Source organism: Pipistrellus kuhlii, unplaced genomic scaffold (assembly GCF_014108245.1).
Source record: "Pipistrellus kuhlii isolate mPipKuh1 unplaced genomic scaffold, mPipKuh1.p scaffold_m20_p_2, whole genome shotgun sequence".
Classification (NCBI taxonomy): Eukaryota; Metazoa; Chordata; class Mammalia; order Chiroptera; family Vespertilionidae; genus Pipistrellus; species Pipistrellus kuhlii.
The window spans coordinates 81,275,684-81,419,862 of record NW_023425515.1 but is presented as its reverse complement, the minus strand read 5'-3'; the positions used below and the strand labels follow the sequence as shown (position 1 = coordinate 81,419,862).

Here is a 144,179-nt window from a genome sequence, read left to right as displayed (position 1 = left end):
TAATATATATATTTATAAAAATCTAAATAAAATAAAATATATACATATATATGTATACATATCTAATTTGAATGCACAAAGGTATTATTTGTAGAGAATGCATTTTAGATCTTATTTGTGTAATTTTAGATCTTATTTGTATAATTTTAGAATATGACTTTTAGATATCTATTATCATTAGTTAAACTTGTGGTATATCATAGATAATGAAGGTGCCAAATGCCTGTTTTATAAAATATTAGGGATTCCAGCCTGGTCCAGAGTGGCTCAGTGGTTGAGCATTGACCCATGAACCAGGAGGTCACGAGTCAATTCCTAGTCAGGGCACATACTCAGATTGTGGGCTCAATCCCCAATAGGGGGCATGGAGGAGGCAGATGATCAATGATTCTCATTCATCATTAATGTTTCTGTCTCTCCCTTTCCCTCCCTCTCTCTGAAATCAATAAAAATATATTTTAAAAAATAAATTTAAAATATTAAGATGTTGAGCCTGAGCTCTGGTTACTCCTGATATGACCACACCTATTGGATGAAGTAGAAGATTACTTTCAACAACAGTCAATTTTCAAAAGCAAATTAGCATGAGGGTTCCATGCAGTCAGATTAAGGCATTGAAAGATCCTATAGAGAAGGTCTTTCAATGCCTTAATCATATAGCCATCTTAAAACTATTTAAACTAATGAAAAGAGAAGCATTTTCCAGAAGGCTTCTATAGTATGATTTAGAGACATGTACTGATTTTTTCACACCGCCAATATGTAATGTTAAGGGGCAAAAGAGGCATCCTTAATACTCTTGTAAAAAATCAGAAAATAGCCACAGCACATGGAGGATTCCAGGAAAAAAAAAAAAAAAAAAAAAAAAAAGGAGGATTAGTATATAGATAAAACCAAAAACAGTGCTAAGGTAATCTGCTGAATGTGGTAATACTCACCAAGAGGAACAAGATAACTGGCAGATGGAAATGTACCATGTGGGGGAAGACTTGCCACCATAACATGCATATTTATAAACATATGGGTGTATCTTCCATGCTTCTCACAAATATGTGCATTATACTATGATGATTAAATATGCTTGCTTAAAACCACGGAAATAGGTGAATTCATTTACAAAATGTATACAGAATAAAAAAAGCAAGAGTGTCAGGGTGTGATATTTTGAGGAAAGGAAGAGGAAAATATGTATAAATGCATGATCCAATAGTAGAGTAAATGCCAATCACTTTGAAACTCTATAAATGGAACAATTATCTTTGAATTCTTTTTTAAAAAAAGTAACTTAGTAATGCTGTAAAATCCTGCTTCTATTTTCATACACGACACATATACACATATTTAGTCTTAATTCACAACTTTCCTATTAATTTTTCTGCTATCCTCCTTCAGTCAGCTGCTTAACTTGATATCCCTTTTGATGGATAGAAACTGTTCCCAATTTTCCAGCCAACGTGTGGTGATTGGCTATTCTGGCATCTCTCTCTCTCTCTCCACTTAAATATTCACCTGGGACAATATGTGTAAGAGAGGAGGGAGATTGGGGAAGAAAGTTCCAGGGCAAGGGTGTGACAGATCTTACATTTTTATTCAATAACAGAATTTTCTAAAGGAGTTTTCAGTCTGCCAATACATCATAAATAAATTTAATTTATTTATAAAATAAATAAATTAATTAATAAATACATGGTCTTGCTGAGGTAGATAATATAAGATATTTCTGTAGTTCCTGATATTTAGAAGGAGACCTTAGAGTTCCCAAGGTGCATAGCTTTAGGAATGTCCAAGATACCAAGCTACCTAGACAGACCTTCTTCACCATCCTTCCCCATGACTTAAATTTTATCTTGTGTCATCCTCATAACCTGTTTCTCCTACTTCTATTGCATTCTACTCCACCTAAATCAATTGTATTTGCAGTGATAGATTCAGAGCATTTATCAAGCCTGAGGTTCTTTAGTATTGCTAGACTGTAAATGTTTTCCATCAAAACCAAGCTATGCTGCTTTTTATTCTCCATGTTAGTCTTGATTTCTCTTTACCAATGACTTGACCACAAATTATTTTTCTTCTTATTAAAATTTTTGCAATATATTTTATTTAAGAGTCCATTGCATTTGTTGCATAGCCAGATCCCTAGCAAGCATGTAGACACTTAAAGAGTACACATTTGTAGCAAGCAATCTCACATACTTAACATTTAGAAATATCCTTGGCCCTTTTCCACCTCTCAGTCTGAAACATTCTTTTCTTACACTATTTGAAGCACAATTCCCATTTTTTTGCACCTGGAATTCTGGCCCTGAACTCTTCCCAGTAATTTGTAGTTTATGGTATATACCTGACGAATCACAAATAGCAATGGTTCTTGGTAGTTATCCCAGAAGAGTCCCCAGTCATTAGCTGTCTGCTTGGGTGTCATATCCAGTCTGACCTCATTAGTAATGGACTAACATTTTATCTAAACATTTGATTTGGTTTTTGTTAAAAAATGTTTGTCAGAAGATATGAATTTTAACAGCAGCCTTAATGGCCCAAACTTTACTGACATTTACTTAGGAATCTTTGGCAAAAACCTCATGAAAGAAAAATATTTGGTGTTGCTTGGTCCCATTTTTTCCATTTCCAACATTCAATCCTAAATGCTTCCCTTCCCCAGAAGATCTGGTGCCAAGACCACCATTCACCACAATCTTACCTTTACCTTCCATCTGTATCTCTTTTGCCACATGAAATCTTCATACCAAGAGATTCACTGTCCTGACAGAGTTACAGGGATTTGGTTTAGGCAAACTCCATGTTGTTGTTCTCTGTTTCAGAGTTGCGAGACAAGACATAATGCAAAGCCAGTACTGGAATCTTTCCATTTAATGAGAAGAGTGAGCATGGCTGTCTTCTAGGGGTGGGAAGGTGATTGTGCAATCAAACTTCCTTCAACCAGATTGTGCCATAAACTCTATAGGTTTGTATTTGGGTTAGTGCAAGGTAGGGGAATGTCGTATTGTGGCTCCTAAGTACAGGTATCTTAGATGTTGACACACAGAGTTACCGAGGAAGAATTAAGGAGATAGTATATATGCAATGAAGCTGAAAGGGATTATTTCTCAGATGTATTTCATCCTAAGAAGTTTGGCATAACCTTAAAGAAAAAGGAACCGCCTGGCCAGTGTGGTTCAGTAGTTGAGTATCGACCTATGAACTAGGAGGTTACAGTTTGATTCCTTGTCAAAGTACCTGCCAGGATTTTTGGCTCCATCCCCAGTAGAGGACATGCAGGAGGAAGTCAATCAATGATTCTTTCTCATCATTGATGTTTCTTTTTTTTTAAAAAATATATTTTATTGATTTTTTACAGAGAGGAAGGGAGAGAGATAGAGAGTTAGAAACATCGATGAGAGAGAGTCATCGATTAGCTGCCTCTTGCACACCCCCTACTGGGGATATGCCTGCAACCAAGGTACATGCCCTTGACTGGAATCGAACCCGGGACCCTTCAGTCCCCAAGCCGATGCTCTACCACTGAGCCAAACCGGTTTCGGCTCATCATTGAAGTTTCTATTTTTTTTTTTCCTCTCTGAAATCAATAAAAAAAATATTATTGGGGAAAAAAGAAAAGAAAAAAAAAAACATTTAGAGTTTTAATTATTTAAAAAGTCAGATTTAAATTTTCCTTTTTGCAGAGTGATTTTTCTTATAACGTCATGGAGGATTAAGACAGGAAGGGCAGAAAGTCATAATCAACCTTATAGTTGGGAAGAAGTCATTGGCAATAGTCCAGAAGAGAAATATTAGAAAGAGAAGAGGGTGAGTACAGAATAACATTTAGAACTATTTAGTGAACATAAGGAATATAGTGAGGTCATAAACTAAATTTAGTTAATGAAGAAATATTTTAATTAAATATACTGAAATGCTGTTATAATATTCTGTCTCTTTAAAACTTATTTCCCATGTTGGAAATTCACCTTAAACTAGGGATGGGAATGAGAAAAATTGGCTGGTACCCTAATATTCAGGCAAATAGTGAACATGCTGTGTGCGAGTGGAGAGAGATCTGTGTTTATTCAATATTTTCTCAAATGTCTGTCAGCTAGGCCTGGGCATAGTGTAGGTAAATTGTAAAAATGAATTTTGTATATCTCAAAATAGTAAGTTATTTTGTTTCTCAATTGTTACACATACAGAATATAAAATTAAGAATGTTGCTTCTCAATATTAAAGGATATATTTATATGAATGCCACAATACTTTCTTTCTATTGCTTTTTAATAATACATTTTGTGAAGAAATGGCACACATGTGATTTCAATAGAGTCATTTTTACAATGCCATCTCAAATTTTGCAAAAGATGGGAGGGAAGTTTCCTACATAAAAGAAAAACACTGAATGCAAAAGTTTTAAAAGAACAACATACCTAAATCTTTATTTGCTATCAAGTAAGCTGATAAAAATAAATAAAATAAAATAACAAAACATTCAAAATTTTCTGAATCATCTAAACTTATCTTTAATTTAAATTGCTCATTGATTTCAGCCAAAGCTAGAAGCTTTTAGACAAATGAAAAAAATACTTATGAATATGTTGAATTTCACCAATCCTAAGGCACACTACAAACTTTAAGAAAATTTTAAATGTGTGAGTTACCTGCTGATTTTGCTTTTATTACCTCTTGAAGTTATTAAGGGATATTTTGAAATAAGATCCTGACATACCTTTAATGCAACTAACCTTCAAAATACTTTCTCATGAGTGTGGCAGGGTATGCTGCTGCAATATTCCTCAAATTCAGTGTGTGATGAGACTGCCTATTCAACTTCTATCATTTATAGGCATATTTTAGATAAAGTGCAGGGCATCTTTCTTTACTGATCGTTCCTCCTCCATTATTGCTGAATAATCTCTTAGTTATACATGCCAAATAATAAGAGAATATCATGCAATGACATCCAATTTACATAGAAATTATATCCATTCTTTACTTTGAGATCCCGTTTATCTAGGTATTACTTTGCATTACAAAATCTAGACATGCAAGTTAACTCTCATCGAATAGCTCCCACCTCCCACCCTGAACCTCCAGAGAGAGCAGTGACCATTTGCATAGTCTACCATTGTCACCTCCAACTCCCAGGAACAGTTTTTATCACAGATTTCATTTTCATTGTCTTTGCCAGGGTATTGAGATTGCTCGAATTGCTGGCTGCAGGGGATCTCGGTAATTTTTCTCACACAATGGCCCTGCAAAATTCACCCCCTACATGGGAAGATGTCTCAAAAACTGAAGGGTTAACAAGGATTTCAAAATCTCACAGGAAAGACACTTTTTGTTTTGGTTTGTGTTATAATAGAAATAATCTCTATTGCTATGTGATAGTACACAATAGATATATTCAGAATGATTAAATGCCTTAGCCTCACTTCAACTAATATTTTTAAAAGCCATTTATTTGGGGCATAATAGAAAATCAAAGCAAATATTTATGAAATCCTTTTATTCTAGGGCTGCTATTATGAGTATCTTCAATAATATCATCTTTCCTAAAGAATATGTTACCTTATGTTTTTGAAGTAACAACTAGGAAACAATACATGCATAACATATTTTTTTATTTTTTAAATTTATAAATAGCATGTTAATTGTGACTCATTTTAATTATTATTTTTATTAATATCAATTATTTTTGGTTTCCTACAGGATTTGTGACCTGAATATTAATTTCCCCATATTTTTCTTTAAAAAAAAAATTCCAGATTATTTAATAAAAATGACTGACTACAGCCCTGGCTAGATGGCTCAGTTTATTGGAGTGTCTTCCCATATTCCATAACAGGGCATACATCTAAATGTGGTCCACATGAGGCAACCCATTGTTGTTTTTCTCATTCTCTTCCCTTTCCTTTCTCTAAAATCAGTGAAACATACTCAGGTGAGGATTAAAAAAAAAAAAAATAGACTGACTGCTGGAATCTACTGCTTACAATACTGTCAGTGCAACAAGGAATGCAGAATGCATGCAGAATTCCATGGACCTTGGGCATTAGCAGGGCAGAAGCTAAGCACCATTGTTGAGATAGTGGTGGCTCAAGGCAATTCCCTAACTAGATAATCCTTTTACTGTTTACCAAGCTTTGCCTTTGATATGCCTGTATGCATTGCTAGAAAGCAAGATGTGTATCTAAAGTTAAATAAAAAGTAGACTGGACCCAGTTACAGGGGTACCTCTTCAAGAAAGAGGTCTCCATCTGGTCCCCAATGACTTCTAAGTTCATTTTTTTTTATAACAGTTTCATTTGTGCATCGGCTCCTCCTTCAGATCCTGAACCCAGAAGTGGCACCTGACAACATAAATTCACTTTGAAGAATTTGGTAAAGAGTCAATTTAATTCCAATAAAGATATTTCAAAACATGAAATAAAAGGCAGACTCGAAAATCATTTGTAGACAGCAAAAATGTTAATTGAAATTTATAAACTTTGCATTTTTAAAACATGATAAAGTGTTACTGGTTGTAAAAAATATTAAGGTGAAATTGTTCTTGAAAACATCACTTTTCCTAATTAATTACCTGATAATTTACTAACTTAAAAAATTAGAAAAAAATTATAATTTCCTTCTCCCTGTCAACATTTCTTCATCATTTTTTTGATAATTATAAATTTTTGCCTTATTAAAAAAATCAAATTACAGTAATTTAACACAACAAGATTTACCTCACCATGCTACTTATCCATCACACTTTCCCTGGAGGCTCTACTCCCACAGTCACAAAGGACATGAGGCTGACAAAGCTTCACCTTATGTCTGCACCCAGATCTATGTATCAGAAGAATAACTGAGAGGTTTCTCAGATCTTTTTGCTTTGGCCTGAAATTGATACACATCATTCTGCTCATAACTCATTGCCAGGATTTATTACATCTTGATCCCCAGTTGATATCATGAATGTTGGAAAATATGGGTGAGATTATGAATATTTTTGACCATCCCATTTCTGATATAAAAATTAAGATGGAGAAGATAGGACCAGGTATAACATGTCCCTTCATTTCTAATATTCTGTCATCTTAATTTTCATATCAACTTATTCCCACCTTTATTGGTTTATAAATCCCAGAAATTCTGTCACAGATTGTTAGCTTTTGCACATATCTCCATATTCATTCATGATGCAATTTACTGGCATCACACCCATCCACCCACACTGATCCATTTATTCACACAGCCACATTCACTTTTCATAACCTGAATTTTTAGAAACATGGATTTTTATTCTTCTCTTCCACAGTGCTCTTCTAGCTTTAGAATAAAATATCTTTTAAGTTCTGAATCAAGAATCACTAAATTTTAATAATATAAGAAATTATAGTAAAAATTGATATATTACTAATAATGACTTATTAGTTTGTGACTCTTTGAGGAACAGTTTGGTTTTCTTTCTTCTGCTCATTCTTCATAACATTTTATGGGGATACTGGAGGGCGGGTACATGGATTTGTGCACTGGTGGGATCCCTCGGCCTGGCCACCTTCTCGCAATCTGGGACCTTTACGGGAATGTCTGAAAATGAGTTTTTGCCCAATACTGCAATGCAGGCCAAGGGTCCCTATCAATGCATATAAGGTCTTTGGTTAATCTCTTCCTGTCCTCTCTGTTCCCCACTTTGCTTTGAGAATCATCAGTTTGTTCCATGTCTCCATGCTGTGGTTTCTGCTCCTACATTGAGCATCTGCCCCCTGATGGTCAGTGTGCATCATAGCTACAGGTCGGTTGGCTGGTTGCTTAGGCTTTTTTATATGTAAAATAAGTTATATTGTGACTTATAATGTTGTATTTATTAGATTGAAAGGTTAACATAATAGTATTTCTATATTCTGCCTTAAATATGCTTCACAGTAAATGAAAGTGATGAGTAGTACATCAAATAAATTGCCTCTATTGTTCTATTGCCAGTCAGTGTTCATTTTAGTTTTTTCCCCCAATTAATCAAATTTCCTGTATTTTAGTATTATTAGCTTGGGAGAATAATTGTTCTTTTTCAGAAGTAAAGTGATGTGCCCAGACACAACAGCTAAGGGTGACCATAAGTAATCATATTTTCATTAGGTGGCCCAGTATTATTGCACAGATGATTGTCCTCAGTAGTTACTATCACTGTCCCTTCCACTGTAGGTGGTTTTCCACAGAGCATTTTAAAAAAATTATAACTTACTTCTAAGTTATGATCTAGTTTCCTAATGTTAGGATATTTGGAAAAAATAAACTTTCTATGATATGTAAAAATAACATGAATTCTTACATCAAGTCTCTTTGCTTAAACTACATATTGATAATAATAATAAAAACTAGTTTTCATGGCAGATCCAACTTTGAACATTTTGGAAACCAGAGAAATAGCTGATTATTAATTTTATAAAGAGAACTTTATTCTTTGATCACAAATATTAAATATACTTTCATATACAATATATATGACATTGATGTTAATAATGTTAAACTATATTATGTAGTAATTTGTTGCATATTGATAGTGACCAAAGTAACTGAACAAAACTCCTATAGCCAGACAGGTTCGCTATCCATGTCCAGGTAAGCTGGCTTAAAGTCACATAGTTTTAAAATACTCATTAAGACAACATTATTTGACTTATATTGATTTTATGATATTCCAGAAATATTTTTCTGTTTTCTTATGTCTATGTTACATTTAAATATTGTAAAATAAATACTTAAGTTTAAAAGTGAAAACATTTGCATATTACAATACAAATGAAAAGGAGAAATTATAATTTTTTTCACCTCTTGCATTAACTCAGAGAAAAACCACAGGTACTGTAATAAGAATGAGGCAAGTGGCCCAGAAGGTGTTGCTCAGTGATTGAGTATTGACCTATGAACCAGGAGGTCACTGTTTGATTCCAGGGCAGGACACATGCCTGGATTGTGGGCTGGGTCTTCAGTAGGGGGTGTGCAGGAAGAAGCTGATCAGTGATTCTTCTTTCTTATCATCAATCTTTTTGTCTCTCTCTTCCTCTCCTTTCCCCTCTTAAGTCAATAAAAAATATTTTTTTTAAAAAGGAGGCCAGTGGACTCAAGAAGCAAATATTTATTATATGAAAAAATATATAATTTTTCTATGTTGGCATATCCCAGCAAATTATAATTATAAAGTTTTAATAGTTGTTTTGAATCTTTTGGGACTAATTTATAAAGGATTTCCATTCTGGAGCCAACAAAAAAATCTATGGAGAATTAATTCACATCCTGTTTCTACTTAGGTATGCAAGAAAAAAAATAGATAATGTAATTGAATGTGTTATTGTTATCACACCAGAAGCACTTAAGAATATACTTATGACCTAACCAGTTTGGCTCAGTGGACAGAGGATTGACCTGCTAACTGAGGGGTCCTGATTCTGGTCAAGGGCACATGCTCATGTTGTGGACTCAATCCCGAGTGTGGGGAGAAGGTGTAGAAGGCAACAGATCAATGATTCTTATTCAACATTGATGTTTCTATCTCTCTCTCCCTGGCCCTTCATCTCAGAAATAGAAATAGAAATATAGAAGTAGAAATATAGATATAGATGATATGGATATAGGTATTGAGAGATAGAGATAGATATAGAGATATCTATAATAATAAAAGCATAATATGCCAATTAGACCAGAAGTCCTTCAGGACTTCATTCTGGACAACCTTCCTGACAAAGTTGAACCTGTGAGGGAAGCCTGGGTCCCCAGTGCCAGAGGGAAGCTAGTACCGGAAACCGGGGCAAAGAAAGCCTACTCTTGCATGAATTTCATGCACCAGGGCTCTAGTATACAGATAATATGCTTTAAACTTTTTCCTACTTATAGGTGAACTGAACTAAACATATATTTTAAGTGCTTTATGTGTTCTCACTTGTACTATAGCTAATGAGCTTTTTTAAAAAAAATTTATATATATATATATATATATATGTATATATATATATATATATATATATATACATATATATATATATATATATATATATTTGTGTGTGTGTGTGTGTGTGTGTGTGTGTGTGTGTGTTAGAGTCCCAGTGCAGGAATTCATGGGCCACGAGGCTGTGGTGGGCACAAGGGTGCGTCTCGGCCAATCCTCTGCACCCCAGCCTGACCTCTTCTGCACCCCAACCCCCTGTCTGCCAGCAGTCCTGTTTTCACCACTGCCATTCCAACATGCTGGCAATGCCGGCCCAGTTTGCACCAGCTGACAACATGGAGTAATTGGCGCTGGTGCCAGCAGTGGGCAAGTGGCAGCTGCTGTCCCAATTGCCCCTCAGGAGCATGGGAGGTGGAGAAGCTCTAAGAGGCGAATGGGGTTGGCTGCTGCTACTCATACCAACTGATGGTGCTGAGTGATTGGGCCCAGCACCAGGCACCAGCAGTGGGTGCAAGCACCTGTAGGGTGCGGAGGATGGGGGTGGGGGCACTATGGATCATGGGAACAAAGAATTTTCAGTAACCACCAGAAACTCACCCAGTGACAGCGAACAGTGCCCCGCCTTGTTCTGGCTCCCTCACTCACCTATTCCACCATCCTGCAGTGGCCAGCTCCTGCCATGTTCCTCACTCTGCTGCCTGCTGCCATCACCTGCCATGTTCTGTGCTCGTTCCCGGTGGTCAGTGCACATCATAGCGACCAGTTGTTTGGTTGTTCTACCATTTAGTCTATTTGCATATTAGGGTTTTATATAAATAGACAAGAGGCCCAGTGCAAAAGTCTGTGCATGGGTGGAGTCCAGCCAGCCCACCTCGATGGCAGCTCATTGGGCTGGGCCAATGGGGGTGGGGGGGATGCATACAAGCAGTTGCCTGGCTGGCTCCACCCCTGATTAGGGTGTTAGGGGTCAATCGGGGCCAGGATCAGGCTGGTTGGCTGCAGCAGTGTGCACCATAGCCACTGGTCATTCTGGTCATTCGCCATTCTGGCCACTGTTTAAAATTATATACTTCATGCCTGGCTGCTGTTGCTTAGTGGTTGGTGTCAATATATAAAGCAAGAGGTTATGGTTCAATTCCTGGTCATGACACATGCCCAGGTTGTGAGTTCGATCCTCTTTGGGGGAGTGTGCAGGAGGCATCCAATCAAATGATTCTCTTTCATCATTGATGTTCCTATATTTCTCTCTCTCTTCTTTCCTCACTGAAATAAATAATTTAAAAAAGTATATATTTCATGATAGCCTTACAGTATGTTTATATTCAATTCAAATTATATTAGAAACTGGCAATTTATGATTTCTTCAAATTGATGACATATTTTTTACTCCCTGTGAGAAGTAGTCACTTCAAATGATGATTCCGTCAACCCATTCTATTCTATACTTCATAAAATAATAATCTGTATCTTGCTTTTAGAAAGCTCTGCTCTAAAATTACATTTTTAGCTTATACATTTACAGCAAGATTTTTTAAAGGGTACCCACCATATCAAGTATAGTCCAACCACTGCTGGTGAACACAGTCATCATTATTCCCACCCTACAGTCCTGGCACTTTTTTCTTTAGTGGAATAAATTAGAAACCCAGCCGAATAATCCAGTCAATACTGCACGTGATTACTTTTCAAGACATGTTTCATGTTAAGCACGGATTTTATAAGATCCGGTTTATGAGTTGTGATAAACAGGATTCTCAGCATTAACTACCACTTTCACAACCAGGTGAGACAGGAAGAGCTCTTTGACAATCTTAGCGGGTATAGAGCATTGCTTCCTCTTTTTGCCTCTTCAGACACTGGCTGTGTTAAAGTGCAACCTGTTTAATGGTTTCTGGTAGTTCATCATCACTTGGTGATTTCTTTAACCATGGTCTCAGCTTTGTGTACATTGCAACATTGACTCTCCCAGGTCCCAATGTTGCTTTCAAGTACATGTAATATACACAATAGTTTCCAACATAAACAAAATAAGTTATCTTTGTATACTTTAAATAATTCTCCCCTTTGAAATATTGGTATAGGCTAGAAAATTTTCTCTTTGATGCCACAGTTATGTGGCTCAATTTTTCTCTATGTCTAAAAATATGATTATACCAGAAATACCATTGTGTATATTTTTGTGGATGAAATTTTCAACATTAAGACCTAAACTAGTGCTATAATTGAACTGGTTAATAATAAAAGACTCAGCTAACATTCTTATTTTACATTTTTACTCTTGTGAAATAGATTTGTGTATAAAATTTTATAAATAGCCTATGTCAGAAAAATACTATTTTAACTCAAAACATGAAGGCATGGAACAAACTGACATATTTCAACGTGGGGATGGAGGGACAAAAAAAGATAAACCAAAGAACCTATATACTTATATGCATAACCCATGGACACAGGCAATAGGGTAGTAAAGACCTAGGGTGTTAGGGGAAGGATGGGTGCTGATGAGGGAAATAGAAGATATCTGCAATACTACCAACAATAAAAAATATATCAAAAAATAAAGAAAATGATAATACCATTTTATATCTTATAGGGCTTTATATTATGTGGTGCTTGGGCATATGTTAAATTGTTATATTTTCAGTACCTTTGGAAATATACATTATTGTCTATACTTTCTGGGGATGAGAAAAGTTAGGAGACCTGCCTTTTAATAACTGGTAGAAGTGGAACTCAAATAGCAAGACTTTTTTAAAAAAAATATATATATTATTGATTTTTTACAGAGAGGAAGAGAGAGGGATAGAGAGAGTTAGAAACATTGATGTGAGAGAATCATCGATCAGCTACTTCTTGCACACCCCGCAATGGGGATGTGCCCGCAACCAAAGTACATGCCCTTGACCAGAATCAAACCTGGGACCTTTCAGTCTGCAGGCCAACACTCTATCCACTGAGCAAACCTGTTTCAGCAGCAACGCTTTTTTTTTTTATTCCTAACATAACATGCAGTGATTTCCATTTAAAACTCTTCTTGGATGTTGGCACTGAAGAAAGTCCAAATGTGTTACAGAAAACTGAAGAAGAACAAAGCAATACCAGAAAGATGGAGTTACATTTATTACACTAGGGTCCAGAGGAAAAATGTCTCTCAAATTCTGGGCCACAACATGCAGGAATTCTCTCTACTTATATGTTTTTACCTTCTTTGTCTTCCAAATATGGAGTGTTTTTGGCCCTTTTGCAAGTTCCTAAAGAGCCCATATGTGCTGGACCTTGAGACCCCAATCAGAGGCTTAGCCTGGCACTAGCGCTGATAACCTTGGAAAGTTTAATGGCCTAATTGAAGTGGGAGTAGTCTTAGCAAGCAAGAATTTACAGAAGCCAACATTTAACTACTTTTAAAACTTCAAACAGCAGTTTTCATATAGGATGGATGCTTCAAATGAACATTGGCACTGAAGATATTAAGCTTACCTGAGGAGCAAGCTGTGTAACCTTGAAGACCATTTTGAGAGTTCTGTATAAAGGCAAACCAAAATTATCCTTGGTAGTGATTTTATGATGTCTGTTTTCTGAAGTAAATACCAGTTAAGTCTTGTGTCCTGAAAAGACACTTATGCTTCCAAATGTTCCTCCAAAGTTCAAATGACAAATGTATGACATCTGCAAACTGCAATTAAGGACATTAAAATTTATCTAAAAGGTTACTTCTCACTCTTAAAATGTAGAAAGCAGGAAAAAAAAGTTCCTTCAAATTTAACAACCAGAAAGAGCCAAATAATATCAAAATAAAAACTTTCTTTGAACTAATCATACAGTTAAGGTTGTGAGATAGCCTTAGATATACCTGTCTTTGCTCTGATGAGAAAACCAGCACAGCTGTGATGCAATGAAACTAAATAAAAATTAAAATTATATTTTCATTAATTGCTAACGTTCTTTCATGAGAGTTTAGGGCCCCAGTGAGGCACAGAGAATTTGCACCGCTCTTAGATTCTACCTCATGAACTTTTATTAGATATTCATAAGAAATACAGAGGGCAATTGGCTCATGGTACAGATCTGGGAGAGGAAAGTTGTGTAGAAAATACAGGAGCTGTGCTCACACCTTTCACCTTAAAAAAAAAAAAAAGAAAAAAAAAAAAGCCTCTTAATCCCCTAGAGGGAAATGAGTTGTAAACCCTTTCTCTTTTTGGACACATTAAAACAGTTGTTGCTGAGAAAAGGGTAACATGGAGTAGAATGATACCAGAAAGCAGAGGTAGTCAATTGCCCTGAACCCAGATGATTAGTGACATTCCATCATTACAAAAGGGGCAGATCATTGAGAACAGCCCATGATACTTAGAGGTACTAACATGCCCAAGACTGAGTCTAGACCAGGATACAGGACAAATTAACTAGGAAACTCTTCAAAATAAAGATCTAGAAGGAGAGGCATGACAATTTCCAGGCATAAACACTGGGTACCTCAGTCTCTGTTGACCTACACTTGTGGATAGTTTTTCAAATAAAGTGTTGTCTCACACACACACACTCACACACACACACACACACACACACACACACACACACACTCACACACACACACACACATACACACACAAAAAATCTACTACCTAAAATCCATATGAAAGAATAAAGTAAGCAACAGAACTGACTTAAAATAGGCCATAGATATTTGAACTACAGGATGAGGAGTTTAAAATATTAAAATAACTATGATGAATATGTTAAAAGAAGAAATTTTAAAAAGTAGACAATATGGCCCTAACCGGTTTGGCTCAGTGGATAGAGTGTTGGCCCGTGGACTGAAGGGTCCTAGGTGTTAGAGAGTGAAAATGTTGGAGCATGCTTCCAGAGAGGCCGGGGACTATGCCCCAGATAGAGTTGTCAGTGCTGACACCAGGCCAGGCCTTAAGAAACGATCTCATAGCCCCTCCCCAGCACGTAGGCCTTCTTTCGCGGGCAGAACAGGACTGACTTGGTTTTGTACTGTGTTCTCCATCTTGTGTAACTATGTCTCTGACATGAACCTTTTCCGAGAAAAACCACAAAATGTATCAATTACTCAACCCACCCTTAAATCAGCCAATAGAAATACAAAGGGAAGTAACCCAGCATAACCGGTCCCTGGCCCTCACCCCACCAATCAGAACCAGCCAACTCAGTGGTCAGAGCATCACCCCATCACCCACCCCTAAAACCTATAAAAAGACCACGCTTTCAGAACTCGGGGCTCTTTGTATTCTGCCGCTGCATCAGTAGAGGCAGGGAGACCAGGCTCGAGTTTGAATAAAGGTTCTTTTTTCTTTTGCAGCCGACTCGGCTCCCTGGTGGTCCTTGGGGATCTTGAAATCTGGGCATAACACCAGGTTTGATTCCCATCAAAGACACATACCTTAGTTGCGGGCACATCCCCAGTGGAGGGTGTGCAGGAGGCAGCCGATTGATATTTCTAGCTCTCTATCTCTCTCCCTTCCTCTCTGTAAAAAATCAATAATATATATATATATATATAACAATATGCATGAACAAAAAAGAAAATATAGCATGGTTGTGAAAATACAAGAAATGTTAGAGGAATTCTCCAAACAGAAGAAATATGACACCAAGTAGAAAATGGTATCCACTCAATGAAATCAAGCTTTCCAAAGTGGTTAAAAATGAGGTAAATATAAAAGACACACTTTTACAGATTTAAAGGTCATATTATAATTAACTCACTAAAAATATAGTAGTAAGTCACTTCAAATATAGGGAAAATATTGCAAAAGATGTGAGGGATTAATTGAAAATATACTATATTAAGGCTATCCCACTACATGTAAAATAGTATGAAATGATTTAAAAATAAACTAATTAATCAAATTTGTATACTGTGAACTCTAGAAAAACTAAAACATTTAAAAATTGGTATAATAATAATAGTATATTTGAGATAAAATAAAAATTAAAAATAAAACACAATTAGTTCAAAGGTAAAAAGAAAGAGAGGCACTCTTAATCATATTCCCAACTCATAGAAAATCAACAATATGGAATCTTATTTCAAAATATTTCAAAAGAGGAGAAATTCCATAAAAATTTTAAAAAGGAGATATAATAATAAAAAACAAATGTCTTGAGGGTTTCAGTTGTTAGCCAAGCAAGAAACCCTATCCATCCAGGGACCTATTAGTGACCTCACACATATATCTTTATCTATCAATGTGCTACAACAATAAATAGATTAAAATGTCCAATCAAAGCACAGAGTTGCTGAAAAACCTCTCTTAGAAGCAGGATCCAACAATGTGCTACCTACCATAAACTCACTTGGATGTTAAGGATACACATCAGCTGGAAGTAAAAGCATGGAAAAGGATATTCCACTTAAATGGTAACCAAAAGAGAACAGGAGTTACTATACTTATATCGGACAAAATAGGTTTTCAGTGAAAATCATTCACAGCAACAAAGAAGAAATTATAAAGGGGTCAGCCATCAAGAGGATATAAAAATTGTCAATATATATGCACTCAGCATCAGAGCACCTAAATATATTAAACAGATAAGAACAGAATAGAAGAAAAAAATTATAACAATAAAAGTAAAAGACTTTAAAATTCTACTTTCTGGATAATATTCAGACAGGAAAACAATAAACAGCAGACTTAAAATAACACCATAGACCAAATAGACCTAACTGACATTCCATCCAATAGCAGCACATTCTTGTAAAGTACACACAAAACATTCTCTAGGATAGATCATATGTTGGGCCCAAACACAAATCTTAAAAACTTAAGACTGAAATTATATCAACTACCCTTTCTGACAACAGTTATATGAAACTAGAAATCAATGTCAGGAGAAAAATGGAAAAATGCACATAAATGTGATCATTACACAATACATTTCTGAAAAAGTAATGGGTCATAGAAATCAAGAGGGAAAGAAAAAATACCTTGAAACAAATAGAAATTGAAACACAAGATACCAAAACTATAAGATGCAATAAAAATAGTTCTAAGAGAAAATGTGATAGTAATAAATTCCCAAATTATGAAACAGTAAAGACCGCAAATAGATAACTCTATACTTTAATAAACTACAATAGACAAAGAATAAACTAAGCCCAAAGTTATCAGAAGGAAGGACATAATAAATATTAGAGATGAGATCAATGAAATATAAACTAGAAATGATCAACAAAACTGAGTTGTTTTCTGAAAAGATACACAAAATTGATCTTCTTTTGATTAATCAAGAGAAATAAGGACTCAAATAAATAAAATTGTAAATGAAAAAGAAGAAATACATTACAATCGATAACACCAAAATACAAAGGATCAGAAGGAACTACTATTAAAAATATACACCAAAAGAGAAAGCAGAAGAAATGAAAAAAAATAATTCCTACAAACATACAAAACTGAAAAATGAAGTAATAAAAATAAGGATAAGACCAATTATAAGAAATGAGATTAAAGCAGCAATTAACAAATATCCCAACAATAACAACAACAACAAAAACTCAAGACAAGATGGTTTCACATGTAATTTTCCAGCACTTGTAGAGAAAAAATAACGTCCATCCTTCTCAAATATTTTAAAAAATTTGAAGAGAAAAAAAAAAACAAAACTGAATTCATTTTATGAGGCCAGCATTATTCTCAACAAAAGCCAGATAAAGACATTGCAAGAAAAGAAAATTAAAGTCCAATATTCCTGATAAATAGATACAAAATCCTCAACAAATTACTAGGAAATCAAAATCCAAAGCACATTGAAAGGGTCATGTACCGTTATCAGATGGAAATAAGAACTGAGATGCAAGGATAGCTTAACATAAGCAAACCAATAAATATAATGCATCATGGTAATAGAACAAAGGATAAGAACCATCTGAGCAGCTAAATAAATGCAGAAAAATAATCTGACAATGTTCAACATCTTTTTCTGATAAAAGTGCTAAGCAGATTAGATCTGGAAGAAATTTATCTTACCATATTAAAGGCAATATATGGATAACCACACAGTTAGCATCATATTCCATAGTGAAAAGTTGAAAATACTTTCTCCAAAATTAGGAACAAGACAAGGTGCTTATTCATACCATTTCTATTCAACATAGTTTTGGAATTCCAAGATAGAATACTTAGCAAGAAAAAGAAATAAAATGCATCCAAATTATAAAGGAAAAAAACTAAAGAATCTGATGACAGTAACATGAATTTACACACACACACACACACACACACACACACACAAAAAAAAAAAAAAAAAATCCACCAAAACACTGTTAGAAGTGATCAGCAAAATAACTTTACAAATCAGTAAAGTTAAAGGATCAAAGTTGATATGCAAAAAAAAAAAAAAAATCAGTTTTGTTTCTATACGGTGGTGATGATCTGTATAAAAATATACTCAAACAGCCTGGCCAGCAGGGCTCAGTGGTTGAGCTTTGACCTATGAACCAGAAGATCACAGTTTGATTCCCAGTCAGGGCGCATGATCCAAAGTGTGGAATGTGCAGGAGGTAGCTGATCAATGATTCTCTCTCATCATTGATGTTTCTAGCTCTCTCTCCCTCTCTCATCTTCTCTGATATTAATAAAAAATATATTTAAAAAAATAATAAAAGAAAACCATTTCCAATAGTATCAAAAATAATAAATTAATAAGGAATAAATTGAACCAAAGAGGTGAAATATCTGTACAATGAAAACTATAAGAAATTGAAAAAAGAAATTGAAGAAGAAACAAATAGTGCACCAAGTTTATAGATTGCAAGAATTATTGTTATTAATATTCTTTGTTTGGTTTTTGTTATCCCTCACCTGAAGACATTTTTCATTGATTTTTAGAGAGACTGGAAGGGAAGGAGACAGACAGAGAGAGTGAAATATCAATGTGAGAGGGACACATTGATTGATTGTCTCCTGCATGTGTCCCCAGCTGGGGCCTGGGATGGAGCCTGCAACCAAAGTGTATGCCCTTGACCAGAATTCAACCTACAACTGCAACCCTTCTGTCAGGGCCAACTCTCTATCCACTGAGTAAAACTACCCAGGGCAGAATTAATATTATTAAAATGTCTATAGTACCCAGACACTCTACAGAATCAATGCAATCTCTATAAACGTCCAACATTTTTAACAGAAATAGAAAAAAAATTCTACTTGACAAGGGTATTAGGAACACACTGTGGGGAAAGGATGGTCAAGTCAATAAATCATTTTGCATAAACTGTATGCAAAAGCATATACCAGTAACTGCTCCTTTAAATTACACCACTTAGAAAAATTAAATTGCTATGGGTTAGAGAATTAAATATAAGACCTGAAACAGTAAAACTCATAGAAAAAAAGAGAAAGAAAAGAAAAAGCTTACCATTGGTTATGGCAATGCTATTTTTGGATATGACACTGATACCACAAGCACAAGCAACAATAAGAAAAACAAATAGGGCTACCTTAAACTAAAAAGCTTATGCACAGTAAAAAGAAAAAAAAATCAACAAAATGAAAAACAAACCTCTGGAATGAGAGAAATATTCAAAAAGTTAATGTCCAAAATATATAAGAAACTCACTCCACTTATAGCAAAATAATTTTTTTAATTAGTAGAAGATTTGAATAGCTTTTTTTTTTCAAAAGAAGATATACAATTGCCTAACAAGTATGTGAATAGATAATCACTGCATAATAATTTATAATTCTCAAGACATGAAAATAATATCCATTGATATAAATCCATAAAGAAAACCACACTCACAAACGCAAATATATATTTTTTAATATTATTCAGCCAGAACAAAAGATGGAATTTCTACTATTTATGACAATATGGATGGACTTGAAGCCATTATGCTCAGTGAAATAAGCGGACACAGAAAGACAGATACTGTATAATCTCACTAATATGTTGTATCTAAAAATATTGAACTCATAAACAGAAAGAAGACTGGCAGTTGCCACAGACTCAGGGGTAGAAAAAAATGGGTAGATGCTGGTCAAAGGATGTAAACTTTCAGTTATAAGATGTTCAGGCTATCCAGTGTACATTATGGCTACATTGCATATTGAAAAGTTGCTATGAAAGCAGACTTTTAATATTCTCACTATAACAACAATAATAAAATGGAAATTATGTAGGGTAAAAATACGTTAAGCAACATTGTTGTGGTGAGCATTTCAGAATATACATGTGTATGAAATCATCACATTGTATATCTTACACTTGTATAATGTCAATGATATCTCAATAAAGCTGGAAAAATAAATAAATCATAAAATAAAAACCAAATTTGACAACAGATAAAACACAATTATAAGAATATCCTTAATATTTTAACTATTCTTGCTGGTAACTGGCAATTTAAAAATATGACTCTTCCTAACAATCAAATAAATACAAAATAAAACCATTTTTGTACATATTATTTTAAATATTTAATACTGGTATGATTCTGTGAACACAAACACTCTAACATATAACTGATATAAGTTTATTTGGTACAACTTTCCAGGTGGCAGTGGATAATATATTCAATATTTAAGTAGTATCTGTCCCTTTATTATTCTTTAAAATCATTTTTATTGCAAAAATTTATCTTAAGGAAGTAATCAGAGAAGTTCACAATGTAGGGTGTCTCATAAATGTATACAACACACTTTGAATAATTATAAAAGCAGTGTTTATTAAAATACATTTAATTCTCAAAATTGAGCTATCAGCTATTAAATTGTGTATACATTTTGGAGAGACCCCTGTATACATAGAAAGGATATTTAGTTAGCATTGTTTTTTTTTTTGTTGTTTTTTGTTTGTTTGTTTGTTTGTTTGTTTTTTCCTTACCCGAATATGATTTTAATTATTTTTTTAAGAGACAAAGAAACATTGATGCCTTCTTCATTTTCCCTGACTAGGAAAAACCTAGGTATGTTCTCTGACCAGAAACCGAACCTGCAACCTTTTGTGTTATGGGATGACATTCCAATCAACTTAGCCACCCATCCAGGACAGCAATTTTTAAATAATGTTAAATTGATAATACCTCAAATTCATCTATATTAAAGTAGATGAATTCAGCACACATAAGTATCTCTATTAAACTAGAGGCCTGGTACACAAAATCTGTGCACTGGGTGGGGGTAGGGGTTGTCCCTTAGCCCAGCCTAGACCCTCTCCAATCTGGGATCTCTCAAGGGATATCCCACTGTCCGAAAGAATAGGGCCTAAACTGGCAGTCAGACAGCCCTCTAACAATCCAGGACTGCTGGCTCCCAACTGCTCGCTTGCCTGCCTTCCTGATTGCCCTTAACCGCTTCTGCTTGCCAGCCTGATCATCCCCTAACCACTCCCCTGCCAGCCTGATTGATGTCTAACTGCTCCCCTGCCAGCCTGTTTGCCCCCAACTTCCCTTCTCTGCCTGCCTGGTCACCCCTAACTGCCCTCCCCTGCAGGGTTGATCACCCCCAACTGCCCTCCCTTGCAGGCCTGCTCTCTCTCATCTGCCCTCCTTTGCAGACCTGGTGACTCCCAACAGCCCTCCCCTGCTGGCCATCTGTGGTGGCCATCTTGTGTCTATATGGGACAGGATCCTTGACCACATGGGAGCAGCCATCCTGTGTGTTGAAGTGATGGTCAATCTGTATATTACTCTTTTATTAGATAGGATAGAGGGCTGGTGCATGGGTGGGGGGTAGCTGGTTTGCCCTGAAGGGTGTCCTGGATCAGAGTGGGGCTTCCCTTGGGGTGTGTGGTGGCCTGGGCAAGGGGCCTGTGGTGGTTTTTAGGCCAGCCATGGCCCCTGGTGACCCAAGCAGAGGCCCTGGTATCTGGGATTTATTTATCTTCTACAATTGAAACTTGGTAGCTTGCAATGAAGGCCTGAGCCGGCCAGGGCTGCAGAAACTTGGCTTCCTCCAACACCCAAGGAAACTCTAAGCTCCTGCTCTGCCAGCTCAGTGGCTGTCACCATTTCTGTTGGAATTTATTTACTTTCTATAATTGAAACTTTGCAACCTTGAGTGGAGGCCTTGGCCAGCTAGGGTGTATGGAAAGCTTGGCTTCCTCCATTGCCAGGGAAACCCACGCCTCCCTCATGCTTTCTGTGGCTGTAGCCATCTTGGTTGGGTTTAATTTGCATACTCACTCTGATTGGTTGGTGGGCATGGCTGGTGGACATGGCTTGTGGCTGTAGTGGTGTGATGGTTAATTTTCATATTACTCTTTTATTAAATAGGATATTAGTATTTTTGAAATGTTTCATTTTTTACTTTATATACATGAATTGCTTATTAAATTAATCATATTGATACCATATTGAATCGTTTGGTTCTGAGTCCATTGTCTACCAAAACTGAAGAATGAGTTCATGGGAGAGGGAAAGACAAAGCAAAGTTTATTGAAACTTTAATAAACTAGCAGGGAGGGGACCCAAGTAGGTTGCTGTTTAAGGGTATATATGTCCTGCTGGCTTCTGATTGGTTCTTCCATGGAAACTATTTGTTGAGCAGTAGAGGAAGTTCTCTGTCTAGGAGTAGAGGAAGCTCTCTGCAAAGAGATGTTAGATCTTCCCTGCCCAGTTGGATTGCTCCAGCAACTTCCACCCAACTGGAGTTTTGCCCAGCTAGGTTGCCTTTGCAACTAGTCAGCAAGCTGTATTCTATTATTCTTGTACTTCTCTACTTTCCTTCTCTCTTGTGACCCCTTCCCTATCTAACTGTCCCTCTTCTATGTCTTTAATATGAAGTAAAGATATTTTCATTTTTTTAGATTGAGCACAATTTATTTAAAAATAAAATCTGTGTACAAAAAAACAAACGTTTAATAATTTAACAAAATAGAATAGAAGTAAAGTCAAAATGTTTGCTCCATTATTAATAATGTTTTACAGTTTAAGAAAAGTATCCTATATTATAAAAGGCTAATATGCAAATTGTCCCCTCAACTGGGAGTTTGACCAGGGGGCAAGGCCAGCCCTCCAACTGCCCATGGCTCCTTCCTTCAGCCAGCCTGGCCTGATCAGCCGCACCCCACCCATGCATGAACTTGTGCACCGGGCCACTTGTTTAAGTATAAAAAAAAATAAATGTAAGATTAAAATGAACTATTCAGTGTAAAGTAAGGTAAGGAAAAAAGAACAAGCAAATCCATCTACATTCAAGAAAACTATTGGGAAAAGGGCCTTAAAGTATGTAAATCACAGGTCACAATTCCATTGCTTACATCACAGGAGACTGGAGGCCAACTGCTTGTCATCCTCAGAGTTTATAACAGGGATTCAGATTCCATAGGGAGCTGAGGAAACCCATCGGCCCTCCTAACTCTGGCTGTGCAGTTTAATAGGCATAAAGGATGATGGAAGCTAATACTAAGAATTCATGTCTATTGTTACTAGTACATAAGCCTTTTCTTAATAGTGTAAATATTAACATTGCAATTTATTGTACAAAATTAATTTAATAAAATTAACCAGTTTTAATATAAAATATTACTTGATAGAATAAAAGAAAAAACTGTTGACAAGTATTGGTGAGAGGGGTTAACCTTTGCCTCCTACCTAATCTTAGTGGGAAAGAATCAAGTTTCTTATCATTGAGAATGACATCACCTGTAGGTTTTTTAGTCTTCATCATTCAAAGAAAGTTTCCCTTGATTCCTACTTTATTGTGTTTTATTTTTGCTGCGAATGGGTGTTGAATTTATCAAATGCATTTTCTACATTTACTGATATGATTGGTGATTTTTCTAGTATAACATGCTGCACTACTTTAATTCATTTTCAAATGTTCAATATGCCTTGTATATCTGGAATGAATCACACTATTTCATCGTGTATCATTCTCTTTACTGTTGGATTCAATTTGCCAATATTTTGTTGAGGATTTCTGTAACTATGATCATGAGAGAAATTGTCTTGCAGTTTTCTTAAATACCTTTCATGATTTTGGTATTTGAGTAATGCTGGCCTTATAGAACAAATAAGAAAGTATTATTTTTGTTTCTATCCTCTGAAAGAGATTTTATAAAATAACTGAATCATTTCTTCCTTAAATGCTTGAAACAATTCACTAGTTAACACCTCTGGGCCTGGTGCTTTCTTTTTAGGGAAACTATTAATTGACATTTAAATTTATTTAATAGACATAGACCTATTCAAAATTTTCCATTTATTCTTCTGTGAGTTTTGGCAGTTTATATCTCCTCTGTTTTACCCAGGTTATTAAATTCTAGGCATAGAGTTGCTCAGAATATTCCTTTATTATCCTTGTTATGTATGTATATCCCTTTTTCATTTTTAATATTATAAATTTGTGTCTTGTCTCTTTTATTCTTAATTAGTCCAGCTAAACACTTAACAACCTAATAGAACTTTTCAAGAAAATTGAATTTTATTGAATTTCTTACTGAGTTTTTGTTTTCAATGACAGTAATTACTGATCTAATTCTGGTTATTTATTTTTTATCTTGCTTACTTACTTTTGATTTAATTTTTTGCTCTTTTTTCTAATTTCCTATGTTAAACCTCAGATTATTGATCTATACATTTCTTCTTTTCTAATATATGCATTCAATACAATAAATTGTCTTTTAGCAATTTCTTTTGGTGTGACACACAAAATTTAATGATAATCTTTTCATTTTCAATTAGTTCAAAAACTTCCATTTCTCTTGAGATTTATTCTTTGACACGTGTGTTATTTAAAAGTATGTTGTTTAATATGCATATGTTTTAGGAATGTTTAGTTATCTTCCTGTAATTAATTTATATTTAATTCCATTCTGACATAAAAGGAGCTATTGTATGATTTCTATTTTATTTTTTTAATTTGTAAAGGTGTGCTTTATAGCTATTATGCAGTCTATCTTAGTGAATGTTTCATATGAGCTTGAGAAGAATGTATATTTTGCTCTTACTAGAGGAAATCATCTCTAGATATTCATTATGTCCAGTTGGTTGATGGGTTATTGAGTTTAAATATTTCTGTATTGACCTTGTGCCTTCTAAAATAAATGAAAAGAATTTCTGATAGGGATGTCTATCTATTTCTCCTTGAAGTTCTATCAGATTATTATTATTATTATTATTATTACTATTATTATTGATTTTTAGAGAGAGGGGAAAGGAGAGGAAGAGAGTCAAAAACATCATTTTGCTGTATCCTGCAGGCATTCTACTGGGGATTTAGCCCAAAATTCTTGACACGTGTCCTGATCAGGAATCAAAAGGGCAATCTTTCGATGTATGGCAGAATGCCCAACAAACTGAACCACATCAGCCAGGGCAAGTTCTATCTTCTTTTCTTTTTCATTCCTCACCAATGCATTTGTTTTATTGATTTCTTTTTAAATTTCTTTTTAGAGAGAGGAGGGTGAGTGAGAAACATCTATGTGAAAGAGAAACATGGATCAGTTGCCTCCGATATGTTCACTGACCTGAACTGAACTTGCAATCCAGGTATGGAACTTGAGCAGGAATCAAACCCACCACATTTTGGTGTATGGGATGACTATCCAACCAGCCAGGGCTTTATCAGATTTTGAATCACATAGAGTATTAGGCACTTAAAAAATTGACCCATTTATCATTATGTAATGTCCTCCTTTATCCCTTATAACTTCTTCTGCTTCAAAGTCTGCTCTGCTAGAAATTAATGTAGTTATTTTGGTTTTCTTTTGATTTTAATTTTTATCCCCAACTTTGTTTAAAATCTTTTTGTTTAAAGTAAATTTCTTATATATGTCATATGCGTGGATATTTTTTTTAACCACTCTGATAATTTCTGTCTTTTATTTGGTACATTTAGACCACTGATGTTCAAAGGAATTATTATTATACTACAGGCCCAGCGCACAAAATTGTGCGCAGATAGGGTCCCTAGGTCTAGCCTGAGATCAGGCCTATCTTCCACCCACTCACCAGTCCCCGGCCTCACCCCGCCACTTTCCACAGCCACCTGGTTCCCCTCACCAGCCCCCCACCTCAAAATGACTGGTCCAGGGGTTGTTCCAGTCATTATACTTACGGTTGCTGACCTTTTATTATATAGGATTTGGATCATATTATTATTTGCTATTTGTTGCTCTTGTTGTTTGTTCCTATTTTTGTTTTTCACTTCTCTCTGCCTCTTTAGGTTTTAATTAAGCATTTTATAGTACAGTGTGCCTCACACAACGAACTTAATTTGTTCCAGGAGCAAGTTTGTTATGCGAAAAGTTCGTTATGTGAAACGCGTTTTCCCATAACAATACATGTTAAAAAAAAATAATTCGTTCTGTAGCATAAAATATGCTAAGATGACATAAAAAAAGATACATTTTTTTGTTATTATTTTTATTTAGATACATCATGATATAAAAAAAATATTGAGTTTAACTTAAAAGGACGACTGCCGTGATACCTGCGTGATTTAATTCGTAATGAAAAACGATTGCCGCGATACGTGCTTAAGTTAAGCGCAGTGACTAACGACTGCCTGCAGTGCCTGCGCGGAAGGATGCAATACATCGGCAGCGATCGTGGAAGCTCGGGCGACTTTGTTGTGTGAAACGAAGTTCGTTGTATGAATCATGAAAGGAAGTTTGTTGTGTGCAGCGTTCGCTGTGCGAGGCGTTCTTTATGCGAGGCACCACTGTATTTAATTTTCTTAACATATTATAGATTTTTCCCCCCTATAGTCTGCAATATTCATTTACAACTAATTCAATCTGACATTAAAATAACACTACCATTTAAAGGGTACTGTCAGTACTTTATTATAACAAAATAATTTTAATTCTTCCCTTCTACCCTTGTATTATTGCTTCATTCATTTCACTAAAATATAAGCATATGTCAGTATATAATAGCAACAATGTATTCAATTATATATAGACTAGGGGCCTGATGCACAAAATCTGTGCAAGGGTTTGGCCCTTGCAGCCATAGCTTCGTCCAGAAGGTCTTTTGGCTATCCAGTCTAATTAGCATATTACACTTTTATTATTATAGTGTTGTTGTTGTGTGTGTGTGTTTTTTTTTTCTGTGTGTCAATGTGTGTGTATATGTTTATATACATTCTATATAAGCCCATATTAAAAAATAAGGTGTTTTTTTTAACCTTCTTCAGTGCTCTTCTTTACTTTATAGAGAACTAACTTTCTGGCTTATGTCATTTTTCTTCTCTCTACAGGACTTTTTAAAATATCTCTTACAAGGCATGTTTACTAGTAAAAAAAAAAAATCCTCAATTTATGTTTTCTTGAAAAATGATTTCTATATTTTAAAGGATAATTTTATAGAGTACAGAATTCTGGGTTTATATTATTGGTTTGTTTTTCTGTCGACACTTTAAATATATATTCTATTTCCTTCTTGTTTCATGGTTTATGAGGGGAAGTCAGTTGTAATTTTTATATTTGTTTTTATTTAATTATAGTGTTTATTCCCTCTCTAATCTCTTTCAGAGTTTTTTTTTTTCCTCTGACTTTAATTTTTCTTTGTTTAAAATTGATATGCCTATGTTTTGTTTTGTTTTGAGGCATTTATCCTGCTTTTTATTCTCTGAGAAGGATCTGAAAATTGTTTATTATATTAATTTAGGAAAATTATCAGTTCTTATTTTTTAAAGTATTTCTTTTGTTCCTTGTATTATTCTTCTCTTTCTAATACCCCCATTTTACATATGCTACACCTCTACACCTCTAGTTGTCCTGCTGGGTTGTTTTTTTTTTTTTTTTTGGTATCTTGTTCTGTTTTTATTGTTGTTTGTTTGTTTCCATTATTTATTCCATTTGTTCTTCAGTTTTGGAAATTTTGATTAAGATATTCTCAGGGTCAGAGATTCTTTTTACAGTTGTATCCAGTCTAGTAATTAGTCCATCAGAGACATTTTCCATTTCTGTTACTAAGTATTTTATCTCTAGCATTTCTTTCTGGTTTTTTCTTAAAAATTGCATTCTCTGTTTACACTATCCATATATATATATATATATATATATATATATATATATATATATATATATATTGTATTCTCTCTACTTTTCTCTACTAGAGCCCTTAGCCTATTATATTAATCATAGATCTTTTTAAGTTCCTGGTCTGATAAATCAAATTTATCTGCCATGTTTGCTTCCATTGCTTGCTCTGTCTCTTAAAATTATTATTTTTGGGGGAAGTCTTATAATTTTTTTATTGTACATAATATACTAGGTAAAAGGAACCATTGGGAATTATTCTTTAAAAATATGGAATTGTGGAGAAAAGGGAAGTATTCTATACTCCTATCATTAGATCTCAGTCTTTTAGAGACTTGCCACAGAACTGTGAATTTCACAAGCATTTTTCAGTTTTTATTTCAACCTTAGGAGGGATAGGAGGGCTAGATTGTGTTGGAGCTGGGTATTTCCCTTCCCCAACCTCTGTTATCAATCCTATATAATAAAAGGCTAATATGCAAACTTAGCAAACAGCAGAACGACCAGTCATTATGATGTACACTGACCACCAGATGGCAGGCACTCAGTGCAGGAACTGCAACCCTGGTGGTCACTGTGCTCTCACAGGGGAAGCACCACTTGGCCAGTAGCCCTGAGCCAGGCTCAAGTGGGCAAGCACAGCTGCATTGGCAGGAGCCTCTCCTGCCTCCATGGCAGCATGAGGTATGTCTGACTGACATCCCTCCAGGGAGCGGGCCTAAGTCATCAGTCAGATATCCCCAAGGGCTCCTGGACTGTGAGGGGGTTCAAGCCAAGCTGAGCGACCTCTCCCTGATTGCATGAATCTTGTGTATCAGGCTATATATACACACACACACACACACACACACACACACACACACACACACACACACATACATATACATATACATATACATATATCGATACATACACATACACATATACATACATATATATATAATATTTGGATATTAACCATATATATATATGTATATATATATATATATATATATATATATATATATATGTATGTATGTATATATATATGGTTAATATGCAAAGTCGGGAGTTCGACTGGGAGACCCAGAGTTCAATCACTCGCTATGATGTGCACTGACCACCAGAGGGCAGTGCAAAATGAAGGCTCTGGCCAGCAGCCAGAATTCTCCAATTGGCCCTGATTGCTGGTCAGGTCTCTAGTTTTCTGATAATACCTAGCAGGTTAGCCTCCAGATAACTAGTTTCCCATGAGGACAAGCCTTGTTAATAAAAACAGAGTACTCTGATGTCTTTCAAAACAGTCCCTTTCCCTTCCCCCTGCCAGAAGTTTGATGGGATTTTTCTTGTATATTTACTGTTGGAACCTAGTGGATCTCCCAGAGGCAAATCTCAAAACAGAACTCCCTCCCTTTTCCCCATGATGAGTCCCCCTCGGGGGTTTTAACTTTCAGAGTTATTCACATTGAGCTTCTGGGAATTTATCAATTATAGTTCATTTTCCTATTCCTCCAGCACCGGGTCCCAATGCTCTTTCTGCTAATGAATGTTTTCTCTGGTAAGACAGGAATCGCTAAATTTGTTTGACGTTCTCCCCAGTGTTGAGGGCCATGGTTTGTGTGTGTGTCCTTCTCTCGCTACAGATCCCAGAAGTGTTGCTAATTTCTCAGTCTGTTCAGCTTTTTAATTCTGTTGGAATGGAATGACAACTTCCAAGATCCTGAGACATGGGACAGGAATACAACAGGCATTCATATAGACATTTTTGAAATGAAATATTTAAAAGTTTCATTATATAAAATCTAAAGTTTTTTTTTTTAATTAAGCAACAGAACAAAAAAACAATTTTGAATCTTTCGTCTCATGAAGAGTTAAGGAAGGTAGAATTATCAAAATCAAATTTTGAAAAGTAACAGAATGACAATTGCTTTATAAAGAAAGATATGTATATTGGTGCTTCCTATTTTCTAAATTTCTATGGAAATACCACTGACAGTACACATCTCCATCAACTGCATCAGGAAAGCTTTTCCGCAGTCACTCCTGCCAGACTAAGTAAGCTCTGAGCTCCTTCCATTTCGGGAGATAAAAAATCCCAGTGCAGAACATGAAATGCCTCAGCAGTGCTAAACTGATTAACTTTTTTTCACTAGATTCACATCTGTCTTTAGCTAGGCATTTTGGTGAAATAAAAATTAAAAAAAAGACTTTTCATAACTTATATTATATTAAAACATGTTTTACAAATTTTCATGTCACAGTCAAAATTGGCCTTTGTTGTATTGGTTATAAAAGTTCAAAAGTGTTTGCATAATGAATTTTTAGTAACATAACTAATCACAATCCCCCACCAATGAAATATAATTGCATTACTTAAAATATTCAAAATACCATATATTAAAGAATCATCATACTGTTAGAAAGGCTAGACTAAATTAAGATATATTGCATTCCATTCCTGTTCTCAGTAAACTAATAAAACTTTGCTTAAAGATGATGTAATATTCACATCTTCTGATTGAATTACATATTTCTGGTTGACTCAAAACAAATGGAAAAGTAAGGAGGAATCTTAATTCTCTTAACAACGAAGCATGCTCAAGTCCATGAATTAAAAATATATGTCTACCCTTCTTTTTATATTAGCAAGTAAAATGTCTCTTAAAAAACAGTTGTAGGATCTAATGCTTTGTGAAAAAAAATATGTACTTAAAGAATTTAGTGACACTCAACTTAATGAAAAATATAAAATTTCCCCCTTAATTTGGCTATTAAGGTCAACTACTTTGATAATTCATATTTCAAAGCAGCAATATTCTAAAAGGAAGATTGAATTAGATGAGGATTCAATTTGAATGCAGCATTAATCTGAGTCAATTTTTTTAAACAATTAGGGCCTTGTGGTTTTATTTTCTTCCTTTCTGTTCTGGTTATCTTTAGTTGATGCAACTTTCCATTTTCTGTATACCCAAGGTTTGGGATACATGCAGGGTAAGTGTAATACAGCTCTATACTCATTAAAACAGGAATGCCTTTTTCATCCAGTATTTGATATTCAAGCCCTAATGGTCCCATTCTCCACTTGTTTAAATGTTGTAATCTGGTGTGGAAAAGGACATTTGGTCTGGATTTGAAAGAATTCTGGGACAATTATATTAGGTGGAGAAATACTATATTTTTATTACCCTTTACTATTCCCTCAAGGTTTATTTGTTTTAAAAAATTAATCTCTGTAATGCCCTAGCCAATTTGGCTCAGTGGATAGAACATCGGCCTGTGGACAGAAAGGTTCCAGGTTCAATTCCAGTCAAGGGCACATACCTGGGTTGCAAGGTTAATCCCCAGTAGGGGATCATGCAGGAGTGGGGTGTGCAGGAGGCAGCAGATCAATAATTTTCTTTCATCATTTATATTTCTATCTCTTTCTCTCTCTCCCTTGCTTTCTGAAATAAGTAAAAATATATTGAAAAAATAAGATAAAAATTATTCTCTGTAATATTTCCAACTAGTGATCTGCACTTTCTGATATGCAGCACTACATTTTTTATTGCTTGACTGACCTATCACCTAAATTATAATTATCATCCAAATAGAATACTACCAAGTATTTGGTTTGTACTAATTGCAATGAAAATATTTAGATTAAGAAAATAAAATTAATTGTATTGTCCCACATTCTTTTAATGTATTTGGTTGTAAAATATACTATACTTGCACTGATAACCTGAGAGCTGACAGTATGAAGTCTTAGAGACAAAGTCATGAAGACAGAGAAAAACACAGAGATCTTATTTCTAAATTATTTTCAATCTTGAGTTGCAGCCAAGGATTTTGATTTTGTAAGCAATCACCTTACCAGATGTCTTGATATACCCCTGCCATGCCCTTGCTATTTCTTTTCTCAGTGGTGCATGTGCTCACATGTAAGTAATGGATAGGGTACATAAGACATGGGGTAAATTGAACAGGTTTATTTGGCACTGAGCAAACATCTGCTGTGTAAATTCAAAAGTAATCACCATTATGAGCTTCCTGCACTAACTTATCGCAATCCATTTAGAAAATATCTACTGTCCTAAAAGATGCTAATAGCACACAGGGAGACATACACATTCATTAGAACCCAAGCCCTTAGCTTAAGGGGTCAGAATTCTGTGACGCTGAGCTCCAAAGCAATTGCATTTCTCATCATTTCTGATCTCTGGGAGTAAGGTAGGGCGAAATAAAAATAACCTCAGAATGAGCTCAGGAGTGTCCCTTGAAGTATTTGCAAAGCCCTCGGTGATTCTCCAGGAACCATTGATGTGAGTTTTGAGTTACAATAGATCCCCTTTTCAATGTCGAACTACTCTCTACCACACTGCAAATAGTCCTAATGACAGAGCATTTCAGGCCAGCAATATGAAAAACAACAACGAGCATCCCAGCTTCATTTCAAAGGAAACATGAAGACATACTCTGGGTTTTTCAAATATAATAAAAATAGTCAGAATATTAAAATGCTGAACATTTCTACAAGTAGGCACATCTTTTTAAAAGATAGTACCGAGTGCATTTGCAATAATATTTTATTGTATATAATCTCATTGGCATAATAATTCTCTATACCTATCTGGACATTAACATTAAACTTCTGGCCTATTAAAATACTAAATATATTGATTCAAAGCACTAGGGCTTATCAACTGCATTTCCAAGCATGGTCCCTGTTACCTATAACCAGGACTGGGTCTACATTCTTCAAAAAATGACATCCCACCCTAGCCGTTTTGCCTCAATGGATAGAGCTTTGCCCTGTGGACCAAAGGATCCAGGTTTGATTCTGGTCAAAGGCACATAACTCAGTTGTAGGCTCCTCCCCGGGAAATAACCTGGTCAGGGTTCATGCAAGAGGCAATTGATGTGCTTCTCTCACATCGAAAATTCTCTCTGTCTTTCCCTCTTTGTTTCATTCTCTAAAAAATCAATGGGCAAATATCCTCAAATGAGGAATAAAAAAAAAAATGATATCCCTATAATTTACTCTAGATCCCACAAAATGTATTGTAAAAATCTCCATATAAGGATATTCCATCTCTCTCTAAACACTGGCCTATCAATCCTAATAGTCTGATGATGAAAAAAAAAATTCAGTTTCTCCTCTTAAAAAGTGAGTATAGAAACAAGAAAAACAATTTTGTTAAAAGGGAAAAATGGATTATAAAAACAAAGAAACATTTTCAGTAAATTTGCACACAGTGTAGGTTTCTTAAATTCAGAAATTGTGTCACAGAAATATTTATGTCTTGTGTGATTCCAATGTGTTCCCTACAAAATTACTTCTGTTACATTTCTGCTTAACTGCTTATCAGCTAATTACATAATTTGCTTCCCTGCTTAGTAAATTAAAATCCCAGTTCTCCTTCTCATAGTGCATTCACTCCAGATGAGTCAACATCTGTACATAAAGAATAGCGACCATTCAGCAAGGATGCTGCTGTTTCCTAGGGGCAAATACTGAAAATGTCAGCAGGACTTAACAGAGAGGTGAGCTCTATACTGTGAAGGTGAAAATAAGCCAAAAATGTTTAACTACGTCTGTTGTACATAAAACACATTCCGTGTGAACTCAATATCTGTATGTTTTATATACTTTGTTAAAGGTTTGTCTTAGTAGCAAATAGAATTTTACTCTTTCGCAACAGGATAGTACCTCACCTTTACATACTAATTTTGAACTGTAAAAGGTTTTTACCTTGATCTTTTGAATCTTATAGCATTTCTATGAAGCAGAAAGGGCCAGTATTAAATATCTTTAATTTATGCACTTAAAAATTGAAACTCAGAGTAGCTATTAGTTGGTGATACTGGATTTCAAGATACCTTCTCATTCCCATACAATCTTATTTTCACAATATTATGACACCTTTAATACCTCATACTACATTTATATTTATCAAGGCCTAAGCCCCTTACTTTAGTCAGTCTGACAACTGCATTCTGATGTTGGTGCTTTGAATAGGGGTGATTATTTATTTATTTTATAAATATATATATTCTTTAATTGAATTCAGAAAAAAAGGGAGAGGGAGAGAGAGATAGAAACATCAATGATGAGAAAGAATCATTGATCAGCTGGCTCCTGCATGCCCCCTACTCAGAATCCAGCCTACCGCCCTGGCATGTGCCCTGACTGGGAGTCAAACCATGACCTCCTGCTTCATAGGTCAACGCTCAACCATTGAGCCATGTCAGCTGGACTAGTGGAGTTTGTCTTAAGACTAGAGGCTCAGTTCACAAAATTCTTGCACACATGGGGTCCCTAGGCCTGGCCCATTTTCAGAGCTGATAAGGTCCCCTGCCTCTTGGCCTCCCCACCTCCTCCTTCCCTCTTCCCTCAGCACACCTCTGCCACCACCGGTTGCCCGACATGTTCTGTGCCACCACTGGTGATCAGCACACGTCATAGCAATCAATCGAACTCCTGATCCCCTGATGAACTCCTGAGGGGACAATTTGCATATTAGCCTTTTATTATATAGGATAGGAGTTTGGTGATAAAAATGGAATATGTCAGATTACAAAATGAAATGAGGGAACACTCTAATCATGTGAATATGTAGCAAATGAGGGAGGTTCTGCAAAATTAAACCCAGGTCATGCGGTGCTATCCTTTACTTTCCTCTCTGTTGTGACCAAGTCCTGCCCTAATAGCTAATTCTTCCTCATTTATTTGTAGGTGTTCAGTCGTCAGGTGCTGAGCCTTTCCCACTCTAAAACACTCAAACCCTCGAATCTTACACTTTCTCCCAACAATTACTTAAAAATCAACCTCTCCTTCTCCTTTTTCTCCTCACAAATGCCCTCCAATTTGAGTAAAAGAAATTGCTCCAAGCTGCTTCAAGTTTCTTTGATAGTGTTTTCTGTTTTGTTTTGTTTAATTTTTCTTTCCTGATCTGGAAGGATGCATCCCTACATTCAAGTGTCCAATTTTCCCTCTCTCAGAGAGCACTTTTCGTATTGTTTTCCTGTAGGAGGATGAGCAGTGCTGACTTGCAGGGGATTATGGTGGCTCTCCACCAGGAGTAGGAGATGGAATTTCCCTACAGGTATTGGATAGGGCACTAGACAGCAGTCTAATGTGGTAATGATTTAGTGATAGCTCTAATTATAGCACCGCTCACCCCAGCAAATGCGTATTGAACACAAAGCCATTTGGCAGGGAGGTGCAGGCTTCTCTGATGGCAGAAATGAAAAGCTGCACATCCCGGTGTTTGTTAGTAATAGGTTGTCATTCTCCTGACTCCAGAGTCTTTTTCTTTTCTCTGAATATGAGTGAATGAATTACACTAACTCAATTTGGCTATTATTATAGCAAATTTCCAAAAGTTAAAAGTGACCTGCTTTAAGGATTTCTTACATCAGTGAGCACAGTGCCTGAACTGCCCATTAAACTTTAGGTAGAAAGAAAATGTAAACAGGAACTTTGAACAAAATAGATGCAATACTATTGTCATTGTTGCTACTTTGATTTTAAAATCATAATGGTCTTAGAGCTAGTTATATGCAAAAGCTAAGTTACTTAATTCTTGATTCTATATAGTTTTAATTTTAGTATACATTTCTGTAAGGTAGCTATAGTGTCATTCTTTTAAGAATGTTATGAGGTATCCTCAAAAATTGAGAAATTAGGAGAATTTTGTTTTTCCATTATACTAAATGGTAGCACCAGCATAAGGGATCAGCATGAAGATCTACAAGGTAACTTAAAATATTCCTGAGCCTCTAAGAATGGAATTGTACTTTCTAACCATATTAACTTCAAAAAAAAAAAAAAAAAGAATGTATTAGTTAGAATGTAGGTTTGGTAGGATATACAAGCACTGAACAAAAAATTACTGAGACAAAAGTTCCAAAGTTGATATCACCTGTTCTACTTCATTGTACATAAAAAGGGAACTTCCATAGACTTACAATGTTCTTTTAATAATCTCAAAACTCTTTCTTTTGTGGCATGGATGTGGCTGCCCACCATAGCTTCATTCAGTCAAATATGTGATTAATCTCTGTAGCACCTATGCTCTCAACTCCTGTTCATTAATCACCTTCTGCTTATAATTTCCCTTCCATAGTAGATCACTCTATTAGCAGCATGTGAAAAGAAAAATCTTAAGATATTTACATTTCTACTCTTTTTAAGTCATTAGATTCAGGGTCCACTCTAAATTAGTATTTCCTCATATTGATTTAAGCACATCTGCAAATATTCTTTTTCCAAATCAGGTTGCATTTTGAGATCCCAGGTGGAAATGATTGGGAGGGGATATAAGTCAACCCATTACCTCCTAATTCAGAAGAGTAGTTATTCAGAGGTGGACATAAGAGCATATCAGGGATTTTGAAGTATTTGCTATAGTCTATTTTAACAATAGAGAGTGTGAAATAGGATGAGAAAGACACGAGAAGGGCCTGTGGCATGTCTGGTGTCATAAGTATTTCTCCCATCGGAGCTCCCAGACTGTGAGAGGGCATGGGCTGGGCTAAAGGACACCCTCCTTCACCACCCCCACCCCGAGTGCATGCATTTTGTGCATGGGGCCTCTAGTTTTCTAATAATAACTTGGTATAATAAAGACCAAATATCCTCTGTCTTTCAGGTATTAATAGTTGTGTGTCTATAAACATCTTTAAACCCTTTTGTGGCTAATATTTCACTTCAATAATTAGGCCTCATAGATTTGTTTTGATGATCTAATAAGATGATAGTATACATTTGGCCATGGTTAACTATCATTAAAAGATAGTTATTCATTTCATTAAAACAAAATGCATATTTTAGCTTATAATAAAATGTGTACCTTCTCGGTGTCCAAAATTATTATTATCTGTCTGTGCGAGTATTTTTATGGACTTAGTCACCTAGAATCTAATTAACAAACATAAGATTTCAAGGTATATTGAAGAAGAAGGATAATTGAAAAGTATTTCAAACAAACCCTTAAAAAAAATCTAGTGAATCATTTGACAACACAACTGAGTAAACTTTTGCAGTAATACAAAGTTGAGCTTATGAGATGACTCCTTTACCAAGCTAGATGAATACAAGAAAACACAGTTCTTTGTATTACTGTTATTGAATTTAATGAAAACCAGTAATCCCTTAATGTATTGTCTACAAATAATTGTTCAGATTATGCTTTTCTTTTACAGTTAGCCTTAACTTGGTTTTTACAAAGACAACTTTACCATATACAATAATATGTGGCTATTCCAGAATGCTCTCTGATTCTCATTTAAAAACAACTTATTGTTACTTTTAGAATATTGACATTTTGGTGTTGCTTTTAACTGGTTTCTTTGTAAGCTTTTGAACGTTTTACTATCCTGTCTTAATTCCAGTTAATCAGGAATAAATAAAGTTATCTATACTGTATATGTTAGGGCTAACTTATAAGCTGATCTGTCAATTATTTTAAATTTCTCTTTTTTTTTAATCTTATGTGGCAGATTTTATTATAAAATCAGGTCAGTTGGGACCCACTCATTGAACTGCTCTGCTGTGAGGCAGCCAAGTTCAGTGGCCTTCAAGGAGGACCCGTTTTGTGTGCGGTCTTAGCAACTTTTGCTGCCTTGCCCTACCCTGTGTGAGGGTCAGAGCCATCACCGGCATCAGGGACTCGTTCATCGGCTTGGCCATCCTGTCCTGTGGGCCTGGGTCCCATCACGCAGTTCTCTGTGAAAGACACTGCCCCGCCCGTCCCCCGCAGCCCGGCGGAGCGCAGCGCGTTCTTCATCATCGCGGGCGTGAAAAGGTTCAAGTGCAAGTGTCCGCTGCTTCCCTCGAGGCCACAGCGACGTGATTGCCCATGACCTGGGCAGCCACCAGCGTCATCGCTACGCACTGCGTCGAGTTCCCCTTGCCGGGCATGATCCCTTCCATTTAATTTTAATTTTAATTTTAATACGCATTTAAAATTGGATAGGGCACTAGAAAGCAGTCTAATGCGGTAATGGTGTAATGATAGCAGCTCTCATTACGGCACAGCTCACCCCCGCAAAAGTGCTGCTTTGAACACAAAGCCACTTAGCAGGAAGGTGCAGCCTTCTCTGATGGCAGGAATGAAATAGTCATTATGTTACTAGCTCGTTCTCAGGCGGAATCAGGCCTGAGCGAGGCCCGCAGCCCAGGAAGGGGGTGTCGCTGGCCGTCCTCATCAGGCTGCAGGCAGACGTGTTCATGGTGCCCCTGAGCCCCACCGGAGCGTTCCGAGCTGCCAGAGCCTGGGACTGGTGTGGAGCTGGGACCGAGGCAGGCCCAGGAGCCGGCCACCTGCGCAGGCACCTCCGAGGCCACCTTCTCCGCAAAGCTGATTCCAGAGTTCAGACCAGTGCCCAGGGCTGGGCCCCGGGCAGCGAGTCCTAGGTTCTTGGCACAGCAGCCTTTCTCCTGGATATGGCACATCTCAGCTGCTGGCATCACCTCTGAACTCCTGCCCACAAGTTAAGCGGGATTCTGTTCCTGGCGCTGTGCCAGGTGGGAATTTTTTGTGAGATGGTGTTTCACACTGTCTACCAGTTTTGTTTCAGGTTTTACAGTCACTAAGGGTGTAGGAAACTGTTAGGGAGTTTCTGGATTTCTCACAAAGAAAAGTGAACAGTATAATGAATGTGTGTCCACCATCTTAATGATGTCTACATCACTAAGCTACATAATTAAGATATAAACTTGTGGAATTTTTCTGCATGAATTTTTGGTATCAATAATTAACTACATTAAACCACAAAAGAATAATTGAAAACATTGGTTTCTGGCTTTTTATGAACTATATTGGAGTTCAAAAGATAGTAGTAATTTTTTTCTATTGGATATTCATACAAATTCATATACATTTTTGAGGAGTTGTTAAACTAAGATAAATATTCTTTGAGAAAGATTTATGTTAGCATTAATCTACTCCTTGAATGTCATTTTCTAAATTCTTGAGGTGCCACAGAGCATTTCAAAATCAGACTTTCCCCCCAAAAATGTGCATATATATATTGGTGAAAGAATTTTCAATGCATCTCAGGGAACACCATTATTATTAACACACACTTTTGTTCAGTGCATTTTTTTATGCATGCAAGTAAGATTACTCCCAAGGGCCACATCTTCTCCCATTGAATACTGAAATGGTTTCAGTGTTCCAAAAACACATTCAAATCACATTAAATTACAGAGAACATGAAACCCACTGTCAAATACCAGAGACTAATAATAACGACTATTGAAGTGAACTTACAAAAAATACGTAAAATGTAGAAGAAAATTTGAATTAAAGTTCAGATTCCATAAGCTTATATTGGTTAAGATAAAATAATACATTGGTAGTCTATAGGAATAAGAAAGAGACTGAAACATATATAGAATTTAAACAATAAATGCTACTTATCTTTATCTTTTACTAGCTGCCTGGTGCACAAAATTTGTGCACTGGGGAGGTGTCCCTCAGTCCAGGAGCCCTCTGGGGATGTCCAGCTGAAAGCTTAGGCATGACTTAAGCCATCAGTAGGACATCCTTAGCTCCTGCCACTGCCACTGCACTTTCTAGCCTTGAGCCTGGCTCAGAGCTTCAGGCCGAGTGGCACTCCCTGTATGGGAGAATACTGACCACCAAGGGGCAGCTCCTGTGTTGAGCATCTGCACCCTGGTGGTCAATTTGCGTATTACCCTTTTATTATATAGGATTGTCTCTTAAAACCTGCTGGTGAAGATGGGCAATAGAAAACAGGATCTCACCGATTATACCCAGATTAAAATATGACAAACAGAATACATAGCCAATGCAATAAATAAATTAAGACAGGGTATATAGTTTATTATATTTAAGTCTCTCCCCCTATTTCAAACCTTACTCTATAGTAGTATTTTTATAACATTAGCTTTTACCTATATTAAGTGGAAATTGTGGAAGCTTGGCTCTATTATAACAGTTGCCATTATCTTTATATTTTTAACCCCTTATTTTAAAAAATTATTTACTTCATGAAATAAATTTTCTGTGATGAATACATTATGCACTTTGTAATGATTTGATATTACTTTCTATATTGTATCACTATAAAATATGAGAAAATATTTATATGTAATATTCAATATATATTATCTAATACATGTGTATTTAGATAATATGTGTATAGTATGTATGTGTGTGTGTATATATATATATATATATATATATGTGTGTGTGTGTGTGTGTGTGTGTGTGTGTGTGTAATTTATATAGAGGTGACTCTTGAACATAGGAGTTTGGACTGCATGGGTCCACGTATACATGAATTTTGTTCAATAGATACCAGTACTGTTTTTAATCTGCAGTTTGGAATCTCTGAGTAAGGAAGGCATACGCTATGCACTATTGAATGCCATGTTATATAAAGGACTTAAGCAGCTATGAATTTTGGAATTCAGGGGGAAGCAAAAGGGGATTTTCACCTGTGCAGAGGGTTAGTGACCCTAATCCATGTGTTGTATAAGGATCAACTATATATATCCATCTTTGAGGTGAATTGCTGCCCAGGCTAAGGTGTCCAAGACATGGTAAGGCAGCAGTAGCTGGGGAGCAAGGAGTTGGAGGAAGACAGTTAAGGATGGAGAATGACAAGAAAGAGGAGATGAAAAAGAATGACGATATATCCAGGAGATCTGGAAGATGATAGTGACACCAGTTATGCCATGGAAAGCAGTTTCAGGAGCCACAGCTCCTATAGCACTACTCCAAATCACTTTTCTTGTAAGCTGTAGGGCCGAGGGGGGGAACACTATCTCTCATATTTCAGCTTTGAGGAGGAGTCCAGATTGCCAGAACTTGACTAGCACTTCTGAATTTCCTGGGTTGCGAGGCACTGTGTCATCCTTGGGAAGCTCTGCAGCTCCCACAGTGCTCACATCCTTTAACACCCCATCCTACCATTGCTGCGCTGCTGGAGTCCAGGCCCAAATCCTGCCTCTCTGTAAGAGGGGAGGAGAGCCCCAGTGGGGGTTAGTGGTCCGCTAAGCAGGGGAAAAGGACCACTTTGTCCCTTGTGATCCGGGAAGAAGGCTTACTCTTCTTCAGTCACCGTCAGCCCATGACTTATAAAAGTTGCATAAGTGAAGGCTGGAACTTGAAGTGGGGACCTATACTTGTTTGCTAAGGGGCCTGAGAATAATATTGCTGCTGATAGTGATACTGCTGCCAATTTTGTTGCTACCACTCACCTGGTAATGCAGGTACCCCCCCGCCCCTCCCCTAGGCCACTAGCTTACTCAAATTGCTCACTGTGACTCAAACCTCTCTGAGCCTGTCATGTCCAGGTTGCATGTCCAGGCCCAATGTCTCCTGCTCATACGGTGGCTGTTGTGACAGCTGATCCAGGAAGCATAGTCTCCTGAGTTGGCCCTGGACCCTGTCCTGTTGAAATCCAACCCTGGGCTCAACGAGTCCTGCCCTTGGTATCAGCAAAACCCTTCATATATCTCTGAAGAGGTTGAACTTCCATCACTCCAACAGGAAGCCTCTGCTCTGCCTACTGAGGCCCCTTCTAAAATGGAACCTTCTCTAAATACTCAGGAGGCTTTAGCTCATCTTCTGCCCCAACAAGAGGCCTAAGCTCAGTCTACAGTGTCCGTTTAGACACTGGCATTTTTGTTAGTCCATCAAGGAGCTCCAGATCAGTATCCACCCTACCTTGAATATATCAATATTTAATCTGTAATGCATCAGAAGAGCTCAGTTCTGCTTCATGTGCCTCTTGTCAGTGTACCATATTCTCCATTCTAGCAGAGGGGTCCAGCTCAGCCTCCAAACTCCTCTTAGCTCACCCTGTGAAACATCATTAGGTGACAGTCTAACCTCCAGCTTCTGGTGAACCTCAGCATTGAGAGTTGCCTAATAATAATGTTAAAGTTGTGGATCTTGGGGTTTTGGTAACTTCAGAGACCCCTAAGAAGATTGAGGAAGATGTCTTGGCTCATGTACCAAAGTCCATTGAAGAAGTGAAACCTTCATTCCAGCTCATCCTACTTCAGAGGCTAATGCCACAGCCCTGCAGCAGACTACAGCTCCTGCAAAGCACTCCGAGTGACACTTCACTTCCAGAGCCTATTCAGACCCAGTAGCCAACATTGTCTGAAATTGCATTTCATTCTTTAGACTTGGAAGTTAACGAGACCCAGCAATCAGAGTCATTTGAGGCACTTCTTCCAATGACTGAACATACTAGTATATGAGCTCTGTACCCACAGTAATTGGATGCTGCTGTCTATTGGTCTGAGCCCAAAGCAGAGACTCCACAGAGTTCCCGTGCCAAAGTCCAACAAGTACAGAGGCATCTTCACAATCTTACACTTGAAAGGAAGCTCTGTTTCTTACATCGGTAAAGATACATGGAAGTAATGCCATTGGGTTTAGAAATTATTTCTAAGTGGAAATTATTTAAGAGAATTATGTAAGGATTCATTTGGAGGCCTGTTGTCCCTCCAGTATTTAAATCTTGGTTTCAATTTAATCACAAAACTGAGTTTTGGAACACTTCAGGCCTGGCATGGAATGCAGTTTTTACACAAGCTAATTCTCAATTGTAATATTCTGTCAACTGTTAAAGATTCATGTCTTTTTAAATCTCTAGCATTAAAATATTTATACATGGGAACAACACAAGTGTCACTTACAACAGCTGAGAGCATCCTCACAATGATTCTTGAATTGGGAAAAAAAAAAAAAAAAAACAACAACTGATCTTACTTAGTCATTTGTCCTGCTGCCTCTGCCAATTTAACAATAACATTGAGAATGTTGGCAAGACCATCACACGCTATTGTGACACTGAATGTATGATAAACACATGTAGCCTCCTGGTATGGCTTCTGATTCACAGCAAGAAGTAAAGATTGCCAAGGCAGAGTGGGATAGGGATCAATGGGAAAATGAGAGGACAGAAGCCCAGGGTGAACAGGAAGAGGAGTCAAATGAGCTCACAAAAGACATGCCAAGATATAACAAACTCCTCATAGCAATACCTGTGATTGTAGTAGTAATGGTTTTCATTATAATTATCTGTATCTCTGTGGTTTATCAAAGAATACCATCAAAGGGAGGTAAAGAAAGAATATCAATGGGCTTCCCCCTCCCCTCCCAGTTCTCTGGCATTGTAGATGCTCATCAGGATATGAGCTGGAGGAGGGAAGTTTCCAGAGAAGGTAACCATTTTGGCTAAGAGATACATATGGACCTCTCAATGCCATTGTATGCACAGAAACATGGAGTAAAAGCCAAGTAAAATCAGTTTTCTGATGAGGATGAGCTTTTTGACAAAATGGAGCAGGTTGAAACCTCATGCTCAGTAGTCAGGGTTGATGTATCAGACTCCACTGCTGAAGAGACAGGGGAAGAAAGTGAAACAGGACACCGGACACCGTCTCCAAGTGAACCCTATTCTCAGGCTATCTATTGTACAAGTTATATTTGGAAATGTTGGCCCAGCCTTGTTAATAAAAATGCAAGTTTTCCTTCTTTCCTATTGTAATGTATAAATTCATAACCATGCCTAATCATGAGTAAAGGAATCCTATATAATAAAAGCTTAATATGCAAATTGACTGGACAACAGAACAACCGATGGAATGACCGGCTGCTATGACACACACTGACTACCAGGGGGCAGATGCTTAAATCAGGAGCTGCCCCCAGCCAAGGCAGGTGCCAGTAAGAGGGCCCCCAATTGCCCAACAGATCGGCCCTGATCACCGGCCAAGCTTAGGGATCATACCTATGCATAAATCTCATGCTTCAGGCTCTAGTTAAAGTATAAACTGTTAAGTATTTATATGCAAATAACATGAGCCATAGGCAAGAATAGCAGGGCTGAAGCTGGAATCCCTGGGGTAGCCAGTACTTCCTCAAGCAGCAGCATGGTCAAACAAGGGTACAGAGGAGCTTCTGGTCCTCATTTCCCCAATACAGTCAGTCTCTTTAAAACACATCCTCAAGGGGTGTGGTTATTTAGTTAAATAATTTATTCTAATACTCTGTCCCCTGGCTCACTAAGAAGCAGTTTATTACAGCACATTTGATCTTGTGCTCATAGAGGATCATCCACTTCTGGCTCCTCTTATCAGGTATTAGGGGTTGTCCGAATATTTGGATCACTGAGCTTACCTTCAACATGGGGCCTGTTCTTTCCCCAAGCACTTAAACTCATGCACAAATGAGTAGCAGGTCTCTACCCTTACAAGCTAGTGGAAAATTCATAGTAGGTTTATTGCTTTCTTTTTTAACTAAAAAACTCCAAACTGTCAGATAGCTAACTGGGAGGCCCTGGAGAGATAGGGTAAAGAAGAATGTTGCATGAGAGCAGTAATTGTCAAGATTTCCTTCATCAGGACTTTATTTCAGAAAATGTATTTGTAACACCACTTCTCCATTTACTGGTCCTGCCTCAGCCTCTCCTGACACCACTGGTGGTCATGTGTGTGCTCCTAGGTTCCCTCCAGCTCAGCCCAGCATCAAACCTACCCACTTCCTTCCATGTCCAGCACAGATTCATGGCTGTCTGATTTCAAGTGGTAATGCACAGATTTCTCCACTCATGCAGAGTCATTACTAAAACACATTTAGCAAGTCAGTGATGCTTAAATGCCTGAGTAATCAAAAGAAATTCTGAATGAACAAGACCTAATATTCAACCTAAATGACTGCAAATAAATGCTGATGGTTTATCAATATGAGATGAAGAATGGTGCTAACATGCATGGAACAATAGTAGAGTACCCCAGTACAGCAGTGGGACTGGCAAAGAGCCCAGCATGTTCGTGGCAAGGGAAAGCAGGGGAAAACCAGAACTCACATTTCCCTCTCTGTTCTGTAGGTGGGCTTTCTCTTTTTTATTAGTTTACAAATACTCTTATCTTGGTGCCTGCCCAAGTTGCCTCCCAACGTTTCTTACTGAGACTGGGAAACAAGTGTGTTTCTCTGTGTTGACCAATGAGTGGTAAATATCTATTGTGTTTAAAGCACAGTTTCAGAGTGGGAATCAGTGAAGTACTGGAAATCCTGGAGACTTATTTTTTGTCCCATTTAAGTCCCATTTAAGTAGCTCAACATATAGCTAGCTCAGCAGGTACCAGCGAGCAATGGAAAAAATAGAGTCCCTTTTTCTATTGAGATCATTTCTTTTATCAAGCAGTGCCCAGGTTAGTGGTACAGATGTCCCCTGCTTCACCATCCCCATAAATCCCAGTGCACTCTAGGCAGGCTCCCTCTCCACAAGAGCTCTACCCATGAGACACATCGTCCAAGTAAGTCTGGCATAATCCCCTTCCCTGAAAGCTTGGGGATTGAGTGCACTCTGTTATTGTTCTGCTTGTAAGTTTTTCCCCAAAACAAAACAAAAAACAAAAAACAACAAAAAAAACCCTATATTATGTCCTCTTTACATGACAGGGGAACAAAAGATTTTGTGCCTTAAAAAAATCCTTAACTTGTTGCCATGGCAATTATTATGGTAGAAAGGAAGACTTGGAGCCTGGAGCCAAAGTCCCAAACCATTACAAGGGTATCATTGGTAACATGCCAGCTCAGAGGGTCTAACTGAACCCCTTTATCAAAGAGTATATTGATTATCTGCTATGCTATGTAACAGATCACATTAAAATATTGGCTTAAAATAGCAATAAATATTCCTCACAATTTCTTTGAATCAAGAATTTAGGATTGGCTTGAGCAGTTCTGGCTCTGGGTCTCTCATGAGGTTCTTTTGTGTTCAATCCTCACCTGAGGATATTTTCCATTGATTTTTAGAGAGAGTAGAAGGAAAGTGGGGGGAGACAGAGAGAAACATTGGTGTGAAAGACCAGGGCCAGGGATCAAACCTGCAACTGAGGTCCATGCTATTGACTGGAATTGAGCCTGGGACCCTTCTGTCCAAGAGCTGATGCTTTATCCACTGAGCCATACCAAATAGGGCATCATGAGCTTTTTAAAATATTGGCCAAGGCTACAATTATCTGAAGGCTTGACTAAGGCTGGAGGGTCCACTTTCATGGTACATTGCCCACATGGCTGACCAGGTGGTGCCAGTGGTTGAAGAGAGGCCTCAGCACCTCCTCGCATGGATCTAACTACATGAAATATGAATTAGCTTGTATATGCATAGACTCTTTCTGGAAATATATGCAAAATCTGGTGACATTAGGTGTTTTAGGTGAAGGAATTAGATGGCTGTTGGATAGGAGTGAAAAAGTGACTCCTGTAGATTTTTCTTCCTTTTTTTTGTTTTTAATTATGGTAAAATATACACAATGTAACATTTCACATCTTGAGGATTTTTTTTAGTGTAGAAGCCTGTGGCATTAAGTACATTTACACTATTGTGCAACCATCAACACCATCCACCTCCAGAATGCTTCTCATCCTGCAAAACTGGAGGTTACCCATTTCTGCTCCCCCAAAACCTGGCAATCACCACTCTGCATTCTGGTCCTGTGAATTTGACCGCTCCAGCACCTTAGGATTGTGGAATAATACAGTTTTGCCTTGTTGTCTTTGACTTCTTTCACATAGCATGTCCTCAAAGTTCATCCATAGTGTAGCTTGTTGGGTGCTGAATAATATTCTGGTGCATATACCACATTTTGTTTACCCAGTCCTTTCTCCATGCACACCTTGGCTTCCACCCTTTGCTATTGTGAAGAATGTAGCTGTGAATATGGAGGTATAGATATTCCTTCAAGAACTTTGTATCTTTTACATTTTTAAAGCATATGAATGTGCTACTTATTTAAAAAATAAGTTAAATAAAACATGTGATGTGATATGTGATATATAAATATTATATAAATATATACTAAATTTATATAAGTATAAATTATATATTCTTTATGAAAAAATGTTACATTTTTGGTCAAAATCTGATAAAATGTTGTTTTGGTATAAAAATTTGCAACTTCTTAAATAAACAAAAAAGCAATTGAGAAATAGTTTATACAAAAATAAAACAGTCATGTCCTTAATTTTAAAACTTAAAAAATAATGTTATAAACTAAATTTAAAAGGAACAGAAAAGTATTAATGAAGAGAATTAGAAATAAATGAAACTGGGGTTCTTAAAGAAAACCAAATTATGGTCAGTGTAAAGTTTTTCAAAGGTTTGAAATAAGAACTTCTGATTAAAATTATGAAGTTGGTAAATACTTTGCTCTCCTCCTCCCATGACCACATCAAGATAACAACTATATTATAGAACAATCATACTAGAGAAGCACCCGAAGACTAACTAAACAGAACTCCTATACCTAAGTCTATAAGAAGCCATTTTAAGACAAGTAGGAGGGGCAGAGACACTAATAGTCTGCTCTTACCCCCTCGCCCACATGTAGTTATTAAGAATTGGAAGAGAACCCTGGCTGGGTGGCTAAGTTGGTTGTAGCATCATCACCAAAAGGCTGGTGCACATACCTAAGTTGTGGGTTCTATCTCAGGTTGGGGTCTATTCATGAGACAACTGATTGATATTTCTCTCTCACATCAAAGTTTTTATATCTTTCTCCCTCTGTTTCTCTCTGAAATCAATAAAGACATAGCCTTGGGTGAAAATTGGAAAAAAAATAAAAGAAAAGAATGATTGAGAGAGATTTCTTCACTGTCAAAGATCCTTAGGCGTAAAGGATCCCAGACCCACAAAAAGCTTCTGAGCCCGGAGCACCTGTGCCGAAAAATGATTCCCCACATCTGGCTGTGAAAATCAGCAGGAATTCAGCCCAAGTGAGAGTGAGGGCAGTTAGAGTCTCTGGGGTTCCTCATGAAGGGCCAGGGATAGAATTACTTTTGATAGACTCACTTATTCTGAGCTCAGTGTTGGGACAGAGGATCAAAAAAGGCCAAGGACACTGGGCTAGGGTTGCTCAATGATTGAGCATTAACCCATGAGCCAGGATGTCAAGGTTTGATTTTTGGTCAAGGTGCATGCCCAGGCTGAGGGCTAGATCCCCTGTAGGTGGCATGCAAGAGGCAGCTGATCATTGATTCTCTCACTGATGTTTCTGTCTCTTTTTCCCTCTCTCTTACTCCCTCTGAAATAAATAAAAACATTTTTTAAAAGGCCAAGGACATAGGGGGAGAAACTGAATTATTTGGCTTCAGGGTGAGAACCATTGGGATAGCACTGGATGAGGCAGATATGCTAGCCCCTTTGCTGAGCTGACACTCTGCCCACACTGCAGTGGCAAGTGGGCACCAACTCTGAATCTCCATCAAACTCACCCTACTCTGGTACTTCCGGAGAATGTACCCCATCCAACTCACACACACAGGCCAGAACCTCTTTTAGCTCCTGTTACTCACAAGAAGCCATCTTCAACTCACATTGCAGACTGCCCTAAAGACTCTCAAAGGTCTACACATTTCAAATCATCATATGCTCGTCTATTGTTCCTGTTCCTTTGATAAGTGACCCCCAGACCAACACTAGTGGTAGCCAGCCTCAGTTTGCAGCATAGTCAGCCACTGGTAGGTACCTCCAAACCCCAGCACAAGCAAACACCATCCACAGGTCGATGAGGTCAGGTGGTGATTGACCTGCACCAGAACCCCTCCCAAGACATCCCAGAACTAACACACCCAATGACTGGCTTCAGACTACATTAAAGCATCAACCAATTAGCTTCACTAGTGGATTCAGCAGACACTAGAGCCCCACTACAGTAAATCACACTAATGGTGTCAACCTTTACACAAAAGTTTGTCTACTGTAGTCATAGTCAGCCCTTACAGTCAGTCAGACTGAGGGTCAATCCCACTCGTTTATGTGCCAATAGCAATCAGCTCTCAATTACAAAAGGGCAGCACACACAACCCACACAAGTGACAATTCTGGAGTGCAGGGCTCTGGTGACTAGAAAGACTACCAATTGACTCACAAGATAATTACTACATAAGACTACCCTGCCGAAGCCGGTTTGGCTCAGTGGTAGAGCATCGGTCTGCGGACTGAAAGGTCCCAGGTTCGATTCTGGTCAAGGGCATGTACATTGGTTGCGGGCACATCCCTGATAGGGGATGTACAAGAGGCAGTTGGCCGATGTTTCTCTCTCATCGACATTTCTAGCTATCTCTCTCCCTTCCTCTCTGTAAAAAAAATCAATAAAATATATTTAAAAAAAAAAAGACTACCCTGCCAAGATTGGGAAGCAGAGCAAAGCTAAACATAGAAATAAACACGGGGAGGCAGCCAAAATTAGAAGACAAAGATACATGTTTCAAATGAAAGAACAGGACAAAACTGCAGAAAAAGGACTAAATGAAATTAAGGTAATCAATCAACCAGTTACAGATACAAATCACATTTCAATACATTTAGAAGAAAAATAGGTGAACTTGGTGAGAACTTAGACAAAGAGAGAGAAACCTTAAAAATCATCAGTCAGAATACAATAAGTGAAACACAAAATGTATTAGATTAAATGAAGCAGAGGATCTAAAGAATGGTTTGGATACAAGGTAGCAGAATATACCCAATCTGAACAACATTAAGCATAACATTTGTTTGATATTTACACCACTTTTAGAGTTTTGCACAATAATACATTACTGATACAAAAAGATTACTTCCTTTGCATAATATATAATAGATTCAAAAATCACCATAGAATGTAGTACTTAATAGTTAGGTACAGCAAATCTTCAATAAAATAAAACATAAATGGTTTAGTAATGTAACAAAAAGATAAAGTTTGATGGTTAACTTCCATGGAGGAGACTGGTTATGTCATCAGCACTACATTCCTCTTCTTAGGTTCACAGCTAAAATGCATTTCCAAGATAGAATACATAACAGGTTCATATAATTAGTTTTTACTAGTGAAATATAAGCATAAGTCATATATCACTTTCATGCCAAAGCCAAATTTATCTTTTCTTCACTTTCTCTCTTTTCCGATGGTTTCCAGCTGGAATATCTGTAGATTTTTAACCATTTGTGGAAGATACCAGATTCAAAATTTGGAAGGATTACCTGGCCAGTTTGGCTTATTGGTTGATATATGAATCACGAGGTCACAGTTTGATTCCTGAGCAGGGCACATGCCCAGGTCACAGGCTCGATTAGCAGTGGGAATTATGCAAGAGACAGTTAATCAATAATTCTCTTTATCATTGATGTTTCTATTTTTTTCTCCTCCTTTCCTTTCTGAAATCAATAAAAAATATTTTTTAAAATTGTAAGGATCCTAGGTCTCTAAGTCACTGCTATAAGAAGAGCCCCCATGACCAAAAATGACCACCTGTGGGGTAATAATGTAAGGGAGCAATACACTGTTATTTTGTTTATTCACTAAATCGTATAGTTCAACCTTTACTGATATATTTTTATAGCCTACCTAATACAGTCCTGTTTGTGAACCAGCTTTATCATATTTCATGTGGTGTATGTGGTGCTATTTTCCTTGTCTTTTGTGTTGAATACATGACCCAGATTTGATCAGTAAAAGTCCATCAGTATCCTGGACACAGTGAGTAATTCAAGAATGACACTTAACCCAAAAGGGGCAAATCAGCACATTCTCTGGGGCATTTATGCCAGAGCTGTCAGTACAGACTTTTCCCCAGCTTTGGGATTAGAAGCTGAATGGATGTTATAAATTGAAGTGGCTGACGTCTATCCTTCCGGGCCTCATGAAACAATTCATTTGTTGTAGGAAAGAATGAGGGCAGCATGCAAATAAAAGCAAAGTTTAGAGATGCAAAAAGAAAATATATATTCTTCAGGACAGCTTCTGAGGTTACAGTTTTAGTCATGGCTAAAGTCAGTCCTTCCTCTGGAATTTTAATCAAGATATGGTTAATTTTATTTGTTTTCTAAAGACATAAAATAGTTTGAATTGGATGTACTTCAGTTGCAAATAGGGTCTTAACAGTGGTTATTATCTTCTTCTTTTTTTTTTTAATATTTTGTTGTAGTTTTTTTTTTCCCACTGCAGTAAGGAAAACAGTATAAATTTTAGAAGACAGAAAGGTGACTATCCTATATAATAAAAATGTAATATGCAAATAGACCAAACAAGAAGGATTGGCTGCTTTGACATGCACTGACCACCATGGGGCAGATGTTCAATGCAGAAGCTGCCCCCTGGTGGTCAGCGCACTTCCATAGGGGGAGCATCCCTTAGCCAGAAGCTGGGCTCATGGCTGCTGCTGAGCCCAGCGGAGGTGGCAGGACCCTCTCCAACCAACCTCTACTATATGCGGGCAATAAGGAACAAGTGGCCCCATACTGGGAGGGCCCTGGACTGTGAGAGGGATGTCTGACCGTTGGCTTAGGCCTGATCCCCAGACATAACCCACAGGGTCCTGGACTGTGAGAGGGCACAGACTGGGCGGAGGGACTCCCCCAGCCACCCAGTGGATGAATCTTGTGCACTGGGCCTCTAGTTAAGATTATATAAACATTGACCTATGAAATCTGATTATATAATTTCAAAATATATACAAATACCAAATTATCATGTTGTGTACCTTAAATTAATATAATATTATATGTCATTTATATATTATATACAATTGAAAAACAACTGGATTAAATCACCTAAAAATTAATCAATCTAATAAGAATTTGCAAAGTTTGGCATTATAACATAAAGTGAATATAGTTAAAACAAAGCAAAGATAGATAGAAAAACAAAAACAATCATAAGCAAAAATGCTACCCCTAGTTAAGTATAATTTTTTTTCATATCTTATTCTAAAGATTAGAGAAGGACATCGAGCTATGTAGGCTGCCTTGATATCCTGGAATGTGTGGCTAGCAGTGAAAATTAAGATTGGGGTTCATATGCAGCATTCAGGGGCTTGTAGCAGCTGCCTAATTTTCTCTGCTTGGGAATTGAGAAAGTCTGTCATTTTGGAATTCTGCAAATTAATCTGCACGGGGTTATAAATCAAATTTTATGCCAAAAAAAAAGACCATTTGAGGGAAGTTTTAATTCATTATTTTGAAGAAAAAGTTATCATATACTTCAGGAACCTTATGGTGAACATGCTCCACCTCAAAATACTTGTTAACGCTGGTTCAAATGCTTTAAAAGTGATAATTTCGATGTGAAAGACAAAGAATGTCCAGGTCAACCAAAAAGTTTGAAGACCAACAATTATAAACATTATTGGATGAAGATGCATGTCAAACTAAAAACAACTTGCAGAAAGATGAAATGTTTCTTGGCAAAAAAATTCTGATTGTTTACAAGCAATTGGAAAGATTTTAAAGAAAGGAAAATGAGTGCCACATCAACTGAATGAAAGACAAAGGGAAAACCGAAAAGTCATCAGTAAAATGTTGCTTCAACTGCACAAAAGAAAGTATTTTTTTTGCATTGAATTATGACTGGCCATGAAAAGTGGATTTATTTTGAGAATCCCAAACTCACAAAAGCATGGGTTGATCCAGGTCAACCATCAACATTGACTGCAAGACCAAATCACTTTGGAAAGTAGACAATGCTCTGCATTTGGTGGGATCAGGAAGGTGTGGTATGTTATGAGCTTCTAAAACCTGGTGACACCATTAATACTGATCACTATAAATAACAAATAATCAATTTGAAGCTCACATTGATCGTGAAATGATCAAAATGTGCCAAAAGATACAGCAAAGTAATTTTGCTTCATGACGACGCTCCATCACACACTTCAAAACCAGTTAAATATATGTTAAAAGATCTTGCCTGGGAAGTATTAACCTACCCTCTGTATTCACCAGATTCACCAGACCTTGCTCCTTCAGATTACCACTTGTTCTGATGGATGGCACACTTTCTGAGCAGCACTTTAAAATGTATGAAGAAGTGGAAAATTGTGTTTCTGAATAGTTTGCCTTAAAACAAGAGAAATACTATTGGGATAGTATCCACAAATTACTTGAAAAATTTGTAGCTAGCAATGGACATTATTTTGAATAAAGCACTTCTTATTATTTTCTTGAAATTATCGTCTTTTCTTTGGTTAAGAAAATCCATCATTATTAACCAGTACACCTAGTAACTAATGCCACTGCTCACATTCAATATTTCTACCTCACAGTCCACAATGAAGCTACATCACAGTACAGATATTCAAGAATAACAACCAGCAACTACATGGCAAGTAAAATTCATCTGTTATCTTTGCACTGCAAAGCATAACAAAATACTTTTATTGGAATTAATGTATTTTCTCATGCTAGAAACTCTCACACTCAACCATAAATTCAATGATTACTACTTAAATGTAAAAATATGGCCTAATCACTTTTATACTTTGTCCAAAACTGAAAAAAGAACATACCATTAACATTTATTTTTATAATACTGGTTTTAAGAATTATTGAACCAGTCTGCAACCAAAAACAAACAAACAAAAAAAACCATACAAAAATATTTTACAATATAATATTCTTGTATAATATATACTTGATTACTAGAAATTGAAAAATGCTCTTTATAAATAAATATTTTACCCATTCTGGAATAGGCTAAGTGAAATTAATTGAGGTTTAAAAAATTCCCTAGTAATCAAATATGTTATTATATTATTAATTAGCCTATGAAAATTACTTTATAACTTAGAAGACATTCTTAGCCCTATTAAAATAATTTTCATTATCTCTAAGTTTGATCAAATTATTTTGTTAAACAAATTAAAAATAATCAGATTTTATGACCAAATTATTATTTATTCTCACTTCTAACAAAAAGGTTTTTCAAACCTTAAAATTGTGCCAGTTAGTGCCACATTCAATAAATATTTATTTTTAATTTAGTCATTTATATTATACTTGTTCTATTTATTTTTAATGTTAAATTTATATACACAAGTGGCATTAAGTTAAGAAGAGAAGTTCATAATTGATACTTATTATTTATAATATAAATTTAAATGTTTAATTTTCAAAATGAAAAATAATTTGTGTAAATTCACAGATGTATTTAGAACCACTTAATTTTGTTTGGTAAAACTATAGATTATAGTTATATAGATATATAATTTATTATAGATATTCACATATATATCCATTTGATTTCTTATTATGTAAAATGTATTCACCATTTCATTAATTTTCCCTATGCTTTCCACTGTTTCTTAAAGATCTTGTATGAAATACAGTAAAGTTCTTTTAAAGTCTCTCTCTGATAAATCTAATGAATTTAATATAAGGGGGTCAATATATATATATATATATATATATATATATATATATATATATATATATATTTAACTGTATAATAATTTGATTATATATCAAGGTTTGCTTGTATGCTTTGTTTGATCTGGACTGTTTAATTCTTACTTTTCTCCTAGTGTGAGAATTTTACTTCTAGATATAACCCTTTCAATTAGGATGTGTCTTTTCTCTGGTCTCAATAGCCTAGAGTAGACACAGACTCAACACAGAAGATAAAAATAAAAGTAAAATATAAAGTAAAATTTCTTTCTGATGCACTTAAAATATATGTGCATTATCCTATATAATAAAAGCCTAATATGCTATATGTCCAGTCATCTGGTTGGCTGTTCAACCAAAGTATACTATGCTAATGATATGGCAAGGCTGCTCAATGGCTCACTATGATGCACACTGGCCACTAGGTGGCAGACAGTTGACTGGTCAACCAGTCACTATGATGTGCACTAATCACTAGGGGGAAGACAATCAACCAATTGGCCAGTCGCTATGACATGTTGCTATGACATAGCTAACCTACCAGTTGGAGTATCTGCACTGACCACCAGGGGGCAGATACTCCAACTGGTAGGTTAGCTTGCTGCTGGGTTCTGGCCAATCAAGACTGAGTGAGAAGGATTGGACACTCCCTGGAGCCTTCCTGCAGTCCCTCCCTGGCTGGCCAACCTCCCACATCCCTCCCCTCCCTGATTGGATTAGAGCCAGTGAGAGCTTTATATTTATTGTGCATGATCAAGTCAACATTTATTTTTAAACTAGAGGCCAGGTACACAAAAATTTGTGCACTGGGGGGCCTCTCAGTTTGGCCTACATCCTCTCACAGTTTGGGAGTCCTCAAGAGATATCCAACTAACAGCTTAGACCCGCTCCCCACCACCACCAAAAATATCTATTAAAAAAATTACATAACATTAGCACCTTGTAATATAAATGTAAGTTCTTCAATAAAAGGTCAGCATTAAAATATCCCAATATATTAAAATAATATAAACCATAACCTAGAATTATAATGTAAAAATTGGTATAGTTTGACATTTATATATTTCAGATATAAATGATTATTGTGATGTATTTAATATTATCTGGATAGAGGCCCAAGACTGTCAGGAGAGGGCCTAGACCACAGTCTGGCCTGCCTCTGTGGGCGGCAACCAGGCCTGCCTAACGGGACAGCACTGCTCTATCACCCCACTGCTGCCACCTGGCCTCCTTCTGTGGGAGGCAACTGGACAGGCCAATTAGGGGATAGCACCAGCCCCCCAATTGCCCCTCACCACCACATTGCTGTTCCTTCCCTCCACCCACTGGCACATGCTGTGGCTGTGTTGGCGCTGCCTGCTCACTGGCCCCATCCCCCACCAACTGGTCATTATGCCATTTAGCTGATTTGCATATTATGCTTTTATTATACAGGATTGCCAGTGTGCATCATATGTACCGGCTGGTCAGTCGGTCAGACAGTCAGATGGATGTTAAGTTGGTCACTAAGCCTTTTATACAATATATATAAGATAGATGAAATCACTAAACAATAAATAGCAAAACTGAACTGTAAGATCAATGGCATCAAAAACAAAAGAAAAGAAGAAGTCTAAATAGCATATGGGTAAGAAAAAAAAATAATTTATGAACTTGAAGAATGTAGTCATTTGAGAGGTATAGCTAGAATTATTAAAGACAGCAAGGAACATGTGAAAATTCAAGTTTGGTGTTGAAAAACTAATTATGAATACTTTAAAGGAACTTCCACATATAAAGACATCTGTTTGGTTCAGAACTAATGAAGAGATAATATAATTTTAATTGAATGAAATTATGTAATGTCTAAAGTGATGAAAATATTCTGAGAGGCTTATTAGGTATTTAATTCCCGAAGCCAACTAAGCTGCATTATGACTTCTAAGACATGTTAGAGTTGCAATAATTTTTTTTTCTTCTCTAGCCCCTAAGATTTTTATTGTTATAGTTGTCATTCCATCTTTTTTTTTTAATTTTCTACCCTATTAAGTTGAATAAAGTAAGCTTCTTTTTCATAAGTGTTGTTTATCAAATGAAAACATATCATCTTATAAGCTTTTCTCTGATTACAGCTTTGGTTATATCACATAAATATTGAAGTACTATAATTAATATATATTAAAGTGGAACATAAATAAGCTTTGTTGTTACTATCTTTATAGATATTTTGAGTACACTGAATTCTTTAGTCCTATTCATTTGGCTTTTAAAAAATTACTTTTTTTATGTAACTGTGGGATGTGTGTGTATGTATATTTGGCATCTGGCTTTGTTGTTTTTGTTTCATGAATTTCTGTTTTAAGAAACTGCCATTTCCATCAGAAAATGTGGAATATAAATGGTACTTTTTAATATATGGAGACATCTGTTTCTCTATCTGAGAAATTAGTGTTCACAAATGTTTTATTTTCAATAGAAAAATTTTAATTTCTAAATACAAAATTAGGAGACATTTATGGTGGCTCTATTAATTATGCATGCAATCCCTTTCTTCTTTTCTTATCCCTCTGGTAGAAGTTGGAAAAAAGTGTTTTTAAAGTGTCATTAAAATTATAGTTTTAAAAACATTATTTTCTCTCAAAGTATTGTATTTATTAATTCAACAAATATTTATAGAGCTTTTTGCAGAATAAAAACCAATGTATTACTGACTGTGTAGCTTTCATTCTACTAGAACTTATTACTAAATTGATAATAATCAATAGTTCATAATGTCATAATGCCTGATTATATATATGTACTAGAGGCCTTGTGCATGAAATTTGTGCATGGGCAGGGGTCCTCTCAGCCCAGCCTGCACCATCTCCAATCCAGCACCCCTTGCAGGATGTCTGGGCCTAAACCAGCAGTTGGACATCCCTCTCACAATCCTAGACCACTGGCTCCTAATCACTTACCTGCCTACCTCCCTGATAGCCCCTAACTTTCCACCCCCACCCCTGCCGCCAGCCTAGTTTCCCCTGCCGCCAGCCCTTCCTCCCAGTCGAAATCACCCTCAACTGCCCCCCCTGCCAGCCTGGTTGCCCTCACAGCTCCCCTGCTGGTCTGGTTGCCCTACACAGCCTGCTGTTCAGTCGTTTGGTCACCCCTCACTAACCCCCCTGGCAGCTTGGTTATAGGCAGCCATCTTATGAGTCAATTTGCATATTAGCTCTTTATTATATAGAATGACTTTCAATAAACATATTTGATTGCATAGTATACATTATTAGTAACTAAAGTCTTCAGATTTAATGGGATTATGGGTTTTAGAAAGTAAGACCACATACTATAAATATGACTTATCACTGATGTGGAGGTATGTTTGTCAAGCTTCTCCACTATAAAGGTGTTCTTTTTCTCCCACTTCCCATTCTTTGTAAGGATATCACTGTATGTATCCCATACTTAGAAAGTGGAGTTATGACCCACTTCCTAATTTCCTATTGGACAGAGTATCTGTGTAAATTATTTGTGTATTCTCATCTATGCAATTGTCTATTTATTCACTTACATAAGTGTGGACTCAAGAATATTTAAATTCTACTTGGGACTATTATCCCATACTACTTTTTTTTTTTTTTTTTTTTTTTTTTTTTTTTTTTTAAGTTTTGACCTGTGGGAGCTATTTAAATTGGCTTCTGGGTCTCCTTCACATATCCTCATTATTGTGGTTGTGTTACAGCATAGTAAAAAGCTAGGGAAATTTCAGGACAAGGGGAATAGGGAAACAAGACAGATAGTTAAACAACAGTTTGCAGCCACCTAGTAAATCCTATTTTCTCTAAGCCAAGGACACTTAATAGTTTGAACTCCTCTTCCCCAACAAGAGGGTAAATAGCTTCAATCACTCTACTCAGAGAGACAGATAACAGAAATTCAATTAGTGCCATTTGCCAACCACCTCCAAGGACAGACAAATTAAGAGAATAAATCTTCTAATAGTAAATTAGCATAAATCTCATGAATATTCTATAGATTCTCCCCTAAGACTTCCCCTAAATGCCCAGCCTTTAAAACCCTTGAAAATGAAAGTCCCAGAGTGCTCTCTCTCTCCAGAGAGCAGGCCTGAACCATTATCTTCTCCTGCTCCTTCCCCCATGGGCACGTGTCCCTTAACCTCTAAGGGACCTCATGAGACTTTCAATCAGGAGAAGAAATGTACAGTGGCAGCTCCTCCTGAGCTAACCCCTGAACTGCCTAGAAGCCTCCTTTTCTCTGATTTCCCAGTGATCCAAAGTGCCCAGCTTAGGTTCCTATTGCTTCTACTACGCCTTTCCTAGTTTCACTGTCTTAGGCATGTTTTTGCTGTGGTTAATAAATTCATGCTAGGTTTGCTACACCTTGAAACATTTCCTTCAAGAGAATAAGAACTGAGACATAATCTTCTCCTCTGTAACTATTATATTTAGGAGTATTTTCTTATTTTCTGGAGTTACAAGATGCTTCAGAATCATATTGTGTATTTCCTACTGCAGTACTAAAACATTTAACCATGGAGTCTGATGATTCATTTATTTATTGTAGAATGGTATCAAGAAAAAAAATCTGATTTTGGCGGGTTCTTGTTCCAGGCATTCATAGCTGATAGAATATATATATTTTATAATTTTTCATCTCTAACCTGAACATGTATATTAGCAGAGGTGTATTGCATTTATTTCACAAAATTTCCCTCTGAAATTATTTACATATGATATTTTCTCAGGTTAAAATATAATTTCCTCTACTGGAATTCCAATGTTTTATTTTGTCTCCTAAGTCTTATTCATTTTTCAGATTAACTATAATTATGACTTTTTGTTATTTTTTTCTCAACTAAGATTAAATGCATCTGCCATATACTTTCATAATTTCACATTTATTACAGTAAATGATCCATATTATCTTTGTACTTCTTTAATTGTCTACCTTCCACATGATATTGTTAAATTTGAAATGAAAGATACTTTGTATCTGGCTAACCATTGAATATTTTGTAACATAAATTATACCAAACACAGGCTAGCTACTTAGTTAAAAATTTTAAAGAAATAATTAAATAAACAAATACTGCTATGGACTAAATGTTTGTGTTTTCTACAAATTCATGTATTAAAACATTAACCTCCAAGTTAATGGAATTTTAAAAGTTCATTGTTTATTGAAAGTATTTCAGATGTCCGTTTTATTTTTTGTTGTGTTTTTCCCCCCAATGACCCTCTTCTCCCTGCAACTGCCCCTCGCAATCCTTCACCATTCTATTGTCTCTGTCTATGACAGATATATATATATGCCTAAGTGACCATTATGACCAAACAACTAGAACGACCTGAACAACCAGCTGACGGGTTGCTATAATGCAGACTGACCATCATGGGGCAGTGGCTCAACACAGGAGCTGTTTCCTAGTGGTCAATTCACTCCCACAGTGGGAGCGCTGCTCAGAGTGGCAGAGGTAGGCACAGTGAGACCAGGATGAGCAGCAGTGAAGCTACACCTAGCCCTGGGTGGAGCTCCGAGACTGCCAGCTGCTTTGGCACTTCTATATCCCCTCTAAGCAGTCCAGGATTGCGAGATAATGCAGTGCAGGCAGAGGGACCCCACCTGCGCACAAATCCATGCACGGGGCCTCTAGTGTTCATATAAATTCCCTGAATAGTCTCTCCTTTCCACTCCTCTAACCCCACCTTCTCTATAAAATTCATTAGTCTATTTTGTTCATAAATTTAGTTTATTCATTAGATTCTATATATGAGTGAGATCATATGATACTTGTCTTTCTCTGACTCCCTTATTTTGCTTAACATAATACTTTCCAGATTCATCCATGCTGTTGCATATGCTAAGACTTCCTTCTTTTTTTTACAGCTACATAGTATTCCATTGTACCACTCTTTATATGCACTTATCTACTGATGGGCACTTGTGTTGTTTCTAAATATTAGCTATTATAAATTGCACTGCTATGAACATAAGAGTGCATATATTCTTTCTGATTGGTGTTTTGGGTTTCTTAGGATATATTCCAAGGAGTAGGATTACTGGGTCAAATGGAACTTCCACTTTCACTTTTAATTTTTTGAGGAAACTCCATACTGTTTTCTATGGTGGCTATCCCAATCTGCATTCTCATCAGTAGTGTGCTAAGAGGCCCTTTTTTTCCACATCCTTGCTAATACTTGTGGTATGTTGATTTGTTGATGATATCCATTCTGACAGATGTAAAGTGGTACCTCATTGTCGTTTTAATTTGCATCTCTTAGATAATTAGTGACTTTAGGCATTTTTCTTCATGTCTCATGGCCTTTTCTATGTCCATTTTGGAGAAGTGTCCATTTAGGTCCTATGCCCATTTTTCAATTGGATTGTTTGTCTTCCTTTTGTTAAGTCATATGATTTTCTTACATATTTTGGATATTAACACTTTATCAACTGTATCATTGCCAAACATGTTCTGCCAAGCTAGGGTCTCTATTTTCACTTTGTTGGTTCCTTTTGCTGTGCAGAAGCCTTTTATTTTGATGTAGTCCCATTTGTTTATTTTATTCTTAGTTTGCTTTGTCCTAGAGGTATATTGTAAATATATTGCTATGAGAGATGTCTGAGATTTTGCTACCTATGCACTCTTCTAAGATTTTTATGTTCTCACAGCTTACATTTAGGTCTTTTACCCATTTTGAGTTTGTTATTGTGTATAAGTTGGTATTCTAGTTTCATTTTTTCCCCCATGTACTTGTCCAATTTTTCCAACACCAGTTATTGAAGAGACTGCTTTGACTCCATTATATTTTCTTGACTCTTTTGTCAAATATTAATTGAGCATAATTGTGAGAAGCCACGTCCTGGGTTTAGGATCTGAAGAAGGGCTGCGTACAAATGATGAGATTAGAAAAGAAATATGAATTTGGAAACAGGAGGCCAGGTAAAGAGTCTTTCTCAAGAAGAAAGGCTTCCCTGGTGCCCAGGCACTGCCAACCTTTTATTCCATTTTAGATACACATATTGCCCTTAGTCAGGCAGGCATTTCTGGTAGCAGACAGACTATTTTAAAGGTCAGTAAATATTAGTAAAGATTTACTTTGAGACTATTTAGTCAAGAAATTGCTTGAACCAACATTGCCTCAACTAATCAATCAGTGCATAGCTTTGGCCCTTGCCAGAGCTCAAGGTCCATCAGCATTTTGCATTCCTTGTTCACACTTTCCTGATAGTGAAGACAATATGTATCTTCCAACATAAAATGGTCAATTTATTAGGTATCTGTTTTGTTCCATTGGCCTCTAGGCCGATTCTCTATTACCTATTTAATTATAGTGGCTTTGTAATATAGCTTGATACTTGGTATTGTGATTCCTCCATTTGGTTCTTCTTTCTCAATTTTGCTATGATCAAAGTAATGCAATTTAAAGGTTGAAACCTTATGAAGTAATTAGTTTCAATGATATAATGAGTGCAGGACCCTCATGATTTATTTAGTGCTTTATAAAAGAAAATGAGATAGGAAAGTTCTCTTCTCTTACACCAAGTCAAAATACTGAGGAAAGGTCATGTGACCACACAGGAAAGGTGATCATATGAAACCAGGAGAAAAAGTCCTCACCAAAAACTAAATTTGGTGGCACCTTGATTTTGAACTTCCAGCCTTTAGAACTATTAAAAAATATATATTTTTTATTAGTTAAGCTTTCCAGTCTATAGTATTTTGCACAGTGGTCGGCAAACTTATTAGTTAACAGAGCCAAATATCAACAGTAGAACGGTTGAAATTTCTTTTGAGAGCCGAAAACTGACTTCTGCGCATGGGCCACAAAGCCCGCACGTGGTATTTTGTGGGAGAGCCACACTCAGTGGGCCAAAGAGCTGCATTCAGCTCATGAGCCACAGTTTGCCGACCACTGCCTTAGCAAATTAAGACAAACACAAAACATTTTTAGAGTAAAAATAATATGTGATCCATACTAATCCCTTAATGAGGCAAGTGATTCAGATACCTGGCATATTAAAATTATATTGGAAGTTTTTATAGAAAACTTTTAAGAGTCATCTCAATCTTTCCCTTTTGAGAATGGTATAATAATTGTTTTCCAACCAATCTTTCTATGAAGAAGAAAAGTTTTGTGTATCTTCTAATATATACAGATATTAGAAGATACAGAAAGGCTTTAAAAAACAGCAAGTACTTGAAGCCTCAAGGTCCTGTAGAGTGAAAGCTCAGAGAGTAAATAAGGAATTTGGCAACACTCTTTTCTTTGAAACTTTGCCAACCTGGAGGTTATTATAAAACTGAAAATCTGAGTAAAGCCTTTCTTAGACTCAAGGGTGAAAGAAAATGCTGCCAGTTTGTTGTTAAAAGAAGAGAAATAACCTTGGAATTGCCCAATTTTCTCAGGTGGAACCCCCCTACCCCCAGGGGTATGCTGTAGGCTTAAAAGTGAACTTGAAATAGTCCAGTTCTAACAAAAACTAGGCAGAGATACAAATAGGCTCCAAAATTGGTTAGACTAAGTCAACCAGCCCCTCCACTAACTTCCCATAAAAAAAAAAAAAAAAAAAAATGCTCTGTGTAGGAAGACAACATGATCAATAGCTCCCAATTTTCTTAATTTTCCCTGCTAGAAACACAAAAAGACATTGCTTGCTTTTTCATCATGAGAGCCTTATAGTGTCACTGGAAGTAAAACCTGTGAAAGCGTCAGGTTCCCTCTGGAGTTCCTCACTCCACTGCTTTTTAGATTACAATGGAATTAAAATCAAAATCAATAATAATATAATATAGCTGGAAAATTCCCAAATATTTGGAGGTTAAACCATATACTCCTAAATATGAAATGGATCAAAATTAAAGTCTCAATAAAAGTTCAATGTATTTTGAACTAATCTAAAATAAAAGTGGAATTTATTAAAAATTGTTAGATATGCTGAAAGCATTTCTTAGAGTAAAATTTATAAAATTAAATGCATACGATAGAAAAGAAGAGCTCTGAAATCAACACCTTATGAAACTAGAAATAAAAGTAATTTAATCCCTGAGAAAGGAAAGGAAAAAGAAATCATAAAAATAAAAACAAAAACTCAATAAAATTGAAAATAGGAAATAATAGCAAAAATCAATAAAACCAACAGTTATATTTTATAAAAGATCAATGAAGTTAATAAGCTTCAAGCCACAGGTAACAGAACAGCAAAAAGAAAATATAAATTACTAATATAAAAAAAGAAGTGGGGACCACCAGTACTGATCCAATAGAATTTAAAATGACAATTAAGAATACTATAAACAACCATACACTCATACATTTGACAGTTTAGATAAAATAAGCAATATTTTGAAAGATCAAAACTTCCAAAATGTATCATAGAAATAAATAATATGAATAAGTATATGTATTATTAAATAACTAATTAATAAAATTCCAAAAGAGAAAGCACTAGACCTAGATAATTCTACTAATACAATTATATAAAACATTTAAGGACTGAATGATACTAAATTTCTAGAATACCTTCAAGAATATAGTCATAGAAGAATATTTCCTTACATATTCTATTAGGCTAGAAATATACTAATACTCAAATCAGATAAAAACATTATTAGTAAAAAATGTATCCATCAATACAATTCATGAACATACTTTCTAAATCATCACCAAATTATTATAAAATGGAATCCAACAATGTATACAAAATTTACACAATAATCAAGTGATATGCAAAACTGGTTCAACACTCAAAAATCATTTTAGTTAACTCACATACTTCATTAGAAAACTCATTTGGTCATGCCAATTAGTGCAGGGAAAAAAAGTGATAAAATGTAACACAAATAACTTGATAAAAATTCTCAAAAGATTTGGAAACAGCCTAAATGTCCACCAGCAGATGAGTGGAGTAGAAAACTGTGGGACATCTACACAATGGAATACTACACTGCTGTAAAAAATGTAATTCTTACCATTTGCAATAGCATAGATGGAACTGGAAAGCATTATGCTAAGTGAAATAAGCCAATCAGAGAAAGATAAATACCACATGATCTCACTCATTTGCAGAATATAAAAAAACATTATAAACTGATGAACTGAAATAGATACAGAGGCAAAGAAGCATTGAACAGACTATCACACTACAGTGGGAAGGCTAGGGAGAGTTGCGGGGCAGGGGGAGTGGGTGAGTGGGTAAGAGATCAACTGAAGAACTTGTATGCATACATATAAGAATAACCAATAAACACTAGACACTTGGGGGGGGGGGGAAATGAGGGCATATGCCAAGGGGTAGGGGAGGCCAGGGGGAGGCCAATGGGGAGGAATAAGAGACATATGTACTACTATTTGTAATACTTTAAACAATAAAATATTTAAGAAAAAAGAATTAGATATAAAGAGAACCTTCTTTAGCTTGGTACAGATTAAAATGTATAGGTAACATCATATCTTATGGTTAAAAACGGGTTGCTTCTTCCCCTAGAATCAGGAACAAGGAAATTATGTCACATCTCACCACTTTTAATCAACATAGTACTTGAAGTTCTATCTAGAGTGATAAGACATAGAAAAAAAAATGTATATAGATAGGAGAATAAACAGATAAAACTGTCTTCAGATGATACAAATGCATCTTAGATTTCAAAGAAATAAAAAAACATTTTAAATAATGACTATACAAGGTTTCAGGATACAAGGTTAATATAAAAAGATAAATTAATTTATTACTAGCAATGAAGAGTAGAAATTTGAAATTAAAATAATAAAATTTATAATAGTTCCTAAAAAATGAAATACTTTGGGAAATATTTAATTACATGAGAACAGAATCTTATACAAAATCTATAAAACTCTGATGAAAGGAATTAAACAAATGATTATATATCATGTTTATGGATTAAAATACTCAATATTGGTAAATACGTCTACTATTTCAAATTTGATCTATAAATTCTACACAATTCCAAACAAGAATTTATCAAGTTATTTTATGAATATCAACAAATTGATTGTGAAGGTTACATTAAAGACAAATTACCCAAAATTGTCAATACAACATTGAAGGAAACTAACAAAGTTGGAGGATTGATGCTACTTGACTTCAAGATTTAGTATAAAGCTACAATGATAAAGATACCATGGTTCAATGGAGAACGATTAGTTATTTCAACACATAGAACTTGGAAATTTGGACATCCATATTAAAAATATGTATCTAGATACATAACATACATATTTTACAAATTATACCTCAAAATGTATCAAAAACCTACATATATAATAAAAGTATATATACAATAATTTCAGAAGATATTTTAGGACAAACTCAGGGGTTTATTCACAAATGACAATCTGGAGACAGATTGTACATTGATTAGAAAAATTAAGTCAAAATTGATCACAGGCATAAATATAAAATGCAAAACTCTAAATAAAACTCCTAGGAGATAACATAGGAGAAAATTTAGATGACCTTGTTTCTGGCAATTACTTTTTAGATATGATGAGAGTATAATGCACAACAGAAGCAATTAACAAGATAGACTTCATTAAAATTAAAACTTCTTTATGAGAGACAATGTCAAGAGAATGAGAAGACAAGCTACAGACTAGGAGAAAATATTTGCAAAAGACACTGCTGGTAAACAACTGTTATCCTAAAAAATGCAAAGAACTCTTAAAAACTCAACAGTGAGAAAATAAACAACCTGATGAAAAATGGACCAAAGACCTTAACTGATACCTTATCAATGAAAATAATCAGATGGCAAATATGCATATGAAAAAATCTTCCACACACATATCATCAGGGAAATGTAAATTAAGACAAGAATGAGATACCCCTTCACACCTATTAGAAAGGCCAACATCAGCCAAAACCGGTTTGGCTCAGTGAATAGAGCGTCAGCCTGCAGACTCAAAGGTCCCAGGTTTGACTCCAGTCAAGGGCATGTACCTTGCTTGTGGGCATATCTCTTGTCAGGGGTGTGCAGGAGGCAGCTGATTGATGTTTCTGACTTTCTATCTCTCTCTCTTCCTCTCTGTAAAAAAAAAAGGCCAACATCAGCAACATGGACACCAGAAAATGCTAGCAAGAATGAGGAACAACAGGAAACCTCACTTTCTGCTGGTGGGAATGAATTATGGTACAGTCACTTTGGAAAATAGTTTGTTAGCCGAAGCCGGTTTGGCTCAGTGGTAGAGCGTCGGTCTGCAGACTGAAGGGTCCCAGGTTCTATTCCGGTCAGGGGCATGTACATTGGTTGTGGGTACATCCCCATGGGGGGGAGGGGGGTATAAGAGGCAGCTGGCTGATGCTTCTCTCTCATCGACGTTTCTAGCTATTTATCCCTCTCCCTTCCTCTCTGTAAAAAAAAAAAAAAAAAAAAAAAAAAAAAGAAAGAAAGAAAAAAAAAAAAAAAAATAGTTTATTAGTTTCTTATAAAACTAAACACACTGGCCCAGCTGGTGTGGCTCAGTGGTTGAGCATCCACCTGTGAGCCAGGAGGTCATGGGTTTGATTTCTGGTCAGGGCACATGTAGGCTCCATCTGCAGTAGGGGGCGTGCAAAAGGCAGCCGATCAATGATTCTCTCTCATCATTGATGTTTCTATCTCTCTCGTGCTCCTTTCCTCTCTGAAATTAATAAAAATAAATAAACAAACAAACTAAATCCATTCTTACCATATGATCCAGCAATCATGCTACTTGATATTGACCTAAAAACGTTGAAAATACATGTCCACACAAAAATATGCACATAAATGTTTAAAGCAGCTTTAGTCATAATTGCCCAAACCTAGAAGCAACCAAGATGTTCTTCAGTAGTTCAGTAGTTCATTATTAATTTTAAAATATATATAATTTATTTTTTACTGAGAGGAAGGGTGTGGGATAGTTAGAAATATCAATGAATCAATGAGAGAGACACACCCCCTAATGGGATATGCCTGCAACCAAAGTATATGTCCTTGACTGGAATCAAACACTTTATCCACTGAGCCAAACTGGTCAGGGCTCATTTTTTTTAATGAGTTATAAAGCCATGGAATGAAATGAAAGAAACTTGTATGTATATTGTTAAGTGAATGAAGTCAATCTGAAAAGGCTACAAGATTCCTACTATATACTACTTTAAAGAAGGCAAAATTATGGAAAGAGAAGATCAGTAGTTTTCAAGGATCTTAGGAGGGGAGAAAGGGTGGATGGGTAAAATACAAGATGTTTAAAGCAATGAAACTATTTTATATGAAACTGTAATAGTGGATAAATGACATTCCACATTTGCTAAAAGCAATAGAAGGTACAACACAAAGAGTAACCTATGGACTTATTATATGAAGTATCACTATTGAATCTTCAAATGTAATATAAATGTAGTACACTAATATAAGATATTAATAAAAGAGGAAAGTGAGACAGGGTAAAAGGATATATGGAAATTCCCTATACCCTCCATTTAATATATCTTTAAACCTAAAACTGATCAAAAATAAATTTTATCTATAATAATAAAAGTGTAATGTGCTAATTAGACCAAACAGCTGAACGACCTTCCAGACATCCTTCCCAATGACATTTCTGATGAAGCCTGGGCTGCAAGAACCAAGCCTCTTGCACAAATTTTGTGCATTGGGCCTCTGGTTAATTAAATAAAAGGATAGGTAGCAGATACTGGCCAAAGAGGCACATTAAAAAATATATATTATATTTATTTTTCAAAATAAAAGTCATAACATATAAACAAGAATAAAACAGTTTTTTTAATACATATTTTTATTGATTTCAGAGAGGAAGGGAAAAGGAGATAGAAACATCAATGATGAGAGAGAATAGTTGATCGGCTGCCTCCTGCATGCCCCACACTTGAGATCAAGCCCACATCCAGCATGTGCCCCTGACTGGAATTGAATCCTGGACGCTTTAGTCTGCACACAGGCGTCTTCAAACTACGGCCCACGGGCCACATGCGGCCAGCAGAGGAGTCTGATCCGGCCCGCCAGGTTTTTTGGGCAGTGAGCGCAGCCGAGGTGTTACAGTAGGAATTAGTAGTTCATATAGTCCGGCCCTCCAGCTCTCTGAGGGACCGTGATCTGGCCCCCACTTTAAAAAGTTTGAGGACCCCTGGCTGCAGGCTGACACCATCCACTAAGCCAAACCAGCTAGGGCAAAAAAATGCTGCTGCTGCTGCTGCTACTGCTGCTGCTGCTTCTTCTTCTTCTTCTTCTTCTTCTTCTTCTTCTTCTTCTTCTTTTTTTTTTTTTTTTTTTTTTTTTTTTTTAAGATGCTTAACCTAAATGAAGGCAATTTTGACCTGACATAAAGTCTTTGGAGATGGTTATTGGAGTGCATAGTAATATATGAATTAGTCTTCTCATGTCAGAGCAGGCAGTATAAAACAATGTGCTCAGCAAGAAGCATGAAGGATTGAGAATCAGAAGTAGTAAAGCAAGAATAATATTGACTATTATATACAGACAGTTAATTATTAAACATTTTACCATCAAGAAGATACAATCGCTGAATAAGTGAAATATACTTTTCATAAAAATTAATAATATAAACAAATTTATATGGTTTTTAAAAAATCGAGCAATCTGCATTTTGGATGTGTGAGTCAAGTAGATGAAATACAAAAACAAACAAACAAACAAACAAAAATAAATAAAGTGAAACATGTAAAAAACATCTAAGGAGTATACTTATAAACTAAAAAAGAGGCAAAGTTGAAAGTGACCATTGTTATATTATTTAATTAAAAACGCAAAGGAGGAATTTCAACATAAAAATTTTTATGGTGGACAAAAATGAAAAATCTCAAAGTGGTAAGTAAAAAGTCCCTTTTTGAATTAGTCCACCTTTAGAAAATGTGCTCATCTATCTTAGAGAATTTGAGCCAGAGTCCATTTTGGCATAGATACAACTTGGTTTTGTCAAAGAAAGTTTGCAGAGAAGAAGTTATTAAGGCATTGGATGATATCTACAGTTGGATTTAATAAGGGCAAAGTGATAAGTGAGGCTTCTAACACAAGAATTAACACAGATGGTCAAAAAAGACAAATATAGTATCTTCAATCTGGAAAATGTCAGGCTTGGCATAGGTAATGAAATCCTAGAAAATAATGAAATGACTCTACTGAAACTGGCAAATGATTCTAGGAAGGAAAGTGTGTACACACTATACATATAATTTCTAAATTGATAATGAGTGTATCAGTACAGATCAGATTCTCAGCTATAACAATTTAATGAGTACTAATATTGAAAATTTCCACCAACATAATTAAAAAAACACACTAGTCTATTTTTTAAAAAAAATTTGATTATTAAAAGAAAAGAAAATATAACATTCATAGTTCAACTTTTATATTGCTTGTTACTAAATATTTTTCTGCTCAAATATTATTACAACCCAGTCCATTTTAAAGTGGTAATTAGATCTACTGATAATATTTTGGGAAGCTGAACTGTAATCATTATTCATTCTTTTTTGGAGCAATCAATGCTAAAAAAAAAATCTAGTATAGAGAGGAGATTCCAAAATGGCAGCAGAGTAAGTGGAAGCTACACTGACACACTCATTGGGACTTTTTTTAAAAATGTCGCAGGACGCAGGAAAAATCGTTAGAAATGGTTACTGTCCCACCAAAAGTGGGACTTCTGGTCACCTTATCTTAGAACCAAACCAGAAATACAAATAAAATATGGAAGAGCACTCTGAAAAGGCATCTGAAGACCAGATGGAGAGAAACCTGATAACCGAGGATGGGAAGTAGAGCCTGCAGAGAGGCTGGAAGTGTGGAGATATGAAATGGCTGTTTGGCTGAAGTCCCAGAGGTATATCTCAGCTATGGGGGATTCCCTCTGCAAACTTGAGGGTTTTTACCCCAAGCTGGGCTCCCCAGCCAAGAGCACCAGAACTCTTCCCCCTGTCCTCCCCTGTTTTCTCTCTGAGGTTTGATGGTCTGATCCATGCTTCTCTGTCTCTGAATCTCTTTTAGTTCATCAGTTTATGTTATTCATTATATTACACAAATGAATGAGATCATTCTTGACTTATGTCATCAGAGGCTAGGGAAAAGCTATAGAGAAAAAAACAAGGTAAGACAAAACAAAATAAAACTAACAAAACAATAAACATAGGAGCTGATAGGGTAGAGAGAAAAAAAAGTTATTGATAAGAATGAAAACAAAAACCAAAGGAACATGAGAAACGTGTAAAACTAGTATTAAGCAAATAAATAAATAAATAAATAAATAAATTAGAATATGATTGCATTAAATAAAAATATAGAGAAATCATTAAGTGATTTTTAGGAATAATCAAATAAGTGGGCAGATATGCAATCTGTATGGATGACCTACACTCCACCTATACTATTTTTATGTACAGTGTGAAATATAAATCATTTAATTTTCCTTTACATAATGAGGTATTGAAATGATGTTTCATTTCTTACTATCATGCAGAACCAAACTGGTCATAAATCAAGGAACAATATGATTGAGTTTGTTTATGGGAGTTCTGTTGTTACTTTTGTTTATTTTCTTATCCTCAAGCAGTATCTTTTTTTTTTTTTAAACATTTGGATAACAAGTAAATTGTCTTTATCTTTTTCGTTCTTGAAGAGAAACTTAGCTATTTATGACCATTTATACTTTCATATAAATAGTGCTATCAACCTGTTTAGTTTTATTTAATATTTTTAAAAAATTAATTGTTATATTTTTTACTCATAAATTAATAAAGTGGAAATTTGCATCTTTAAAATAACAATAACAAGACCTGTCTCTTCATTTAATTAGTATTTATTCTCTTGATAGTGTTGTGTAGTTTCCTAAATTATCCCAAGTTTAATAGTATCAGCGATATTACAAAGAATATCTTATTAAAATATGTGCTTTTCTAACTTCAGTTTTGAGATATGTCAAAATAATAATTTTAAAATAAATAGCAGATGCAGCAATCATCATTAGTTATATATATTTGATTATTTGTTCAGTTACAGTTGCTGTCACTAAAATGTTAGTTAACTAGGATTGTTGCTTTATTTATCATTATATCTTAAATAACCTGAAAATATCTAGCATGTAAATTGAACTTAATAAACATTCACTGAATAACTATTTTATTGAATAACTAATTTATGAATGTATAGCAATTAAATACCATAATTTAAAAAATCTAATTTGTAAATCTCATGAAAACTATACTCAGTTCTCATGGTTTTTAACTTTACTTGAGCTTCTTGCCCATTTTATCAACCTTATTCAAGACATCTATCTTCCTACCACCATTTAAAACATGTACTTTGCCCCATCTGTATTTTTTGAAATATCATTTATTTTCCATTTACTCCAGTTATGACTAGCTTTGTGGAGAAAAATAATAATGCAGATAGATGGAGGATTGGGGGTGCAGGGACAATGTGGGAAAATGCTGAGGGAGAGAAATCAGATTTATAAATAATTATTGCATTGTCTTCTTTCACCATGTTTTCCAAAACCCTCTGATAATGAGCAAATGTTTCAAGAACTAAAATATACACTCATAAGCAATACTAAGGCAGGTTTGGATTTGCTTATTATATACATGCTGTTAATACATAAAAATCCTCTCAAAATAGACATAAATCAGAAGTGTAATTAATATCAAATATTAATTTAGAAAGCATGCTTCTTTCTATGATAATTGCAGAATAACTCTTTAAAATATTTCTGATTTATTTTTTATTATTATTCTAACAAGCTAAGAGGCAATTAATTTGGTGGCCAATAGTGAAGAAGAGTTGAGATATATAGGTCTAAAGGTCTTTGCATAATTTCTAATTTTTTTTTCTCTCCTCATGTCATGTTTCACCTTTGGTAAACATAACTCCCTGCCAAGGATTAACAGCCCATTTCCAATTCTTTTTCCAGACTTGTGAGAACATGTTCAAGGTACATATTGCTACTCACATAATATTTGTAATTCTGCTGCATAGCACAAACAAAATCTCCTGAAGTCATGAAACTTCCAAGTTGTTAGTGGCCACACATGAACTATTCTTTCCAATATAGTTAATAATTTTCTTTTGTTGAATAAAGGAAGCAGCCACATCAGCAGGACAAAAACTATTTTGCAGTTCTGGCTGAGAAGGGAAGAAAGCCAGTTTATATACCTATCAAATGATATGCCTCTCTACTGAGACTTCCAGCAAAGGTGCTAAATGCATTTCAAAAGACTTGATATAATTCAATTCCTACTGCTGATCTCCTTTTTCAACTTTGGAAATATATTCAATAATATGAAAATGATGCAAATGAAAGAGAGTTGTTGGGAAATTACATGATTAAACTGCTCAACATTTTTTTTTAAAGAGAAATGTTCAAACTGAAATATAGTAAATTGGAAAAAATAAATCCAGTATTGAAAATTTAAATTAGTTTGTGTTTGAATAGGAAGGAAACACTGGAAAGTCTGTTTCTTTAATTTATCAGAGGAAGAATAAATGTATGGCTATTTTAGGATACCAAATAAGGAAAATACCCAATTGCAAAACCTTAAATGAAATTATTCTATGTATATCAACTTAAGAAAGAACCACAAACACAATGAAATCTGACCTTAAGAATATTTTTCTCCCTCTTTTATAAATATTTTTTAGTCCTCACCAGAAGATATTTTAAATTGATTTTTAGAGAGAGGAAGCAAGAGAAATATTAATGTGAGAGAGAGACATTGGTTGGTGGCCTTCTGTATTACCCCGAATGGAGATCAGACACATAGCCCAGGTATGTGCCCAGACTGGTAGTCAAACCTGAAACATTTTGGTGTATGGGCCAATATTCCAATCAACTGAGCTACCTCATCAGGGTTGAGTAATTTTCAAGTCATACTGTTAACCTCAGGTGACAAGGTGACACCAGTTCAAAAAATATACAAGTAACTAAAATGTTTTCAAAAGTTTCTATGAATATAAAGATCATATGGGAGAATCCAAAATGGTGGCCGGCAGGAAATCTGTGAGGAAGAGAATGTGAGTGAGTGAGGGAGCAGAAGGGGTGTGTGTGTGTGTGTGTGTGTGTGTGTGTGTGTATGTGTGTAACAGTTATATTCTGCAGGACTATTGGGAGCTGGCGAACTAGGCTCCCTTAGCAAGTAGTCTCTAATACCACTGCAGTCTCTCCTGGGAAAGCTGGCTCTGCTGCAGAAACCATGCCATCTTTTTTTTTTTTTCTTAATACATTTTATTGGATTTTTTTTTTTTTTCAGAGAGGAAGTGAGAGGGATAGAAAGCTAGAAACATCAATGAGAGAGAAACATCCACCAGCTGCCTCCTGCACTCCCCTCCCCCCACTGGGTACGTGCCCACAACCAAGGTACATGCCCTTGACCGGAATTGAACCTGGGACCTTCCAGTTCACAGGCTGACTCTCTATCCACTGAGCCAAACCGGTTTCGGCAAAACCATGCCATCTTGAAGGGGAAAGCAGCTGTGGCCAGGAGCCCAGCCTCACCTCCACATGGGGAGATCTCAGACACCACCCAAGACCCCATAGCCACCACACCAGTCTATTAGTAGTTCAACTAGTTTCACTCACCAATGCTGCCTCAGCTGTGAACCCATAAATGCTGGAACTCCAACCTCTGCAGCCACAGGCTTCTAAAAAGTCCATCCAGGAGGAGACAAAATGGCCACCAAATAGGCAGATGGGTCCTGTGTCTTCTCACAGAGCAAATAGAAGGAACAGCTGAATCAAATATTATCCACCCAGAACTGGTGAGTTAAACATAGCTTTTGAGAATTCCACAGCCTGAAAGGACAGAAGACACTGGATAAAGATACAACTGGGGATGTGGGCAGGAGAGAGACACATATGCAACTGGGACTAGAGGATCAGGAGGAACCTGTGCTGAACAAGTCCACTTCCCTTGGGGACACATATAATACGTGACTGTGGAAGGGGATCCACAGGGCTGCTTTCAGAGCGGGACTCTAAATTAAGGTGACCAGACGTCTCCCTTTTGGCGGGACAGTCCCGATTTTTAACAATTTGTCCCGCATCCCGCGGCGTTTTAAAAAAGTCCAAAAGATTTAAAAGAATCTTTCTGAAAATTGGGACTTTTTTAAAACACCACAGGATGCGGGACGAATTGTTAAAAATAGGACTGTCCTGCCAAAAGCAGTATGCCTGGTCACCTTACTCTAAATCTAAGCCCACAGCCCTGGGAGGCTGCATCCAGAAAGGCAGCCTGAATATCTGTACTGGCCTCACCATGCCTGGGGGAGAGAGAAGCACAGTGGTGTGATTGCTCTGTCTTTATATTTTCCTTGCTTTTACTATCTAAACCCAGTACATAAAATATTTAAACTACAAACACTCACTGAATCTGCAATTCAGGGGAGATGGTTTTATGGAAGCTGGAGAGTGGAATAGAGAGAGGCAACAGGAAGCCAGCTCTGGAACAGTGCAATCCCTCCAACCTTGAACATCTCCTGGCAGCATAGCTGCACCCAGCCTTTAACTTTGCAAGGAAACAAGGATTCTGAATACTGGCTGGAGGGGCCATTTGGTCCCAGAAACTAAAACAGCAATACCACCACTTAGAGACCGAGTCAGAAACAGGTGCTTATGTAAATATGATTGAAAACAGCAGACAAACAAAGGTAGCAGATTGATCCTACCTGCCTGAAACCAAGACTGTGGGGACAGACACAGGGAACAGTACATTGCTGAAAACTTCATCACAATGCTGACTAACAGGAAACTGAGATGTGGCAGACAGAACAGTAAAGTGGGGTCTTAAACCAGCCCCCATGGAACATTAAAACTCAGCTGAAGCAAATGACAATTCACTACCCCAATTTTTTTAAAAAAAAGTTAATTAAGAAATTATTTTTCTTTCATTATTATTATTATTATTACTATTTTTAACCTTTTACTTATTTTTTTGGTTTAATGTTCTACATTCTATTTTTATTTGTTATGATTATTTTACTTTATCTCATTTTTTTTTCTTTTTGCCAACCTTTTCTTCATCACTTCTCCATTTTTCATCCCATTTCTCTTCTCCTCCTGCTTTAATTTTCATCTCTCATTTCTTTTTACTTCTTGTTAAAAATTGATCTTCTTTATCTGGTTTATTGACACCACATTACTATAGTAGTCTCTGTTGGCTTACTCATATATCTAATTTCTTCTTCCCTTCTCCAAGTCCACAAACCCTTTTATTTTATCTTTCTTTGCTAGCAAATTTGTTGTTGTCTGTTTGTTTATTTATTTGTTTGTTTTTATTTTATGGTTTTGTTTTTAATCTCACTAGCTCTCTTCTACTAATAGATTAACTAGTTTCACTCACCAAACTCAACCCTATTTGATCTTTATTCTTTTTCAAAAAAGTATATGAATATATCTATATCTATATCTATATCTATATCTATATCTATATCTATATCTATATCTATATCTATATCTATCTATCTATAGAGAGAGAGAGAGAGAAAGAGAAAGAGAGAGAGAGAGAGAAAGAGAGAAAGAGAGAGAAAGAGAGAGAGAGAGAGAGAGAGAGAGAGAGAGAGAGAGAGAGAGATTAAAGAAAGGGGAATATATATATTTATCTTTTTGTTATTGTTGTTTTTTACTTTTCTTCTTATACACCCAGTCTTCTTTCTACCTCTTTTATACTGAGTTGTGACCATTCCCAAGATTCATTCAATTTCTTTACCTTAGCTTCTGGAAATAAGCTCTGTCTCTTCAGATTCAGTCCCCACCCCCTTTAATTCTGAATGTTTCTTGTTAAAAATTTTTGGTTTATTTGTTGGTTTTGTGGAAATTTCCACCCATACATGTATATTTTTCCCTTCTTTATCTTTTTTCTTTTACCTTTTTTCCTTTTCTCAATATCATTTTATGCTCTTTTCTCTCTTCTAATTCTCATTTCTCAAGAGATCAACTTTATTTAGGGTTATCTGTTTCACAAATACATTCATATTTTGATCCCTCTGTGTTGTGTCACATCAAATTGTGATTTTTGCCTTTTGGTAAACATGGTAGAGAGTGAGCCACATAACCTAACACCATGAGAGGAGCAAAAATGGGGAAACAAAGAAGCAGCCCACATACAAAGGAAATGGAAGAATCACCAAGAAAGTAAGTAAACAAAATCAAGAAAGAATTTAGTGTAATGATTATAAATATGCTGAAAAGAATGGAAGACAAAATCAACAATATGTGTAAGAATCAAGAATAAATGAAGAATAACCAAGAATAAATGAAGAATGACATAGATGCAATCAAGAATATAATAGAAAGCATCAACAGTAGACTAGAAGAAGCCAAGGACCACATTAGCAAGCTATAAAAAACAGTAGGAATAAACAGTAAAGCAGAGCAGCAACTAGAAAAAAATAAAATAAAATAAACAAACAAACAAAACAAAAAACTTAAAAAGTTAGAGGAAAGCCTAAGAAAGCTTAGGGACAATACAAAATTAAAATTTAAAGAAAAATACACATAATAGGTGTACAAAGAAGAGAGGAAGCTTAGGAAGGGATAGAAAAGCTGTTTGAAGAAATATGACAGAAAATTTCCCTGATGTTGGAAAGAAAATACTCACATAAGACCAAGAAGCTCACAAATTCCCAAACAAGATGAACCCAAAAAGACTGACACCAAAACACATCATAATAAAATTGGCAAATACAAACAATAAAGTAAGGATCTTAAAGACTGCCAGAGAGAGACATAAAATTACCTATAAGGGATCTCCCATTAAATTATAAACTGATTTCTCAACAGAAACACATCCGACCAGAAGGGAATGTAATGAACTACACAATTTTTTGCAAAACAAGGCACTGAATCCAAGAATACTATACCCAGCAAAGCTATCATTCAAAATTGAAAGTAATATCAGAAGCTTCACAGACAAAAATGGGCTAAAAGACTTTATTACCACCACACCAGCAATGCAAGAAATGCTAAAGGGACTGCTGTAAAAAGAATAAATAGGAAGGGAAGGAGGAACACAGGCACAAATAATAAAAATGGCAACAAACAAGTACGTATCAAAAATAAATATAAACATAAATAAATTAAATGCTCCAATCCAAACAGAGAGGATAGCTGAATGGATAAGAAAACATAATCCATATATCTGCTATCTACAAGAGACCCACCTCAGAAAAAAGAACTCACACAGACCGATAGTGAATTGATAGAAAGAAAAAAGAATTCAAGCAAATAGAAATTTAAAAAAGCTGGGATAGAAATACCTATATCTAATGAATTAGACCTAAAAGTGAAGACCATAACAAGATATAAGAAAGGCCACTTCATAATACTAAAGGGAGCCATTCAACAAGAGGATATAACTCTGGTAAACATATATGCACAAATTTAGGAGCACTTAAATCCATAAAATAACTTCTGGAAGATATCAAGGGAGAGATCAACAGCAACACAGACATAGTAGGGGACTTTAATACCCTATTGACACCACTTAATAAATCAACTAAACAAAAATCAGCAAAGAAACATAATTCTAAATGACTCACTAGATCAGATAAACTTAACTGACATCCTCAGAACATTTCACCCCAAAGTCACAGAATATGCTAGTACCTTGTTCGGCAAACTGCAGCTTGCGAACCACATCTTTCTCTTTAGCCCCTTAAGTGTGGCTCTTCCACAAAATACCATGGCCTGGGAGAGTCTATTTTGAAGAAGTGGCATTAGAAGAAGTTTAAGTTTAAAAAATTTGGCTCTCACTGAGACCAGTTTGGCTCAGTGGATAGAGCGTCGGTCTGCGGACTGGAAGTTCCCAGGTTCGATTCCGGTCAAGGGCATGTATCTTGGTTGAGGGCACATCCCCAGTAGGGGCTGTTCAAGAGGCAGCTGATTGATGATTCTTTCTCATCAATGTTTCTAACTTTCTATCCCTCTCTCTTCCTCTCTGTAAAAAATCAATAAAATATATATATTTTTTTAATTTGGCTCTCAAAAGAAATTTTAATAGTTGTACTGTTGATATTTGGCTCTGTTGACTAATGAGTTTCCAGAACACTGTACTAGTACATTATTCTCAACTGCCCATGGAACATTTTCAAAGATAGACCACATATTAAGACAGAAGCCAAGTCTCTTCAAATTCAAAATGATGGAAATCATAACAAACATCTTCTCAGATTATAGTAGCACAAAATTAGAAATCAACTACAATAAAACAAATAAAAAATGAAACACTTGGAGGCTAAATAGCATGCTATTAAACAATGATTGGGTTATCAATAAGATGAAAGAAGAAATAAAAAGCATCCTGGTAACAAATTACAATAAAAACACAACAATTCAAAATCTATGGGTCACAGTGAAAGCAGTCCTGAGACGTTTATAAATCTATAGGTCTACTTCAAAAAAACAAGAAAAAAATAGTAATACATTATATAATCCTACAACACAAAGAATTAGAAAGAGAGCAACATGAATAATCCAAAATTAACAGAGAGAAGGAAATAATGATGCTCTAAGCAAAAATAAATGATATAGGGACTGAAAAAAAAAATACAAAAGACCAATGAAACCAAGAGCTAGTTCTTTGAAAGGATAAATAAGATTGATGAACCTCTAGGCAGGCTCACCAAGAAGCAAAATGAGAGGACACAAATAAAGAAAATCAGAAATGAAAGAGGTGATGTAACAACCAACCCCACAGAAATACAATAAAAAATACTATGAACAATTATATTCTAACAACCTAAATGAAATTTTTATATCTTTAGAAAAATACAAGCTTCCAAAATTCAATCAGGAAGAAAAAAAAAAAAGCTTGAATAGGCCAATAACTATCAGAGAAATTGAAGTAGTAATCAAAAATCTTCTAGCAAACAAAAGCCCTGGTCCAGATAGCCTTATAGGAGAGTTCTACCAAGCATTCAAAGAAGAACTAAAATCTATTCTTATTAGACAATTTCAAAAAAATTGTATAGGAAGGCACACTTTCAAGCTCTTTCTATGAATTCAGCATTACCTGAATTCCAAAATCAGATAAAGACATAATTAAAAAAGGAGAAATACTGGCCCATATTCTTAATAAAAATAGATAGCTAAAATCCTCAACAAAATTCTAGCAAATAGGTTCCAGTATTACATTAGAAAGTTAATACACTGGGATTTATTTCAGGGATGCTAGGTTGGTATAATATCCACAAATCAATAAATGTGTTATATCTCATAAAGAAATTGAGAGACAAAAATCACATAATCATATCAATTGATGCAGAAAAAGCATTTGACAAAATCCAACACGCTTTCTTGATTAAAACTCACAGCAAAGTAGGAATAGAAGGAACATACCTCAACATATTAAAAGTCTTATATGACAAATCTACAGCCAACATCATACTCAGTGGGAAAACTAAATTCATTTCCCTTAACAACAGAAACAAGACAGGTATGCCCACTTTCAACATTCTTGTTCAACAGTATTGGAAGTGCTAGCCATAGGAATCAAACAAGAAAAAGAAATATTAATAAAAGGCATCCAAATTGGAAAAGAACAAGTAAAACTATCATTAGTCACAAATGACATTATATTGTACATAGAAATCCTTAAGACTCCATAAAAAACGATTCAACTTAATAAATGAATCTGGTAATGTAGCAGGCTACAAAATTAACACCCAGAAATCTACAGCTTTTTTATACACCACTAATATACTCACAGAAAGACAAACTAAAAAAAAAACAAACAAAAAAGTCCCTTTTACCATTGCACGATAAAAATTAAGATACATAGGAAGTATCTTTAACTAAGGAGGTAAAAGACCTATACTCAGAAAACTAAAATACATGGGGAGAGAGAGAGAGAGAGAGAGAGAGAGAGAGAGAGAGAGAGAGAGAGAGAGAGAGAGAGAGAGAGAGAGAGAGAGAGAGAGAGAGAGAGAGAGAGACATAAACAAATGGAAGAACATACTGGAGGATTGGTAGAATCAACATCATTAAAATGTTCATACTACCTAAAGTAATTTATAGATTCAATGCAATTCCCATTAAAATACCAATGGCATATTTCACAGACAAATTCCTCAAATATTCATCTGGAATAATAAATAAATAAAAATCCTTGAATAGCCACAGTGATCCTGGAAAAAACAAATCTGGAGGGATCACAATAGCAGATATCAAGCTATCTTGCCAATCCACAGTTCTCAAAACTGCTTGGCACTGGAACAAGAACAGACATATATATCAATGGAACAGAACGGAGAACTCAGAAATTGACCCATGCCATTATGCTCAATTAATATTTGACAAAGGAGGCAAAAGCATACAATAGAGTCAAGATAGTCTCTTCAATAAATACTGCTGGGAAATTTGGTCAGATACATAAAAAAAAGAAACTAGATCATCAACTTACACCATATTAAAAAATAAACTCAAAATGGTTAAAGAACTTAAATGTAATTTGGGAAACCATGAAATTCTTAGAAACCTCCATAGGTAGCAAAATAGCAGACATATGTCATAGCAATATTTTTACCGATATAGGTCCTAGTGCAGTGGAAACTAAGGAAAAAATAAACAAATGGGACTACATCAAAATAAAAAGCTTCAGCACATCAAAAGAAACCATCAACAAAATGACAAGAAAGCCCATTTCATGGGAGAATATATTTGCCAATGCTATCTCAGATAAGGGTTTGTTTAATCTCTAAACTGTACAGGTAAGTCATGAAACTTAACCAAAGGAAGATAAGCAATCCAATCCAAAAAATGGGCAAAGATTCTAAATAGACACTTTTCAAAAGAGGACATACAGAAGGCCAAGAGACATCTGAGAAGGTGCTCAAAGTCACTAATCACCCTAGAGGTGCAAAATCAAAAGGACAATGAGGTACCATCTCATACCTGTCAGAATAGCTATCATCAACAAACCAATAAAGTACAAATGCTGAAGAGGATATAAAAAAAAAATGAACCCTTGTGCATTGCTGGTGGGAATGCAGACTGGTGCAGGCATCAAGGAAAAAAAGAGTAAAGTTTCCTCAAAAAGTTAAAAATGGAACTCCCATTTGACCCAGTAATTCCACTCATAGGAATATATCCCAAGAAACCAGAAACATCAGAAAGGATATATGCAACCATATGTTCATAGCAGCACAATTTATAATAGCTAAGATTTGGAAACAGCCAAAGTGCCCTACACTAAATGAGTAGAAAAAAAAAAAAAAAAAAAAAACAAGGAAAAAAACAAAACAAAAACCTGTGGTGTATTTACACCAAGGAATACTATCTCTATATATAAAACCTTTAATGAAAATTGACCAAATGGTAGAACAACCAAGCAAACAAACAATTGCTATGATGTGAGCTGACCGACAGGGGATACACATGGAACATGGTGGGCATCAGCCACAGTGGAATGGTGGAGCAGGTGAGCAGGGGCACAAGAGCAAATCAAGGCACAGGTCACTGTGATTGGGGAGAGCCTCCCATGTTGGCTGAAAATTCTTTGCTCCTGAGCTCCACAGTCCTGCCTTGCAATCTCACCTGCTGCAGGTGCCAGCCTCGCTTGCTCCCTCTGCTGGTGCCTGGATCTGATCCTGATTGCTCTCTGCTGTCAGCAGGTAGAAGTGCTGGCTGGCAGCCCTGACCTCCCCTCAGGGCTTCTCAACCTCCCTCTGTTGCAGATGGGTGAACTGGGCCAGCAGCCACCACTTACACCTGCTGTTGGCCATGGCCCCCTTGCACCCACTGCCAGTGCTGGAGCCACCAGTCATATCCACTTCTGGCATCAGCCCCACTCGCACCAGCAGCTGCAGCCAGAGCCGCCACTCACACCTGCTGACTGTGCGGACACTGCCCACACTGCTGCTGGTGCAGGTCCTAATTGCTCTGCACCAATAGTAGGTGCAATGGGGGTGGGCACCATCAGTGCATGGGAGCCACAGTGGCAGGAGCAGGGCTGTCAGCAGTGAGGAGACCAGGGGCTGTGGTGGGAGTGGCCAACCAGGGCATGGAGGATGAGTCAAGACCTGCCCCTGTGCACACAACAGCTTCACGGACCACAGTTCCTTTCAAAGTGCATGGATTCGTGCACAGGGCCCCTAGAGCAGGTATAAAAAAGAAGGACATCTTACCCTTTGAGACTGCATGGTGGTACCTGGAGAGCATTATGCTAAGTGAAATAAGCCAATCATAGAAAGACAAATATCACATGATTTTACTCATATGTGGAATCTAATGAACAAAATAAACTGATGATCAAAAATAGATCCAGAGACAAGGTAACGCTGAACGGACCATCCAATCTCAGAGAGAAAGCGGGGCAAGGTTGAGAGATCAACCAAAGAAATTGCATGCATGCATATTAGCATAAACAATGGGCATGGACACTGGGGCAGTGGGAGCTTGTCCTGGGGGTGGAAGTGGTGGGGTGGGGGGTCAAACAGTGAAAAATGAGACATATGTAACACTTTAAACAATAAAAAAGAACATATGAATCTTTTTTTCACCTCCATGACCCCAATATTTTTTCATTACTTTCTTTATAAATTAGGCATAGAAATGTATTTCACAACTCTAATGAGTATAGCATTTATTATGATCTTCCCCTGTACACAAAAAGTGTAAAAGGTAAGTCTCTCCTTTGCAGCTTTACATTTTATTTAGGGAGATAAGGTCTATAGATAAGTAAATTTAAAAAAATGTTTTTTAACCTTCAGAGTAACTCATGCAATTTGCCAATGCAAATTAAATGACTAAGTATTTACAGCAATAGGTTCAAAACTTTTTTACAAAGCACACACACAAAATGATGATGTTTATGGCACATTAAGACAGAGAGGCAAGAAATGTAGCTGGATCAGCCTAAACACTCTTGCCATACCAGCTTCTATTTAGATTTTAGATGCCAAGGAGAATAATTGATAAGCGCACCTGCAGTCAGTTCATGTGTGGTGAGGAGGGGGACAGGAAGGAATTGATAGAAAGAGCCTTCTTGGATTTGTTGACTTCTGAGTCTTATTTTAGACATATGTCAATTCATAGATTAAAATAATAATAATAGAAGAATCCATGGAAAGAGGATGTGGAGGAGATAAGAATAATATTAAGAAAACAGACAGCTTTGAGGTTTTTAAGGTGCTTGTGAAAATGTGGTGAGAAATATCAACACTAATATGATTTTTATGGGACTCACAATAACAAAATGAGGAGAAATCATCATTAGAATATTTTAAAAAGACCTGACAGTTTTGTGAAATAGTTTCTGTCTTTTGAGCTGTTACAGCACAGATTTTTCCTACTATAAAAATCAATAAATTTGTCCACGAGCTGGCTAAAAATTATAACCAGTTCTGTACTAAGCAGGTTATTAAATGAGCTGCACTGTGTCCCATCATAGGCAGAGTTCTGAGCCAGAATGGCATGTTCATAGCAGCACCTTGACTATCATCTTGACTGAAGCTCATTCACTTTGAAGCATCAGACACATTAAAGTAAATGCTACTTAATTCAATAACATTAAACATTACTATCTCTTAAAATAAAAATAAAGCTATTAAAATAAATAATTAATTTTATAAATTAAATAGAGTGATTTCCCAATAAAGCCTTTGTACTTCCTGAAAAAAAAAATCTTTATTTGCTGTCTCAAACATGCTTGTTCTATTTACCACCATAATAATAAAAGCATAATATGCTAATCAGACAGGACATCCTTCTGGACAACCTTCTGTTTGAAGCTGAGGCTACAAGGCGAGCCTGGGTCCTGGGTGGCAGAGGGAAGCCAGCGGTGGCAGCCAGGGGAAGGAAGGCCTCCTCTTGCATGGATTTTGTGCATGGGCTTCTAATTTACTAAAGAGCAGAGCATATTCTTGATTTGACTCACTTTCTTTGCTTTGTTTTTATGTTTTCATGATTCACTCACTGTCTTTGGAATCCTTAATATTTTTCCCACATATGCACTAACAAGCACATACACAATTGAAATAGAACAGTGAGAGTGTTCCTTGGAATTTCTTACTATATTTTGCAAGACCAAACACATAATTATCTGGTTAAAAGAAGGCTCACAGGCTTACTCTTCTTTTTCAAACTAGCCATTAAATCTTAAACTCTTTATGTAAACTCTTGGAAAATGTTTACAAATTCTGTTTATTTTTTTTTTACTTCATATATCTCATGAGAAGAAATGGGAAATTCTGTTAAGCTTTGTTATTATGTCACCTGGAATATTAAGTGATAATGGATACTTATAAAACACTAGAGGCCCAGTGCATGAACTCATGCACCAGTGGAGTCCCTTGGCCTGACCAGCGGGAACAGGTCGAAAACAGCTCTCTGACATCCCCTGAGGGGTTCCAGATTGCAAGAGGGCACAGGCCAAACCGAGGGACCCCGACTAGTGCAAGAATGGGTGGGAAGGGACATGGAAGGTTGGCCAGCCAGGGAGGGACAAAGTGAGGGTTCCAGGATAAGTCAGCCCATCTTGCTCAGTCCTGATCAGCAAGACCCCAGAAGCAAACTAACCTACCAGTCCGAGCATCTGCCCCTTGGTAGTCAGTGCACATCATAGCGAGTGATAGAGTGGCCTTAGCATATCATTAGCATAGTATGCTTTGATTGGTTGAATGAATGACCGGACACTTAGCAAATTAGGCTTTTATTATATGGGATTACTAAGATTGATGATATGTTATATTATGCTTTACTATAAAAACTAAAAACATTTGTGAAAATTAATTAATTTATATCCTACATAAATAGAAAATATGTAAAGTTTTTAAGAAACAGCGATTAAAATTATGGAATATAAAAAGGCTTTAAATTTTAAAACATATGGACATACATCTAATTGATAAACATGATTTTGGATAATTATTAGCATCATTGAGTAGTATATTTTAGATATAGAAATATATATTAATTAATTTTATGTTGCATGAAGGTTATTACAAATAAAAATTTCAATACCCTTGTGAAAAATAGCTTTCCCTTGATCCTTTATTTAAAGTATGACCTATACTTTAAAAAACCTTGAAAATTACAACCTTCAAAAAGGTCTATGTCTGGCATGCAGATTTTATGTGCCCCATTTTCTTTTTTACTGTTCTTCGGACTCTTTAGTCACAAAAAATGATCTGTCATGTAAGCTAAAATAAGTTCAAGTTTTGACAAGATCATAATTAGGTACTGTTTATTTTATTTTCCCAATTAACTTTATATCCAGAGATCAGGTCACAAGCTTCAATACCAGTTTCCATTCACAAATACGACTTGTAAATGAAAAGTGATAAAATAAAATGACAGCAGCATACAAATATAGTTTATATTGTTAGAAACCAATTGGGGTTATTTGTATACCAAAACATCTGGGTAAAACAGCCCAATGTTAAAGTACTAACAGCATGAGGGGAAAGGTGATTACGTCCTGTGTTCCTTTATAGAATTAATCGTTGTTCCAAGTTGAAACTTTGCAATGTAGTGTGAAAAATGCTGACACAATCAATAATTCCCTCTTGGAAAAAAAAAAAAGAAAAGGTTCAAAGATTCAATGTGAATAACATTATCCTATTTTCTCAAAAGCCCTTTCCTGCATGGAGTGATGTGGCTTCAGACAAGGATTCCAACTGAGTTGTGGCATAAAAAAAGATTACAAGGACTCAGCAGATCAGCAGGAAGCACAAAAAGAAAGCATCCTTTCTTGCAACTAGCTTGATTAAACCTAATGATCTAAGATAAAATTAAGATAACTAATGTATTATCAATATCTCCTGAGACTTAGCTTATCTATTTGCTCAGAGTGAACAAATATCTGTTACATTTTCTGAAAAGGTCTGTTTCAATTTTTCCTAGATTTAAGATTCTTTATTCTTGATTGGTCCCTAGCATCAATCACATAAACAGGATTTCAGTGGAAATCCTTTGTAACTCCATTTGCAATTCCTCCAGGCTTGACAAAACCTAAGAGAGCTAAACTTTTTTCTCATTTTCTTAAAACTGCCTAACAAATTTTTTTTAAAATCTGTGAATATGCTAACTTTTGAGGTGTTTTTTTAATGAGAAAATATTTCTCTCTGCTTAACGTTTTAATAAAATTATTTTTAAAAATATTTTTAATCTTTATTGTTAAAAGTATTACATATGTCTCCTTTTTTCTCCCATTGACCTCCTCCAGTCTGCACTCACCTTCCACCCCAGACCTTCACCACCCTGTTGTCAGTGTCCATGGGTTATGCATATCTGCATACAAGTTCTTTGGTTGACTATTCCCACCCATCTAACCTCCCCAGCCTTCCCTCTGAGATTCCACACTGTCCCCTGGTTCCATGTCTCTGGATCCCTATGTACATCACTTTATTTTGTTCATTAGATTCCAAATGTGAGATCATGTGATACTTGTCTTTCACTGATTGAGTTATTTCACTTAGCATGGTACTCTCCAGATCCCTCCATGCTGTCACAAAGGGTAAAATATTCTTCTTTTTTTACTATTGTATAGTATTCAATGGTATAAATGCACCACAGGAAGAAAAAAGGGGATAGATAGAAATAACAATGATGAGAAAGAATATTTGATTTGCTGCCTCCTGAAAGCCCCTTGGTGAGATAGAGTTTGCAACTTGGGCATGTGCCCTTGACCAGAATTGAACTTGGGAATCTTCAGCCTGCAGGCCAGTGCTCTATCCATTGAGCCAAACCAGCTAGGGCTACCACAGCTTGTTTTAATCCATTTATCTACTGTTAGGCCCTTGGACTGTTTCTAGATATTAGCTATTGTAAAGTGTGCTGCTATGAATATGGGGGATGCATGTATTCATTCTGGTTGGTGTTTGGGTTTTTTTATGATATATTCTTAGAAGTGGAATAACTGGGTCAAATGGCAGTTCCATATTTAAGTTTTTGAAGATACTCCATACTATTTTCCATAATAGCTGCACCAGTCTGCATTTCTACCAGCAGTGTACTGGGGTTCCCTTTTCTACACATCCTAGCCAGCACTTGTCATTTGTTAATTTTTTGATGGTAGCCATTCTGACAGGTGGGAGGTGAAACCTCCTTGTGGTTTTCATTTGCATCTCTCTGATGATCAGTGACTTTGGTCATTTATTCAAATGTCTCTTGGCCATCTGTATGTCCACTTTGGAGAAGGGCCTGTTTAGGTCCTTTGCCCATTTTTTAATTGGATTGTTTCTCTTCTTTTTGTTAGGTTGTTTGAGTTCCTCATATATTTTGGAGGTTAATCCTTTATCGGATGCATAATTGCAAAATACGTTCTCCCATACAGTGGGCTCCTTTTTCATTTTGTTAATGGTGTTTTTTTTTTTTTTTCTTCCTGTGCAGAGTTTTTAATTTTGATGTAGTACTATTTGTTTATTTTCTCCTTAGTTTGCTTTGCCCTAGGAAATATATCAGTAAACATATTGCTATGAGAGATGTCTGTGATTTTGCTGCCTATGGTTTCTTCTAGGATTTTTATTATTTCCTGAGTTACATTCAAGTCTTTTAGCCATTTTGAGTTTATTCTTGCATATGGTATAAATTGGTAGTCTAGTTTCTTTTCTTTTTCTTTCTTTTTTTTTTTTTTTTTTTTTTTGCTTGTATCAATCCAATTTTCCCAACACCATTTATTGAAGATACTGTTCTTGTTTGTTTGTTTGCTTTTGTTTTGTTTTCAAACCCCCCACCTAGCACTGTTCTCAGAGAGAGTCACCCCAGCTGCCACAGCTAGGTGCTTAGCTCCAGAATATAGAGGCCTTGGGCTGTTGAAGAGACTGTCTTGAGTCCATTGTATGCTCTTGCCTCATTTGTCAAATATTAATTTGACATTATTAAATTATTTGTCAAATATTAATTTTGCATAATTGCATGTGTCAATTTCTGGGGTCTCTGTTCTGTTCCATTGGTCTATATTCCTGTTCTTGTGCTAGTACCAGGCTGTTTTGATTATGGTGGCTTTGTAGTATAAACTGATATCTGATAAAATGTAATTCTTCCAACTTTGTTCTTTTTCAAGATTGCTGCAACTATTCACTGTCTTTTGATTTCATATAAATTTGTTCTAGAACTGTGAGATAAGCTGTTGGTATTTTAATATTGATTGCATTGCATCTGTAGATTGCTTTGAGTAGTATGGACATTTTAACGATGTTAATTTACCCATCCATAAACATATTTTATTAAATATGTTTTTATTTATTTCAGAGAGAGGATGGGAGATGGAGAAAGAGATAGAAACATCAATGATGAGAGATAATCATCGATTAGCTTCCTTCTGCATGCTCTCAACTAGGAATAGAGCCTGCAACCTTGCAACTACCCGGACAGGAATCAGTGTGACCTCTTGGTTCAAGGGTCAATGCTCTATCACTGAGTCTCACTGGCTGGGCAGTAAGTGCTATTTTATCTGATAATATTTAAGAACAGATATGTCCACATAATTTTTTAATCCTTGATTAACTTGAAAAGAAATAGGTGGCTATGTATAAATTGAAAAAATAATATACTTATTAGATACAATTATACTAATACCTTAATGTTTCACATGTATAACCATGGTATGTAGTTCTTACAATTCTACATTGTGATGGAGTTGCTCTCTTCCTTTATATGCTATTACATATTTGAAAATAAATTGGACATGGATTGTAGCAGTTGATTTTGAGCCAAAATATTTTGGCAGCATATACAATCATACTGATAACCCCATTAACCAAACCGTTGGTTTTAATCATTATGAAGATATCACCATGCAAATCCAGCCAACACTTGGAATAAGAGATGATCTATAGCATCCAGGATGAAAAGGAAACTAAATTCTCATCATTGGAAATGACCCAATTATGTTTCACTATAAATAACATCTTTTAGAGCAACACCTGTTAGAAATACAGATATTGTACAGCTTTTTCCAAGATAGTCTTTTCCATTATTTAAAAAAAAAATGATGTCCCCCCTTGGTTGTCAGACCAAATGGTGCTTAGTTGGTATCTAGTGAAACTAGTAAATAAATTAAATTTGGAAGAGTAGACTTCAGAATGCTAACATGAGTTAATGCCATCTTAGCCTAATGCACATGAACTAGCAAACATCGAGGTTTAGTTTAACTGTTCCATCATCAAACTTAAATACCTACAATCTCTACTCAAGAACATATCCAAATCCCATTTGAGAATTATAGGCAGAGGCTCTGTAGCATATATTGATTTCCAAGCGGTCAATTTAGTTTTACACATGATTGACTTCCCTTAAAAAACATATATTAATTCATTGAATTAAACAAAGCATACAACAGATAATGCTGCCCAAGAGGTCTTAAAATAGGTAAATTTTTAGGTAATTATAGCATTGATAAATTATTCTTACTTTATATTTCTGGAACCTAGAATGATGAATATGATACTATTTTTTTGAGAAAACAAATGATTAATATCTGTTTATGTTTCTTCAAATAATGGCAAGCATAATAATGCACACATAAACTATTAATGATATTTGTATATTCAAAGTGATCATTACATATTTAGAAAATAAATTCACATTTCAAAATGAATGTAAATAACATAACTATGAATAAATATATGTGTGCACACAGCTACTATATGATGAGAGTTTACCAGTAAATGAAAGTAGGTGTCATCTTAAAAGGTATACATGATTGTTTTTCTTTGTTAGAGTCAAATTTCAATTTTTTTATTTCAAAAAACAAAAAACAAAACACAAAACCTTATCTCTATTCTGAATTTTTTAAACAAAAAAGGCCAACTTTCAATTTATCTCAGGGAGGATTTGAAACCCTATCCTTTCTGTTTTCAGATTCTTTTGAAATGTATTGAAATGTAAATATGCTTAAATCAATATCATGTCTACATATTAAATCATTTTAGTCAAATTTGCATCTTGAGCTTAATCTGCAACTTGAAATTGAAATTAATTTGTATTATCAGAGGTTCTTCATCAATTTTGTGAAGGGAAAAGAATTTTTTGGGCTGGTTGCAAAGGACATTTAAATATCTTAGAAGGCTCACTAAAATGAACAGTTGAAACAAAACAAATCATTAATCTGATAATTTAACTAACATGTATATTTAGTGTGCCAAATTTTTATTTGACCTGACAATACAAAGATAATAATGTATACAAATACCTCCAGAAATTTATAATCTATAGAAGAGCTTACAATCATCAGCCTACAGACATTTCTTCAGAATTTAGAAGTAAATGACTGCACAGAAGCTTGGTTTCTTTAACAGATGTAGTGTTTCATGAATAGGTACATAGCATTGTTAGAAATAAAGGGATTTACCCTGCATTACATAATTTTATAAGTTGTTCTAAAAAAACAACAACAGATATCTTTGAAAACAAAAAAAAAACATGGAATATCCAAAATATGGTATGTTTTTAGGAACTATTCTAGATATAAACTGATTTTAAAAAAACAAAACACACAACTCTATTTAAAGAAATAACTATTATTTCTAATAAGTATAACTATGGGTTTTATTCAAGAGGTAACCAGAAGTGACTATGTGGTAAACATTTCATGTAAGTGCAAACAAAGAAAACAGCTAAGATTTAGACAGCATTTTCAATTAATAGCTATATTAATATCACTGGATTAATATATTCAGAATATTCAACAATGCTTCTGATTTGGCAGAGATATGTAAATCTAATATGTTTCTAGAATAGCTTTATAATAGCATAAAATCTATGTACATTTAAATATATTTATTTATAGGATATAAAGTACAGCATAGGGAATATAGTCAATAATATTAAATTAACTATTTATGGTATCAGATGGGTACTAGAGTTATCAGGGTAATCACTTTCTAAGGTATATAAATGTCTAATAACTATGTTCCACATCTGATGCTAAATATAAATTGTATGTAAACTGTAACTGAAAAAATAAAAAGATCATATATGTATGTATTTATATGCATGTTATCTACTATTATAACTACATTGATAACATTTGTATCGAAAAATATAACTCCAGTCATATTCCTAATCTATCACATATTTTTTACATTAATAGTCACATTACTGTATGTGAAAAAATTATTAGATGATCTTGAAATTTTGGTAGGTGTTTTTATTTATTTCTTATTTTAGTTTTTCTCAGAAAAGTTTACATAAATCATTTCTGTACAAATTAATACTTAAAAAGAATTTTGTAATAATTTTTGAGAATGTTCCAAGGAGTGGCTGAATTATTGCAATATCAAGAATATCTCCAACAGCAATAAGAACAAACATTATATTTTCATGAGATACCTAAAATGGTGAACCAAGAAACAGCTCTGAAATTTTTCACAGATTCATAACAGTAAATAACATTTAAATGACTTCATGTCCTCAAAAATGTATTTCAATTTTTACTTTATACAAAAACATAAACATAAACAAGGAGGAACAAAAATATAAACAAGGGCATGTGCTGGAGGGGGAGAGGGGGGGAGGGGGGAGAGGTCAATGGGGGAAAAAGGAGACTTATGTAATACTTTTAACAATGAAGAATTTTGAAAAAAAAAGCTACGATAACATTGAAAACTCTTTGTAAATTTAAATAAAAAATTAAATAAAAGCATGTTATAGATTCTATTATAGCATGTAGGATGGATAACTTATAGTCTTCTAAATTTATGCTATCAATATTTTGCCTAGCAATTTTCTTAAACTTAATATAATTTATTTTACTTAAATAATCAATATGTTCTAATAAAAGAAGGCATTTAATGAATGAGAAAACTGTCATGAATACAATATTATGTTCTGGACAGCCCTAAAAGAGCATTTGAAATTTACTACTCGAGAATGACCAGGTAGTGTCTTCAAAGTGAAAAGCAAGTAAATGAGAGAAGTTCTAAATATAAAACTGAGACTATAAAATTTTGAATGATTCTACTATAGGAAGAATCCAATATGAACGCAAAAGAACTGTCTAGTTAAACTGACATTTTGAAGGAAAAATGAAAAATATAATTTAAAAAGCCATATTTTTACATAAATAAAAAAGAATATGAAGACATGCATTTATCTTCAGGGTCTTGGCCTTGAGCAGGCGGTGGCTCTCGGACACCTTGTCCTTGGCAGGGCGTACTGCATAAGTGTTCTTGGCAGTTCTTTCGGTCAGCAAGGTGAAGTGGCTCTTGAACCGTCCTTCAGCATTCTGCATGTTCTCGTGGCAGCCAGCTTCTCCTACTGGGCACGGATGTCCTTGACCATAGCGGAGAGGTCAGACTTGGAAAACATATCCATCTCGACAGAGATCTAAGCGCACTGGATCTGCTCCTGCAGCTCTGCAATATCCTCTTTGAGCATCTACTTCAGAAAGGTGATTTAGTCCATCAGGCTGTCGATGTGCTTTTTGAGCCCACCGCTGGTGAGAGCAGCTTCATCTGCACCTTTGTGTGCCTCCAACAGCTGGCCCTCGGGTCCTGGCAGATTAGCACCTCTTCCTGGTAGGGTGCCTGTAGGTTGCTCCCAGCACCTTACAAGCCTCGGTGCCTCCTTATAGGGTCCTGAGGCTGCACCCCCAACCTCACTGTCCTCTCCGAGCCAGGGACAGTGCAGTGGGGCGGGGCACAGGCATCCATTTTCATTAAAATGTTCAACCCCAGCCTGCTCCACCAGTGTCCACAGGCGGCCTGGGGGCAGACAGTGATCCCAGAAGCACTGGCTGGCTCCTCCAGAGCTCAGCCACAATGGATGGTCCCGAGTGAGTCAGCCCCGCCAGGACTCATGGCTGTGACTTGGACTCGCTTCCTTAACCAGGGACCTGGCAATGGGTGGGCAGCAGCAAAGCTTCTTCCCCAACCTGCACTGGAGTAGGTCCCTGCAGTTTCAGAACCGAACTGGCATCCGCTTTGGCTGGCTTGGGGCCTGCAGGCTGGGGAAAGCTCTTGCATTGAGTGTCTGCCCCTCGGTGGTCAGTGGACATCATAGCAACCAATCGTTCTATTCCTCATTCTGCTGGTTGTTCCTCTGTTCAGTCAATTTGCATATTATGCTTTTATTATATAGGATAATTAGAGCTCTTCTATACTCATTTAAAAAATGGCATGTTGAATATTAAAAAAAAAGTATCTCAAAATTTACAGATAAATAAAAATTGTAAAACAAAAAACAAATTAGATTCAAGAGTGAATATCCAGGAATATTTTTATGGGGGGTGGGGGGGAGCCTGTATAGCTCTAAGAAAATCCCCTTTGTATATAAAAATAGTAATCATTGCAGTGACATGGCTTTAAAAAATATAAATGAAACCAATTTAAAGAGGAACTTTTATTTACTATAAACAGTATATATTATTTTTGAGGGGTTAGAAATCAAAAGAATAATGATCACAAACTGAAGCTCCTTTAGTTGATATGTAATATGTAGAGTAATAAAGAATAACTATTCTACTCACCTATAATGCTACCAGTAGTTAAAGGTAACAATGATTTGCTCTCAGCATACCCACAACCACTTAAAAATAAGGCAATATTTCCCATAAAGAATTAAAAATGTAAGTATAAGTAGCTAATATGCAATATAACTGAAGGAGATAGAAGGCTCTAAATCCTAATTAAAGTTTAATTAATATATCTAAGGAAATAATGGTTTGATAATAAGTGTGGTTATATAGTTTACAATCAGAACAGACCAAAAACCAACAACTAAAATAAAATCACACATAAAGTTACTGAGGCCTGGCTCATATGCATGTAGGGGACAAGTGAAAGACACTATAAGCTCTGTTCAGAAAGCTTTTTCCATAGTATATGCTGGGAGTGTTTTATAAAAAAAGTTTAGACAATTTTTGATCTTATAATTGTTGAAATTAATGTGTTACATAAATATAAAGTCATTAAATGCTTAGTGTCTCTATCTCCTTTCATTATAAATGCATATTCAAAAAAACATTTATATAATGTTTGAGATTATTTTCAACATAGATCCTCAACTCTGAAAAAAAAATAGGCCATCACATGGTATTTTATGGTTTCTGATAATAGCAATAATACTTTTTTCATGGTAAATAACTACAAATTTGTTAGAGATGGAGTTTCCAGTTAGTTTGAAAACTCAGAGAATACTATTTGGAATCCTAACATTGATACTTTAGCTGTGTGGCAGGTTTAATTTTATGACAAATTAACAAAATTCAGTTTGGTGCCTTCTTCATTCTAGGGATTAGACTCAGTTAATACTGGGCACTGACAAAAACAAGTTTTGGGGCCTTGGAACAAAGTCTAACCCTACCAGTAATGCCATAATTCTAGAAACTATGCCATGGGGAAAATAACTTTATTGAAAAGTTCTTTGAACAATCAAGAGATGACAAAATTCACCATAAGAAAGTAGCATCTTTTCAACTATTTGAAGGATTTCATACAAACAGTGACTAGATTTGCTGTCCAGCAATACTTAAAGTTGATTAAAATGTTTTAAGTAAGAGATTGGAAAATTAAAGTACATAGCTTTAATTAAATGACTTAGACCAGTGATTGGCAAACTCATTAGTCAATAGAGTCAAATATCAATAGTACAACGATTGAAATTTCTTTTGAGAGCCAAAAATTTTAAACTAAACTTTTTTTTTAATACCACTTCTTCAAAATAGATTCACCCAGGCCATGGTACTTTGTAGAAGAGCCACACTCAAGGGGCCAAAGAGCTTCATGTGGCTCGAGAGCCACAGCTTGCTGACCATGGACTTAGATTGTTTTCCAAGAGAGCCCCTCATCTTTGAAAGTATCTGTAATAATCTATAATAGTAAAAGGGTAATATGCTAATTATACTGAATATCTTCTGGACATCATTTCAGACGTCCTTCCAGATGAAGCCTGGGCCCAAAGGAAGCAGGCCAGGTCCCAGGTGCCTGAGGGAAGCTGGTGTCAGCAGCTGGGAAAATAAAGCCTACTCTTGCACTAATTTTCATGCATCATACCTATAGTTTACAAATATTTGGCTATTGGAGAGCAAGGCCAAGAAATAAAAGGGAAAATTGAGGACAATGATTTTCATGTGCTTCAAAACAATGTATAGATTAGTTGTGATTTCAAATTTCTATGTACTTTCATGTTTATTTGCCTGCATCTTATTGTAAAAAAGAATAAGCAAAGTTGGAAAAAAGGGATCATACTTCAACATAATAAGAGCCTTATATGACAAACCTATAGCCAAAATCATACTCAATGGGCAAAAACTAAAAGCATTTTCCTTAACAACAGGAATAAGATAGGATGATCACTTTCACCACTCTTGTTCCACATAGTACTGGAAGTGCTAGCCATAGCAATAGATAAGAAGAAGAAATAAAAGGCATCCAAACTGGAAAAGAAAAAGTAAAACTGTCATTATTCACAGATGACATGATATTGTACATAGACAACCCTAACGAAACCATCAAAAAACTATTAGACATAAGAAATGAATTTGGCAATGTAGCTGGATATAAAATTAACACCCAGAAATCTATGGTTTTTCTATACACCAACAATGAACTCACAGAAAAAGAGAAACTAAAAAAAAAATTCTATTTACCATTGCACCAAAAAAATTAAGATACCTAGGAATAAACTTAACCAATGAGGTAAAAGACACAACTCAGAAAATTACAGGATGTTGAAAAATGAGGTAGAGTAAGACATAAAAAAAATGAAGAATATACTTTTCTCATGGATTAGTAGAATCAACATAATTACAATGTCCATAATACCCAAAGAAATCTATAAATTCAATGGAAATCTCCATTAAAATACCAACAGCATATTTCTCATACCTATAACAAACTCGGCAAAAATTCATCTGGACTAACAAAAGACCCCAAATAGCCACAGTAATCCTGAGAAAGAATAACAAAATTAGAAGAATCACAATATCACATATCAAACTATATTACATAGCTACTATTCTAAAAACTGCCTGGTACTTGCACAAGAACAGACATATAGACCAATGGAATAGAACAGAGAACTCAGAAATAGACCCAAGTCACTACTCTCGATTAATATTTGACATAGGAGGCAAGAGCATACAATGGAATCAAGACAGTCTCTTCAATAAATGATATTAGGAAAATTGGACAGATACATGCAAAATATGAAATTAGACCACCAGCTTATACCATTCACAAAAATAAACTGAAGATAAAGGACTTAAATGTAATACGGAAAACCATAAATATCTTAGAAGAACCCACAGGCAACAAATAGCAGACATATGTCATAGCAATATCTTTACCGATACAGCTCCTAGGGCAATGGAAACCTAGGAGAAAATAAACTAATGGGACTATGTCAAAATAAAAAAGCTTCTTCACAACAAAATAAACCATCAAAAAAATAACAAGAGAGCCTGCTGCATGGGAGAACATATTTGCAATATTATCTCCAATAAAGATTTAATCTTCAAAATTTATAGGGAACTGATACAACTGAACAAAAGGAAGATAAATAATACAATTAAAAAATGGGCAAAGGACCTAAATAGACACCTTTCAAAAGGGAGAATACAGGAGGCCAAGAGACATGTGAAAACATGCTCAAAGTCACTAGTCATCTAAGAGATGCAAATCAAAAGAACAATTAGGTACCTTCTCACATCTATTAGAATAGCTATCATCAACAAATCAACCAATGATTTGCAATGACAACTTCTGTTAAAGATGTGGATGAAAAGGAACCCTTGTGCATTGCTGGTGGGAATGCAGACTGGTGCAGCCACTGTGGAGAACAGTATGGAGTTTCCTCAGAAACCTAGAAATGGAACTCCCATTTCACCCAGTAATCCCACTTCTATGAATATAACCCATGAAACCAGAGACACCAATCAGAAAGGATATATGTACCCTTATGTTCATAGCAGGACAATTTACAATAGCAAAAATTTGGAAATAGCCCAAGTGCCCATAAGCAGATGAGTGGATTAACAATCATGGTACATCTACTTAATGGAAAACTATGCTGCTATAAAAAAGAAGGAACTCTTAGCATTTGCAACAGCATGGATGGGCCTAGAGAGCATTATGTTAAGCAAAATAAAAGTCAGATAAAGATAAATATCATATGATCTCACTCATTTGTGGAATATAATGAACAACATAAACTGATAAACAAAACAGAGATCCAGAGAGAGAAAAGCATCAAAATGACCATTAGGCCTCAGAGGGAAGATAGGAGAGGTCTGGTAAAGGGGTGGTAAAGGGTAAGGATCAACCAAAGGACTTGTATGCATGCATGAAAGCATAACCAATGGACACAGACATTAGAAGAGTGAGAGCATGCGCTTGGGGGAGGGGATATAACAGTGGAGAGGTCAATGGGGGAAAAAGGAGATATATATAATACTTTAAACAATAAAGAAAAATTTTTAATAGTATTCTTTTAAAAAATATATATATATTTTATTGATTTTTTTACAGAGAGGAAGGGAGAGAGATAGAGAGATAGAAACGTTGATGAGTGAGAAACATCGACCAGCTGCCTCTTGCACACCCCCCACCGGGGATGTGCCCGCAACCAATGTACATGCCCTTGACCAGAATTGAACCTGGGACTTTTCAGACCGCAAACCAATGCTCTACCCCTGAGCCAAACCGGTTTCTGCTAAACAATAAAGAATTGAAAACAAAGAACAACAAGAACAATATTCTACACATTTGTTATATCAAGGGAAGTTAAGTTATAAGGAGAAATGCTCTTCAGATTTTTGTAGCAGGTTTGTGTGCTGATGGAGAAGAAGAAATGAAAGAAAAAAGGAAGGTAGGTACTTCATGGTGTGCTGTCCTTTGCTTAATGGAACAGGACATAATTCATCATACAGATGGCAGGATTAGCTGTGGAGAGGGTAAATAATACTTCTTCCACTGTAATAGGAAGAACAATGCTATAACTTCTTCACTTCATTTCACATGGTTAGATTTCTAAGATATATTGCTAATGGGTAAAAATTTCTACAATGTCAAAAGTTTATGGTATATGAAAATAGAGCTTTGAAATTTTAACTTTGTATATTTCAAGAATAAAGTACAATGGAGAGGCACTTTTATACAGTTTATTAGAAAATTCATTGTTAGATACATAGCCACAATGTTCTATCCTTCTCAAACATAAGAAACAGGAGATATCTATTTATAATAATTACACTCATGCAACTAATACAATGTCATAAGATTAGTATCACATGCCATATTTTAAAAGTAGAGCTATAATAATAAAGAAGTATAGCTCAGACTCAATTTGTTAATATTGAGTTCCAGTAATAATAGAAGACGGTGAGTTTAGGAAAAGAAGGCAGATAGCAGGTAATGCCCCTCTCCTTTAAATTGAAAAAAAAAGTAATATATTTTCCCCCTAAAGTTTTATCTTGCACTCCTACCTACTTTCTTTAAAGTGATTTTTTTGGAGTTTAGAAATTGTCTGTTTTAAAATTCTCTCTGTTTATTTCTCACATGTCAATTCTATAATTTAAATCTGTCTTAATATAAGTCAATGTGCCTCGAAACAACAGAGAAGCCAGTTTTTATTCAATCTCATTTTAAATCTTAAATATTTTATCTTCTAAATAACTATTTCATGTTTGCTTATAGGAGAATGATAGTTCTTTTTATATTTATGATTACCATTTTATGAGCTTATTAAATAAAAAGTCAACAAATTTAATAGTACAATATGTAGGTATTTAAGAAATATGTTAGTATCCACATATTTAATGATTTATAATATCACATGCTGCACGATGATTTAGGAGAGGAGTAATAAAAGTTTTTTTTATGGGGACAAGTGATTCCTGTACCATCATTATAATAAAGATAAAATGTTAGTGCTTTAAACTGTTCAGGCTGCTGTAACACATTACCATAGACCATGTGGCTTATAAACAATAAAAATGTATTTCTCAAAGTTCTGGAAGGTATAATGTCCAAGATCAAGGAGCCAGAAAGTTTGGTGTCTGGGGAGAACCTGTTCTGCATGTGTCCCCAAATATCAGAAGGAACCACAAAGTTCTCTGGGGTCTCTTCCATAAGGGAACTAATCCCATTCATGAGGGTTCCATCCACATGAACTAATCACCTCCCGAAGGCCTCACTTGCTAATACAATCACATTGAGGGTTAAGATTTTGACAAATGAATTTTGTGAAGATACAAGGATTTAGTATATAACCATTAGTCCACACAAGAAACATCGCACTTATGTGGCTTCAAGCAATTCAAATCTTTACTAATATATTTTAGAATCAATCAAAATTCCCGAACTTTTTACCTAGGATTTTCTATTTCAAGGGATAATGTCTGTACAAATTTAAAAAGTTAAAATAACAAAAATTATATATTTTCTTGTATCCACATGGAGGAAAGAAAGAAAACTTTACATTTTTCTATGCTTTGTCTGGAAATCAAAGAGCACTACCTGGCAGAGAGCCTAGAGGAACGTGGAAAATGTGTATTTTACTTTCTTCATTCTGCACCTCGTACCTGTCATGTACCTGTGAATGCTAAATAAATAATTGTGACAAAGATAATGATGGCTGCATATTGGCACTGAGAAGAAAGTTATAAAATTTGAATTGTGTTTTGCAGTAACAAGAATTGCAGTCCACTATTTCATAATAATTCAACTGCTAGTATTTCTCACTAATCCTGCGACTTCTAGCTCTGGCTTCATGCCCTTTTTCTACCTTTGCTTTTCTATGCTTTGAGGTGATTCCATGAGCAAGACAAATTAAAATAAGTTTGTTTGATTGCCTCGTTGCCTTTTAGCATGAAACCATGGTTGAATAACTTTTCCTGAATCCATTATAAAGTAAATTGCATTGCAGTGGAATACCATTGCACATTGCCATTCAATGTAGAAAATGAAAGTCTATCAATTGCCTAGAGCTGTGGACGGCAAACTGCGGCTCATGAGCCACATGCGGCTCTTTGGCTCTTGGACTGTGGCTCTTCCACAAAATAACACAACTCGGGTGAGTCTGTTTTGAAGAAGTGGTGTCAGAATAAGTTTAAGTTTAAAAAATTTGGCTCTCAAAAGAAATTTCAATTGTTGTACTGTTGATAGTTGGCTCTGTTGACTAATGAGTTTTCCAACTACTGGCCTACAGGGTTTGATTACTAGTCAAGGGCATGTACTTGGGTAGCAGGTTTGTTCCCTAGCCCTGGTTGGGGTATGTGCTGGACACAACCAATCAGTGGGTCTCTAATATCAATGTCTCTCTCTTTATCTCTCCCCCTACCCTTCCTCTTTTCTACTTTCTCCAAAAAAGGGGATAAAAAGGAAAAAAATATCCTCATATAAGGATTAACAACAACAAAAAAAAGTATTAACTTACATATGTGCTTCAATTAATTTATAATAAAAAAAATATATGGAAAACAATTCCTAGTCAAACTTGGAGCAATCACATTACAAAAAGATATCCTTAAGAAATTTCTTGCTCTAAGAAATTTTAACCCTCATTTACCTCGAAGTTAAGAGAGAACTCCACTAAGAACATATCTAAGCTCCCAAAACTTGAACTAGTATACAGTTCTATAAAAACTCTGGCTACAAGACTAAATAAAGGTCAGTTCACCTAAGAAATCAGGATCTCAAGTGGATTAGGTTAAGAATAAAGTTCAGAAGCAACTGCTTTTACAAATGCCAAGAATTAATGACCACCAATTTTGTATTTGCTAAGCTTGATCTTCTCCTGGGAGAAGAACAGGGCCCTGAACAAGTGCTAATGGCTCTGTGCCCTCAAGGTAAGGTTGGCTTTCCAGTGGTTTGAGTTTCACAAACTAACTTTCCCTTGTCACTTTTAAAATGAATCCACTCTCTGAATCTATGCATTTTCTAAAAAATGTAGAAGTTCTTTACCTAACTATACAAAACTTGGTATCAAGGGACAATAGATTTTCCCTGTTACACTGAGGGGAAAAATGCTCTGTTATTATTTATATCCTAATGTCAGAGGTTTATCTGGCAGGAAAATACCCTGTTTGTTTCTAGAGGTTTGGAAATCTCTAAAAGAAATCTGCAAAATTCTCTCTCCTTAAAAATGTAAGCAATTTGGAGATGAATATCACTGAAGAACCAAAGACCTGAAATCCCTAACACTGTGTGATATTACTAATTGAAAGAGTAATTTAAAATCTCCAAAGTAATCTGTTTCATGTTTCAATTTACTTCTAGCAATGTTACTCTTTATCTGGGTTTGGTCTACACTCAATATGTTATTTCTTTGTTTCAAGGTGATTAAGTTGTAACTCAATTATCTGATGTTTGCCTTTCCTAGACTTCATTGGTATCATTATCATCATCACCATCATCATCATTATCATCACCATCCAACGAAAGACTAAGAATATTGTTTTAATTATTGGTGGCAACAGTATTATAACCATTTATGGAAGGTTTTCTGTGAAGCCTATTCTATGCTAAGTAATTTGGATATAGTTTGGCTGGTGTTGCTCAGTGGTTGAGCATCAATCTTTGGATCAGGAGGCTATGGTTTGGTTCTTGGTCAGGTCACATGCCTGATTTGTAGGGCTCAGACACCAGGAGGGGACTGCAGGAGGCAGAAGGGGAATAATTCTCTCTCATCATTGATGTTTCTATATTTCCCTCTCTAAAATCAATAAAACCATATATTAAAAAATAATTTGTAAATACTTACCTTGTAAGGTAAATATTACCTAAAAGGGAAAGGAAACAACCAAAAGTCATTAATGCAAACATTTATTAAGAAGGCTACAATATCAAGAGCAGCTTAAAATTAGTGTTCTCCAGTGAACAAGTAGCTGAAGGACTTTACAAGACTGATTGGGGCGAGTGAGAATTGTTCACTGTTCAGATTCTTGGAAGGTATATGTTAATCATGAGACACGATGTAGATTCAGGAAGATGGGGCCTCAGTTCAACATTTATTGGCTACTTAATTTGCATTTAGGAATAAGTAGTGATGAGGAACATTTGGAAGCTATGATCCTTGGGGGGATGGCTAAAATACATTATTTTGATTTTCAATGATGGCAATCATCTCGAGTTAGCATTCTATACAGAAGCATTTAAGATTCTGGGAAGCATAAAATATGGGATTACTCTGCTAAAGAATACAGGAAGCACTATCATTAATAGACCATGAAATGATTCCTTAATGTCCCACTTATCTCCCTAGTCCTAACCACTGGATGCAGGCAATTGTTTAAAATGTATTTGCAAATTTTCAAATGATCTTTATGTATCCCTTCTCATTTACGTTACATCTTTATATTCTGTCTGGGTTATAAACTTGGCTGATAAAATATTTACTAAAGATATTCCCAAAGTTTTAAAGTAAAATTACCCTACCAATATTGATCTAAGATTTTAGTCAATTTAAATCTATTATTTTGTTATCCAGCAATAGAAGAATGGAAAAGTATGGAATCATTTGTTGAGGGATAACACACAATGAATTCCTATGCATTTCATCAATGATTACTCTGAAAAAAATCTCATATTGTAAACAAGGAGGACAGGACACTGACCTATCTCCAGAATCTTTGATGCAATCATATGACATCATGAACAATTGCCACTAATTGTCTCCATCTGAGATAATGCTAATATTTAGAAACAAAAATAAATCTAGACAGATTTTGTACCAATTTGTGTTAGTAAAGAGCTTGAGTATGGTTTTTTAAAAATTAATTTATCGGGGTGACATTTGCTAATAAGATTACATAGGTTTCAAGTGTACATTTCTATGATAAATCATCTATATATTGCATTGTTTGCAAATCACCCAAAGTAAAAGCATATATTTATGCCCTCCAATAACCTTAACTACCTCCAACCTTTCCTTCTCTCTGGTAACCACCATACTGTGTCTATGAGTTTCAGTTTTATATTCCACATATAAATGAAATCATATGAGCTTTTTCTCTCTGAGTTACTTCACTTAATATGCTTAATGTCCATTCATGTTGTTGCCAAAGGCAGTATTTCATTGTAGAGAGCCACCTTGGAAGGCACATGGGCATTTCTTTTAATTGTTGCCAGCTGAGTCCAGTCCTAGGATACACATTTCCCCAAGATGGCAGAAAGTATACTGAGGTTGGTGTTCATATCAAGCCCAGGTGTTGGCATGGTGGGTCTAGATATGTAAATCCAGCCAACCTCCAGGAATACTCTGGCCTATTTTAGAATGCAAATAAGCTCCTTTGATTGATATAAAAATAAACGCTGCACACTGCATGAGGTCGTTGTCATGCTGCATCTCCATCAGAGAGGATGTCATCCCACCCAGCTCCCAGCTTTTAAATTTATCTCCGTGTCTTTCTCCTTTCTTTCTTCCTTTCTTTCTTCCTTCCTTTCTTTCTTCCTTCCTTTCTTTCTTTCTTTCTTTCTTTCTTTCTTTCTTTCTTTCTTTCTTCCTTCCTTCCTTCCTTCCTTCCTTCCTTCCTTCCTTCCTTCCTTCTTTCTTTCTTTCTTTCTTTCTTTCTTTCTTTCTTTCTTTCTCTTTTTTTTTTTTTCCTTTTTTTCTCAATCCCTGCCTGCCTCCATTTAGAACTGGTTAGTTCATCTCTCTGTGCTGGATGCAGAAAAGAGAGGTTCCAGCCATGTTTGGCCCCTGCTGCATCTGGCCCCCTGCATTTTTAAAAAATATATATTTTATTGATTTTTTACAGAGAGGAAGGGAGAAGGATAGCTAGAAACATCGATGAGAGAGAAACATTGACCAGCTACCTCTTGCACACCCCCTACCAGGGATGTGCCTGCAACCAATGTACATGCCCTTGACCGGAATTGAACCTGAGACCTTTCAGTCCACAGACTAATGTCTACCACTGAGCCAAACCGGCTTCGGCATAGCCCCTGCATTTTATCCTTTTTTATAGCTGAACTAGAGGCCCAGTGCATGAAATTCATGCAAGAGATGGGAGGGTTTGTCCCTCAGCTCAGCCTGCACACTCTCCAATCTGGGATCCCTCTTACAATCCAGGCAGCTGGCACCCAACTGCTCTCCTGCCTGTTTTCCTGATTGACCCTAACCACTTCTGCCTGACAGCCTAATCACCCCCTAACCACTCCTATGCCAGCCTGATCAATGTCTAACTTCTCCCCTGCTAGCCTATTTGCCCCCAACTTCCCTCCTCTGCTGGCCTGATCAACCCTAACTGCCCTCCCCTGCAGGGATGATCACTTTCAAATGCCCTCCTTTGCAGGCCTGATCACCCTCTACTACGCTCCCTTGCAGGCCTGGTCCCTCCCAACTGCCCTCCCCTGCTGGCTATCTTCTGGTGACCATCTTGTGTCCACATAGGGGCAGGATCTTTGACCACATGGGGGCAGCCATCTTGTGTGTTGGAGTGATGGTCAATCTGCATATTACTCTTTTATTAGATAGGATAGAGGCCTGCTGCATGGGTGAGGGCCAGCTGGTTTGCCCTGATCAGGCTGGGGGTTCCCTTGGGGTGTGGGGCAGGCCCTGTGGTGGTTTGCAGGCCAGCCATGCCCCCCAGTGACCCAAGCAGAGGCCCTGGTATCTTGGGTATATTTACTTTCTACAATTGAAACTTTGTAGCCTGGCACAGAGCCAAGCCCCCTGTTTGCTCCGTGGTGGCAGCTATTTCTGCTTGAATTTGTTTACCTTGTATAATTGAAACTTTGTAGCCTGAAGTGGAGGCTTAGGCCTGCTAGGGCAAGTGAAAAGTTTAGCTTCTTCCGTTTCCAGAGAAACCCAAACCTCTGTGGCTGTAGCCATCTTGGTTGGGCTTAATTTGCATACTCACTCTGATTGGATGGTGGGCATAGCTGGCGGGCATGGGTTGTGGAGCCAAGTGTTGGTTAATTTGCATATTACTCTTTTATTAGGTAGGATAGTATTCCATTGTGTGTGTGTATATATATATATATATATATATATATATATATATATATATCACATAATCTTTATCCAATCATTTAGTGAAAGACAGTTGTTTCCATGTCTTAGCCACTATGAATAATAGCCAGTAATATTTTACAGTGAATAAGTTATAAAAATTTCCCTCATTTTTAGAAAAATTTAGATTGTGTCAAATATTAACATATTCATGATTTATATTAAAGTATAGTAATCATACCTTCATAAACCATACTTTTAGCTTTAACATATAAGTAACTTTATCAATATATTAATCAATGCCTATTATATGCCATTTGGTTTCTTTCCTACAAAAGCTTTTCTACATACTTTATGCACTTGAATAAACATAAGAGCATTTGGTCTATAACTGTTAATTTATTAATTGTATAAAATAATCAATTAAATAAATTATTTATATGTACTATTGTTCCTAAAATTATTAGGGCTCTGATGCTAATGCAAAGATACTTCAAATTCTCAGTTTGTGTTAGTACACAATAATATAGCTGAAGAGTTGGAATAAACAGACAAATAATTGTTTTTCTATATGAAATTAACTTTCAAATGTTCTACTATTGCCTAAATATTTAAGTACATATATTCTACAAAGTAAAACACTATTTATATAAAGAGTTCAATTACCAAAATAAATGAATAGAGATTGATGCTTTACTACCATCTAATCCATATGCTTTGTTCAAGTTTTAATACTTTCTTTTATAGCAAAATAATCAAATTCAATATCACATGAAGATTTTGTGATCTTTAATTTTGAAGTTTCTCAAATCTTTCATTCCATAAAAAGTTTGTCAAATTGGGTTTCTCTTACATTCTCATGCACAGAATCAGATTATGAAATTTCATTAGAAATATTACAGATATAATAAGGTCTTCCTTTCATTGAATTTTATTGACTTTCTCCAAATAATCTTAATATTAATTTTGATCATTTGATTAAGGTGGTATCTCCTAGGTTTATCATGGCAAAATTGCTTTTTCTCTATTTTAATAAATACATATTTTGTGGAAAGATACTTGGCAACTATGTAATACCTTATTCTTTATCAGATACTTTCACAGCAGTTTCAGCATCCATACACAAATCTCTTCTAAATTGTTACTCTGAAGATTGTTGAGTGTGATTTTAAATTTCGATTCTTCCTCCCATATACATATTAGTGGGCATTTCAGCATAGGGTAGAGCTTTCTTCTTCTTCTTCTTCTTCTTCTTCTTCTTCTTCTTCTTCTTCTTCTTCTTTTCTAGTTTACATACAATTTTATTTATATATATCATCTTATTTTATGCAATGGGATTTAATTTGTTAATATCATTATTCATTTGATACTCAAATAGCCCCAGTTTTGGTTAGTGCTAGTTCCTTCCAATGGCTTCTGTGCCCTTTAGATATTTTTCTATCTAATTTGAGTACTTTCTTAACTTCCAGTACAGCAAGATGTCCCTGGCTTATCTCATGCTTTATCTCAGCCCTACAATAAGAGCCCTGGCATCTTATAGTGATGAATTGTATTTAGAACCCCAAATCTGTATATTTGGGATATGCTCTATGCTATTACAGTGCTACTTATCCTAAGCCTCTTATTAAACAGAGATAGGACATACATATTTATAGGTATATGTTTACATCAGCATTTATTTGTATACCTAATTTACAGCAATAATTATTTCTATACTAGGGGCTTTGTGCATGAAATTTGTGCACTGAGAGAGGGGGAATCCCTCAGCCCAACCTGCCCCCTCTCACAGATTGGGAGTCCTCAGGGGATGTCCTACTGAGGGCGAGTGGGCCTAAGCTGCAGACTGGCCTTCCTCTGCAGGAGGCGACCAGGCTGATCAGGGAAAGGCACCAGCCTCATCACCCTGCTGCTGCAGCCACTGCCAGTCACCACAGCCACCAAGATGTTCTCATCAACATGAACTCCAGTCCCTTCACCATGAAAAAATGACAACTTTCTTTAGGCATTTCCAAGATGTGTCTTTTATAGGATATGATATTTCTTTCTTTCTTATCCTCACCTAAGGATATGTTTACATTGATTTCTAGAGAATGTGGAAGAAAGAGAAAGGGAGAGACAGAGAGAAACATTAGTGTGAGAGGGACACTTTGATTGCTTCCCTCCTGCATGAGCCCTGATCTGGGCCCCGGCCAGGGAGGAGCCTGTAACCAAGGTACATGCCCTTAGTCAGAATCGAACCCGGATCCTGTGGTCAGCAGGCCGAGGCTCTTTCCACTGAACCAAACGAGCTAGGGCAGGATATGACATTTCTTAGCTCCTACAGCAGTGGACCTTCTTTTTTTCCCCCAGGAATGTGGTGGAAAAACCCTTGATAACCTTCTTGGATTCTTATTATCCAAGTTACCAAGAACTCTGCAAGTATAGGGAACTTAGCCAATGAGCTGTCAGAAAAGGTGTTTATGCTTGAACTGGTTTGGCTCAGTGGATAGAGCATCAGCCTGCAGACTCTAGAGTCCCAGGTTTGATTCCTGTTAAGGGCATGTACCTTTGTTAGGGTCACATCTCCATTGAGGAGTGTGCAGGAGGCAGCTGATCGATGTATCTCTCTCATCGATGTTTCTGACTATCTCTCTCCCTTCTTCTTTGTAAAAATCAATAAAATATATTTAAAAAACTAAAAAGAAAAGGTGCTTCCTCTGCAGCCCATGTACAGAGGATCCCCTGTGTTGTGTTCACTCAGCTAGGGTGTGTCCCCAGCCTCCAGGGCACACCTCAAAGCACAGCCGCCCCGTATTCACTATATCTGTCGGTTGGGTGGCGTGGACCTGGGCCACTTGGCGTGGAAGCACATGCAAGTGACCGTGGGATGGTTACTTCCTGTCCCACCCCCGGCTGTGAACATCCACTGCATCACCATGGTCCCTTGCTGCTTGTCTTGGGACCCAGCCCACTTGGCGCCCCGGGCCTCTTGTCCCTGGTTACTTGGTGCTGGTGCTTGTAAGCCACTCCTGGCTGGGAGGGGGGTGTTCTGGGAACCCTGTCTCTCAGGGCTTATACTCGGGCCTAGAGGCTTAAAGAGCTCTGGGTCCCAAGGATGTTCCCAGGACTCAGACCCTCAGTGCCTGTATATGCAAATTACCCCGTCATCTTTGTTGGTTTAATTTGCATACTAACTCCTGACTGGCTAGTGATTGAAAAGTAAATGAATAAAGTGCTTTTTATACAAGATAAAAGCTATATCTTCAACATAATTCAACCTAGATACTAACTATGCTTTTTTAAAATAGCTTCACACTTTCATATAATTTATTCTGAGATATTGATGGTTTCCTTCATCAGTCTTATATTCTGTACCATAATTGTTCTAAAGAAAACACTTCAAATTTTATTTAATAAAGTTAATTAATTTTCAATTTTTCAGGAGATTTATTTGATTTCAATATAATTTGAATACAATGGTGGATTCCATTAAGTGACAAGCATTCAGACAACCTTTCAGTAAGTAAAATTATAACAGCTGAATATTTTAAATAGTTATTTTCAATATCTGAAGAATAAAAGGTTATATTGTCATCCTTCTCTATATACTTTTTCACAAAGTAATAAGCACTGTAAATTTTATATTTTAAGAAAGTTGAGTTTTATAATAAGAAGTTATCTGCCATTACAAAATAAATATTAGGTTAGTTAGTTTCAATTTCCCCACCCCCTGGAATTTTGAGTGCTCTTCACAGAAGAGCAACTGTTCAGTATAGCAACACAACATACAAAAGACACCCAACAGCATTATTTTAAAGATCTGTATAGTAAAGATGGCTTATAAAGCCAATTAAGATACATAACACTATAAGTCATTTGTGATAAACCAGATGACATAGATTATGTAAATGTAAAGCAAAAACAAATATTTGGAATAAAATAGAAGCTTAAGCAAATATTCTAACAATCTAATAAGCATCTTTAATACATGCATCAACAGATAAATATTTTTAATATTATAGATGTGTTTAAATAATTTTTTTCCACTTACATTTTCAAGTTGGACATTAAAAAGATCAAGACACTAAAGTTTTAGTTTTGTTATAGATGGCAAATGTTCATGAATGTATAATACATGGTTTTAAAAAACAGGCCAGCCCTGGCTGGTTTAGCTCAGAGGATTTACTGTTGGCCTGCAGTCTGAAGGGTCCCAGGTTCAACCAGTCAAGGCACCTGTCTAGGTTCTGGGCTTAATCCCTAGTAGTGGGTGTGCAGGAGACAACTGATCAATGATTTCCTCTCACCATTGATGTTTCCATCTCTCTCTTTGTTCATCTCTGAAATCAATTAAAAAAAAAAGAACTTTAAAAAAAGCTAATACTGTTAATATGCTGTCTCTAATCTAACATTTATAAATTATATTTAATACATAGTTTATATTTCAAAATTATATTAATTGATATTACTAACAAGGGTAATACACAATTATATGTACAACATATAAGTCTCATAACAAGTAATCAGTTTGTTTTCTAAACAATATGTTATTTACTTTCCTTTAAGTAAACAAATTTATATATTTCTTTTGTTTAATTACTACATAGTGCGAAGCTATATAAAATTTATATAATAAAGTTACTTAAAATAAAAATATCTACCATCTCATTTCTCAAAGACAACTGTTCTATTAATACCAGTAGCCTGGTACACGGAATTCATCACTCAGGGTGGGTGGAGTTCCGCTAGGTTGGCCTGTGCCCTGTTACAGTGGGGGGCCCAGTGATCCATTGCCCCAAAAAGGTAGGCAGGAGCTGGGGGACTCTTCTCCAGGCCTCTGGGCCCTGCCCCCAGGCCGGGCCACATGGAGGCCTCTGCTATGCCCCAGACCTTCTGGTGATGGATTGTGATAGTGTGATGCAAGTTCCTGACAGTGCAAGTCTCCACCCACCGGTGCCTGCTGTGCATGCAGCCTCCTGCTGATCAGTTGTTATGTGTGAGGGCATCCTGACCATTAGCATATTACTCTTTTATTAGAATAGATTGTGGTATGGTTCCATTTACAGTATAAGGATAAGTAATACACATGTCATACATATATATATATATGCACACTTACATACAGATACAATAAAAGTATAGCCTTTTATATAATCTTTTTATCTTAATAACTAAATTTAAATAAATATATGTATTACTTTTTAACAGCTGAATTGTAGTCAATGGCATGCAGAGTATAATTTTTTGAATGAAAACATTTATGTTGTTCCTTTATTTTTATACTATAAACAGAATTATAATAATATTCATACATGTTTTTCTTTAAATATTAACTATGAAATTATGATCAATTATTCTGTTATTTCCCCATTGATCCCTTCTAGATTGCCCCTGCCCCTGCTCCAGGACTTTACCGCCCTATTGTCAGTGTCCTTAGGTTATACATATATGCATGCAAGTTCTTTGGTTGATCTCTTCCCACCCACTCACACAACCTTGTTTTTCCTCTTAGATTCCATAGTCTTTTCCATACCTCTATGTCTCTGGATCTATTTTGTTCATCAGTTTATTTTGTTCATTAGATTTAACATTTGAGTGAGATCATGTAATACTTTTTCTGACTGGCTTATTTTGCTTAGCATAATACTCTTCAGGTCTCTCCATACTGTTTCAAAGGGTATGATATCCTTCAATTTTACTGCTGCATAGTACCCCATGTTATAAATGTACCACAGCTTTTTTTATTCACTCATCTACTAATGGGCACTTGGACTGTTTCCAGATCTTAGATATGGTAAATTGTGCTGCTATGAACATAGGAGTGCATACATTCTTTCTGTTTGGTGTTTCACATTTCTTAGGATATACTTCTATTATAGAACTGGTATCAATGGGACAAATGGTATTTTCATTTTTAATTCTTTGAGGAAACTTTATAGTGTTTTCTATAATGGTTATAGCATTCCCAGCAGCAGTGTATTAGTGTACTAGGGTTACCTTTTCTCCACAACTTCATTAACACTTGTCATTTGTTGATTTGTTGATGTTAGCCATTCTTACAAGTGTGAGGTCATTTTAACTTGCATCTCAAATTACTAGTGACTTTGAGCATTAATTTCACATGTCTATTGGACATCTGAATGTCCACTTTGGAGAAGTGACTATTTAGGAGGGTCCTATACCAATTTTTTAATTAGATTGTTTGTCTTCCTTTTGTTAAGTTGTATGAGTTCCATTTTTTTTATATATTAACCATTTTTAGATATGTCATTTCCAAATATTTTCTCCCATATAGTGGGCTCCATGTTCATTTTGTTGATGGTTTCTTATGCTGTGCAGAAGCTTTTTTTTTTTAATATATTTTATTGATTTTACACAGAGAGGAAGGGAGAGGGACAGAGACTAGAAACGTCGATGAGAGAGAAACATTGACCAGCTGCCTTCTATACACCCCCTATCAGGGATGTGCCTGCACACAGTGTACATGCCCTTGATAAGAATCGAACCTGGGACCTTTCAATCCGCAGACCGACTCTTTATCCACTGAGCTAAACCAGTTTTGGCAGCGTGGACATTTAATGATGTTAAGTCTACCAATCAATGAACACCATATATTCTTCCACTTGTTTGTATTTTTCTCTCTTTTTTCAATATCCTTCTTGGTTAAGTTTATTCCTAAGTATCTTAATTTTTTTGTTGTTGTAATGATAAATGGGATTCATTGCTTAGTTTCTCTTTCTGAGAACTCATTATTGGTTTATAAAAATGCCATAGATTTTCTCAGTGTTAATTTTGTATCATGTTACATTGACAAACATTGGTGGAGTCTTAGTATTTACTATGCATAATATCATGTTATCTGCAAATAATAACAGTTTGACTTCCTCCTTTCCAATTTGGATGACTTTTAAGTTTTCTTTTGTACCATCACTGCTAGCATTTCTAGTACTATGTTGAATAAGAGTGATTAAAGTGGACATCCCTATCTTGTTCCTGTTCTTAGGGGAAATGATTCTAGTTTTTGCACATTGAGTATGATACTAACCATAGGTTTGCCATATATGGCCTTTATTATGCTGAGATATGATCCTTCTATTCCCTCTTTGCTGTTTTTATAAAAATGGGTGTTAATTTTCTTGAATGTTTTTTCAGCATCTATTATTATGATCATGTGATTTTTGTTTTTCGATTCATGTCTGTGTTGTATCACGTTTATTGAGTTGTGAATATTGTACCAGCCTTGTATCCCTGGAATAAATCCCACTTAATCATAGTGGATGCTCTTTTTAATATATTGCTGAATACGATTTGCTAATATTTTGTTCAGGGTTTTAGCACATTTGTTCATCAGGAATATCAGTCTGTAATTTTCTTTCTTTGTAGTGTCTTGGTCTGGTTTTGTAATTAGGATAAGCTTGGATTCATAAAAACAGTTTCGAAGTGTTCCTTCCTTTTGGAATAGTTTGAGGAGGATAGCTATTAGTTGCTCATTGAATGCTTGGTAAAACTTCACTGTGATGCTGTCCAATCCAGGACTTTTGTTTGATGGTAGTTTTTTTTTTTTTTTTTTTTATATATTTTTTTTTTTTTTTTTTTTTTACAGAGAGGAAGGGAGAGGGATAGAGAGCAAGAAACATCGAAGAGAAAGAAACATCGACAAGCTGCCTCTTGCACATCCCCTACTGGGGATGTGCCCAGAACTAATGTACATACCTTTGACTGGGACCTTTCAGTCTGCAGACCGATGCTCTTTCCATTGAGCCAAACTGGTTTCGGCTGATTGTAGTTTTTTATTACTGCTTTTATTTTTTTTTCCATTGTTATTGGCCTAGTCAGCTTTTCAGATTCTTTCTGATTCAATTTTGGGAGATTGTACTTTTCTGGTAATTTTCCCATTTCATTCACATTTTATGCTGATATAGTTGTTCATAGTATCCTATAAAATAAAAGCGTATTATGCTAAGAGTCCAGTCATCTGATCATCTGGTCAACCAATCAAAGTGTAATATCATGATATGCTAACGCTGCTCAACTGCTAGATATGACATGCACTGACCACTAGGGGGCAGAGAGTCAAAGCTGAGGGATGCCACTGGTCCATGAATTTGCTCACTGGGCCTCTTATTTTCATATAATCGTTTGTATTTCTGTGGTATCAAAAGTTACTTCACTGTTATAATTTACTTTATTTATTTGGATCCATTATCCTTTTTTCTTGATGATTCTGGCTAAAGGATCATCAATCTTGTTTATATTTTCAATTAACTAGCTCTTGATTTTATTAATCTCATATCATTTTTTAGTCTTCATATCATTTATTTCTGCTCTAATCATTATTTCCTTCCTTCTACTTACTTTGTACTTGTTTCCCTCTTTCTAATTATTTAAGTTGTGAGATTAAATATTAAATAGTTTATTATTAACTTTTTTTGATTGGGGGCTAGGGTATTCTCAGGATTGCTTTCATTGTGGCCCAGATATTTTTTGTTATTTTGTGCAAATTTACATTTGTTTACAGGACTTTTTTTTTTCTTTTTTGATCTTATTGGTAACCAATTCATTGTTTAATAACATGCTATTTAGCTTTCAAGTGTTTGAGTGTGTTGGAGTATTTTTATTGTAGTTTATTTCTAATTTCATTTCATTATGATCTGAGAATATGCTTGATATGATTTCAATCTTCTTGAACTTATAGAGACTTGTTTTGCATCCTGACATATGGTCTATCTCTGAGAATGACTCCTGTGCATTTGAGAAGAGTCTGCAGCTTTAGGGTGAAATGTTCTATAAATTTAAATTAAATCCATCTAATCCACTGTGTCATTTAGAGTCACTGATTCCTTGTTAATCTTTTGTCTGGAAGATCTAGCCAGTGAAGTCAGTGAGGTGTTAAATTCTCCTACTATGACTGTATTGCTGTTGGTCTCTTCCTTAAAGTTCTTTAGAAGTTTTTTGTTTGTTTTAAATATATATATTTAAGTGTTCCTATATAGTGTGCAAATAGGTTTACAGGGTTATATCATTTTATTGGGTCAATCTCTTTAATATTACTTATTGACCTTTACTGACTCTTGTGATGTCCTTCATTTTGAATTCTGTTTTATCAGATATATATATTGTTACCTCAGCTTTCTTAAAAAAAAAATCTCTATTTGCAAAGAATTTTTCCCCCATCTCTTTACTGTGTGAGTCTTTTTTTTTTCTGAGAATGATATTCTATAGATAGCTTATATTTGTATCATTAAGCTTCTCTATATCTTTTGAATCAAGCATTTATCCCATTTATATTTAAGATTATTATTGATAAGTGTTTATTTATTGCTATTTTAATTATGTGCATATTTTAGTCCCCCTCTATTCTCATTACATCAGTTTCTTTAGCATTTCTTGCAGTGATGGTTTGATGGTGATAAAATCCTTTAGTTTTTTTTTGGTTTGTGTTTTGTTTTGTTTTGTTTTGTTTTGTTTTGTTTTGTTTGTCTGGAAAGCTCTTTATTTTACCAGCTATTTTAAATTATTGCTTTAGTGGATATAATAATCTTGGTTTCAGATCTTGATTTTCTTTTTTATTTAATATATTTTATTGATTTTTTACAGAGAGGAAGGGAGAGAGATAGAGAGTTAGGAACGTCAACGAGAGAGAAACATCGACCAGCTGCCTCTTGCACCCCCCCACTGGGGATGTGCCCACAACCACTGTATTATACATGCCCTTGACTGGAATCAAACCCGGGACCTTTCAGTCCGCAGACCAATGCTCTACCTCTGAGCCAAACCAGTTTCGGCAACATCCTTGACTTCCATTACCTTGAGTGTTTCATACTATTATTTTCTGGCCTGTAGAACTTCTGATAAGAAATCAGCTGACATACTTATAGAAGCTCTTTTTTAGATAACAAATAACTGCCTTTAGGATTCTCTGTTTGACTTTAATTTTTGGCATTTTAATTATAATGTGTCTGAACCTGGGCTTATTTGGGTTCTTGCTTGGGACTCTCTTCTTGCCTCCTGAACTTGTGTGACTGTTTCCTTTACCAGGTTAGGGAAGTTTTTTGCCATTATTTCTTCAAACAGGTTCTCTATCCCTTGCTCACTTTCTTTCCCTTGTGGTATTCCTATAATGTGACTATTGTTACATTTCATGTTTTACCTGAGCTCCCTTAATCTTTCCTCCTCTTTTTAAATTGTTTTTCTTTTTGGTCCTCTGAGTGATTTTTTTTCCTACCTTGTATTCTAAAACACTAATTCAATCTTTGCTTCTCATAATCTCTATATATTCCTTCCAATGTGTTTTTTTACAATATTAGTTTTGCCATTCTTAATTTTTCTGACTGATCATTATCAGTTAAGATATCTTTTTTTTTTTCTTTTGTGCATCCTCGCCATCATTATTCTGAACTCTAACTATACTAATAAAAGAATAATATACTAATGAGATCAGACATTCATCCAGACTTCCATTTGGACAAAGCCAAGACAGAGGAGGTTAGGGGAGACCAGGTTGGCAGGGGAGGGTAGTTAGGGGTAACCAGGCTGGCATGGGAGGGCAGTTAGGGGTGACCAGGCCAGCAGGGGAGCAGTTATGGGTGATCAGGCAGTCAGGCAGGCAAGTGGTTAGGAGCCAACAGTCCCAGATTGTGAGAAAGGGATGTCAGACTACCGGCAGTCAGACATCCCCTGAGGGAGTCCCATATTGGAAACGGTGCAGGCCAGGCTGAGGGACCCCCATGCACAAATTTCATGCACTGAGCTTCTAGTCTATATATATATAAAAGCCTAAGAAATCATTTGACCAGTAGCTATGATATGCACTAACTACCAGGGGGAAGATTCACAAAGCATAGACATGGAGACATGGAACAGGCTGATGAATCTCAGAGGGAAGGGTGGGAAGAGATTAACCAAAGATCTCATATACATACTAGTGGCCCAATACATCTAAATCATGCACTGGCTAGGACTAGTCTGTGGGAATTGTGCTGAAACTAGTAGTCCAACATCCCTTGAAGTGTCTCAGGTTGTAAGAGGGTGAATGCCAGGCCAAAGGACCCCACCTATACACAAATTAATGCAGCAAGCAACTAGTATCTAATAAATTTCTTAATCCATTTCATTTAGCTCTTTTTCTAGAGAATTATCTTGTTATTTTATTTGGGATTTGTGTTCATGTCTTCCCATTTTGGATTCCTATTTGGGTTTATGTCTATGTATTAGGTACATAGGCTGTTTCCCAACCTCCAATGCAGGACATTGTCAGACACTATTTGTGACTGATCCTGAATACTGTTTGGAGCTGTCAGCAATCCATAGCTTGTTGCTCCCTCTGCTGGGGCTAGGTGCCTTTGTAAAGCACTAAGATGTGCCCCAGGCTACGCTTTTCCTAGTCCAGGGCCCAGAAGCAGATGAGACAAAGACTTAAATTCTCCTGAAATGATTATTATTAATTTTTTTATTAGCCTCAGGTTGTCAAGATATTTTTAACAGAGTGGAGCTATTGCTGTCCCTCCCAGGGAAAAGCTGCCTGGATAATAAAGGTCTTCCAGAAAAGGATGTCCTCTTTGATAAGAGGGGATGACTCAGTACATGAAACAGGTGGCTGGCTCCAGAGCCCTCAGCCCTAGAGTGCTCATACAGCTCTATTCATTCTGCCCTCCCTCCTCAAGAGCCCAAGGTGAGTGGCTGCACAGGACATTTTATGCCTTTTCCCTTTAAGTGGGTGGCTGCATTTCCAGCAGTCTCCCTAGCAGATATCATCCCTCCTGCTTTTCAAAGACAGATGTCCTGTCTGCCCCTTTCTCAGTTCTAGCACTATAATGTTCAGACTCCATAGGTATCAATTTGAACCTCTCTTCCCCTACACACACCACAGGGACATATCCCTCTGCAACTTCAGCTGTTGTCTATGGAAGTCTGGCTAGCATTCTCACACCCTGCACTTCCTAAAGTCTCTCTGTGATCTCCACTTTCTATCCTTGGATATCAGGGTTTTCTAGCTAGTCTTCAGTTGATTGTTCAGAATGGTTTATCTGTATTTTGCTTGTAACTCCAGTTTGATCCTGGGAGCATGTAAGTATAGCTTCTATTTTCTCTGCCACCATTTTGGAATCTTCCACACCCAATATTTTTTTTTTTTTTAACACTAATAGACTTTTAAAAATAAATTGCCAAAAGAAAACTGTCAATAATTTTTATTTTCAACTTTCCTTTCAGAAAAAAACTTATATATATATATATATCCACATTAAATTAGGGATGTCTGTTTTCATACCATCTTATCTATAATAGTTCTATTATTGAACTCTTAGAATCACATATAAGTTATATAAAGATAAATAAAGATAAACCATGCAAGTGTCATATTTTCTTTTATTTGATCACTTGTGATGAATTATTATTTTAAATGGTTTTGTGACTAATATAATTAAAAAGTAACTATTTATGCATTTTTGCTCATTTTTTTCTTTAAAATTAATCATGTTTTCCTACTTGACTTATATACTTTTAATATGTTAATGAAAAAGAGATCTATTTATGTACATAATAGTTGCCTATTATCCATTCATATTTAATGTTGCCCACTATGTTTTTAATTTAAGTTCATGAAATAAATTTGATAAATCATAAAAATATATGGTTATCCATATTTGCTTATAAAATTTTAGTTTATTTTTAGTTAATGGGCATAAAAATTTTCTCCATTTTAATGTTTTATTATAATATTTTATCTTTCATGTTAAATAAATAGCATTACTTTATTTACATTTTCTTTTATTGCACCATCCCTATACTCTTAAGGGGGTATAAGGATATAGATTTTAGGAGTAAAGTAGTTTATTTTTTCCCATATATGATTTATTGATTTTAAACATATTTACCTAATTCATTCTCAGGTACTCACTAAAATCAGACTTGGCTTTATTTTTGACAACATATTTTATACTACGCAGTTTAAATTGACCTTTAATATTAGAATTGCTTCTTATTTCCTGTGTATTCTCAGGAATCTATTAAATTCATTAAAATTATAGTAATAATAATTCAATTTCTGAGTTACTAAAAAGTATCATGTGATAAATACATAAAGCACTTAGCACAAAATTTTGCACACTGCAAATATATAATAGTTTTCTTTGAGTGGTGGAGGTATAGTAGTGGTTGTGGCAATACCAATAATACCAGTAGTATTAGCATAAATCAGTCTATGTCATCATGCCTTTGATTTTGAGATGCTTTGGGCACTTTTCATACCAGTATGCACTATTCATTTTATACTCTAAGAAAATTCATTATACCTTTCATATTAAGAGCTTTATTGATAATTGTAGCATACCACTTTGCTTTGGTTTTAATTTCTAAATATAAAATATGAAGCACTTAGTATTTATTTTATTTCTAGACTTTTGTTTTTGTCTTATTTGTATACTTAAAGTAACTTGCAGAAAAGAAAATAACTTAAATTCTACATGGACAATGACATAATTATAAGTGAAATTTAAATCTATCAATCCCCAATACACTCTTCTGTAAGATGGTAATAATAGTACCTGATAGGGATGTGTGTGATTATTGTGTATAATATGTAATGTTCTTTGAACATTATCTGACATAAAGAAGATACTAAAGAAATAACATTTAAATTATATCTTAATCTGAACTTCACTTCTATCTTCTTCTTTTATTATAAATATTAAAATAATTTTTATATAAAATTATTATATTTTCATTATCTATTCTTCAGAAAGATTAAAATATCATTAATTTCAGATCACTCCTTTGGATGTCTTGGTGCTTTTGTACCTAATACAATCCCAAAATACATGCATTTTATCCTAGAGATCTAAAAATCATTTCAGAAACTTTATTATCTTATGCTGGGCAACTAGCTTCAACCCTCACTATTTCTTTTGCAGCTTCAAAGAAACTGCCTAAGTACTTTTATCTCCTTTGCCCTCTGTAATCTTCATGTTTCTTATCTTTGATGCAAATACCTAGAAAATAACAATCAAAAATAATAAACTAGTCAAAACCACTTTAAATGTAACTTGTTTTCCTCTATTCTCATGGACGGTTTTCACATTTAGCTTTTCTTCCTCTTTCTTCCATTTTTACACTTGCTCCCATTTTGTTACTTTAAAAAAAAAACTACTTAATTCCTTAAGAAGTCACTCTTATGGTTAATATCCGGACATAAAAAAATGACTATTTCACAGAAATTCATGAACTATGTTACAGTTACCATTTTTTTCTTCTGTCATATCTTCTGTTTGACTTCTACACAACCATGCTTTCAAAGTCCTGTCACTTTTACCTGTTTCTCATGCTGAAGTTTTCATATAAAGGCCACCAGGAATAATTGTTGATCATGCAAATCTGGCTTTGTTAACTTGTGAGGCAGGGTACAATCATTTCAGAGTCTCAGCAATGTTTCAGAGGGGCAAGTCTGGAATGATAGGTGGGATTTCCTAAAATGGACAATTTGCTAGAAAAGTTGGTAAATTCATTTTTGGGACACGAGTCTGTGTGTTGTTAGAGTTAAATCAGCTTATGTTCTCTTATCTTAGAAAATATGATGGCCTTAACAAGTTGGTATTAAAAGTAAATTGAACTCAGGCTATGTTGCATGTCATTGCTTGTTCACTTGATCAGTTTGGTGAGTTATGATACAGTTGCTTTGCTTTTCAAGTTTTGATTTCTGTTTCAGTTTTCGGTCCTGCTTCCTAATCCCTCTCCCCTGTCTTCTTTTTCCTTCATGGTGAGGATGAAAAATACCACCACTTAAAAGATGGGAAAATATAATCAAAGACTGTTCTTATTAATAACAATAGAAAGATATTTAAAACATGACTTATCCAAATACTCTTTGACCTAGCTAGTAACATTCCTAAGTGTGCTAGAAAATGAACTATTTTTAAATATGTGTTTTTATCATAAGAATTGATGAAAATCAAGACCAAATTAAATGACACCCCTATATAACACAAGGGGAGGGGTATAATCTGGAACTACTTTATTATCATATTTCTTAGCCAGAACATAATCTTATCATAACTGAGTTTTCATTATTTTAAATGCAGACCCTAACAATGTCCTTCTAGTAAAAGTTCTCAAGTGTTTTCTCACTGGTTTAGTTGTTATTTTATTTCAAATCATAAAAGTTGTGAAAAGAAAGGAAATCTGTGTTGTTATAGCTTTCAAATGGAATTGCAGGAGTTTCTTTTTAGAGGAATAGGTGTCATTTATTTGAGAAATATGGTTCATGAAACTCAAGTACAGCTGGCAGTGAAGGGAATTGGATTAGAGATGAGCAGTGAAGTTTTCCCCACTCCCTCTATATTCCTGGAAGCAGCACCACAGTGAGGGTGCAGATATTTTCTGGAAATGCACAATACACCTGGGCATGAAATATTGTCCTTTTTATGTGCCAAACATAAAAAACAACAACAAACTCTAACATTTAAAAAGAAACAAAACTTTTTTCTGTCTGAAAGAATTAAAGGTTTGTGGTTCTTTATTGAACAACTCTGTGCCTTTGCTGCTTGAGAGATCTGTAAAATTAAATAACATAGACACTACAAAATACAAGCTAAAGTGATGAATATAAATGAAGCAGGATAATTCATTCAGATGTTATTTTGCATTTAATATTTTAGAGTCTCTCTCTCTCAATACGTTAGCCATAACTTTGCATTTCTTTCTCTGAGGGAATTTTGCTGTTCTAATATCAGAAGCTGGTGCAAGTCAGTAATTCTTCTTGTGATTTGTAATAGCTTAAAGTGACTAAACTCAATATACTAGAATGTTTAAAGAGTAACAGGAAAACAAGGTGTGCTTTTCAGAGGAGCAGCGATAGAGAAAAAATCTCAGGGAGAGGGCACCTGCTAAAAATCATTCAGTACTGGCTTTTTGGAGAGTGGCAAAGGCCTCTGGGAAGCTGTGCGAGTGGTGTCCCAGGGCCTTCAGCATTAAAGTGTCTTACCTTGCCAATGTTCCCAGCCTCCAAGTTTGATGTGAGAGCTAGGATGTTAGGCATCCACAGGGTAACCAGGGTAGCCAACCAGCGCAATGCTTTGACAATGCAACAAGCATCATTAGAAGAAGTGATACTTGGCCATGTTCTGTTATTGAATAAAGATCTGAGTGATACACAAAATAAGTCTACACATAGAATCATTATAATAAAATGAAAAACAGTGTGTTAGTTTCCTACTACTGAAGCTATAACAAAGTAATATAAGTTTAGTAGCATAAAACAACCCAAATTAATTTTCTTACAGTTCAGAAGGTCAGAACTCTGAAATGGGTCTCACTGGGTTAAACCCAAAATTGACAGAACTGCATTACTTCTGGAGGCTCCAATGGGAGAATTGATGTCCTTGATTTTGTGAGTTTGTAGAGATTACCATTAATTAGCATCGCTTGGGTAGTGACCCACCCCTGCCTTCTTTAAAGCAAAATTCCAACCACTCCCACCTGATTTCCTTGTCATGTCTCCTCTGACCCTGGCTCTCCTACCTCCCTCTTTGATTTGTAAAGTCCCATGCAGTTACATTGGGTGCAACCAGATTATCCAGGATAATCTCCTTCTCCCTAGCTCTTGATCCTTAACACCCTGGCAACTACAAAGACCCTTTTTTGTTTTATAAGAATGTATTCACCAATTCCAGAGGCTAAAATTAGGGCTTTTTATTGGGTAGAGAGGCAGCATTATACTGCCTACCACAGGATCTTTTTTTTTTCTTTTTCTAAGTGATCAGAAAAATTGAATAGTTTGCTTTAAAAGAAAAAAAAATAAAGATATAGATAGATAGATTTTAGCCAATGATTTCTCTCTCATTCATTTTGTTCTTTAACTAGAGGTCTGATTCATGAAATTCTTACAAGAGCAGGCCATTCTTCCACTGGCTGCTGGCACCAGTTTCTCTCTGGCACCCACAACCCGGGCTTCCCTCCCAGCAAGCACCTGGGACCCAGGCTTCCCTCACAGCCCTGGTTTTATCCAGAAGAACGTCCTGTCTAATTAGCATATTATGTTTTTATTATTATAGATAAACAAACTACATATCTATATAACAAAAAGACCATAGAAAACATTTAATAGCTGAGTCCATGAGAACCATATCAGACTATTGTAGAGGGATTTAATAGGGACTTAGGTCAATACAGTAAAGGTTACCTCCATCAATTGTTCTAAAGTATATTTGGCCCTAGAAATGGAATATATTTGGGACTGAGAGAGAGAAAAAAAATTCCACAATATTCTTTAAATGCAATGTCTTCAGGAATGCCCATCTCCAGGCACAAGATGGGAAAGCTCAAAGAGAACAACAGTAAGGCCTTAAGAATGGGTGCTATGTCCTAACCAGTTTGACCTAGTGGATAGAGCATTGACTTGTGAACTGAAAGGTCCCAGGTTCTATTCTGGTCAAGGGCATGTACCTTGGTTTTGGGCACATCCCCAGTAGGGGTTGTACAGGAGGCAGCTGAATCGGTGTATCTCTCTCCTCAATGTTTCTAACTCTCTATTTCTCTCCCTCTCTCTTACAATATTTTATTGTAAAAAAACAATAAAATGGTTTTTTTTTTTTAAATAATGGGTGCTCATTGGTTAGTAGTTCTAGAGATATGGTCTCCAAAGCAGCAAAATGCCAGAGAACTAGTGAAGTAACTCAACAGCAGAGGTGCCAAGTGAATGAATGAAAGATTTACCAACCAATTATGTAATCATATTCTGTCCTCAGAAATCAATTTTAAAAAGCTCTCTAATAAAGAATAGACTACTGAAGAGTAAGGGTGAGAGATCATAATCTTTTCAGTTTAAATATTTTAAATGATGTGGCTTTGAATAGCAACTTTGGAGATAAATTTTTAAAATCTTAACATTTTAAATGTGGTAAAATGTGACCCAGGATTTCTGTCCTATTTTACTTTGGGAAGTCCATGGACACTCATTTTCAAGAATGTTCATAGCAATGGAAGGAGATATGACTTGAGGTGGAGAACATACAATATAATATACAGATAATATTGATAGAACCGTACATTTGAAATCTATGTAATTTATTAACCAATGTCATCTCACTAAATTCAATTTTAAAAAGAATGTTCTTTGCAGTAATATAATAATAAGGATATAATGGAAATAAGCAAAATATTTACACAAAGAGAAGAAATAATATATTTAGGTATATTTTACTAATAAAAATTATACAGAATTAAAATGAATAAAGAATCCTATATAATAAAAACCTAATATGCTAAGTGCCCGGTTGCCCAGTTGTCAATCAAAGCATAAGATGCTTATGATATGCTAAGGCCGCTCAACTGCTCACTATGACTTGCACTGATTGCCAGGGGGCAGACAGTTGACTGTTTGACCAGTCACTATGGTGTGTACTGACCACCATGGGGCAAATGTTCTGACAGGTAAATTGGCTTCCTGTTGAGGTCTGGCTGATCAGGACTGAATGAGATGGGCTAGACAAGCCCTGGAGCACTCCTGTGGTTCTTCCCTGGCTGGCCAACCTCCTGTGTCTCTCCCTAGCCCCAATCTTACACTGGTGAGGTCCCTCAATCTGGCCTGCACCCTCTCACAATCCGGGCTAAGAGGTCCATTCTCCCCCACCCCCACCTTTACTTGTGGTAAATAAATAATAAAAATAAATAAATGATGGAACTATTTTTAAATAAATAAATTGGAGATGGTGAAATAACTATGAAACAATATACATTAAGTCCGACTTGATGTAACCTGAGGACTGCCTGTATATGTATTTTAAAATATATATAAAAAGCCAGAGACTGTAACCGTTATAACAACCATAATGACTAATCTCTATGTCACTGTGGCCCACAAACCAGCCTGATCAGAAGGTGGGCTGGATGGCCAACATCATGCCCCCTGCCTGCCTGCCCCTGATTAAACTCTCCCACCCCAATCAAAAATAATTCAAAATAAGGGGCATACAGTTTATAAACCAGATGGATGAAAAAAATCAACAACTTATGAAATAGTCAAGAGGAAATGAAGAGAGATAAAGCTACAGTAAAAAACACTATGGAAATTTTCAACAATAGACTAGGAGAAGCAAAAGACTGAATTAGTGAATTAGAAGACAGGATAGCAAAACATACACACAAACTGAACTGCAATTGGAGGGGAAAAAATTAAAAATAGGAGGAGAGCCTAAGGGAGCTTTGCAACAACAGGAAATGAAGCAACATAAGACTAATAGGAGTGCCAAAACAATAAGAAGAGGAACAAGGGTTAGAAAACCTATCTGAATAAATTATGTCAGAAAGATCCCCTGACTTGGGAAAGAAAAAAGTCACATCAGCACAGAGTCCCAAATAAATGAACCAAAGGGAAAAAAAAACAAAAAAAAAGAAAGAAAAAAAAAACAAATCAAGACATGTTGTAATTATGATAACAAATGTACAAGACAAAAAGAGAATCCTAAAAGCTGCAAGAGAGAGACAGAAAGTTACATACAAGGGATCTCATACTAGATTATCAAATGATTTCTCAACAGAAGCACATCAAGCCAGAAAGGAATGGAAGAAAGTTTACCAAATGATGCAAAGAAAGGGACTGAATACAAGAATACTCTATTCAGCAAGGCTATCATTCAAATTTGAAGGGGAAATAATGAGCTTCACAGGAAAAAAAAACACAAAAAAACCCTAAGGGATTTTACTAATACCAAACTAGCAATGTAAGAAATGCTAAAGGGACTGGTATAAAATGAAGAAATAAAAAGGGAAGAAAGAACACAGGCGTGAAATTTTAAAATAGCTACACACAAGTACTATCAATAATAACTTTAAACATAAAAGGACTAAATGCTTCAGTCAAAAGACAGTGAGTGGCTGAATGGATAAGAAGCAATGACCCATATATATGCTGTCTACAAGAGACCCACCTCAGAACAAAGGACTCAAAGAGACTGAAAGTGAAGGTGCTGAGAGCCAGTTCCACCATGTCATAATTACAAGAGTTTCATCAAAAGGCTGATGAAGCTTGGGTGCTCAACAAGGGCTGAGCCACATATGTAATCATCTGTTGGAATGGCTAAAAAGCATCTCCCCCAAACCTGAATAGGATAATCATTTGCTGCCAGACAACTCATGCATCTTAATCTACATGTTATTGCCTCCTGTTGGCCAAACACCTGAACAGCTGTAGGCTATTCCCCAATCTGACAATGCTTCTATAAACCCTACCATTTGAAACCCTATCCTTTGAAGTATATCATCTCCACCTTGCCTTAGGACAAATTGTGTTAATAAAAAGCATGGGGTCCTGAGACAAAGGAGTCTTTAGCTCCTTAAGCTGAAGCTCCTCTGCCCCCCCCCCCCCCCAAAGCCTTTCAAAATTCTCTCGTGTCTTTGGATTCCTACTTCAGCTATGCACAGCCTTTCTCTGGATAGCTGAACCCCTTGTAATGCTGGGACAAGAATCCTGAAATGAAGGGATGGAAAAAATGTATTTTAGGCTAAAAGAAAAGAGAAAAAAAGCAGGGGTATCAATACTTATATCTGACAAAATAGAACTCAAAGTTAAGGCCATTACAAGAGATAAGGACGGCCACTTCATAATACTAAAGGGAGCCATTCAACAAGAAGATATAACTCTGGTAAAGATATATGCATCCAATGCAGGAGCACACAAATGCATAAAAAAAAAAAAAAGTCCTGGTAATAGTAAGGGAAACATCAACAACAACAAAGTCATAGAAGGGGACTTTACCAATCCACTGACATTATTGAATAAATCCCCTAGACAAATAAATCAGCAAAGAAATAGCAAACCTAAAAAACTCACTAAATCATATAAACTTAATTGACATCTACAGAACATTTCACCCCAAAGCTACAGACTATACATTCTTCTCAAGTTGCACATGGGAGATTTTCAAAGATAGATCACACATTAGGACCTGGCAAAGTCTCTTCAAATTCAAGAAGATAGAAATCATAACAAGCATTTTCTCAGATCACAATGGCATAAAATTACAAAATAACTACAATAAAAACAATGAAAAAAAAAATCAAACACTTGAAGGCTAAATAGAAAGCTATAAAACAATGACTTGGTTACTAAAGAGATAGAAGAAAAAGTTAAAAATATCTGGGAAATGATGAGAATGAAAACACAACAATCCAAAATCTATGGAACATAGTGAAAACAGTCCTGGGAGGGAAGTTCATAGCATTACAGGCCTACTTCAATAAACAAGAAAAATGATAATAAATTATCTCTACAATTTAAAGAATTAGAAAGAGAGCAACAAGAAAAGCTCAGAGTGAGGAAAAGGAAGGATATCATAGCAGAAATAAATGCCACAGAGACCAAAAAACAAAACAAAAACAAAAACAAAAAACAAAAAACAAAACAAAACAAAACAAAACAAAAAATCAAGGAAGTCAAGAGCTGTTTCTTTGAAAAGACAAACAAAATTTATGAAGCTCTAGCCAGGCTCCCAAAAAGAAAAGAGAGAACACCCAAATAAACAAAATCTGAAATGAAAGAGATGAAATAAAAACAGACCCCACAGAAATACAAAGGCTTGAAAAAAATACTATGAAAAATTATATTTCAACAAACTAGACAACTTAGAGGAAATGGACATATTCTTAAAAAAAAATACAACCTTCATAACTCAATGAATAAGAATAAAAAAATTGCCAAGACCAGTTTGGCTCAGTAGATAGAGCGTCAGCCTGAGGACTGAAAGGTTCCAGGTTTGATTCCAGTCAAGGGCATGTACTTTGGTTGCAGGCACACCCTCCAGTAGTGGGTGTGCAGGAGGCAGCTGATCAATGATTCTCTATCATCGATGTTTCTAACTCTCTATCCCTCCTCCCTTCCTTTCTGTTAAAAATCAATAAAATATATATTTTTTAAAAAGAATAAGAAAATCTTAGTAGGACCATAACTATGGAGAAAATTGTAGCAGTCATCAAAAAGCTTCCAGCAAACAAAAGCCCAGGGCCAGTCAGCTTCAAAAAGAAGTTTTAAGAAAACATTCAAAGAAGAACTAACACCTATCTTCCTCAGACTATTCCAAAAAATTCAAGAGGAAGGAACATTTCTAAGCTCATTCTATGAAGCCAGCATTACCCTCACACCAAAAACAGATAAAGACAACACAAAGAATGAGAATTACAGGCCAACATCCCTCATGAGCAGAGATGCCAAAATCCTTAACAAAATTCTAGCAAATCGGACCCAGCAGTTTATCAGAAAAATCATACACCATAACCAAGTAGGATTTATCCTGTAGATGTAAGGCTGGCACAATATCTGCAAATCAATAAACATGATACATCACATAAACAATTTGAAAAATAAAAATCACATGGGCATATCAATTGATGCAGAAAACACATTTGACAAAATCCAACATCCTTTCTTGATAAAAACTCTCAGCAAAGTGTGAATGGAGGGATCATACCTCAACATAATAGCCTTATATGACAAACCCACAACCAACATCATACTCAATGGGCAAAAACTGAAACAATTTCACCTACAAACAAGAATGAGACAGGGTTGCCCACTTTCATCACTCCTGTTTGACATAGTACTGGAAGTGCTAATCATAGTGATTAGATAAGAAGAATTAATAAAAGGCACCCAAATTAGAAAAGAAGTAAAACTCTTACTATTCACATATGACATGATATTGTACATAGAAAACCCTAAAGACTCTATCAAAAAAATTATTAAACTTAAATGAATTTGGCAATCTAGAAGGATACAAAATTAATGCTCATAAATCTATGGCATTTTTATATGCTAATGGTGAATTTATAGAAAGAGATTTTAAAAATCCCATTTACCATTGCACCTAAATACTAAGATACCTAGGAATAAACTTAACTAAGGAGGAAATATACCTGTACTCAGAAAAATTACAGGACACTGAAAAAAGAGATAGAGGAAGACATACACAGGTGGAAGAACCTACTGTTTTCATGGATTGGTAGAATCAACATCGTTAAAATGTCCATACTACCCAAAGCAATCTGCAGATTTCATGCACTCCCCATTCAAATACCAATGACATATTTCACAGAACTAGAAAGAACTCTCCAAAAATTCATCTGGAACAACAACAACAACAAAAAAGACCCAAAAGAGCTACAGTAATCCTGAGAAAGAAGATAAAGTAGGAGGGATAAATACCAGATATCAAGCTGTATTACAAAGCCACTGTTCTCAAAACAGCCTGGTACTCATACAAGAAAAGACATATAGACCAATGGAATAGAACAAAGAATCCAGAAATAGACCCCAACCACTATGCTCAATTAATATTTGACAAAGGAGGCATGAGCATACATTGGGGTTAAGACAATCACTTCAATAAATGGTTTTGGGAAAATTGGACAGATAAATTAAAAAAAAATTAAAGTAGATCACCAACTTACATTATATGCAAAATACACTCAAATTGGATAAAGGACTTATACATGAGATGGGAATCCATAAAAATACTAGAGGAATCCACAAGCAGCAAAATCTCAGATGTATGCCAAACCAATATCTTCACCAATACAGAGCCTAGAGCAATGGAAACTGAGGAGAAAATAAACAAATGGAACTCATCAAAATAAAAAAAAAAAGTTTCTGAACAGCAAAAGAAACCATTAACAAAATAACAAGAAAGCCCACTGCATGGGAGAACATATTTGCCAATGCTATCTCTGATATGGGTTTAATCTCCAACATTTACAGGGAACTCATACAACTTAACAAAGGAAGATAAACAATTCAATCAAAAAATGGGCAAAAAAACTAAATAGATACTTTTTGAAAGAGAATGTACAGAAGGCCAAAAATCATTTGAAAACGTGCTCAAAGTCACTAATTATCCAAGATTTACAAGTCAAAAGACAATGAGATACCATCTCATACCTGTCAGAATGGCTATGATCAACAAATCAACCAATGACTAGTGCTGTTGAGAATGTAGAGAAAAGGAACACTGGCGCACTGCTGATGGGAATGTAGACTGGTGCAGCTACTGTAGAGAAACCTATGGAATTTCCTCAAAAAACCTAAAATTGGAACTCCTATTTTATTTGGTGATTCCACTTCTAGAAATATATCCCAAGAAACTAGAAGATATATGCAAAAAGATATATGCAACTTTAAGTTCATAGCCGTGCAATTTACCATACCTAAGATTTGGAAACAGCCCGTGCCCATCTATAGTGGATTAACAACTGTGGTACATCTACACAGTGGAATACTATATTGCTGTAAAAAGGAAGGAACTCCTAAAGAGAATTATGCTAAGTGAAATAGAGAAAAATGAAAAATCTCACTCATTTGTGGGATATAATGAACAACATAAATTAACAAAAACAGACCCAGAGACAGAGAAGCATGAATTAGACCCTCATACCTCAGAGGGAAGGCAGGGGAGGGTGGGGAGAAAGGCGGGGATATCAACCAAAGGACTTGTATGCATGTATATAAGCATAATCAATGGACGCAGATACTAAAGGGTTGAAGGCATGAGCAGTAGGGGTGGGGGGCAATGGGGGATAAGGACATATATGTAATACCTTAATCAATAAAGAAAAAAATTAAACACACACACACACACACACACACACACACACACACACACGAAAGAACTCTTACCATTTTCAACAGTATGGATGGATCTGTAGAACATTAGGCTGAATGAAATAAGCCAGTCAGAGAAAGTTAAGTATCACATGATCTCACTCATTTGTGGAATCTAATAAACCAAATAAACTGATGATCAAAAATAGACTCAGAATTGAAACCGGTTTGGCTCAGTGGATAGAGCGTCGGCTTGTGGACTGAGGGGTCCCAGATTCAATTCCGGTGAAGGGCATGTACCTTGATTGCGGGCACATTCCCAGTGGGGGTAGTGCAAGAGGCAGCTGATAGATGATTCTCTCTCGTTGACGTTTCTAGCTCTCTATCCCTCTCTTTCTCTCTGTAAAAAACCAATAAAATATATTTTTAAAAAATAGACTCAGAGGCATAGAAGCATGAACAGATTGTTGAACCTCAGCAGGAGGGGAAAGAAGGGTGAGTGGAAAGAGATCAACCAACTAACTTATACATATATGCATGTATGCATAATTTGTGGACACAGACAATGGAGTGGTGAGGGCCTGGGAGTCAGGAGAGATGGGAGTGGGCTGGAGGAATTTAATGGGGAAAAAGGAGGACCTATATAATAGTTGTTATCAATAAGGATTTAAAAAAAAAAAAAGGAAACACACACACACACACACACCAAAAAACTACCAATTGTGACAGCAATTTGTGATTTAATATACCAAGAAGGAGAGATTGGGCTAATTGGTTAGCATTATTTATTGTTTTGATCATTTGAAATGCTTCCATATTTATAAAAAAAAAAAAAAAAAGGTAAGTAATTTTGCAACCAAATCAGAAATTAAAATGGTATGGACACAACTTCTGCTTTCAGACAAGATTAAGTGAGCAGTAGAAACTGAATTTAATTCCCTGACTGAAAAACAAAACAAAACAAAACACAAAAACAACAAGAATGGTAAAAGTAAACAAACACAATATATGCAAGTATACGGGCATCAAGGGCTGCATATTGAAGGGAAGAAACAGAATAAGGACCAAATAAATATTTTCCTCATGGATTGGCTAAGTCCTTTCATGGAAGGCCAGCTCTAGGGTGATGTCTAAGCTCCACGTTCTTTTATACTCTTCCTGCCAAGTCCCTTCGGTCACTAATGGTAGTAAAATCAGCCTGCTATTGCTAGTCCCAAGATAATAAACCCTCAATTTTTTTTCCCTTACCCCATCCTGACTTCTTTAAAAAGCATATCTATTAAACTTCCTTCAATCACTTTGAGTATTCTGTATATGTTCTTCAGAGGCCAACCACTTTATGTGGTTGATGTATGTCTTTAATATTATTTAAATTTGATTTTCTGATGAAAATAAACGATACAATTTTTAATTGTGTTTTCTCAAGGAGGAGAAAATATATGTAACCCAATTAGATATTTATCTATATGCCTTGGTGTGGAGAAATTTCCAAATAATCAGTGTTTTTCAGGAATTTTCTTAAGTAAAGTCTGCCTACACAGATTAATTGAAAATTTTCAGAATACTTCAAAAGGTAGGGTTCAGTTATTGTAATGGAAAGTGGATACGGTGTAAAAGCAAGGGTGGCAGGGAAAACGCACGAGTCAAGCTCATGCTTTTGAGTATGGTATCATTAAACATTCAAACTGAAGCATTTCACCAATTTTATTTAACCTTTTTAGCCACTGTAATTTTGTGTGTGGCAAGGGAGCTTTCTCATGGCAAAGAATAGAAGAACTAGTTCACAGTTAATTTTATAAATTGCTTTAAAAGGTCACATGTCTTCATACCTTTTTAAATAGATATTCACAAAAAGAATATAATTGTTAGTTTATTTTAATTTCAACTAGCATGTAGTTTTGAAATTTATGTACATGATTTCTCTGTCATAGCATTTCTTCCCATTCCTTTCCACTCCAATTTTTGCATGAGTTCTCCATGAAAACTCTGACTGGTTCTTTGCCAGTGACTGTCTTGTTGATAAATTATAGCTATAGATCCTTTCAGACTTTGCTATTGTAGAAAGTTCCTGTGCTTTAGGGCACTGTTACCAGAGCTTGAAAAGACATTCAGAATAACACTCTGTACTTATAGAGATGAAAACAAGAAAAAGGCCAAAAAAATTTAATCTAGGTCTGTAAGTTGAATTCAGGACTAAGCTTTTTAGGAAAACTGTTGTTGGATGGAATTTTTCTTACAGGATGATAAAATTAACCTTCATGGAAGAGTGAAATGATGAACACAAACATTGAACACTTAACCAACCTGGACTTGACTACATAATGTGGTGTAAGGGAGGAAATAAAATACAAGGGAAGGTCTGTATCTCAACCTAGACTAGCAAAACATTCACTTATTTAAGGATGAGAATACAAATTAATATCACTAACAAATCTTATTTGTAGAATCACTAATAATCCAGGGTTAGCATGACAGTTATTGTGATACAGAAATCACAACCTTCTATATAAAATCATTTTATAATTATTCTGTCTTAGAAGCTTTATTTATGTTCTAATACCAAACATGCCTTCACCTGTGGTCTTTCATTTGATCCCTTGTAGCATTCTGAATCAATGTAGAGTTTCTTTTATAAGTCAGTGGTCTAATATTTGAATATTGTAAACAAGTGCCCCAAGTTATTTAATTTCCAAATAAATCAAAAGACACCCCTTTATAGCATTGTGATTATTTAAGAGCACAGACTCTGGAGCTATATTGCCTTAGTTAAAATCTGGACGTCTCTCCATACAGTTGTTATTATGTGTGCGGTCTCAGGCAACACAGAAACTTATCTGTGCTTCAGTTTAATCTTCTGTAAAACAGAGTTAACAAAAATTACTAGATTTTAGGGTTGTTACCATTTGAAAAATGCTTGTAATAATACAAAGTATAAATAGTATATAATGATACTATATATGTGTATAAAAGTATTTTGAATTTCTTCATCAAATTCTAGTGTACCCCTTGCTTTCTGATTTGTGGAGTTTAGAATAAAAAATGATGCTTCTTGTATGGCTGGACAAATATGAGTCTTTTCTTTCTTCTAAGTGTGCTATTGTTGTTTTTCCAATAATTCATGTCATATTTTTTCTTGGAAACGGCATCCACATTTTGAATATCAAACAAGGGATAAAAATCCCAATGGTTTGATGATAAATTGATTCTTTTACACTGAACTTTGAATTTACTTATTTGACATTTAAAGGAGGATCTTACATTGTCTAACACACTGCATTTTATTTAGCCCAATGGCCTTCAGTAAGAATGTAGATTGATCCATTTGATGAATTAATTAATGTGGTTAAGCATTAGTTTCATTCAATTTTCCTGATGTTCTACTTTCCTGACTATAACACTTCCATGCCTTCCTTGGACCAGTTAGGTGAGGGTAGAAAGTGAATCTCTCCTTGGAGTAAGCTCTCCATCATGTCCTGTCTCATTTTATTGGGTGAGGAAACTATGGAGAATGTCCCATCTCAATGAGAATGAAGCATGAGCACCAAATAGACCATGAAATAGTCAGATAATACAGATTCTGTGGAGTCTAAGGTCTTACCCTGCCTATAAGAGAGCAACTTAGCCTCTTACAATTTCATATACATATATTGACAGATGAACACCAGACTCGAGCACAAGAGTAATAGATGATTTATTGATTACCCTCAGCAAAATCAGAAGCCAGATCAATTCTCCCCAGTTCATATAGTATAGCAGGCTGAGGAGCAGTTGCTTATCTGTGCATGTAGGGAATTATACAACAGGAGTAGAAATGCGAACTGGCAAATTACCACCTATCCTCTTCTCCAGAGAAAGAGCTATTATATCTAATAAAAGGATAATATGCAAATTAACCACTATTCCATGACAAAAGATGTCCATGCCCATAGCCACAAATATGGCAGTGGAGGCCTGAACCATGGAGCCAACAGAGTGGACGGGAAGCTTGGTTTCCTTTGTTGTTGGAGATGAGAGAAGCCAAGCCTCCTGCACGCCCAGGCCAGCAGCTGAAGGAGACAGGTAGGAATTGCAGTGGGGAGTGAGTGAGTTTCCCTGTCTGGGAGTTCCAAATCTGCCATTGGTTCCATTCACTGCTGATTCCCCTCATCACAGGTATCCTCTATACAAAGGCTTTTCCATGCAAATATTTCATGTCCTAATGCGTGAATCCTAAACCGAAAAGTGTCACATCTGCGCAACCTAACTACTGTTAGAAAAAGGATCTGAGAGGAGGGATTTAGGAATCATGAAGCCACCATGATCTTCTCTGTCTCCGGAACTGCTCTCAAACACAGGCAGTATGAGACCCTCCCAAACACCAACTGAGCTAAACCTGAGAACCAAGATATTTTCAAGGCCCAAAGTTGACAGGGATAAAGAGGCAGGGGAGCAAAGCAAGCAGAACAGCCAACTCAAGGAAAGACTCAGAAGCCTAAGATAACATAGATAAATGTCCTGGCCACCAATGCTCTCCCGCAGACGTGGTGCCCACACCCAGCAGAGGGGAGGGTGTGTGTATGTGCAGAATTTAAGGCCACTGGCAGGAGGGAAAGTCTAAGCATGTCTACAGATTATTTTTTGTACATGTCCCACGTTGAGAAGCAGAGTCAGAATTAAGAAGCAAAGTCTTACCTCAGTACTGGGGTGCTTAAAAGTACCTAAAAATAGCAATTCCATCTCCAAGTCCACAGCCAAGTTTGCCACAGACAGAGGCATGCAGAGGACTTCCACAAAAGCCCTATCACCTCAAGAGTGACAGCAACACTTGTGAGGGAGAGACTGAAGCACTTATTGTGTTCAAAGAGCTATCCCTGCAAACCTTGGCCTATCCTAAAGCCCCTTCTTGCTGTAAGTAGCTGCCCCTGCCTACGTCAGCATGGAGAGGAAAGGTGGATACTGTGGCTCATGGTCCAAATCCTGTCATTGTCTCTGTTATCTATTCTCTGTGCCCTTCAGGATAGCCTCAGTGCCAGTGCAGAGGAGGCTTTGGAAAGTGTGGTGGTGAGGAGAAGGCTTTTGATTCTAGATATCAGTGAAACCACTTTTAAGAGGCTTTCTGTGGCTGGAAGGAAAATGCAGCAATGAGGGAAGAATAATGTCTCAAAACAAAGAGGGTGTTTTTTTGTTTGTTTGTTTGTTTTTTTGTTTGTTTGTTTGTTTTCTCATCAGCAAAATGTGAATATTACCTAAACCACAGATTTTGCGAGAATTAATTGAAATAAAATTCCAGAAATTGAATAACAGCCAGGCTGAAGTGGATAGCTTGGTTGAGAGTGAACAAGGTTTTGTGCACCAAAAGGTTGCAAATTCAATTCCAGGTCAGGGAACACACCTGCCACATAACTGGGTTTCAAGTTGGATCCCTGGTCAGGGCTCCTAAGGAAGGCAATTGAAGAGATGTTTCTTACATTGGTGTTTTTCTCTCTATCCCTCTCCCTTCCAATCTCTCTAAAAATTAATAGAAAATGAATTAATGTCATATCTACAAATGTGGAAAACCTAAAAAAAAAAAAAAAAAGTATGTGTGTGTTGGGGGGAGGGGGGTGTTAACCAGTGGCTAGAGCAGCGGCCTGTGTACTGAAGGGTCCCAGGTTCGATTCTGGTCAAAGACATGCACCTTGGTTGTGGGCACATCCCTAGTTGGGGTTGTGCAGGAGGCAGCTGATTAATGTTTCTTTCTCATCAATGTTTCTAACTCTGTATTTCTTTTTCTGTCTCTCTGAAATAAATCAATAAGATATATTTAGGAAAAAAAACAGGGTAAAAAAAGTTGAATGTACTGAATAAATTAAAGTGTGTAAGATAATATAACTTTTTTAAGGGCATGTATGCTATCTATAGTAATAAAAGGGTAATATGTTAATTAGACCAGACATTTTTCAAACATCCATTTGGAGGTCCTTCCGGAGGTCCCCCACGGTGGTGAGGGCCAAGGCAGAGACCATTAGAGGCAATCAAGCTGTCAGGGGAGGGCACTTAGGGGTGACCAGATCGGCAGGGGATCAGTTACATGTGGAACAGGTTGGCATGGGAGTGGTTAGGGGGTGATCAGGCTGGCAGGCAGGCAAGTGTTTGGGACTCTCACAGTCCCGGATTGTGAGAGGGATGTCCGACTGCTAACCTGTTTCCCCGAAAATAAGACAGTGTCTTATATTAATTTTTGCTCCCAAAGATGCGCTAGGTCTTATTTTCAGGGGATGTCTTATTTTTCCATGAAGAAGAATACGGTACACATTTATTGTTAAAATGAAAATAAAGGAAATTTATTACCTGTATACGGTACGGTAGTACTGTAGTTGTCAACACAAACCAGACAAACTGAATCCTACAGTATCAAGAATTTATTCATTTATTCAATGACAATCATGTCATCATCTTCTGGAACATCATCATAACAATCCAATTCCTGAATTTCCTGGTGAATTTCTTGGGACTCCATTTCTTTCAGAATCAGTGGACCAAATCTCTCATGTTTAGCCTAGGGGGCCTTATTTTGTGGGGGATGCCTTATATTTCACTCAGAAGGAAACCTGTAAATAGGTCTTATTTTTGGAGGATATCTTATTTTTATGGAAACATGGTAGTTTAGGCCCAGTCCCATAGGAGATTGGAGAGGTTTCAGGTTGGGCCGAGGGACACCCTCCCCTCCCCATGAACAAATTTTGTGCCAGGGGCCTCTAGTGAAAATATAAACTGCTATGAAGAATTAAAAACATTTGTGGGATTTTTTGGCATTTGTTCTCTCCCAGATAAAGAGTGTTCTGAATTTGATTGTGGATTGCAATATACAGTTTGATAACAATTTCTCTTAGACACAGAGTAATATTCTTTGTAAATACACCATCTATGAGATTGGAGAGTCAAAAGCAAAATTAGACTTCCTTGAGAGATCTTTTCAGGTTAACCAAATATTTTATTTTGTTATCATAATGCTGTTTTTCTTTCATATTACTTTATTTCTTCAAAGACTACTACAAAGTTTAATAATTTACTTGTTAAATAAAATAAAATTTGTCATTCTGTTAGCATTTGTACTATAGGAGGATAAAACAAATAGAATTTCATTATATAGTGTTTCAAGTACTATATGAGGAGCCAAGTATATGCTGCTTATTTTTAAAAAGTTTTGTTTGAAAGTTTACATCTGACAATGTTTTTTGTTCCACTATAAAACCTAATTGATTAATCTATTACATGTAAATATATATATTAGCTTTCACAATTCTTTTCTTTATAATATATTTTATTGATTGTTTACAGAGAGGGAGAGGGATAGAAAGTTAGAAACATAGATGAGAGAAAAATATCAGTCAGCTGCCTCCATCATGCCCCCTACTGGGATATTTCTGAAAACAAGAATTGAACCTGGGACCCTTCAGTCTGCAGACCAATGCTCTATCCAGTGAGCCAAACTGGTTAGGGCAGAGCTTTCACATTTCTTTTGAGATATCTGATGTTATACTATTTTCTGATATTATCCTTTCTAAATAAATATTTTTTTCTCTAGAAAAAAAGAGAAAATTATTTCATACAAGAGGCATTTGAATTCAGATACCTAATTCAGAAAATTATTCTTCTAAAACCCATAGCACTTGGTATATTTTAATAGTGGAACAGTATGATATTGGCTGTTGGTTTGTCCTATATCGCTTTTATTATGTTGAGGTATGATCCTTCTATTCCCACCTTCCTGAGAGTTTTTGTCAAGAAAGGGTGTTGGATTTTGTCAAGTGCTTTTTCTGCATCAATTGATATGACTATGTGTTTTTTATCTCTCAATTTGTTTATGTGATGTATCACGTTTATTGATTTACAGTTATTTTACCAGCCTTGCATCCCCAAGATAAATCCTACTTGGTGTATGATTTTTCTGATGTACTGCTGGGTTCGATTTGCTAGAATTTTGTTTAAGATTTTGGCATCTATGTTCATGAGGGATATTGGCATGTAATACTCTTTCATTGTGTTGTCTTTATCTGGTTTTGGTATTAGGGTGATGCTGGCTTCATAGAAAGAGCTTGAAAATGTTCCTTCTTCTTGAATTTTTTGGAATAGTCTAAGGAGGATAGGTTTTAGTTCTTCCTTGATTGTTTGGTAAAACTCCCCTGTGAAGCCTTCTGGGCCTGGGCTTCTGTTTGCTGGAAGCTTTTTGATGACTGCTTCAATTTCTTCCATAGTTATCTGCCCTTTGAGATTTTTAGAATCTTTTTGATTGAGTTTTGGAAGGTTGTATTTTTTCTAGGACTATGCCAATTTCCTCCAGGTTGTTCAGTTCATTGGAATAGAGTTGTTCATAGTTTGTTTGTTTTTTGTTTTGCTTTTTTTTTTTTTTTTTTTTAGCAATCCTTTGTATTTCAGTGGGGTTCGTTGTTATTTCTCCTCTTTATTTTGATTTTGTTTATTTAGGTCCTCTCTCTTTGCTTCTTGGTGAGCCTGGCTAGTGGTTCATCATTCTTGTTTAACTTTCAAAGAACCAACTCTTGGTTTTATTGATCTTTTGTATTGTTTTTTTGTTTCTTTGCTTTTTATTTTGTCTCTATGTCATTTATCTCCACTTTGATCTTTATTATGTCTTTCGTTCTACTAATACTGGGATTTTCTTGTTGCTCTCTTTCTAACTCTTTGAGTTGTAGGGTTAGGTAATTTATTAGCATTTTTTCTTGTTTTGAGCAATAGGCTTATATAGCTATGAACTTCCCTCTCAAGACTGCTTTTGCTATGTCCCAAAGATTTTGGATTGTTATGTTTTCATTGTCATTTGTTGCCATGATGTTTTTTATTTCTTCTTTGATCTCCCAGGTAACCCAGTCATTGCTTAATAGCATGCTATTTAGTCTCCATGTGTTTTATTTTTTTAGATTGTTTTTATTGTAGTCTATTTCCAATTTTATCCATTGTGATATGAGAAGATGCTTGATATGATTTCTATCTTCTTAAATTTGAAGAGACTGCATGTGAGCCAATATATTATCTATCTTTGAAATGTCCCATGTGCACTTGAGAAGAATTTATATTCTGTGGCTTTGGAGTGAAATGTTCTGAAGATATCAATTAGTTCCTTCTGATCTAGTGAGTCAGTTAGGATTGATGCTTCTTTGTTGATTTTTTTGTTTAGAGGATTTGTTCAATGGTGATAGTGGGGTATTTAATTCCCCTACTATGACTATACTACTGAAGGTGTTTTTATATATTTGGGTGTTCCTGTATTGTGTGCATATGTGTTTACCATAGTTATTTCTTCTTGTTGGATTGCTTCTTTTAGTATTCTGAAGTTGCATTTCTTATCTCTTTTTATGTCCTTCACTTTGATATCTAATTTGTCATATATAAGTATTGCTATCTGAGATTTCTTATTTCATTTCCATTTTCCTGAAAAAAACGTTTTCCATCCCTTCACCATTAGTCTATGTGCATCTTTTTATCTAAGGTGGGTTTCCTGTCAACAACAGATATATGGGTCATGTTTTCTAATCCACTCAGTTACCCTATGTCTTTTTATTGGACCTTTAATCCATTTACATTTAAAGTTATTATTGATTGATACTTGTTACCATTTTTTATTCTTTACCCCTGTGTTCCTTCTTAGCTTCCTATTTCTTCTTTTTATAGCAAACCCTTTAGCATTTCTTACATTACTGGTTTGGTGGTAATAAACTCCCTTAGCCCTTTTCTGTCTGTGAAATTACTGATTTCACCTTCAATTTTGATTGATAGTCTCACTGGGTACAGTATTTTTGAATTCAGACCCTTTCTTTTCATGACTTTGTATATTTCATTCCTTTTTCCTCTGGCCTGATGTGTTTCTGTTGAGAAATCAGTTGCTAGTCTGATAGAGACTTTCCGTCTCTCTCTGGCTGCTTTAAGATTCTAACTTTGTCATTGGTGTTTGCCAATTTAATTATAATATGCCTTGGCATTGGTCTTTTGGGGTTCATTTTGCTTGGGATGCTTTGAGCTTCTTGGATTTGTTTTCTTTTTCTTCTTCCCTATGTCAGTGAAGTTATCTGCCATTATTTCTTCAAACAAGTTTTCTATTCTTTGCTCAGTTTCCTCTCTTTCTCGCACTCCTATTATGTGGATGTTGTTTTATTTTGTGTTGTCCCAAAGTTCTCCTAGGCTCTCTCCTGCTTTTTATTTATTTTTTTTTCTAGAAGTTGCTCTGCTTGGGTATTTTTTCCATCTTGTCTTCTAGCTCACTGATTCAGTCCCCTGCTTCTTCTAATCTACTGATGATGCTTTCTATTGAGTTATTTATGGCAGCAATGTCATTTTTCATTTCTTCTTAGTTCTTCTTAACTTCCTCTTGGTTCTTACACATTTTGTTGAATTTACCTTCCATTCTTTTCATCCATTTTATGACCATTAATTCTCTGAATTCTTTCTCTGACAGGTTGCTAGACTCCGTTTCATTTACTTCCATTTCTGGTGATGCATCCTTTTTTCTTTTCTTTTTCTTTTTCCTCTTCATATGTGGGCTGTTTCTTTGTCTCCCCATGATTTCTCTCCTCTGGGTGTCTGGTAATATAGTTCTCTCTCTCCTTATTCTAGGTTAAATCTGACCTTTCTGTGAGAGGGTGCAGAGCTCCTCTGAATCCACTCCTTTGCACTGCATGGGGACCAGTGTCCCTGGGTTCACAGCTGTTCGCTGGGTGTTGTATCAATAGATTTAACTTTTATATTTTTAACAGCCAAATAACATTCCACTGTGTGCATGATAAAAAATATTTAGTAATTCTACTATGTATTAACTTTTAGACACTACCCAAGAACTGAAGACAATATTCATAGCAGACAACAATGTGAGTGAATAAAATGTTATGGGTCCTTTTTCCATATATGGAATATAATGTGGGTTGTGCCAATTTACTCTCCTACCAGCAATATATGAGAGTTGATAGTCATGTGTACCATTGCCACTAGAGTGAGTTATCAAACTTTTGTTAATCCTATAGGTGAAATATTATCTCACTCTAGCTTTAGTTCATATTTCCCTTTAATGGATATAATTGACGTATCTTCATAGTTTGAAATTTTTCTTATTTTTTAAGTTTTTGTACATTTTCCAATTTTGTTAGAAGGTGGCTTTTATTTTGCAGGTGATCTTTTTTATAGTAAAAAGAGGAGCCTGAGTAATTGATGCCTATGATAATATGTTGTAAACATCTTTCCAGCTTGTCATTTTAAATTTGATTTTGTCTATGTTATTTGCCAGCAGCATTTTATTTTTTATACACAGCAAAACTATTTAGTCCTTGGGAATTTAAAAATATAGTATTCCAAAAATATATACATTGAGTCCCAAAGTCCTGGAGCTTTTATGGCAATTTTGCTTGAATTTAATGTTATCCAGTACTGCTGCCAGCCAAGAAAATTTACCTAAGAAAACATCATGCTAAGCAGTAATGCCAAACCATAAGTTCTTTAGATATTTTATAACAATTGTATTTACACTAATGTAAACTATCAAAGAAAAAGAAAATCTTAACACAAAAATGTAATGTTAAGATGAAAACCTCAATTAAACATTTTAATGGTCAATTGTCCATTAGGAAGAATAGAGGCATCATTTTAAACCATAACTTTGGCAAACTTGAGCATCTAACCTACTGATTTTAGTTTCCTGTTTATTATGAATTGAACCTAGAGTTTATAATCAGTCAAAAATGAAATAAAGGTTTCACTTGTTGCTGCCATTGCCACATTTATGAAATCAAGAACATGTTACTTGGGCCCTTATCTAATGCCCAGAAATGTGTTGAGGTTACCACAAAGTAAATTGCTTTATAATGCCAATGAACTGGAACAAAAACCAAGGATATCTTAGCAATCTTCTCTCCAGTAGTATCTTTAAATACTTTCACTTATTTTCCTTCTGTTTCCTCATCCGCTTTGTGTTACTAGTTTGTCATATTATTTCCTTTGCCTCTATTTGGCCATGCATTTGGTCAAATTCAAAGTACCAATGGGCTACCACACATGTAGTGCCCCCTGGCTATCAATCAGAGCTTCCTTCAAGAAGAGGAAGAAAATGGAGATGGAAGAAGAATAAGACCAGACATGCTCTTTAAAAGTTAATTTAAAATATCTAACTTTTCTTATTCCATCCATAATTACCGTATTTTTCGGACCATAAGACTCACTTTTTTCCCCCCAGAAGTGGGGGGAAAAAGTCCCTGCGTCTTATGGTCCAAATATAGCCTACATATATACTTTTAAAAAAAAGTTTTTTTACTTGCCCGGCTCTGTGTGGTCTCTGTGTGCTTGCCCGGCTCTAAAATGGTTCTATTATAAATGCTGCTGTTTACTTTACAGGGTTGATTACATGTGTTTATGACTGTGATGTTGGGTTTTAATGCACATAAAATATTTTAGGACACTATTTGTTTCAAAATCTTTTTTTCTTCATTTCCTTTCTCTAAAAACTGGTGCGTCTTATGGTCCGGAGCGTCTTATGGTCCGAAAAATATGGTACCAAAATTTATATTCACATAAAATATTGAACTTCTTCAATCAGTCAGAAAAAGCCAGTCTATATTTCTGTGTATCTACCAAACTGGCTCTGACCATTTGAAGCTGGATTATAAAAGAAAGGTTAAAAAGAATCATTGAGACACAGATTTGTAATTATCAAAAATATACTTGCTACCATATCAGATCATTACATTGACTGAGATTAAAGATAAAAAAAATGTAAAGGACACTAAATTAAAAATAAGTAGGTCCATTAGTTAAATAGTACTTTCCCCCTTTTACAGGAGTAGCTTCCTGTTCCAGTTCTTATTATAGGTACTAGAGGCCAATTGCAGGAAAATTCCTGCAAGAATAGGGCTGCCTGCAGCAGTCTCCACTGCCCTACCTTCTTCCCTCCCTTCTCCACAACCCCACTTGTTTCTCTGCAGCTTTGCTTCCTTCTGCAGCACTTGGCTTCTTTCTATGCTGTCTTCAGTCTTCGGCAATGCCTGACCATCATCTCACCATCTTGGTTGGGTTAATTTGTATACTCTCTCCTGATTGGCAGGTGGATGAGCCTTGTGGGCATAGCAAAGGTACAGTCAATTTGCATGTTTCTCTTTTATTAGATAAGATTTGTTTAGCTCTGGTATCATTATGAAGAAGAATTGTCTTTCTCCCCCATCACTAGCTGTTCACACTGGTTCACTCTCTCTCTCTCTCTCTCTCTCTCTCTCTCTCTCTCTCTCTCTCTCTCTCTCTCTCTCTCTCTCTCTCATTCCCTTCTTTGCCTCTGTCTCTTTCATTCTCACACACAACATCTGGAAATATAAATTTATCATGTAACAATGAAAAATATACACAGTACTGCAACAAATTACAATCAAGAACACATATCCCATCACTCTTCCTACAACATCCAAGCATTATGGAGTCAATTAAGGCCAGGTTATTTAGTCTTGACTACACACTCATATATAAAGATAGATTTAGAAAAACAAAAGTAAAGTTTAGTTCCTTTATCCTCATTAATGTTATGAAAGTTTCATGACTAAATTTTCAAGTATTATATTTCAAATGGAATCTGCTATTGATTACTTTCTTAACTTCACCCCCCCCCCCATTTATTCATTATGTACAGGATTGTATTAATAAACTGAATGGAATTTTCCTTGGAAATACAGAGTAGTATGATTAATATAGAACCATGTTGTAAACATATTGATTCCATATTTAGAAAAGAAATCCTATCCTCTGAATACAGAAAGAAATATTATATTTTTTCAAGTCTTAAGGACTGGAAATTTATTTTTAATAGTTATTCTTCAAATATTGATGCATTATTCTCAGAAGACAGTGATAAATGGATTCTATGTATTTTATATTATGTATATTAAATAGTTGAAAACTTATTATCAACATTCATCATTAAATTGGTATGTTAGAGCCTATTTGAGGAAAGAATGAAAAGAAACAAAATTAAACCAGCTTAAGAATAGCAGTATGAACCTGTGAGCAATCCCCAAAGTTATTTTCAGAAACCATTCTAGGGAATATTAACAAAAGACTATAGTTTCCCCCATGAAGTGGCAGGTAGAGATACTAAGGGAAATGTTCCAATAAACTTCAAGTGAGTGCTATGCATGTATTCCTACCCGAGGTGAATATCAATTCAGTGTTCTGGAAATGCAAACTGACTTTTCTTTTAATGGAAAAGGTTAATAGTTTTAAGAAATACCTACCTAGTTTCAATCTTATTAGAAAGGATGATGAGTTGCTCGGGCATTTGGAAAAATAATCCAAGCTAGTTAAAAATTTTAAATGACCAAAAGAAAGTGAAAAGCATTGTAATAAAGCTTGTGCTATAAAATAAAGTGTGTGATGCATAGAACAGAGGGAAATACTGACATTATGCTACAGGTGAAGAATTTAAAAAGGCACTGGTTTCACAAGGAAAGTGACTAGCTGTCTCCCATGTGCAGCTGCCAGTCTATGGAAAATATTGAAGTTAAAAATAAAATAGAATATTAAAATATGTTTCAATGGTGTTTCAACCATCTGAGCCACCTGGCCAAGGCAAGCTCCACTATTTAAGCAAGTAAACTCAGGTCCTATTACACACACACACACACACACACACACACACACACACACAAACACACACACACAATTACAATTAAGTTTTGTCAAAGCAATCAGAAGTATATTCATTAATATAATTTAGTAAATATTCAGGAAATGTCTGAAATACCACGCACATTCTAGGTACAAAAGATATCAC

General features: G+C 35.7%; 2 long non-coding RNA genes and 1 pseudogene across 2 annotated transcripts; 2 read left to right on the top strand and 1 right to left on the bottom strand.

Annotated features, from left to right (window-relative positions):
* Window positions 1-37,380: 37,380 nt before the first annotated feature.
* On the bottom strand, window positions 37,381-92,191 carry LOC118722987 (annotated as a pseudogene).
* A 2,405-nt stretch (window positions 92,192-94,596) lies between these two features.
* LOC123652778 lies at window positions 94,597-106,339 on the top strand. The gene is made up of 3 exons (XR_006742272.1): window positions 94,597-94,725; window positions 98,277-98,283; window positions 106,328-106,339. It is a non-coding gene; the product is annotated as an uncharacterized LOC123652778 (long non-coding RNA).
* Window positions 106,340-124,635: 18,296 nt separating this feature from the next.
* Window positions 124,636-125,331, top strand: LOC118724405. Its single transcript, XR_004989573.2, has 2 exons — window positions 124,636-124,784; window positions 125,299-125,331. It is a non-coding gene; the product is annotated as an uncharacterized LOC118724405 (long non-coding RNA).
* Window positions 125,332-144,179: the final 18,848 nt, after the last annotated feature.